Source organism: Coregonus clupeaformis, unplaced genomic scaffold (genome assembly GCF_020615455.1).
Source record: "Coregonus clupeaformis isolate EN_2021a unplaced genomic scaffold, ASM2061545v1 scaf0007, whole genome shotgun sequence".
In the NCBI taxonomy this organism is placed as follows: Eukaryota; Metazoa; Chordata; class Actinopteri; order Salmoniformes; family Salmonidae; genus Coregonus; species Coregonus clupeaformis.
This window is the reverse complement of record NW_025533462.1, coordinates 1,860,732-2,004,910: the sequence shown is the minus strand read 5'-3', so window position 1 is coordinate 2,004,910 and position 144,179 is coordinate 1,860,732. Positions and strand designations below refer to the sequence as shown.

Sequence of the window (144,179 nt, the reverse complement as noted above, 5' to 3'; positions counted from 1 at the left end):
TCAGCACAATAACTGTTCATCGGGCACTTCATGAAATGGGTTTCCATGGCCAGCAGCCTTTGCACACAAGGCTAAGATCACCATGCACAATGCCAAGCATTGGCTGGAGTGGTGTAAAGCTCACGCCATTGGACTCTGGATCAGTGGAAACGCGTTCTCTGGAGTGATCCACAAACAACAATAAGAAAAAATGTTGTCCTTGATGTTATCCTGAGCTTTCCTATATCTCTCAGATACATTTCAGACACTTCAAAACAAACTTCATTTTTATTTATTTTGCCATGTATTTTTGTGTAATACAATGCGCTTCTATGGGCTAATAGAAGTAAGGGCAAATGTAATTCTTCATCAAATAATTTGTAAATGTTTTTAATATACCTACAGGTATCCTAAAATACAAATTAAAATAGCTAATGGTCCATATTATTACTATCATAAAACAACTCCATATGTTAGCTTAGTAGATATAGCCCTAAATGTGCCACTTGTAAGCTAGCTGAACAAGTTGGAATCAATATGTCAGTGTGGTGTATTCTGCTGAAAACATACACTGAGTGTACAAAATATTAAGAACACCTGCTCTTTCCATGACATACAGTACATGGCTTAATCTGTAATTGACTAATTAAAATGAAATTAAAATGAAGATCAGACTTTGGATAGATGGAAAAAGGTTTTAAGATTACTCCTCATGATTAAACCACTAAGTAACATCCTGCTTGTAAGGTTTGTGTGTTGTGGTCAATGTAAGATGTACTATCAATAGGTCGTAGGTGGGGTTTGTACAGGGGGCTGTAGATAGAGGGCCTCTATGTATAAAAGGGGCTTGTCTGATTCATAAGTCTCTTTACCAAACCCCCAACACGACTTTACTCTTCACATCTCTACCACCGCAAATCAAGAAGACATCTCTGGTCCTCCTTGCCCTCTGTCTGCTGGCTTGTTCAGGTGAGATTTCATTTGTTAACTCAAGTAGTAACTACTGTATATGCAGCACATACATTGGGTCAGGGTGCAAGGAACTGTGGGTAGGGGGGCCTAAATCAACTCCAAGTTCACCTTTGGTTTCAGTACAATACAAGTAAAGGACCCATCATGGGAGTGACTGTTGTATAATTTTTTCTTCACAGTTTGGGAGATCCATGGGCAACGCCAAGAGGTTGACCCTGATGACGAAGTAGTGGAAGCACAGCCGGAAAAGCACATGGTAATAGTATGCTATGGTCAAAATGTTATGAACTAAGAGAAAGTGTAGACATTTCTGCAACTTCCCTATTGGAATACTCAACCTCCTACTGTCTAACAGAACTTAACCATAGCCGTAAATATAACTAAAGACATACATTGACTGAAGAAACTACTGTCCAACCTGACAATACATATTCAAATGTACTTCAACCATAACACTGAATACATCACACCATAATTTAAGTAATAATAATAATTTGGGGGGGTTACTTATATTTGTCTTGTTAAATAAATTATGTAATGGAAATGTATTTTTTTGCATATCCCAATACCCCGAGACACCCACAGGGAGTGGGGTCACGGCCAGGATCACCATTGTACAGAGTCCCTGAAGCAATTAGGGTTAAGTGCCTAGCTCAAGGGCACAGCGACAGATTATTATAATTTTTCTAACATGTCCTTTCTTGTCTGTTTGTGCTTTCCAAAGGAGCAACAGCTAAAGGGAACCTGCTGGGTGTGTAAGTGGGCACTGAACAAAGTGAAGAAATCCATCCCCACTTCCTCTAGCCCGGTAGCTACCATAGCATTACAATCCATAAGAGTGTCTCTTCATGAAATTGCCCTATTTACTATTTACTGTGATATTTCTCTGAAAATGTCAGACTGATGTTGATGATGATTTCTCGTCAATAGGAGGAGCTAAAGCGGACACTATTGTCCGTTTGCGATAATGTTGGCTTCCTAAAATCTTTGTGTAAAGTCCTGGTGAAAAAACACTTGTGGGTGCTGATTGAGGAGCTTAGCACAAGCGATGACGTGAGGACCATCTGCGTTAACATTAAGGCCTGCAAGTGAGTACAAGAAACCGTTCGACATACCCTTTAGTCACTGTTCAGACAACTAAAGAGTATAGCGATGATCACTTGTGCTTGTTACTTGAAACACTATTGAGTAGAATGTATTAATTAATATGAAAATATGGGGTTATGTCTTCCGATCTTCCACTCATGTGGTCTTTTTGTGCATCTTTAGACCAAAGGAAGTTTTGGACCTGACTACTGACCAAGCAGCCAGTATCCAGATTCCAAAGTGAGAAGATGGATGTTCTGTTGTCAAGACAATGCTATGCTGCCAGCCTCTTGCTCTTTCTTTTTCAAACTAGTCACAACACAAGCATATACATGGATGATCAAGTTGTTGGAATGATTATGTTCTGAAATAATGTTTATTATAATTAAGCAATAAGGCCAGAGAGTGTGGTATATGGCCAATTTACCATGGCTAAGGACTGTTCTTATTCACCACACAACGTTGAGTGCCTGGATACAGCCCTTAGCTGTGGTATAATTGCCCTTTACCACAAACCCCCAAGGTGGCTTGTTAATATTATAAACAGGTTACCAATGTAATTAGAACAGTAAGTAAGTCGTTTTGCATCATACCCGTGGTATATTGTCTCATATACCACGGCTTTCAGCCAATCAGCATCCAGGGCTCGTATGATTCGGTTTATAATAGTGTATGTGTCATTCTTAAATTGCAGTACATTTTCTATCACGTACAAATGTAAACCTTTTTGCTATTTTATTCCAAAATGTTGAGAATGTTGAATGTTTGTTTTTGTAAACTTTTTGGCCAGCAAAAAATCAACCTCAATTTATAGAGATTACAACTCCAACCCTTCTTTGACACCTCTAACATAACTCTATAAATATATCAAATTAAATGTTTTACTGATTAACATATAGTAGTATATATTTTTGAAATTATAAAGCATTTAATTACAATGTCTAGGAACTCATGTTGGCATTTTAGCTACCTTTTTATTTAGAATCTCAGTTTTCTGTAAAGAATCTTGATTGTTTGGTAGGTGGCTTAAAGTAACTGTCCAGTGTTTCCAGATTTCTATGAAATATGACTTATAATTAATTAAAATATTAGTTAAATAGTTTTCCTTCCAAAATGTTTTAATTAAGTATGTTAAAAAGCAGCTTCTCTGTGAATGGTGTGGGCGTACCCCAACAACAGAATGGTGTGGGCGTTACCGGTCATTACAAATATTAATGCGAGTACAACACTGATTGGCCAGCATCCTCATCAATATTTTTAAACTGTCTGTTTGCGATACAAGTTTGAAATGGGGTTTTGAAGTGTTTTTTCTCCAAATTTATGGATGAGTCAACAACATTATTTGGGTATGAGTTAATAGAATAGGAACTTTTAAAGTGAGATTTTCACTGTACTGTTACTTTAAATGACATCCAGCAAGGGCTTTCGTCTGAAAAATTTATAGAAACATGAATTATAGAGATACTCCATGCAATCAATCAAATGCCTCTCTGATGAAAAGCTATTTCCACACCTTTCACAAATTACGTTGAACAATAATGCATTTTTACAGTACTCACTTGCAGAGCTTAAAGTTGAAAAGTTCTTCAGTCAGCAGCATCACACTTATGCACAATCTTTTTGCACAAATATTTGAGGAAGCCAATTGTAAACCTTAAGGCATTATGAAGGCTCACACATTCTTATAACAAGTGTTAAACCTGCAGGCCTATTTATCACACATTTCAACAGCCTTGAGGGCTAACACAGATTGGTTACAAGCCCTGCATCACGGAAGAGCCATGTAAAGCAGAGTCATATCAGATGTCATGCTGTTTGTCGCCTTAATTGTTCTCTATGTTTAGGCATCATGTTCTTAACCTTCCTCAGGACCCACTTACATGCCCAGCAGACTCCAGGAAGCTTTGCTTCAACTTGGCTCTCAACCTGTAGCGTTTTAAGCCAGCTGATTATATATTTTCTTTTTTATTTTTCTATCAGAAAAAGATTCATATTGGTCAAGCTCAGGCACGTAAATTTTTTTGGGTGCATTTTTCCAACCTGTTAGGTGCATACTCCATACAGGGTGGAACCTAACAGAGTGGAAATTTGGAGCCTAAATTTGGCTGAGCTAACATAATGGTGAACACTGATATTTTGTTAATTTTCTCTATAATTTAGCCTAACAGGGTTGAAATGTATGAGTGGGACACACGGCCGGCTCATTAGGCAGGATTAAGCCGCAGCCTATGGGCAGATTGACGAAGCGGCATTTTCTGAACTAAACTGACCAAGACGCACCTCCAACAACAACACATAAAACCGCACATAATTCTGCCCCAAAACAATGACAATTTCTCTCAACCAGTGGCCTATGGGCTTTTTTAGGTGAACGCTGATGCCGCCCTTTGATAAGCAGTGCCCACTTTGTCAAAGGCAGGGGCGCAAAAATAGTTTGCTTGTCCATTCCCAGCGCGCCTCTCCAGTGTGCTGTTGGGTGACGCATCTCTGCAGCGCTCAAACAACATTCCGTCAAAAAACGTATCTAACATAAATCATGCAGCAGATTTAGGATGTGGTAGAAAGAGTATGTGACCTTTTCTGTAGACTACAGGTTGGAGATAAAATGTATGACAATGGAATGATTATGCAGGTTTTACCGATCAAATAGCCTAACTCAAATAGCCTAACCTACAGTGGCTTGCAAGTATTCACCCCCCTTGGCATTTGTCCTATTTTGTTGCTTTACAACCTGTAATTAAAATTGACTTTTTGGGGGGTTTGTATCATTTGATTTACACAACATGCCTACCACTTTGAAGATACAAAATATGTTTTATTGTGGAACAAACAAGAAATAAGACAAAAAAAACGAAAACTTGAGCGTGCATTACTATTTACCCCTCCAAAGTCAATAATTTGTAGAACCACCTTTTGCATAAATTACAGCTGCAAGTCACTTGGGGTATGTCTCTATAAAGCTTGGCACATTTAGCCACTCTGATTTTTGCATATTCATCAGGGCAAAACTGCTCCAGCTCCTTCAAGTTGTATGGGTTCCGCTGGTGTACAGCAATCTTTAAGTCATACCATAGATTCTCAATTGGATTGAGGTCTGAGCTTTGACTAGGCCATTCCAAGACATTTAAATGTTTCCCCTTAAACCACTTGAGCGTTGCTTTAGCAGTATGCTTAGGGTCATTGTCCTGCTGGAAGGTGAACCTCCGTCCCAGTCTCAAATCTCTCGAAGACAAACAGGTTTCCCTCAAGAATGTCCTTGTATTTAGCCATCCATCAATTCTGACAAGTTTCCCAGTCCCTGCTGATGAAAAACATCCCCACAGCATGATGCTGCCACCACCATGCTACACTGTGGTGATGGTGTTCTCGGGGTGATGAGAGGTGTTAATGGGTTTCGCCCAGACATAGCGTTTTCCTTGATGGCCAAAAGCTTAATTTTCCATATGTTTGGGGAGTCTCCCACATGCCTTTTGGTGAACACCAAACGTGTTTGCTTATTTTTGTCTTTAAGCGATGACTTTTTTCTGGCTACTCTTCCGTATAGCCAAGCTCTGTGGAGTGTACGGCTTAAAGTGGTCCTATGGACAGATACTCCAATCTCCGCTGTGGAGCTTTGCAGCTCCTTCGGGGTTATCTTTGGTCTCTTTGTTGCCTCTGATTAATGCCCTCCTTGCCTGGTCCGTGAGTTTTGGTGGGCGGCCCTCTCTTAGCAGGTTTGTTGTGGTGCCATATTCTTTCAATGTTTTAATAATGGATGTAATGGTGCTCCGAGGGATGTTCAAAGTTTCTGATATTTTTATATAACCCAACCCTGATCTGTACTTCTCCACAACTTTATCCCTGACCTGTTTGGAGAGCTCCTTGGTCTTCATGGTGCCACTTGCTTGGTGGAGTCCTTTGCTTAGTGTTGTTGCAGACTCTGGGGCATTTCAGAACAGGTGTATACAGTGAGGGAAAAAAGTATTTGATCCCCTGCTGATTTTGTACGTTTGCCCACTGACAAAGAAATGATCGGTCTATAATTTTAATGGTAGGTTTATTTGAACAGTGAGAGACAGACTAACAACAAAAAAATCCAGAAAAACGCATGTCAAAAATGTTATAAATTGACTTGCATTTTAATGAGGAAAATAAGTATTCATTTACAACTGCGACCTGGCCAAGATAAAGCAAAGCAGTGCGATAAAAACAACAACACAGAGTTACATATGGGGTAAAACAAAACATAAAGTCAAAATACAACAGAAAATATATATATACAGTGTGTGCAAATGTAGCAAGTTATGGAGGTAAGGCAATAAATAGGCTATAGTGCAAAATAATTACAATTAGTATTAACACTGGAATGATAGATGTGCAAGAGAGGATGTGCAAATAGAGATACTGGGGTGCAAATGAGCAAAATGAATAACAATATGGGGATGAGGTAGTTGGGTGGGCTAATTTCCAGATGGGCTGTGTACAGGTGCAGTGATCGGTAAGGTGCTCTGACAACTGATGCTTAAAGTTAGTGAGGGAGATAAGAGTCTCCAGCTTCAGAGATTTTTGCAATTCGTTCCAGTCATTGGCAGCAGAGAACTGGAAGGAATGGCTGCCAAAGGAGGTGTTGGCTTTGGGGATGACCAGTGAGATATACCTGCTGGAGCGCATACTACGGGTGGGTGTTGCTATGGTGACCAATGAGCTAAGATAAGGCGGGGATTTGCCTAGCAGTGATTTATAGATGGCCTGGAGCCAGTGGGTTTGACGACGAACATGTAGTGAGGACCAGCCAACAAGAGCGTACAGGTCATAGTGGTGGGTAGTATATGGGGCTTTGGTGACAAAACGGATGGCAATGTGATAGACTACATCCAATTTGCTGAGTAGAGTGTTGGAGGCTATTTTGTAAATGACATCGCCGAAGTCAAGGATCGGTAGAATAGTCAGTTTTACGAGGGCATGTTTGGCAGCATGAGTGAAGGAGGCTTTGTTGCGAAATAGGAAGCTGATTCTAGATGTAACTTTGGATTGGAGATTCTTAATGTGAGTCTGGAAGGAGAGTTTACAGTCTAACCAGACACCTAGGTATTGGTAGTTGTCAAAATACTCTAGGTCAGACCCGTCAGAGTAGTGATTCTAGTCGGGTGGGCGGGTGCCAGCAGCGTTCGATTGAAGAGCATGCATTTAGTTTTACTAGTGTTTAAGAGCAGTTGGAGGCTACTGAAGGAGTGTTGTATGGCATTGAAGCTCGTTTGGAGGTTTGTCAACACAGTGTCCAATGAAGGGCCAGATGTATACAAAATGGTGTCGTCTGCGTAGAGGTGGATCTGAGAGTCACCAGCAGCAAGAGCGACATCATTGATATACACGGAGAAAAGAGTCGGCCCAAGAATTGAACCCTGTGGCACCCCCATAGAGACTGCCATAGATCCAGACAACAGGCCCTCCGATTTGACACATTGAACTCTATCTGAGAAGTAGTTGGTGAACCAGGCGAGGCAGTCATTTCAGAAACCAAAGCTATTTAGTCTGCCAATAAGAATGTGGTGGTTGACAGAGTCGAAAGCCTTGGCCAGGTCGATGAAGACGGCTGCACAGTACTGTCTATTATCGATCGCGGTTATAATACTCGTTTAGGACCTTGAGCGTGGCTGAGGTGCACCCATGACCAGCTCGAAACCGGATTGCATTGCGGAGAAGGTACGGTGGGATTCGAAATGGTCGGTGATCTGTTTGTTAACTTGGCTTTCAAAAACTTTCGAAGGGCAGGATGGATATAGGTCTGTAACAGTTTGGATCTAGAGTGTCACCCCCTTTGAAGAGGGGATGACCGCGGCAGCTTTCAATCTCTGAGGATCTCAGACGTTACGAAAGAGAGGTTGAACAGGCTAGTAATAGGGGTTGTGACAATTTCAGCGGCTAGTTTTAGAAAGAAGGGGTCCAGATTGTCTAGCCCAGATGATTTGTAGGGGGTCCAGATTTTGCAGCTCTTTCAGAACATCAGCTGTCTGAATTTGTGTGAAGGAGAAGCGGGGGGGCATGGGCAAGTTGCAGCGGAGGGTGCAGAGCTGGTGGCCGGGTAGTGGTATCCAGTTGGAAAGCATGGCCAGCCGTAGCAAAATGCTTGTTGAAATTCTCGATTATTGTAGATTTATCGGTGGTGATAGTGTTTCCTAGCCTCAGTGCAGTGGGCAGATAGGAGGAGGTGCTCTTATTCTCCATGGACTTTACAGTGTCCCAAAACTTTTTGGAGTTAGTGCTACAGGATGCACATTTCTGTTTGAAAAAGTTAGCCTTTGCTTACCTAACTGCTTGTGTATATTGGTTCCTGGCTTCCCTGAAAAGTTGCATATCGAGGGGGCTATTTGATGCTAATGCAGTACGCCACAGGATGTTTTTGTGCTGGTCAAGGGCAATCAAGTCTGAGGAGAACCAGAGCTATATCTGTTCTTAGTTCTGTATTTTTTGAATGGGGCATGTTTATTTAAGATTGATTACTTTTAAAGAACAACCAGGCATCCTCTACTGACGGAATGAGATCTACAGTGGGGGAAAAAAGTATTTAGTCAGCCACCAATTGTGCAAGTTCTCCCACTTAAAAAGATGAGAGAGGCCTGTAATTTTCATCCTAAGAAAAGAAAAAAATCCAGAAAATCACATTGTAGGATTTTTTATGAATTTATTTGCAAATTATGGTGGAAAATAAGTATTTGGTCACCTACAAACAAGCAAGATTTCTGGCTCTCACAGACCTGTAACTTCTTCTTTAAGAGGCTCCTCTGTCCTCCACTCGTTACCTGTATTAATGGCACCTGTTTGAACTTGTTATCAGTATAAAATACACCTGTCCACAACCTCAAACAGTCACACTCCAAACTCCACTATGGCCAAGACCAAAGAGCTGTCAAAGGACACCAAAAACAAAATTGTAGACCTGCACCAGGCTGGGAAGACTGAATCTGCAATAGGTAAGCAGCTTGGTTTGAAGAAATCAACTGTGGGAGCAATTATTAGGAAATGGAAGACATACAAGACCACTGATAATCTCCCTCGATCTGGGGCTCCACGCAAGATCTCACCACGAGGGGTCAAAATGATCACAAGAACGGTGAGCAAAAATCCCAGAACCACATGGGGGGACCTAGTGAATGACCTGCAGAGAGCTGGGACCAAAGTAACAAAGCCTACCATCAGTAACACACTACGCCGCCAGGGACTCAAATCCTGCAGTGCCAGACGTGTCCCCCTGCTTAAGCCAGTACATGTCCAGGCCCGTCTGAAGTTTGCTAGAGTGCATTTGGATGATCCAGAAGAGGATTGGGAGAATGTCATATGGTCAGATGAAACCAAAATATATAACTTTTTGGTAAAAACTCAACTCGCCGTGTTTGGAGGACAAAGAATGCAGAGTTGCATCCAAAGAACACCATACCTACTGTGAAGCATGGGGGTGGAAACATCATGCTTTGGGGCTGTTTTTCTGCAAAGGGACCAGGACGACTGATCCGTGTAAAGGAAAGAATTAATGGGGCCATGTATCGTGAGATTTTGAGTGAAAACCTCCTTCCATCAGCAAGGGCATTGAAGATGAAACGTGGCTGGGTCTTTCAGCATGACAATGATCCCAAACACACCGCCCGGGCAACGAAGGAGTGGCTTCGTAAGAAGCATTTCAAGGTCCTGGAGTGGCCTAGCCAGTCTCGAGATCTCAACCCCATAGAATATCTTTGGAGGGAGTTGAAAGTCCGTGTTGCCCAGCGACAGCCCCAAAACATCACTGCTCTAGAGGAGATCTGCATGGAGGAATGGGCCAAAATACCAGCAACATTGTGTGAAAACCTTGTGAAGACTTACAGAAAACGTTTGACCTGTGTCATTGCCAACAAAGCGTATATGACAAAGTATTGAAAAACTTTTGTTATTGACCAAATACTTATTTTCCACCATAATTTGCAAATAAATTCATAAAAAATCCTACAATGTGATTTTCTGGAGAAAAAAAATCTAATTTTGTCTGTCATAGTTGACGTGTACCTATGATGAAAATTACAGGCCTCTCTCATCTTTTTAAGTTGGAGAACTTGCACAATTGGTGGCTGACTAAATACTTTTTTCCCCACTGTATATCCATCCAGGATACCTGGGCCAGGTCAATTAGGAAGGCCTGCTCGCTAAAGTGTTTTAGGGAGTGTTTGACAGTGATGAGGGGTGGTCGTTTGACCGCGGACCCGTTACGGATGCAGGCAATAAGGCAGTGATCGCTGAGATCCTGGTTGAAGACAGCGGAGGTGTATTTAGAGGGTAAGTTAGTCAGGATGATATCTATGAGGGTACCAATGTTTACGGATTTAGGGTTGTACCTGGTAGGTTCGTTGATAATTTCTGTGATATTGAGGGCATCTAGTTTGGATTGTAAGATGGCTGGGGTGTTAAGCATATCCCAATTTAGGTCACCAAGCAGTACGAACTCTGAGGATAAATGGGGGGCAATCAATTCACATATGGTATCCAGGGCACAGCTGGGGGCTGAGGGGGGGCTGTAGCAAGCGGCAACAGTGAGAGACATTTCTGGAAAGGTGGATTTTTAGAAGTAGAAGCTCAAACTGTTTGGCCACAGACCTGGATAGTATGATAGAGCTCTGCAGGCTCTCTCTACAGTAGATTGCAACTCCACCCCTTTTGGCAGTTCTATCTAGACGGAAAATGTTGTAGTTGGGGATGGACATTTCAGAATTTTTGGTGGCCTTCCTAAGCCAGGATTCAGACACTGCTAGAACATCAGGGTTGGCGGAGTGTGCTAACACAGTGAATAACTCAAACTTAGGAAGTAGACTTCTGATGTTAACGTGCAGAAAACCAAGGCTTTTACGGTTACAGAAGTCAACCAATGATAGCTCCTGGGGAGTAGGAGTGATACTGGGGGCTGCAGGGCCTGGGTTAGCCTCTACATCACCAGAGGAACAGAGGAGCACTAGAATAAGGATACGGCTAAAGGCTTTAAGAACTGGTCTTCTAGTGCGTTGGGTACAGAGAATAAAGGGGGCAGATTTCCGGGCGTTTTAGAAAAGATTCAGGCATTATGTACAGACAAGGATATGGAAGGATATGAGTACAGTGGAGGTAAACCTAAGCGTTGGGTAACAATGAAAGAGATAGCATCACTGGAGGCACCGATTGAGCCGGTCTCGGCGTGTATGGGGGGTGGAACAAAGGAACTATTTGAGGCAGTTTGAGAGGGACTTGGGGTTCTACAGTGAAATTGTATAATAAGAACTAACTGGAACAGCAATAGGCAAGGCATATTGACATGGGAGAGAGGCATAAAGAAATCACAGGTGTTATTAGAGAGAGCTAAGACAACAACTTGTAATGGCGATAAAGTTTGGCCTGAGGCTAAACAGAATAAACAGGACAGGGTACCGTGTAAAGGAACAGTCCAGCAGGCATCAGCTGTGCAGCTGAGTGATCATAAGGTCCAGTGAACAGCAATATGTGAGTCTGAGAGCAGTTCAAATTGGTGCTTCAGCACAGCGAGCAGGAAGCACGGTTGTAGTTTGCGTGTGCTAGTGGGCCGGGGCTAGCAGATGGATCTTTGTGGTCGTCGCAACGGGAAGCCTGTTGAAACTGTCGTGTATGGAAGATTATGACTTTCTATAGGAACAAAGAGTGGATGTTTATCTTAGTTCAAAAGCCGCCAGTTGTAGGGTGACGCCTTAGGGGAGACAGGTGATTGGACAGCAGAGGAGCAACCCATATTTTTACATTGTTTATAAGTATATGCTGGAGGAGGGGGTGTTAGAAGCATTCAGATTATTTTGGGACACTGCTTCTCCAGACACTGCGGGTCTGTAAACTTATGCTGTAAACTTGTGATATGAATAAAACTTCTAATCAAAGTGCAGCCTAAGCGGACTCTTTGTTTGACAGCAATAACCACCAGCAGCCGGCGCGACACGACAAAACCACAGATGATTACGTCGGCAGACCAGTCGTGATGGATCGGCAGGGGCTCCGTGTCGACTCTAGGAGGTCCCTTCCCGGTTGACAGAGAGGTAGATAGCCGGGAGATGTGCTTGACTCAAGGCTAGCTCAAGGCTGATTAGCCAACAACAACGTTCATATGGTTGCAGCTAGCTAGTTGCGATTATCCAGTGCTAAAGGTCCAGTGATTCAGTGATTCCGGCAGAAAATCTGATAGGTTCTGGGTCGATAACTCGCTCTGTGCAGACAGTGCAGACTGGCCGATAATAGTCTAGACTAGAGCTGGCTGGTAGGTAGTGCAGGCCACGGACAGTGGAGAAAAAGCAGCTAACGGTGGCTAATAGCAAGTAGCTAGTTAGCTGGTTAGCTGGCTACTCCTGTCCAGTAGACAGAGAGGTAGATAGCCGGGGCTAGCTGAAGGCTCAAGGCTAACTGGTGCTACGGGGGCAGTGGTGATTAGCCTACAGCGACATCCATTCGGTTGCGGCAAGCTAGATCCGGTGTTAAAGGTCCAGTGATTCAGTTATTCTGGCAGAAAATCCGATGTTCTGGGTGAAAACCGCTGATGGTGGCTAATAGCAAGTAGCTAGTTAGCTAGTTAGCTGGCTGGCTAGTTTCAATTGGAGATTTTAGATAAAGGTGAGTAAATAATAGAATCCGTTCCACATTGAGTGAGGCGGGTGGCAGGAAAGTATATTTAGTAGAAGGATGAAAAGTGTGATAGGGAAATATATACGTGAAATACAATAAAAATTATACAAAAAGCAGGCTATTTACATGGACACACAAGAGAACACGACCGCACTGCTACGCTATCTTGGAACTTAGTAGCTGAGATTAGGAGCACACTCTTAAAGGGAGTGCTCCTAATCTCAGCTTGTTACCTGTATAAAAGACACCTGTCCACAGAAGCAATCAATCAATCAGATTCCAAACTCTCCACCATGGCCAAGACCAAAGAGCTCTCCAAGGAAGTCAGGGACGAGATTGTAGACCTACACAAGGCTGGAATGGGCTACAAGACCATCGCCAAGCAGCATGGTGAGAAAGTGACAACAGTTGGTGCGATTATTCGCAATGGAAGAAACACAAAATAACTGTCAATCTCACTCAGCCTGGGGCTCCATGCAAGATCTCACCTCGTGGAGTTGTAATGATCATGAGAACGGTGAGGAATCAGCACAGAACTACACGGGAGGATCTTGTCTATGATCTCAAGGCAGCTGGGACCATAGTCACCAAGAAAACAATTGGTAACACACTACGAAGGACTGAAATACTGCAGCGCCCGCAAGGTCCCCTTGCTCAAGAAAGCACATATACATGCCTGTCTAATTTTGCCAATGAACATCTTAATGATTCAGAGGAGAACTGAGTGAACTGAGCTCATTGGCATCAACTCAACTCGCCGTGTTTGGAGGAGGAGGAATGCTGCCTATGACCCCAAGAACACCATCCCCATCGTGAAACATGGAGGTGGAAACATTATGCTTTGGGGGTGTTTTTCTGCTAAGGGGACAGGACAACTTCACCGCATCAAAGGGACGATGGACGGGGCCATGTACCGTCAAATCTTGGGTGAGAACCTCCTTTCCTCAGCCAGGGCATTGAAAATGAGTCATGGATGGGTATTCCAGCATGACAATGATCCAAAACACACGGCCAAGGCAACAAAGGAGTGGCTCAAGAAGAAGTACATTAAGGTCCTGGAGTGGCCTAGCCAGTCTACAGACCTTACTCCCATAGAATATCTGTGGAGGGAGCTGAAGTTTCGAGTTGCCAAACGTCAGTCTCGAAACCTTAATGACTTGGAGAAGATCTGTAAAGAGGAGTGGGATAAAATCCTTCATGAGATGTGTGCAAACCTGGTGGCCAACTACAAGAAACGTCTGACCTCTGTGATTCCCAACAAAGGTTTTGCCACCAAGTACTAAGTCATGTTTTGCAGAGGGGTCAAATACTTATTTCCCTCAATAAAATGCAAATCAATTTATAACATTTTTGACATGCGATTTTCTGGATTTTTTTGGTTGTTATTCTGTCTCTCACTGTTCAAATAAACCTACCATAAAAATTATAGACTGATCATTTCTTTGTCAGTGGGCAAACGTACAAAATCAGCAGGGGATCAAAGACTTTTTTCCCCTCACTGTAAATATATTTTCTGTATTTCACCCCCTTTTTCTACCCAATTTCAATCTTATCTCATCGCTGCAACTCCCCAACGGGCTCGGGAGGCAAAGGTCAAGTCATGCATCCTCCAAAACATGACCCGCGATACCGCGCTTCTTAACACCCGCCCACCAGCCACACCAATGTGTCGGAGGAAACACTGTTCACCTGACGACTGTGGTCAGCCTGCAGGCACCTGGCCTGCCACAAGGAGTCGCTAGAGTGCAATGAGCCAAGTAAAGCACCCCCGGCCAAACCCTCACGAAGCTGGACCAATTATGCGCTGCCCTATGGGACTCCCAATCACGGCCGGTTGTGATACAGCCCAGGATCAAACCAGGGTCTGTAATGACGCCTCTAGCACTGCCTTAGACCGCTGTGCCAATCGGGAGACCCTAATAAATAAATGAAATTACGTCAGGAAAAGATGCCTTATCACCGTTCTGGAAAATATGTATTTTAAACATATGGAAAATAGCTTTTCACCTTTCATTCAGAACCTAAATGGAACCTAACTTCAACATCTGGAAAATATGTATTTTAGACTGGGACTATTCTAGTTTAGCTGGGGGCACCATTTTCTGGTCTCGCATATGGCGGCAGAAAGGCAAGGACAGGCCATGGTGGGACATACAGACTAACAACATGAAACATGGAAAAGTAGATACAACTGAGTGATTATATTTATTAAGCTTTGAACCATTGTTTTCACACCAAAGAAATTATGACACTTCCTGAATGTGGTGTCCTTGTAGAAAGGGGTTGTTTTATTTAACGGAGAATTACAACAAACTAACAGGGTGACGTTTATTTGTTTTAAAGGGACCGCAAACTAAGAAAGACCCGGCAGCTTCTGGTTGGTTGAAGAGGAAGGGAGCGAGCGAGAGTTGCCTGCCTGCCATGAGTTGAACCCCATCTGACGCAGACGTTCCAACTTAGGTGAGATTTACTAAAAAAGGCTACAAAACAAGACACAGATAAGGCATGTGATAATTACCTTGTTTGTGTGGGAGGTCGTCTGCTGGGTTAATTCCATTATCTGTCTGATAATTATGTGCACTTCGCGAACGATTCGTTATTTTTGAACGACGCTTTTTAGTGACTCGACAGTCATGATTCGTTTTTCTGAGTGACTCGTTCATTTTAATCGTTCGTTTGTCCTGCTAGGGCTTAATGCACGCTCTTCCGACTCAGCGGCTCCAGAGACGTGGTCCGACAACCAACTGTCTATCATATGCGCGCAGGAAAATAGATAATGAGCATAGAGAAGAAAAAAACATGTTTAGAACTGACAATTGATCGCATGGGGCAAGAATGACTGCAATTAATTGAGTGTTTAACGTTATGATGGACACAACAGCTTTGTAGAACCAAAACAAACACTGCCTCTGCCATAGATGCAGCATGTAGGGGTGCTTCAGCTACCAGAAAAATCTGAAAAAATAATAATATACCGAACCAAAATATAAACGCAACAATTAAAAAAGTTTTACTGAGTTAGTTCATAGCAGGAAATCAGTCAATTGAAAAATAATTTAGGCCCTAATCAATGGATTTCAGATGACTGGGCAGGGGTGCAGCCATGGGTGGGCCTAAGAGGGCATAGGCACAGCCACTGAGGAGCCAGGCCCAGCCAATCAGAATACGTTTTTCCCCACAAATAGGCTTTATTACAAAAATAAATACTCATCAGTTTCATCAGCTGTCCGGGTGGCTGGTCTCAGACGATCCCGCAGGTGAAGAAGCTGGATGTGGAGGTCCTGGGCTGGCATGGATACACATGGTTTGTGGTTGTGAGGCCGGTTGGACGCACTGCTAAATTCTCTAAAACAATGTTAGAGGAGGCTTATCGTAGGGAAAGGAACATTACATTCGCTGGCAACAGCTCTGGTGGATGTTCCTGCAGTCAGCACATTTTATAGTAGCTGTTTGCCCCCCAGCACGAGGTGCACCTGTATAATGATCATGCTTTTTAATCAGCTTTATGATATGCCACAACTGTTAGAAGGATGGATTATATTGGCAAAGGAGAAATGCTCTCTAACAGGGATGTGAACAAATTTGTACAAAACATTTTAGAGAAATAAGCTTTTTGTGCGAATGGAAAATGTCTGGGATCTTTTATTTCAGCTCATGAAACATGTGACAAACACTTTAAAGTTTACATGTTGCATTTATATTTTTGTTCAGTATAGATTTAAATGTTTTCACAATAGTAGTTGGGCGGCAGATAGCCTAGCGGTTAAGAGCATTGGGTTGGTAACCGAAAGGTCGCTGGTTCGAATTCCCAAGCTGACTAGGTGAAAAATCTGTTAATGTGCCTTTGAGCAAGGTACTTAACCATAATTGCGCTTGTAAGTTGCTTTGGGTAAGATATGACTCAAAGGTAGTGTACTGGACCTTTACTAGACCTGTATTAGCGGACTGATGTAGCGTGGGCAATCAGCATTGTGTGTGTTCCTCCTGTGTGCTCTGGGCATTGCTGACTCAAATGAACGAAATGGGTTGAAAGATTCGTTCTCTTGACTGAACAAGTCGAAAAGATCAGAGTTGGTAAACAGAGCCAAACTTCCCATCACTAGTAACCAAACTGAAAGCCACGCCGCCGTTTGTTTACAGCGGGTCCAGTCTGAGCCAATTCACAGAAGTCGGGGGGGGAGTGTGGTTCACATCGACAGATTTTTCACTTTGCTGGCTGGGGTATTCGAACCAGTGACCTTTCGGTTACTGGTTAAACGCGCTAACCGCTAGGCTATCTGCCGCACTACATATACTACCAGTCAAAAGTTAGGACATTCAAGGATTTCTTTATTTTTACTATTTTCTACATTGTAGAATAAAAGTGAAGACCTCAAAACTATGAAATTACACATGGAATCATGTAACAAAAAAAGTGTTAAACAAATCAAAATATATTTGAGATTCTTCAAAGTAGCCACCCTTTGCCTTGCTGACAGCTTTGCACGCTCTTAGCATTCTCTCAACCAGCTTCCTGAGGTAGTCACCTGAGGAAACACTGTTCACCTGACGACTGAGGTCAGCCTGCAGGCACCTGGCCTGCCACCTGGTTACCCCCTTCTGATAACCAGGTGGCGAATCGCATCTCTGCATGTCTGGCAGACATATCAGTATGGATGACGGATCACCACCTCAAGCTGAACCTCGGCAAGACGGAGCTGCTCTTCCTCCCGGGGAAGGACTGCCCGTTCCATGATCTCGCCATCACGGTTGACAACTCCGTTGTGTCCTCCTCCCAGAGTGCGAAGAGCCTTGGCGTGACCCTGGACAACACCCTGTCGTTCTCCGCTAACATCAAGGCGGTGACCCGATCCTGTAGGTTCATGCTCTACAACATTCGGAGAGTACGACCCTGCCTTACACAGGAAGCGGCACAGGTCCTAATCCAGGCACTTGTCATCTCCCGTCTGGATTACTGCAACTCGCTGTTGGCTGGGCTCCCTGCCTGTGCCATTAAACCCCTACAACTCATCCAGAATGCCGCAGCCCGTCTGGTGTTCAACCTTCCCAAGTTCTCTCACATCACCCCCTCCTCCGCACACTCCACTGGCTTCCAGTTGAAGCTCGCATCTGCTACAAGACCATGGTGCTTGCCTACGGAGCTGTGAGGGGAACGGCACCTCCGTACCTTCAGGCTCTGATCAGTCCCTACACCCAAACGAGGGCACTGCGCTCATCCACCTCTGGCCTGCTGGCTCCCCTACCTCTGCGGAAGCATAGTTCCCACTCAGCCCAGTCAAAACTGTTCGCTGCTCTGGCACCCCAATGGTGGAACAAGCTCCCTCACGACGCCAGGACAGCGGAGTCACTCACCACCTTCCGGAGACATTTGAAACCCCACCTCTTTAAGGAATACCTGGGATAGGATAAAGTAATCCCCCCCCTTTACAAAAAAAAATTGTAAAGTGGTTATCCCACTGGCTATTTTTTATTTTTATTTTATTTCACCTTTATTTAACCAGGTAAACCAGTTGAGAACAAGTTCTCATTTACAACTGCGACCTGGCCAAGATAAAGCAAAGCAGTGCGATAAAAACAACAACACAGAGTTACATATGGGGTAAAACAAAACAAAATCAAAAATACAACAGAAATACAATTAATATACAGTGTGCAAATTTAGCAAGTTATGGAGGTAAGGCAATAAAATAGGCTATAGTGCAAAATAATTACAATTTAGTATTAACACTGGAATGATGTGCAAGAGATGATGTGCAAATAGAGATACTGGGGTACAAATGAGCAAAATAAATAACAATATAGGGATGAGGTAGTTGGGCGGGCTAATTTCAGATGGGCTGTGTACAGGTGCAGTGATCGGTAAGGTGCTCTGACAACTGATGCTTAAAGTTAGTGAGGGAGATAAGTGTCTCCAGCTTCAGAGATTTTTGCAATTTAAGGTGAATGCACCTATTTGTAAGTCGCTCTGGATAATAGCGTCTGCTAAATGACGTAAATGTAAATGTCTAGCAAAATGTATAGCGCATAGAATTAAAAAGGTATTGTCGGACATTATTCATTCTAATCAGACAGGTTTTTTTACATGAAAGATACATTGGAGATAATATAAGGCAAGTACTGGAAAAAATAGAACACTGTGAAAAATCTGGGAAACCAGGCCTGCTATTCATAGCAGACTTCGAAAAGGCATTTGATAAAGTACGACTGGGTTTATATATACAGTGGGGGAAAAAAGTATTTAGTCAGCCACCAATTGTGCAAGTTCTCCCACTTAAAAAGATGAGAGAGGCCTGTAATTTTCATCATAGGTACACATCAACTATGACAGACAAAATGAGAGAGGAAAAATTCCAGAAAATCACATTGTAGGATTTTTATGATTTTATTTGCAAATTATGGTGGAAAATAAGTATTTGGTCAATAACAAAAGTTTCTCAATACTTTGTTATATACCCTTTGTTGGCAATGACACAGGTCAAACGTTTTCTGTAAGTCTTCACAAGGTTTTCACACACTGTTGCTGGTATTTTGGCCCATTCCTCCATGCAGATCTCCTCTAGAGCAGTGATGTTTTGGGGCTGTCGCTGGGCAACACAGACTTTCAACTCCCCTCCAAAGATTTTCTATGGGGTTGAGATCTGGAGACTGGCTAGGCCACTCCAGGACCTTGAAATGCTTCTTACGAAGCCACTCCTTCGTTGCCCGGCGGTGTGTTTGGGATCATTGTCATGCTGAAAGACCCAGCCACGTTTCATCTTCAATGCCCTTGCTGATGGAAGGAGGTTTTCACTCAAAATCTCACGATACATGGCCCCATTCATTCTTTCCTTTACACGGATCAGTCGTCCTGGTCCCTTTGCAGAAAAACAGCCCCAAAGCATGATGTTTCCACCCCCATGCTTCACAGTAGGTATGGTGTTCTTTGGATGCAACTCAGCATTCTTTGTCCTCCAAACACGACGAGTTGAGTTTTTACCAAAAAGTTCTATTTTGGTTTCATCTGACCATATGACATTCTCCCAATCCTCTTCTGGATCATCCAAATGCACTCTAGCAAACTTCAGACGGGCCTGGACATGTACTGGCTTAAGCAGGGGGACACGTCTGGCACTGCAGGATTTGAGTCCCTGGTGGCGTAGTGTGTTACTGATGGTAGGCTTTGTTACTTTGGTCCCAGCTCTCTGCAGGTCATTCACTAGGTCCCCCCATGTGGTTCTGGGATTTTTGCTCACCGTTCTTGTGATCATTTTGACCCCTCGTGGTGAGATCTTGCGTGGAGCCCCAGATCGAGGGAGATTATCAGTGGTCTTGTATGTCTTCCATTTCCTAATAATTGCTCCCACAGTTGATTTCTTCAAACCAAGCTGCTTACCTATTGCAGATTCAGTCTTTCCTGCCTGGTGCAGGTCTACAATTTTGTTTCTGGTGTCCTTTGACAGCTCTTTGGTCTTGGCCATAGTGGAGTTTGGAGTGTGACTGTTTGAGGTTTTGGACAGGTGTCTTTTATACTGATAACAAGTTCAAACAGGTGACATTAATACAGGTAACGAGTGGAGGACAGAGGAGTCTCTTAAAGAAGAAGTTACAGGTCTGTGAGAGCCAGAAATCTTGCTTGTTTGTAGGTGACTAAATACTTATTTTCCACCATAATTTACAAATAAATTCATTAAAAATCCTACAATGTGAATTTCTGGAAAAAAAATGCTCAATTTGTCTGTCATAGTTGACGTGTACCTATGATGAAAATTACAGGCCTCTCATCTTTTTAAGTGGGAGAACTTGCACAATTGGTGGCTGACTAAATACTATTTTTCCCCACTGTAGATTGCAAAATAGTTGGGAAGAGATTTTTGACGTACCAATTCCATGGCATAGTGTTTATGAACTGATAACGACGCCGGATTCAAAACTTATAATTTTTCAATGTAAATTATTATATATAATTCTTGCTACCAATAGAATGTTATTTAAATGGGGGATACATTCTTCCCAGCTCTGCAGATTTTGCCTGCGAAAAGACAGAATCATTAGATCATTTGTTTTGGTACTGTCCATACAGTGGGGAAAAAAAGTATTTGGTCAGCCACCAATTGTGCAAGTTCTCCCACTTAAAAAGATGAGAGAGGCCTGTAATTTTCATCATAGGTACACGTCAACTATGACAGACAAAATGAGAAAAAATTATCCAGAAAATCACATTGTAGGATTTTTAATGAATTTATTGGCAAATGATGGTGGAAAATAAGTATTTGGTCAATAACAAAAGTTTCTCAATACTTTGTTATATACACTTTGTTGGCAATGACACAGGTCAAACGTTTTCTGTAAGTCTTCACAAGGTTTTCACACACTGTTTCTGGTATTTTGGCCCATTCCTCCATGCAGATCTCCTCTAGAGCGGTGATGTTTTGAGGCTGTCGCTGGGCAACACAGACTTTCAACTCCCTCCAAAGATTTTCTATGGGGTTGAGATCTGGAGACTGGCTAGGCCACTCCAGGACCTTGAAATGCTTCTTACGAAGCCACTCCTTCGTTGCCCGGGCGGTGTGTTTGGGATCATTGTCATGCTGAAAGACCCAGCCACGTTTCATCTTCAATGCCCTTGCTGATGGAAGGAGGGTTTCACTCAAAATCTCACGATACATGGCCCCATTCATTCTTTCCTTTACACGGATCAGTCGTCCTGGTCCCTTTGCAGAAAAAACAGCCCCAAAGCATGATGTTTCCAACCCCATGCTTCACAGTAGGTATGGTGTTCTTTGGATGCAACTCAGCATTCTTTGTCCTCCAAACATGACGAGTTGAGTTTTTACCAAAAAGTTATATTTTGGTTTCATCTGACCATATGACATTCTCCCAATCCTCTTCTGGATCATCCAAATGCACTTCAGACGGGCCTGGACATGTACTGGCTTAAGCAGGGGGACACGTCTCGCACTGCAGGATTTGAGTCCCTGGCGGCGTAGTGTGTTACTGATGGTTGGCTTTGTTACTTTGGTCCCAGCTCTCTGCAGGTCATTCACTAGGTCCCCCCGTGTGGTTCTGGGATTTTTGCTCACCGTTCTTGTGATCATTTTGACCCCACGGGGTGAGATCTTGCGTGGAGCCCCAGATCGAGGGAGATTATCAGTGGTCTTGTATGTCTTCCATTTCCTAATAATTGCTCCCACAGTTGATTTCTTCAAACCAAGCTGCTTACCTATTGCAGATTCAGTCTTCCCAGCCTGGTGCAGGTCTACAATTTTGTTTTTGGTGTCCTTTGACATCTCTTTGGTCTTGGCCATTGTGAAGTTTGGAGTGTGACTGTTTGAGGTTGTGGACAGGTGTATTTTATACTGATAACAAGTTCAAACAGGTGCCATTAATACAGGTAACGAGTGGAGGACAGAGGAGCCTCTGAAAGAAGAAGTTACAGGTCTGTGAGAGCCAGAAATCTTGCTTGTTTGTAGGTGACCAAATACTTATTTTCCACCATAATTTGCAAATAAATTCATTAAAAATCCTACAATGGGATTTTCTGGATTTTTTTTCCTCAATTTGTCTGTCATAGTTGACGTGTACCTATGATGAAAATTACAGGCCTCTCTCATCTTTTTAAGTGGGAGAACTTGCACAATTGGTGGCTGACTAAATACTTTTTTTCCCCACTGTATGTAGCTTGTTTTTGGACACAGGTCCAGGAATGGCTAAAGGATTGCAATATTTACCTGGAGCTAACCCTGCAAATAGCACTACTGGGTGATCTGAAAAGTCATAGTCAATTGATCAATAATATAATAATACTTTTAGCAAAAATGTTTATTTTCAATTTACAATCTGTAGAAACAATGAGAATAGACAGGTTCAGAACTTTTGTAAAACATCACAGTACAGTTGAAAAATATATGACAAATAGAAATCCAATATGGATGATGTTAAGAGATAGATGGGATATGTTGAATGGAGCTGAAGGATGGGACTAATAACAACAACTAATAACAACAAGAACTAATGTAAAGCATACTGTGTCCATAATAAGTATATAGGTTAAAGGTCGAGAGCTTTTGTGAAAGAGCAGTTAGAAAAATATGGCATATTGAAGCAAACCAGATGGACATCATGAAAATGATCGGAGGAAGTTCAGTAGTAAAAACCAACAAAATATAATTGTTGTAAAATTTGACTGTGTCCATAAAATGTATATAGTATGTGTAAGCTGGAAGTAGAGGCCTAAGCATTGCTGTTCACTAGTTTACTCCAATTAGGGAAGGGGTGGTGGGGTTGGAAAGTAATAAAGGGAAATATATTTTTAAAAAGGATATGTATATGTACAGTGGGGAGAACAAGAATTTGATACACTGCCGATTTTGCAGGTTTTCCTACTTACAAAGCATGTAGAGGTCTGTAATTTTTATCATAGGTACACCTAAACTGTGAGAGACGGAATCTAAAACCAGAATCCAGAAAATCACATTGTATGATTTTTAAGTAATTAATTTGCATTTTATTGCATGACATAAGTATTTGATCACCTACCAACCAGTAAGAATTCCGGCTCTCACAGACCTGTTAGTTTTTCTTTAAGAAGCCCTCCTGTTCTCCACTCATTACCTGTATTAACTGCACCTGTTTGAACTCGTTACCTGTATAAAAGACACCTGTCCACACACTCAATCAAACAGACTCCAACCTCTCCACAATGGCCAAGACCAGAGAGCTGTGTAAGGACATCAGGGATAAAATTGTAGACCTGCACAAGGCTGGGATGGGCTACAGGACAATAGGCAAGCAGCATGGTGAGAAGGCAACAACTGTTGGCGCAATTATTAGAAAATGGAAGAAGTTCAAGATGACGGTCAATCACCCTCTGTCTGGGGGCTCCATGCAAGATCTCACCTCGTGGGGCATCAATGATCATGAGGAAGGTGAGGGATCAGCCCAGAACTACACGGCAGGACCTGGTCAATGACCTGAAGAGAGCTGGGACCACAGTCTCAAAGATAACCATTAGTAACACACTACGCCGACCTGAACCCAATAGAAAATCTTTGGAGGGAGCTGAAAGTCCGTATTGCCCAGTGACAGCCCCGAAACCTGAAGGATCTGGAGAAGGTCTGTATGGAGGAGTGGGCCAAAATCCCTGCTGCAGTGTGTGCAAACCTGGTCAAGACCTACAGGAAACGTATGATCTCTGTAATTGCAAACAAAGGTTTCTGTACCAAATATTAAGTTCTGCTTTTCTGATGTATCAAATACTTATGTCATGCAATAAAATGCAAATTAATTACTTAAAAATCATACAATGTGATTTTCAGGATTTTGTTTTAGATTCCGTCTCTCACAGTTGAAATGTACCTATGATAAAAAATTACAGACCTCTACATGCTTTGTAAGTAGGAAAACCTGCAAAATCGGCAGTGTATCAAATACTTTTTCTCCCCACTGTGTGTGTGTGTGTGTATATATATATATATATATGAGGGAAAAAAGTATTTGATCCCCTGCAGATTTTGTACGTTTGCCCACTGACAAAGAAATGATCAGTCTATCATTTTAATGATAGGTTTATTTGAACAGTGAGAGACAGAATAACAACCAAAAAATCCAGAAAATCGCATGTCAAAAATTTTATAAATTGATTTGCATTTTAATGAGGGAAATAAGTATTTGACCCCTCTGCAAAACATGGCTTAGTACTTGGTGGCAAAACCCTTGTTGGCAATCACAGAGGTCAGACATTTCTTGTAGTTGGCCACCAGGTTTGCACACATCTCAGGAGGGATTTTGTCCCACTCCTCTTTGCAGATCTTCTCCAAGTCATTAAGGTTTCGAGGCTGACGTTTGGCAACTCAAACCTTCAGCTCCTTCCACAGATTTTCTATGGGATTAAGGTCTGGAGACTGGCTAGGCCACTCCAGGACCTTAATGTGCTTCTTCTTGAGCCACTCCTTTGTTGCCTTGGCCGTGTGTTTTGGGTCATTGTCATGCTGGAATACCCATCCACGACCCATTTTCAATGCCCTGGCTGAGGGAAGAAGGTTCTCACCCAAGATTTGACGGTACATGGCGCCGTCCATCGTCCCGTTGATGCAGTGAAGTTGTCCTGTCCCCTTAGCAGAAAAACACCCCCAAAGCATAATGTTTCCACCTCCATGTTTGATGATGGGGATGGTGTTCTTGGGGGTCATAGGCAGCATTCCTCCTCCTCCAAACACGGCGAGTTGAGTTGATGCCAAAGAGCTTGATTTTGGTCTCATCTGACCACAACACTTTCACCCAGTTCTCCTCTGAATCATTCAGATGTTCATTGGCAAACTTCAGACGGGCCTGTATATGTGCTTTCTTGAGCAGGGGGAACTTGCGGGCGCTGCAGGATTTCAGTCCTTCATGGCATAGTGTGTTACCAATTGTTTTCTTGGTGACTATGGTCCCAGCTGCCTTGAGATCATTGACAAAATCCTCCAGTGTAGTTCTGGGCTGATTCCTCACTGTTCTCATGATTATTGCAACTCCACGAGGTGAGATCTTTCATGGGCAATTGGAAGTGACGCAGACAATTACATTGATGGAAGTTACAATCTATCTGCAATATTTAAAAAACACACTGACACACCCCGTTACTGTAGAAGCCAGGGTTGAATATCAAGCAAGGCCAGAAGGGCTCCCAAGTGGCTGACATCAAATCAAATGTTATTGGCCACATGCGCCGAATACAACAGGTGTAGACATTACAGTGAAATGCTTACTTACAGCCCTTAACCAACAATGCATTTAATTTTTTTTATAAAAAAGTAAAATAAAACAACAAAAAAGTGTTGAGCACAAGTAAAATAACAGTAGGGAGGCTATATATACAGGGGGGTACCGGTGCGGAGTCAATGTGCGGGGGCACCGGCTAGTTGAGGTAATATGTACATGTGGGTAGAGTTAAAGTGACTATGCATAAATAATTAACAGAGTAGCAGCAGCGTAAAAGATGGGGTGGGGGGGACAGTGCAAATAGTCTGGGTAGCCATGATTAGCTGTTCAGGAGTCTTATGGCTTGGGGGTAGAAGCTGTTGAGAAGTATTTTGGACCTAGACTTGGCACCCCGGTACCGCTTGCTGTGCGGTAGCAGAGAGAACAGTCTATGACTAGGGTGGCTGGAGTCTTTGACAATTTTGAGGGCCTTCCTCTGACACCGCCTTGTATAGAGGTCCTGGATGGCAGGAAGCTTGGCCCCAGTGATGTACTGGGCCGTACGCACTACCCTCTGTAGTAACTTGCAGTCAGAGGCCGAGCAGTTGCCATACCAGGCGGTGATGCAACCAGTCAGGATGCTCTCGATGGTGCAGCTGTAGAATGTGGCCTTTGTGAATGTTGACCTGCTTAAAAGTCTTACTCACATTGGCTACGGAGAGCGTAATCACATAGTCATCCGGAACAGCTGGTGCTCTCATGCATGCTTCAGTGTTGCTTGCCTCGAAGCAAGTATAGAAGTGGTTTAGCTCGTCTGGAAGGCTTGTGTCACTGGGCAGCTCGCGGCTGTGCTTCCCTTTGTAGTCTGTAATAGTTTTCAAGCCTTGCCACATCCGACGAGCATCAGAGCCGGTGTAGTACGATTCAGTCTTAGTCCTGTATTGACTCTTTGTCTGTTTGATGGTTCGTCGGAGGGCATAGCGGGATTTCTTATAAGCGTCTGGGTTAGAGTCCCGCTCCTTGAAAGCGGCAGCTCTACCCTTTAGCTCAGTGCGGATGTTGCCTGTAATCCATGGCTTCTGGTTGGGGTATGTACGTACGGTCACTGTGGGGACGACGTCATCGATGCACATATTGATGAAGCCAGTGACTGATGTGGTGTACTCCTCAATGCTATCTGAAGAAAAACCACTTTAAACATTCACTCTCTTTCACACATGCATGCAGGAAGACACAAATACACTAACCTATGTGGTACTGGGATAAAAAACACGTTATCTTGAACCCTGACCCGCATTCTGATTGCAGGCATTGACAAAGGCATTGGCACAGCCACTATCTGGTGTGGGAACTCAGGTTGAAGAAGGTAAATGTTCCTGAGTTACAGTTTTGACATAAATATTTGCCCATTATTATTTTCAACAATTTTCAAGCTCTGTCAAATTGGTTGTTGATCATTGCTAGACAACCATTTTCAAATCTTGCCATAGATTTTCAAGCAGATTTAAGTCAAAACTGTAACTCAGCCACTCAGGAACATGCACTTGTCTTCTTGTTAAGCAACTCCAGTGTAGATTTGGCATTGTGTATTAGGATATTGTCCTGCTGAAAGGTGAATTCATCTCCCAGTGTCTGGTGTAAAGCAGACTGAACCAGGTTTTCCTCTAGGATTTTGCCTGTGCTTAACTCCATTACGTTTCTTTTTTATCCTGAAAACGATTACAAGCATACCCATAACATGATGCAGTCAACAATATGCACGAAAATATGGAGAGTGGTACTAAGTAATTGTTATATTTTGTTTGCCCCATAAAACCCACTTTGTATTCAGGACAAAAAGTGAATTGCTTTGTTGATGTTTTCTCCTATCACAGCAATTAAACTCTGCAACTGTTTTAAGGTCACCATTGGGCTCATGGTGAAATCCCTGAGCGGTTTCCTTCCTCTCTGGGAACTGAGATAGGAAGGACGCCTGTATCTTTGTAGTGACTGGTTGTATTGATACACCATCCAAAGTGTAATTAATAACTTCACCATGCTCAAAGGGATATTCAATGTTATTTTTACCCATCTACCAATAGGTGCCCTTCTTTGCATTGGAAAACCTCCCTGGTCTTTGTGGTTGAATCTGTGTTTGAAATTCACTGCTCGACTGAGGGACATTACAAATAATTGTATGTGTGGGATACAGAGATGAGGTAGTCATTCAAAAATCATGTAAAACACTGTTATTGCACACAGAGTTAGTCCATGCAACTTTATTATGTGACTTGTTAAGCACATTTTTAAGCCTCAACTTATTTAGGATTGCCATAACAAAGGGGTTGAATACTTATTGACTCAAGACATTTCAGATTTTCATTATGGGGTATTTTGTGTAGGCCAGTGACAAAAAAGTCTCAATTTAATACATTTTCAATTCAGGCTGTAACACAACAGAATGTGGAAAAAGTCAAGGGGTGTGAATACTTTCTGAAGGCACTGTATGATACTGACCTGTAAGTCTGTGGCTGTGCTGTGTCCCTATATGGCCTTGTAGGGGCCCATGATTCAGTGCGCTTTGTTCAGTGATGGTCACAGCACCACCCCCTCTTTCTGCAGTAGCCTGACAGGTAGCAGTGGGTGTGCAGGACAGGCCAGGCTAGGTGTTTGTGGTTGGAAAATGGTCTGACTCTGATGTATGAGGCTGTCTTGTCTCTCCAGCCTAACAACCCGCTGCCTGTAGCAACACCACCTCCTACTGGCCAGCACCTTGGCAGGTAAACAGCAACACCACCTCCTACTGGCCAGCACCTTGGCAGGTAAACAGCAACACCACCTCCTACTGGCCAGCTCCTTGGCAGGTAAACAGCAGCACCACTTCCTACTGGACAGCACCTTGGCAGGTAAACAGCAGCACTGCTTCCTACTGGCCAGCACCCTGGCAGGTAAACAGGCTCATTAATACCCTTTTTACACTGATATTACAAATATTATTAGCATTAGATTATTTATATAAATGGTGAAAAGCACAGGAGCCAGAATGGAACATTGGGGGACACCAATTTTCAACTCTACATGGATACATTGCTATCTGTTTGTGAGGTGGTTCTTGAAATGTGACCTAAGAATCAGAATCCTCTCATGGTCCTACAGGCACAGGGCACCTGAAGGCAGTGAATCTGTCCCATAATGCCCTGGGCTCTATGGGCTTTGAGTTGGTCCTGAAGACTCTGCCTCTCCACTGTCTCACACACCTCGATCTGGCTGCCATCCGCTGTGAACACGCTGACCACCCTGCTTTAGAACATCTGAGGTCAGTCCTCCTGTCCCAGGTAAACACACACACACACATACACATGCACACACACAAATGCACACACATACACAAACATTCAAATAAAGTTATTTTATAGAGTACTTTGACATTAATTTAGCATTGTTTGTCTAAAGAACTGCACAAACTAATCACAGTATCTACAGTAAGTAGATACTTAGTAGAGGAAAATTGTCCAGGAAGGTACACGATAAAGACTGCAAATACAATAAAAACGCTTTTAACAGAATTTGTTGAAACAATTGGTTGGGTTTCTGTTAATAAAACTCTTGTTTCTCTGTAAATCGCTTATTTGTGGTCTGTTAACCAGTAAACCTAAACCACAGGTTTGAGGCAGGTGCTTTGCAAGCTGTGAAAACATTTCACAGGTTGAAAAGGAATCCACTTACATTTACATTTTACATTTTAGTCATTTAGCAGACGCTCTTATCCAGAGCGACTTACATGAGCAATTAGGGTTAAGTGCCTTGCTCAAGGGCACATCGACAGATTTTTCACCTAGTCGGCTCGGGGATTAGAACCAGAGACCTTTCGGTTACTGGCACAACGCTCTTAACCACTAAGCTACCTGCCGCCCCCACTTATCTGCTCCACAACTTTGCCTCTGGTATTCAAGCTAAGAAGCATGTGCTGATATGGTAGTTAGGATACAATGGTAGTATCTTAATTGTATCTTAAAGTGTATACACCATTTGACTTAATTGGGAGCTATGGCAAGATGGTCTTCAATAGAGGAACAAATGTAGTGATGTAAGTAGGATTCATGTTGATTAGTAATGTTTAAGCTGGAGGCCAAGCTGAGAACTCAGCACTGACATTGGGTGATAGACATAGGATAAGATCCTGAGGCCCTGACATAGGATAAGATCCTGAGGCCCATTGTCGTGCCATTCATCTGCCGCCATCACATTTTACATGACAATTACATTTACATTTTAGTCATTTAGCAGACGCTCTTATCCAGAGCGACTTACAGTTAGTGAGTGCATCCATTTTTTTTATTTGTATATATTTTTTTCCATACTAACCGCAATAATATTTAATTGAATCCTCACATCCTCCCTTCTTCTCAAAGCACACTGGAGTAGATCTTAGGTTCCTCTCCTCTGATCTTCTCCTCCAATGCATTTTGAGAAGGAGGCAAGTAGAGGATGCAAGGAATCAAGGAAATACAATTGACATACACACCAGGAATTGGATTACTGTGAGGTCATCCTAGAGTTCATATTTCAATCACCCACGTGGGTATACAGTATGCTGCATGCTGCTAAAAAACAATGAAGAGATGGGAGAGGTGGGACTTGCAGCGCGCCAAGCGTCACAAATAGAACCAAGTTCTATTTTAGCGCCTGGCTATGCAGATGCTCGTTGACGTGCGCGAGCAGTGTGGGTACAATGATTGAATAACATGTATTTGTACATTTTATTTTGCAACGCTCGCGCATGCGACGCGGGTGGTGTGGTCAGCATGTAAGTATTGGTGTCCATTAGTTTACTCCAATTAGGAGAGGGGTCGTAGGGTTAGGGAAAAATTATAAAGAAAGAAAATATTTAAAATAATATATATATATATTTACACAATAATATATATGGGGGATTGGAAATGATGCAGAAAAGTACATTGATAGAAGCCACAATCTATCAACAAAACAAAATCTAATATGATCCCACTATGGAGAGGGGAGACTATCACCAACACGATGGTGTTCTCTGTTTTGCTCTTCAACCCACACAGGTGTCACAGGACTCATCTGAAGGTAATCTGATACCAGTTGAAAAAATGTATGGAATTATTGAAGTAGTTTTGTGCAAACAAAAAAAAGGGGGTTAAATATGTGTTCACAAAATATATATATATATATATATATATATCCTGAGATTTCTTATATCTCCTAAAAACAGACACTTCAAATCCTAATTCCTTATGATGTATTTTTTGGAGGTCTATTTTGCCATTATGAATGTGTTATTATATGTGTTTCTATGGGCTACATTATTTTTTAGTACCTACAGGGGTCTTAAAATTCAAAATCAAATAGCTAAATGATCCATGGGATGACCATCTTAAAACAATGCCATATGTTAGCTTAGACTTTTAGGGGTTCTAAGTTTCTGTTTTGCTTGCCATGTAATGTCTCTGTGTCTTGAATGGCACTTGAAAATGAGTCACTATTGTTAAATGTTACTATAAAATACAAGGCAACAGTAAACCTATCGTCCACGAAGAATGATGTAGCACCACCCCCTTGGGCCAATTGAGATATTGCGTGTGACTAACACATTTCAGTTAATTACTATAGGTCCCTCCTTGGGCCAATCAGTGTAATGATGTTAATGCCGGATCTCTATGGCAAGACGAGTTTTGTCAAAATCGGGCCAGTGCTGTCTGAGATATCGCGTGTGACTAACGTACTAACGGACGGAGACCGATCAATACAACGTTTTGTCCTCTTATTATTTTTGGTTGAAGTTTGGTATAAATCAACCAGAATGGAGAAAGCCCATTAAAACCACTTAGAATTAATAAGTTGTCATTCACTACCCATAATGTATATTTAGAACTTTCATTATTCAGAAACATCAAATACCATCAAAATGGAATAAAATACCGGTATATGATATATTGTCCATATTACCCAGCTTTACCGCGATGGCAGCAGGACATAGAGCCCCACAGTAACCGACGACGATGACCCCCGACCTTCCACGCCACCCCCAGACCCACCACAGCACTCAGCAGGTTAGAGAGATTGACTATGAGCCGACCTGGGTTCAAATAATATTTCAAATCTTTCAAATACCTTGAGAATTTGCTTTAGTCTACCTGGAGTTCCAGGTGGGTGGGGTTTGCACTTTTGGACCCTTTCTATTCGTTCCACGTGCTCTCTTGTATTTGCATCATTGGATGAGGCAGTGTATGTTAAGGACTGGGTAGTTAATGGTTTCTAATATAGAAATAGAATTACTAGACTGGTTCACCCATCTCAGATCATTGACTTGAATGGGGATTTCTGTTCTAGTAGTTCTGTTTCTATGGTTTCTAAAATACATTCCTCTGCCTCAAGGGGTATGAATACTTTCTGAAGGCACTATATGTCTGTGTTTCCCATAGAGTTTGTCTTGGTGGGGTGCAGATGCTTCTGAAACAACATTCAGGGATGCAAAAACACAAAGGCCTGACGTTCATAGCTTCACTTGCTTTCCAGCTGAGAGTATTTCACCAGCAAAATAATATCAACTACTCGAAAAATGACACTAAGTTTACACAAACTAACTAAGTAAATAGAAATGACCTATATTAAGTAACTGGGAAAGCAGTCTTGGGATGCCCTTCCAAGTCGTTCGCTGCCTTCTTATGCCCCTCCCACGTGATGTGATTTGAGGACACTTACAGGTGGCGGCTACTGTAGCGGCGGCGACCAGCTCTGGGAAGAGGTCGTCGTGGAAATGGTTGCCAGACAGCTGGGTGAGTCTGACCTGCAGTTTGAGGGCGTGGAGGAGAGGGGAGAGGGGAGAGGGAGGAGGGGGTCAGGCTGAGGTCACACACTGACACAGAGGGACTGCCGTCCTGCACCTCACACAGACGAACCACATGCTTGTTCTCCTCTGGACACACATCACATCACATAAACGCAGACACACACATACACGGCATGGATTAACAATGCACTTCAGGTGTTCACATCTCAGAAATAATTCCTAAAAGTAATTTAGGGACTCTTGGATCAAGGTGTTATTTAGACATCTCTGTGGCAGGAAATATAACAGGCCGGTAGAGGCTGTGGTCGTTAGGTATGTGTGTGTTCACATGCTCACCCACTGTCATGCTGTGACAGGCCTTCTTGTATTGATCAGGAAGAGGGAGGAGGTCCCACGAACACACCTCAGCCAAGACCTGCAGTGGACATCATCACCACCGTCATAATTACCATCACCAGTTTCGCTTAAGGTAGAAGTTGACCCTACCCACAGATCTAGGATCAGATGACCCTATCCTCACTCTTAACATTAACCATTAGAAGGATGGAAAAATATCTGATCCTGTGTCAGTGGTTAGTGGTTTGGCCTCACCTCATCATTGGTGTGGAGAACAGCCAGAAGCAGGTCCTGGGGGGAGAGCAGATTGCCCTCTTTCTGCAGTGAGAGGCGTGGCAGGAGGCCACAGGCCTGGTAGTAACACTGGACCGGCTGCTCACACACACACACACGAGCAGACACACAAACACACACTGACACACCCCCTTACTATAGAAGCCAGAGTTGAATCTCAAGCAAGGCCAAAAGTGGCTGACATACCACTTTAAACATTCACTCTATTTCACACATGCATGCAGGAAGACACAAATACACTAACCTATGTTCAGTGATGGTCACAGCACCACCCCCTCTTTCTGCAGTAGCCTGACAGGCAGCAGTGGGTGTGCAGGACAGAACAGGCTAGGTGTTTGTGGTTGGAAAATGGTCTGACTCTGATGTATGAGGCTGTCTTGTCTCTCCAGCCTAACAACCCGCTGCCTGTAGCAACACCACCTCCTACTGGCCAGCACCTTGGCAGGTAAACAGCAGCACCACTTCCTACTGGCCAGCACCTTGGCAGGTAAACAGCAGCACTGCTTCCTACTGGCCAGCACCCTGGCAGGTAAACAGGCTCATTAATACCCTTTTTACACTGATATTACAAATATTATTAGCATTAGATTATTTATATAAATGGTGAAAAGCACAGGAGCCGCAATGGAACATTGGGGGACACCAATTTTCAACTCCACATGGATACATTGCTATCTGTTTGTGAGGTGGTTCTTGAAATGTGACCTAAGAATCAGAATCCTATCATGGTCCTACAGGCACAGGGCACCTGAAGGCAGTGAATCTGTCCCATAATGCCCTGGGCTCTATGGGCTTTGAGTTGGTCCTGAAGACTCTGCCTCTCCACTGTCTCACACACCTCGATCTGGCTGCCATCCGCTGTGGACCCGCTGACCACCCTGCTTTAGAACATCTGAGGTCAGTCCTCCTGTCCCAGGTAAACACACACACACACATGCACACACACAAATGCACACACATACAAATTCAAATAAAGTTATTTTATAGAGTATTTAATTAAGCATTGTTTGTCTAAAGAACTGCACAAACTATCACAGTATCTACAGTAAGTAGATACTTAGTAGAGTAAATTTGTCCAGGAAGGTACACGATAAAGACTGCAAATACAATAAATAAATCACTAAAATGATGAGAAGCTTTTAACAGAATTTGTTGAAACAATTGGTTGGGTTTCTGTTAATGAAACTCTTCTTTCTCTGTAAAGCGCTTATCAGTGGTCTGTTAACCAGTAAACATAAACCACAGGTTTAAGGCAGGCGCCTTGCAAGCTGTGAAAACATTTCACAGGTTGAAAAGGAAGTATGTCATCCACTTATCTGCTCCACAACTTTGCCTCTGGTATTCAAGCTAAGAAACATGTGCTGATATGGTAGTTAGGATACAATGGTAGTATCTTCATTGTATCTTAAAGTGTGTACACCATTTGACTTAATGGGGCACTATGGAAAGATGGTCTTCAATAGAGGAACGAATGTAGTGATGGTCCCCCTGTAAGTAGGATTCATGTTGATTAGTCATGTTTAAACTGGAGGCCAAGCTGAGAACTCAACACTGACATATTGGGTGATAGACATAGTACTAACTTCCTGGTTAAGGGCATAGCATGAGATCTTGGTCTTGATTGGTCCCTTGCTGAAATGGAGGAGGAGGCACAGAAAACATGGTTCTGATTGGTCCTTTGTGTGTTCCACAGGATGACTGCTCCCTAACCCAACTGAGTCTGGCAGGAAATGGACGGCAGCGTAGCCACCCTCGCCAGGGGTGTGTTTGTGGTTTCTCTCAATGTATATCACCCTTGTCCTTCTGTATTTAGCTAGTTGAGCTTCCTAGGTCTTTTCCAAGTATCTGCCCTGTACACTACCTCTGGTTCATGTGACCTGACTGTCCAGTACTGACATCTGTATGTTCTGTGTGTCCTGCTGTCCAGGTGTCTGCCTGTCTGTCCCTCCGTGGTGTCTGTGGACCTGTCAGAGAACCCAGCAGTGACCTCAGTGGGACTCCACAGCCTCCTCTCCACCCAGCGACCTTTGACCTATTTCAACCTTCAAGTTACAGTAGGCCTATAGTAGTCTATTGGTTCTCAGTCTGACTCTCAGGCTCTCTCTTAGTCCCTCTAATTTGTTCCCTCTCTCTCTTTCTTCAGGTTGTCAGGCAGCCGGACCCTGGGACAACTCTAGTTTGGACGGCCTGTCAGAACAGGTCCAGGACCTGTGGCTGTGGCTGTGCTCACAGAAGCTCAACAAACTGGACCGTGAGGCGCTGCAGCAGACATGGGGCCAGAGGAGGTTAACTCCCAAGTGGCGCAGTGGTCTAAGGCACTGCATCGCAGTACTAGCTGTGCCACTAGAGATCCTAGTTCAAATCCAGGCTCTGTCGTAGCCGGCCGCGACCGGGAGACCCATGGGGCGGCGCACAATTGGGTAGGGGAGGGACTGGCTGGCAGGGATGTAGTTCAGTTGGTAGAGCATGCCGTTTCCAACGCCAGGGTTGTGGGTTCGATTCCCACGGGGGGTATGAAAAAATATATATAATAATAATGTAACTGTAAGTCGCTCTGAATAAGAGCGTCTGCCGTCTGCTAAATGACTTAAATCTAACTAATGCCCCCTCACTGTAAGGAGGACTTGAGTTCTGACACCCTTAAAGATTGGTGTTGCTTTGATTCCATTGAGATTACACCCCTTGGTCCTCTATTTGCTGCTGGATAGGGATCTTGGCACCAATATTTTGAATGCATTATGTAGATATAATGATTACAGGGTGTGTGCCTTTAAACATGAATTGTGTCTGTATTTGTATTGTGTCTATATGTTTTGTAAGTATTCAATGGAAACACAAATATTAACGACTCAACTCTGGGGGGTGGAGCATCATGAGTGAAACAATGTTCCCCCCCAATTTGGTGTGAGTTTCTAAAGACACACAGCTTTACACTGTGGTTTCCTTTCTTGTTAGTTAAACCACTGACTTGTCATCTTCTCACTGTTGAACATTTCCACAAAGGAGGGTGTTGGGTGGGCTTCAAGATACTTTGGGAACGTGCCTAGTCACACATCAGTGTTATCACCTCAGTGTATCACTCAGAGATTGGGCCAAGGCGATTTTGGTTAGGATAACTAATTTCATCACCTGTTATTGTAATTTCCAATTTATAAAAAGCAATTACTGAACGGTTTCAGTTAGGGTTAGGGTTGTGGATGGTGCTACTGCCACCTTGTTAAGTATTTAAGCATACCCATTTGTGTGAAGTGTTGCTAACCACACTATTATGGTTGGGGATAATTTTTTTAACGTGCACAACTCTTTTCACAGTTTGAAAGATGTAGTATGCATGCATACTGAAATACTTTATAGAGAGTGCAGCAAGTCGCTTTCCACAGCTATTAACATATCAGTTTGAGGCCAGCCAGACTAAGTCATGAATGTGGTTATGCTCTAGTCTAGCTAGAATCCTCTCAGAAGCAGATATATAAACATTACACTACATAAACCTAAGTAGTTCTTATTTGAGTCTCCCCCAGACAGCAACCCTTCCCAGTTGGCGTTTAGTTTTTCACCAGTAGACCTGTTTATTTTTTTAGGAACTCAGTCGGGGTCTTACTGTTGAGAGTTAGAAAAGTAGAATACACAAGGTGTATCTTTTGGTGACACAGGCTGCATGGGGTCTCTACATTCATTATACAGTGCATTGGGAAAGTATTCAGACCCATTGTCTTTTTCCCTCATCAATCTACATACACACAATACCCCATAATGACAAATCAAAAACAGTTCTTTTTTTTTGCAAAAGTATTACAAATAAAAAACTGAAATATCATAAGTATTCAGACCCTTTACTTTGTTGAAGCACCTTTGGCAGCCATTACAGCCTCAAGTCTTCTTGGGTATGACGCTACAAGCTTGGCACACCTGTATTTGGGGAGTTTCTCCCATTATTCTCTGCAGATCCTCACAAGCTCTGTCAGGTTGTATGGGGAGCATCGCAGCACAGCTATTTTCAGGTCTCTCCGGAGATCTCTCTGTACTTTACTCCGTTGATCTTTCCCTCAAACCTGATTAGTCTCTCAGTCCCTGCCTCTGAAAAACATCCCCAGAGCATGATGCTGCCACCACCATACTTCACCGTAGGGATGGTATTATCCAGATGATGAGCGGTGCCAGGTTTCCTCCAGAAATGACGCTTGGCATTCAGGCCAAAGAGTTCAATCTTGGTTTCAACAGACCAGAGAATCTTGTTTGTCATGGTCTGAAAGTCATTTAGGTCCCTTTTGGCAAACTCCAAGCGGGCTGTCATGTGCCTTTTACTGAGGAGTGGCTTCCATCTGGCCACTCTAACATTAAGGCCTGATTGGTGGAGTGCTGCAGAAATGGTTGTCCTTCTGGAAGGTTCTCCCTTCTCCACAGAGGAACTCTGGAGCTCTGTCAGCGTGACCATCGTGTTCTTGGTCACCTCCCTGACCAAGGCCCTTCTCCCTCGATTGCCAGCTCTAAGAAGAATCTTAGTGGTTACAAACTTCTTCCATTGAAGAGTGATGGAGGCCACTCTATTCTTGGGGAACTTCAATGCTGCAGAAATGTTTTGGTACCCTTCCCAAGATCTGTTCCTCGACACAATCCTGTCTCGGAGTCTTCGGACAATTCCTTCGACCTCATGGCTTAGTTTATGCTCTGATATGCACTGTCAACTGTAGGACCTTAAATAGACAGCTGTGTTCCTTTCCAAATCATGTCCAATCAATGTAATTTACAAGAGATGGACTCCAATCAAGTTGTAGAATCATCTCAAGGATGATTAATGGAAACAGGATGCGCCTGAGCTCAATTTCGAGTCTCATGGCAAAGGGTCTGAATACTTATGTAAATAAGGTATTTCTGTATTGTATTTTTAATACATTTACAAAACATTCTAAAATCCTGTTTTCGATTTGTCATTATGTGGTATTGTGTGTAGATTGATGAGTGGAAAAAATAATTTAATCCAATTTAGAGTAAGACTAATGTAACAAAATGTGGAAAATGTGAAGGGGTCTGAATACTTCCCAAATGCACTGTATATTGTGTATGCATTATGGAGATATACACTATATATACAAAAGTATGTGGACACCCCTTCAAATTAGTGGAGTCGGCTAGTTTAGCCACACTCTTGCTGACAGATGTATAAAATCGAGCACACAGCCATGGAATCTCCATAGACAAAAAATTGGCAGTAGAATGGCCTTACTGAAGAGCTCAGTGACTTTCAACTTGGCACTGTCATAAGATGCCACCTTCCCAACAAGTCAGTTTGTCAAATCTATGCCCTGCTAGAGCTGCCCCGGTCAACTGTAAGTGCTGTTATTGTGAAGTGGAAACATCTAGGAGCAACAACGGCTCAGCCGAGAAGTGGTAGGCCACACAAGCTCACAGAACAGGACTGCCAAGTACTGAAGCGCGTAGCGTGTAAAAAATCTTCTGTCCTCGGTTGCAACACTCACTACTGAGTTCCAAACTGCCTCTGGAAGCAATGTCAGCACAATAACTGTTCATCGGGCACTTCATGAAATGGGTTTCCATGGCCAGCAGCCGCACACAAGGCTAAGATCACCATGCACAATGCCAAGCATTGGCTGGAGTGGTGTAAAGCTCGCCGCCATTGGACTCTGGATCAGTGGAAACGCGTTCTCTGGAGTGATCCACAAACAACAATAAGAAAAAAATGTTGTCCTTGATGTTATCCTGAGCTTTCCTATATCTCTCAGAGACATTTCAGACACTTCAAAACAAACTTCATTTTTATTTATTTTGCCATGTATTTTTGTGTAATACAATGCGTTTCTATGGGCTAATAGAAGTAAGGGCAAATGTAATTCTTCATCAAATAATTTGTAAATCTTTTTAATATACCTACAGGTATCCTAAAATACAAATTAAAATAGCTAATGGTCCATATTATTACTATCATAAAACAACTCCATATGTTAGCTTAGTAGATATAGCCCTAAATGTACCACTTGTAAGCTAGCTGAACAAGTTGGAATCAATATGTCAGTGTGGTGTATTCTGCTGGAAACATACACTGAGTGTACAAAATATGAAGAACACCTGCTCTTTCCATGACATACAGTACATGGCTTAATCTGTAATTGACTAATTAAAATGAAATTAAAATGAAGATCAGACTGTGGAGAGATGGAAAAAGGTGATTATGAAAACCACAAGTAACATCCTGTTGACTTGTAAGGTTTGTGTTTTGTGGTCAATGTGAGATGTACTATCAATAGGTCGTAGGTGGGGTTTGTACAGGGGGCTGTAGATAGAGGGGCCTCTATATATAAAGGGGCTTGTCTGATTCATAAGTCACTTTACCAAACCCCAACACGACTTTACTCTTCACATCTCTACCACCGCAAATCATGAAGACATCTCTGTTCCTCCTTGCCCTCTGTCTGCTGGCTTGTTCAGGTAAGATTTCATTTGTTAACTCAAGTAGTAACTACTGTATATGCAGCACATACATTGGGTCAGGGTGCAAGGGGAACTGTGGGTAGGGGGGCCTAAATCAACTCCAAGTTCACCTTTGGTTTCAGTACAATACAAGTAAAGGACCCATCATGGGAGTGACTGTTGTATCATTATTTCTTCACAGTTTGGGAGATCCATGGGCAACGCCAAGAGGTTGACCCTGATGACCAGGAAGTAGTGGAAGCACAGCCGGAAAAGCACATGGTAATAGTATGCTATGGTCAAAATGTTATGAACTAAGAGAAAGTGTAGACATTTCTACAACTTCCTATTGGAATACTCAACCTCCTACTGTTTAACAGAACTTAACCATAGCCGTAAATATAACTAAAGACATACATTGACTGAAGAAACTACTGTCCAACCTGACAATACATATTCAAATGTACTTCAACCATAACACTGAATACATCACACCATAATTTAAGTAATAATAATAATTTGGGGGGGGGTTTATTTGTCTTGTTAAACAAATTATGTAATGGAAATGTGTTTTTTTGCATATCCCAAGTACCCCCGAGACACCCACAGGGAGTGGGGTCACGGCCAGGATCACCATTGTACAGAGTCCCTGAAGCAATTAGGGTTAAGTGCCTAGCTCAAGGGCACAGCGACAGATTATTAAATTTTTCTAACATGTCCTTTCTTGTCTGTTTGTGCTTTCCAAAGGAGCAACAGCTAAAGGGAACCTGCTGGGTGTGTAAGTGGGCACTGAACAAAGTGAAGAAATCCATCTCCACTTCCTCTAGCCCGGTAGCTACCATAGCATTACAATTCATAAGAGTGTCTCTTCATGAAATTGCACTATTTACTATTTACTGTGATATTTCTCTGAAAATGTCAACTGATGTGGATGATGATTTCTCGTCAATAGGAGGAGATAAAGCAGACACTATTGTCCGTTTGCGATAATGTTGGCTTCCTAAAATCTATGTGTAAAGGCCTGGTGAAAAAACACTTGTGGGTGCTGATTGAGGAGCTTAGCACAGGCGATGACGTGAGGACCATCTGCGTTAACATTAAGGCCTGCAAGTGAGTACAAGAAACCGTTCGACATACCCTTAAGTCACTGTTCAGACAACTAAAGAGTATAGCGATGATAATTGTGCTTGTTAATTGAAACACTATTGAGTAGAATGTATTAATTAATATGAAAATATGGGGTTATGTCTTCCGATCTTCCACTCATGTGGTCTTTTTGTGAATCTTTAGACCAAATGAAGTTTTGGACCTGAGCTACTGACCAAGCAGCCAGTATCCAGATTCCAAAGTGAGAAGATGGATGTTCTGTTGTCAAGACAATGCTATGCTGCCAGCCTCTTGCTCTTTCTTTTTCAAACTAGTCACAACACAAGCATATACATGGATGATCAAGTTGATGGAATGATTATGTTCTGAAATAATGTATTATAATTAAGCAATAAGGCCAGAGGGAGTGTGGTATATGGCCAATTTACCATGGCTAATGACTGTTCTTATGCACCATGCAACGTGGAGTGCCTGGATACAACCCTTAGCTGTGGTATAATGGCCCTTTACCACAAACCCCAGAGGTGCCTTGTTGCTATTATAAACAGGTTACCAATGTAATTAGAACAGTAAGTAAGTCATTTTGTGTCATACCTGTGGTATATTGTCTCTTATACCATGGCTTTCAGCCAATCAGCATCCAGGGCTCGAACTATCTGGTTCATAATAGTGTATGTGTCATTCTTAAATTGCAGTACATTTTGTATAATGTACAAATGTTAACCTTTTGCTATTTTAGTCCCAAATGTTGAACATTTTTTATGTTTGTTTGTGTGAAATTTTTGGCCAGGCAAAAAATTAACCTCAATTGATAGAGATTACAACTCCAACCCTTCTTTGACACCTCTAACATAACTCTATAAATATATCCAATTAGAATTTCTACTGATTAACATATAGTATTTTTTTTTTTTACGATAAAGCGTTTAATTACAATGTTTAGGAACTCATGTGGGCATTTTGGCAACCTTTTTTATTTAGAATCTCAGTTATCTGTAAAGAATCTTGATTGCTTGGTTAGTAGCTTAAAGTAACTGCCAAGTGTTTCCAGATTTCTATGAAATATGACTTGTAATTATTTACAATATAAGTTAAATAGTTTTCCTTCCAAAAAATTGTAATTAAGTATGTGAAAAAGCAGCTTTTCTGTGAATGGTGTCAACGTACCCCAACAACAGAATGGTGTGGGCGTATGTCGGTCATTACAAATATTAACGTGAGTAGACAGCTGATTGTCCAGCTCATCCTCTTCAGGGAGATGACATCATGTTCTATGAGGAAATATAAATAATTTTTGAAAAGGTCTGTTTAAGATATGAGTTTGAGATGCGGTTTTTAAGTGTTTTTTTTCTCACTCGTTTGCTTTTGCTACAAATACGAGTATAGGATGAGTCAACAACATTATTTGGGTATGAGTTAATATAATATGAACTTTAAAAGTGAGATTTCCACTGTACAGTTACTTTAAATGACATCCAGCAATGTCTTTCGTCTGAAACATGTTTGTAGAAATATGAATTATAGAGATACACCACGCAATCAATCAAATCAAACATGACATTTCTACTACAGTACCGTGCCTCTCTGATGAAAAGCTATTTCCACACCTTTCACAAATTATGTTGAACAATAATGTATTTTTACAGTACTCACTTGCAGAGCTTAATTTTTGCAAAAATCAATCCGTAGTTGAAAAGTTCTTCAGTCAGCAGCCTCAAACTGATAAACGTATGCTCAAACTTTTTGCACAAAGATTGGAGGAAGCCAATTTGATCACAAATGGCCTCCAGCTGTTGTTTAATATTTCCCTGTAGAGAAGAAACATATGAAATATTGTAAACCTTAAGGCATTATGAAAGCTCGCACATTGTTATAACAAGTGTTAAACCTGCAGGCCTATTTATCACACATTTCAACAGCCTTGAGGGCTAACACAGATTGGTTACAAGCCCTGCATCATGTAGGATCCATGTAAAGCAGAGTGATATCAGATGTCATGCTGTTTGCCACCTTAATAGTCCTCTGTGTTTAGTCATCATGTACTTCATCTTCCTCAGGACCAGTGGCAATCAGTAAGCCAAACATGGTCTCTGTTTTGCTTATTGAGCAAGGCAGCTCCAAAATGCAGGTGTTTCAGCCTAGCTCAGTGCTTTCTGTGGTGGTGGGGCAGCCAGCAGAAAATACGGAGCGTAGGTGTTGGTAATGTTCTCTAGTTGCACCGTGATTGGCTCAGTGTTCTGTCACTCATGGTGACACTACGTCGCTGCCACGTCTAAGGGTAGAGCTTGAAAATTCAAGCCCCTTGGGTGCTGCCATAGAGTTATATTTGAAGATCCCATCCAAGAAGGCTCAAGGTCATTGGCCACAGATAAAATTATGTCAAATCACATTATATCTACAGTAGCTTTGATTGGACTGATCATGTCAACATCATACTTTCAAAATCTTAGCTAGCAGTCATCATCATGAATCAAGTCGTCAATTTACTGTCAAATCCTCTTTAATCCTTGTCATATGAAGATCAATAATGTAGAGAAATTATTTTAAAAACGTATCGGTGCTCATGGGCCATTGGACATAAACATTACACAACAAGTAGGAAATCACAAATTCAACAATGAGTTGTTGCAAACCAATCACTAGCCTGCTATTCAGTGGAGTGGCTGTGTGGTCCCAAGTCTGGGATTAAGGTTCTCTTTTCCAAGTTTAAAATGATAAACATTCAACATTGGCCATGCTGTCAATAAAGCATGATTTGTACCGCGCTCAAAACAACAGTTAACTCGGAACTGCGACATCTGACTTCAGTGAGTTCTAGACAACTGGGAACTCGGCAAAAACGATCTCCGACTGGGAAAATAAGTTTTGAACAGTCATCCAACTCGGAGTTGTAAATCCGGAACTCTGGCCTCTTTCTAGAGCTACGACCTGAAAATCACTGACATCATCATGATTTTTGAGTTCCCAGTTATGTTGAAAGCACCATCAATCCAGAGAATGGCAGACTTTGATGACAAAGTTTGATGACAAAATTTGCCCACGAAGGACCCCCGCGCCACCTTGTCCAAAAATGTCTTGCATGCTGCTGTATAAATGATGTAATATGCCAGGGAGATATGTATACTGTAGTTAAGAAAGTAATACTAAGTGTATGATTTGTAGTAAGCTGTTAGTTGCCCATGTGCCTCACCCTAATAATTTGGTTTATTTTCCCCTCTTAATTTCGCCTACTGTTCTGACTTGGTTGTACACGTTGCCTATAACCTGTTTTAGAGAAATGTAATAATTGACTATTGTAATAGCTTTCATTATCTGCTTATATGCCCCCTTTATTTATTCTACAGTTCTGACTTGGTGTACAGGGAGAACACTGTAAGAACGGCCCATGTTCTGAATTCTGTCGCTGTACATTTCAAAAGTGCTGAACAAATAGTTGTATTGACTACGTCCGTCCTAGCTCGCTCATTAATGTCTTAATCTAAATTACGGATTGCCTCTTATCCGCTTGTCATCCCCTTATGCCATAGTTTGTACATCTCAATTGTCAGTAGAAACCACATTTGATTAAGCAAGTCAGCCACATCAGTTATGTTTTTTTTAAAGGCAGTAAATGAGGCTGAATTAAGTTTTTCCCTGCCAGACAAGGCTCCGCTGATAGCCAGGTGTAGCGTTGGTAAGGTATTGGGACTGCTGTTGGGACTCTGCTATTGGGACAGCTTTATGTAGGCCCTAACAGTTTGTGGGCACCGTTTGTCACCGTAATAGTGCGATTAATGCATTGTTTAGTGTTGTGTTGTGTAGTGGCTTTGCTGGCATGCATCCCACATTTTAGTTTTTTTGCCCCACCAAGATTTACATGCTAAAATCGTCACTGCTCAGGACCCACTTACATGCCCAGCAGACTCAAGGAAGCTTTTCTTCAAACTGGCTCTCAATATGTAGCGTTTTAAGACAGCTGATTGTCAGTTGGTTCATTCCTACATTTATTTATTATTTTTTATTTGTTATTATTCTGTCAGAAAAGGAACATATTGGTCAAGCATTTTCCAACCTGTTAGGTGCATACTCCTAACAGGGTGGAACCTAAAAGAGTGGAAATGTGGAGCCTAAATTAGCTATAGCTCTGCGAGTGAGCAAGACTAAGCTAAAATAACGGTGAACACTGAGATTTTGTCAATTTTCTCTATAATTTAGCCTAACAGGGTGGCAATGTATGAGTGGGACATTCAGACTAACAACATGAAACATGGGGCAATATATACAACTGAGTGTTTATATTTATTTAGCTTTGCACCATTGTTTTCACAGCAAAGAAATTATGACACTTCCTGAATGGGGTGTCCTTGTAGGAAGGGGTTGTTTTCTTAAATGGAGAATTACAATTTACATTTTTTACATTTACAGTCATTTAGCAGACGCTCTTATCCAGAGCGACTTACAGGAGCAATTAGGGTTAAGTGCCTTGCTCAAGGGCACATCGACAGATTTTTCACCTAGTCGGCTCGGGGATTAGAACCAGCGACCTTTCGGTTACTGGCACAACGCTCTTAACCACTAAGCTACCTGCCGCCCCCATAACAAATTAACAGGGTGGAAAGTGATTTATAAAACATAAAAAACATTTAAAATCAAATCAAATCCAATCAAATTGTATTTGCCACATGCGCCGAATACAACAGGTGTAGACATTACAGTGAAATGCTTACTTACAAGCCCTTAACCAACAATGCAGTTTTTTAAAGTAAAAAGTAAAAAATGTTTAAGCAAATAACTAAAGAGCAGCAGTAAAATAAAATAACAGTAGGGAGGCTATATATACAGGGGGGTACCGGTGCAGAGTCAATGTGCGGGGGCACCGGCTAGTTGAGGTAGTTGAAGTAATATGTACATGTGGGTAGAGTTAAAGTGACTGTGCATAAATAATTAACAGAGTAGCAACGGCGTAAAAAGATGGGGTGGGTGGGCAGTGCAAATAGTCCGGGTAGCCATGATTAACTGTTCAGGAGTCTTATGGCTTGGGGGTAGAAGCTGTTGAGAAGTCTTTTGGACCTAGACTTGGCGCTCCGGTACCCCTTGCCGTGCGGTAGCAGAGAGAACAGTCTATGACTAGGGTGGCTGGAGTCTTTGACAATTTTAGGGCCTTCCTCTGACACCGCCTGGTATAGAGGTCCTGGATGGCAGGAAGCATCTTCTACAGCGTATCGCTAAACTTTCAACCTTACAACCTGTCAAACTGATGTCATTTGGATATTTTCACAGAAAATCTTTCCCATTTTTTTGTTGTTGCTTTATTGTATTTTCTCCCCAGTCCCTAAATTTCTTTGTTCCATGAAAAATGACAGAGAAAATGTTACTAATGTCAACTAGATTGAAGCATTCTATCGATCTATGACATTATTCTGTTGAGCAAGGGTTTATTTAGTCTTCTAGGGCAACATAATGACAGAAGAGAAGCTGCATGTATCTAATTATAGACAAGTTGACTAACAAATAGTCTACCAAAATGTCGGAAATTATAAGCAGAAACATATCTAAATCAGGCAAAAAAAATCATTCTGCAGTCTTTGACTGTAGCCTATAGCGCATTTTCTACATTTGCGGGTTAGGCTTGGGTGCAGGCCTCAGATATTCACTTTAACTTTATGACATATAGTCGGGCGGTTGCGGATGGGTTATTAGCAATTGCAGGTAGTCCGGGTGGCTCGTGTCAGACGATCCCACAGGTGAAGAAGCCGGATGTGGAGGTCCTGGGCTGGGGTGGTTACACGTGGTCTGTGGTTGTGAGGCCGGTTGGACGCACTGCTAAATTCTCTAAAACGATGTTGGAGGCGGCTTATGGTAGAGAAATGAACATTCAATATTCTGGCAACAGCTCTGGTGGACTTTCCTGCAGTCAGCATGCCAATTGCACACTCAAATTTTAGAGTGGCCTTTTATTGTACCATTCAAAAGGTGCACCTGTGTAATGACCATGCTGTTTAATCAGATTATTGTTATGCCACACCTGTTAGGTGGATGGATTGTCTTGGCAAAGGATAAATGCTCACTAACAGGGATGTAAACAGATTTGTGCCCAAAATTTGAGAGAAAAAAGCTTTTTGTGCGAATGGAAAATTTCTGGGATCTTTTCTTTCAGCTCATGAGACATGTGACCAACACTTTACATGTTGCGTTTATATTTTTGTTCAGTATATATTGAAAACAATTCACAAAAGTAGTGCACTGGGTCTTTACTAGTCCTGTATTAGCGGACTGATATAGCTGTCTAGCGCGGGCAATCAGCATTGTGTGTGCTCCTCCTGTGTGCTCTAGGCATTGCTGACTCAAATGAACGAAATGAGTTGAAAGATTTGTTCTCTTGACTGAAAAAGTCGAAAAGATCAGCGTCGGTAAAAAGAGCCAAACTTCCCATCACTAATGACCACACTGAAAGCAAAGTTGGTTTCCGCTGTTTGTTTACAGAGCGGAGGTGGGGCTGGACGAGACCGGGCGCAGAGGAGCAAGTCTGAGCCAATTCACACAAGTCGGCGGGGCGATGGCCAGAAGGAGCTCAAGATTTCCCTCTATTCTCTATCTATTTTTGTTTGAGGGATATGGTTCTCTTACACGAGCACGGCCGGTTGAACAGGAGGGAAGAAAACGTAGGGTTAAGTGCCTTGCTCATGGGCACAGATTTTTCACTTTGTCGGCTCGGGTATTCAAACCAGTGACCTTTCAGTTACTGGTCAAACGCTCTAACAGCTAGGCTACCTGCCACCCTACATACAGTGGGGAAAAAAAGTATTTAGTCAGCCACCAATTGTGCAAGTTCTCCCACTTAAAAAGATGAGAGAGGCCTGTAATTTTCATCATAGGTACACGTCAACTATGACAGACAAAATAAGAAAAAAAATCATGAAAATCACATTGTAGGATTTTTAATGAATTTATTTGCAAATTATGGTGGAAAATAAGTATTTGGTCAATAACAAAAGTTTCTCAATACTTTGTTATATACCCTTTGTTGGCAATGACACAGGTCAAACATTTTCTGTAAGTCTTCACAAGGTTTTCACACACTGTTGCAGGTATTTTGGCCTATTCCTCCATGCAGATCTCCTCTAGAGCAGTGATGTTTTGGGGCTGTCGCTGGGCAACACAGACTTTCAACTCCCTCCAAAGATTTTCTATGGGGTTGAGATCTGGAGACTGGCTAGGCCACTCCAGGACCCTGAAATGCTTCTTACGAAGCCACTCCTTCGTTGCCCGGGAGGTGTGTTTGGGATCGTTGTCATGCTGAAAGACCCAGCCACGTTTCATCTTCAATGCCCTTGCTGATGGAAGGAGGTTTTCACTCAAAATCTCACGATACATGGCCCCATTCATTCTTTCCTTTACACGGATCAGTTGTCCTGGTCCCTTTGCAGAAAAACACCTCCAAAGCATGTTGTTTCCACCCCCATGCTTCACAGTAGGTATGGTGTTCTTTGGATGCAACGCAGCATTCTTTGTCCTCCAAACACGACGAGTTGAGTTTTTACCAAAAAGTTATATTTTGGTTTCATCTGACCATATGACATTCTCCCAATCCTCTTCTAGATCATCCAAATGCACTCTAGCAAACTTCAGACGGGCCTGGACATGTACTGGCTTAAGCAGGGGGACACATCTGGCAATGCAGGATTTGAGTCCCTGGCGGCGTAGTGTGTTACTGATGGTAGGCTTTGTTACTTTGGTCCCAGCTCTCTGCAGGTCATTCACTAGGTCCCCCCGTGTGGTTCTGGGATTTTTGCTCACCGTTCTTGTGATCATTTTGACCCCACGGGGTGAGAGCTTGCGTGGAGCCCCAGATCGAGGGAGATTATCAGTGGTCTTGTATGTCTTCCATTTCCTAATAATTGCTCCCACAGTTGATTTCGTCAAACCAAGCTGCTTACCTATTGCAGATTCAGTCTTCCCAGCCTGGTGCAGGTCTACAATTTTGTTTCTGGTGTCCTTTGACAGCTCTTTGGTCTTGGCCATAGTGGAGTTTGGAGTTTGACTGTTTGAGGTTGTGGACAGGTGTCTTTTATACTGATAACAAGTTCAAACAGGTGCCATTAATACAGGTAATGAGTGGAGGACAGAGGAGCCTCTTAAAGAATAAGTTACAGGTCTGTGAGAGCCAGAAATCTTGCTTGTTTGTAGGTGACCAAATACTTATTTTCCACCATAATTTGCAAATAAATTCATTAAAAATCCTACAATGTGATTTTCTGGATTTTTTTTTCTCAATTTGTCTGTCATAGTTGACATGTACCTATGATGAAAATTACAGGCCTCTCTCATCTTTTTAAGTGGGAGAACTTGCACAATTGGTGGCTGACTAAATACTTTTTTTCCCCACTGTACAGTGAGCTCCATAATTCATTGGATAGTGACATTTTTTTTTGTTATTTTGGTTCTGTACTCTAGCACTTTGAGTTTGAAAGGATACAATGACAATGAGGGTGAAGTGCAGACTGTCAGCTTTAATTTGAGGGTATATTCATACATATCGTATGAACCGTTTAGAAATGACAGCACCTTTTGTACATGGTCCCCCCATTTTAAGGTACTACAAGTATTTGTTAAATTGGCTTCACAGATGTGTGTCGTTAGGCAGGTGTATTAATTTGTGTCGTTAGTGAATGCAGGAGAGCTGTTGATGAATAGTATTGATTCTAGACTTTGCTATTGCCTTTGGAGGTTGTTGTTGGGGTGTGACAACATGAGGAAGACAGCAGTGTTGATGTAAATGAAGCTGGCCGTCATAAGGCCCAGAAATTAAAATCAATCAATCAGGAACATTGCAAAAAACCTGCCCATGCCCAAGTCAACAGTTTGGTTCATCATTAACAAGAAAAAAACAACCAGTGAACTCAATTATGTCAAAAGACCCGGTAGACCGAGGAAGACCACTGTAGTGGATGACCGGAGAATACTCTCTATGGTGAAGAAAACCCCCCTGACAACAGCCCAACAGATCAAAAACACTCTCCTGGATGCAGGTGTAGATGTGTCAAAGTCTACCATACGTAGAAGACTACACCAGCAGGACTACAGAGGGTACACTACAAGATGCAAACCACTGATAAGCCTGAAGAACAGAAAGGCGAGATTACAGTTTGCTAAAAATCACCTAAAAGAGCCCCAAGAGTTCTGGAAAAAAAGTATTGTGGACAGATGAGACAAAGATTAACATGTACCAGAGTGATGGAAAGAGGAAAGTGTGGAGAGAAAAAAAGAAATGCCCATGATCCAAAGCATAACACCTCATCCGTGAAACATGGTGGAGGGGGTGTAATGGCTTGGGCCTGTATGGCTGCCAGTGGAACAGGCTCACTTGTCTTCATCGATGATGTGACTGCAGACAGAATTAGAACAATGAATTCGGAAGTATACAGAAATATTTTATCTGCTCAGATAAAACCAAATGCCTCCAAACTCATTGGACAGCACTTCATCATGCAACAAGACAATGACCCTAAACATACTGCTAGAGCAACAAAGGGGTTTTTGATGGCCAAAAAGTGTAAAATCCTTGACTGGCCAAGTCAATCACCGGATCTGAATCCAATTGAACATGCATTTTACATGCTGAAGAGGAGACTGAAGGCAATAAGTCCCTGAAACAAGCAGGAACTGAAGATGGCTGCAGTACAGGCCTGGCAGAGCATCACCAGGGAAGATACCCAGTGTCTGGTGATGTCGATGCATCGCAGACTTCAAGCAGTCATTGCATGCAAAGGATATGCGACCAAATATTAACAATGATTACTTTATTCTACATTATGTTAAACTGTCCAATGTTTTTTGATGCCCGAAAATGGGGGGGACCATGTACAAAAGCTTCTATAATTTCTAAACGGTTCATACGATATGTATGAAAATACCCTCAAATTAAAGCTGACAGTCTGCACTTCACCCTCATTGTCATTGTATCCTTTCAAACTCAAAGTGCTAGAGTAGAGAACCAAAATAACAAAACAATGGTCACTGTCCAATGAATTATGGAGCTCACTATTTACAGTTGAAGTCAGAAGTTTACATACTCTTAGGTTGGAGTCATTAAAACTTGTTTTTCAACCACTCCACAAATTTATTGTTAACAAACTATAGTTTTTGCAAGTCGGTTAGGACATCTACTTTGTGCACGACACAAGTAATTTTTCCAACAATTGTTTACACTTATAATTCACTGTATCACAATTCCAGTGGGTCAGAAGTTTACATACACTAAGTTGACTGTGCCTTTAAACATCTTGGAAAATTCCAGAAAATGATGTCATGGCTTTAGAAGCTTCTGATAGGCTAATTGACTTAATTTGAGTTAATTGGAGGTGTACCTGTGGATGTATTTCAAGGCCTACCTTCAAACTCAGTGCCTCTTTGTTTGACATCATGGGAAAATCAAAAGAAATGTGGACCTCCACAAGTCTGGTTCATCCTTGGGAGCAATTTCCAAACGCCTGAAGGTACCACGTTCATCTGTTCAAGTATAAACACCATGGGACCACACAGCCGTCATACCGCTCAGGAAGGAGACGCGTTCTGTCTCCTAGAGATGAAAGTACTTTGGAGTGAAAAGTGCAAATCAATCCCAGAACAACAGCAAAGGACCTTGTGAAGATGCTGGAGGAAACAGGTACAAAAGTATCTATATCCACAGTAAAATGAGTCCTATATCTACATAACCTGAAAGGCCACTCAGCAAGGAAGAAGCCAAAGCTCCAAAACCACCATAAAAAAGCCAGACTACGTTTGCAACTGCACATGGAGACAAAGATCGTACATTTTGGAGAAATGTCCTCTGGTCTGATGAAACAAAAATATAACTGTTTGGCCATAATGACCATCGTTATGTTTGGAGGAAAAGGGGGGTGACTTGCAAGCCGAAGAACACCATCCCAACCCTGAAGCACGGGGGTGGTAGCATCATGCTGTGGGGGTGCTTTGCTGCAGGAGGGACTGGTTCGCTTCACAAAATAGATGGCATCATGAGGAAGGAAAATTATGTGGATATATTGAAGCAACATCTCAAGACATCCGTCAGGAAGTTAAAGCTTGGTCGCAAATGGGTCTTCCAAATGGACAATGACCCCAAGCATACTTCCAAAGTTGTGGCAAAATGGCTTAAGGACAACAAAGTCAAGGTATTGGAGTGGCCATCACAAAGCCCTGACCTCAATCCTATAGAACATTTGTGGGCAGAACTGAAAAAGCGTGTGCGAGCAAGGAGGCCTACAAACCTGACTCAGTTACACCAGCTCTGTCAGGAGGAATGGGCCAAAATTCACCCAACTTATTGTGGGAAGCTTGTGGAAAGCTACCCGAAATGTTTGACCAAAGTTAAACAATTTAAAGGCAATGCTACCAAATACTAATTGAGTGTATGTAAACTTCTGACCCACTGGGAATGTGATGAAAGAAATAAAAGCTGAAATAAATCATTGTCTCTGCTATTATTCTGACATTTCACATTCTTAAAACAGGTGGTGATCCTAACTGACCTAAGACAGGGAATTTTTACTAGGATTAAATATCAGGAATTGTGAAAAACTGAGTTTAAATGTATTTGGCTAAGGTGTATGTATGTAAACTTCCGACTTCAACTGTAAGCACTAAAGTCAAGGTCGGTTTTCTAATACTAGTTGTTCCTGCCAACCCCCAGCACCTGGATCTAGATGCTGTGCACAGGGTTTCTCTTTCTTTTTTTGTGTCCAACTCAACCTTGGTATGGTTGTCATCTGTCTATTACGTAGTCCCCCCACATGTCCTCCTACTCTTTCACATACCCCCGACCTTGCAGCTTAAAGGACTGAGCAAAGGCTGGCCAAAAAACTAACGATTCCATTAGTATTTGATATTTTTTCACATACAGTGAATGTTTATCAGCTAATTCCATAGTCCTATTTAGTTACTAACTGTATGCCTTACATTTTACCTCACAAAAGTATGTCCACATACTTACCAGCAGAAGACCAATACTGATGACAGGAGAGATGGCCATCATGTTCTCCTCAGTCACAAGATACTGAATGTTTTGGGCCAGTGTTGTCGCAAAATACATTTTATACACTGCTCAAAAAAATTAAGGGAACACTAAAATAACACATCCTAGATCTGAATGAATGAAATAATCTTGTTAAATACTTTTTTCTTTACATAGTTGAATGCGCTGACAACAAAATCACACAAAAATTATCAATGGAAATCAAATTTATCAACCCATGGAGGTCTGGATTTGGAGTCACCCTCAAAATTATAGTGGAAAACCACACTACAGGCTGATCCAACTTTGATGTGATGTCCTTAAAACAAGTCAAAATGAGGCTCAGTAGTGTGTGTGGCCTCCACGTGCCTGTATGACCTCCCTACAACCCCTGGGCATGCTCCTGATGAGGTGGCGGATGGTCTCCTCAGGGATCTCCTCCCAGACCTGGACTAAAGCATCCGCCAACTCCTGGACAGTCTGTGGTGCAACGTGGCGTTGGTGGATGGAGCGAGACACGATGTCCCAGATGTGCTCAATTGGATTCAAGTCTGGGGAACGGGCGGTCCATAGCATCAATGCCTTCCTCTTGCAGGAACTGCTGACACACTCCAGCCACATGAGGTCTAGCATTGTCTTGCATTAGGAGGAACCCAGGGCCAACCGCACCAGCATATGGTCTCACAAGGGGTCTGAGGATCTCATCTCGGTACCTAATGGCAGTCAGGCTACCTCTGGCGAGCACATGGAGGGCTGTGCGGCCCCCCAAAGAAGTGCCACCCCACATCATGACTGACCCACCGCCAAGCCGATCATGCTGGAGGATGTTGCAGGCAGCAGAACGTTCTCCATGGCGTCTCCAGACTCTGTCACGTCTGTCACATGTGCTCAGTGTGAACCTGCTTTCATCTGTAAAGAGCACAGGGCGCCAGTGGCGAATTTGCCAATCTTGGTGTTCTCTGGCAAATGCCAAACGTCCTGCACGGTGTTGGGCTGTAAGCACAACCCCCACCTGTGGACGTCGGGCCCTCATACCACCCTCATGGAGTCTGTTTCTGACCGTTTGAGCAGACACATGCACATTTGTGGCCTGCTGGAGGTCATTTTGCAGGGCTCTGGCAGTGCTCCTCCTGCTCCTCCTTGCACAAAGGCGGAGATAGCAGTCCTGCTGCTGGGTTGTTGCCCTCCTACGGCCTCCTCCAAATCTCCTGATGTACTGGCCTGTCTCCTGGTAGCGCCTCCATGCTCTGGACACTACGCTGACAGACACAGCAAACCTTCTTGCCACAGCTCGCATTGATGTGCCATCCTGGATGAGCTACACTACCTGAGCCACTTGTGTGGGTTGTAGACTCTGTCTCATGCTACCACTAGAGTGAAAGCACCGCCAGCATTCAAAGGTGACCAAAACATCAGCCAGGAAGCATAGGAACTGAGAAGTGGTCTGTGGTCACCACCTGCAAAACCAGTCCTTTATTGGGGGGTGTCTTGCTAATTGCCTATAATTTCCACCTGTTGTCTATTCCATTTGCACAACAGCATGTGCAATTTATTGTCAATCAGTGTTGCTTCCTAAGTGGACAGTTTGATTTCACAGAAGTGTGATTGACTTGGAGTTACATTGTGTTGTTTAAGTGTTCCCTTAATTTTTTTTTAGCAGTGTACATGGACCACTAACACCCTTCAAATCATTAGTAGTTACTACAACCCTTTCTCGTTAGCAGTTACCATGACTAACGTTATGTACTACAGCGTGACTTGTGGTTACATTTATAGTGGTACTCTGAAAGCACTGAATATACCATTTGTCAGTTGAGGGCTGGATTCAATCCGTATCACGGAAGTATCACGGAAGATCCATTTTAAAATGTGAAGGTAATTTCCGATTGAGCCGACATATGCATAGTTTACTGTGAACGTAGTCTCCGTGGACGCAGGAACCTTACCTTTAAATTTCAATCGAGCTATAACTTAGATATTCCACGAATTGAGCCCTAATTCAACGGTTGATTTTTCCAATGTAAAGTATCCAAAAGGGGAAACACCAAGCCCCTCTTTCTAGAATGCATTCCAGGGAGATGGTATACATTAATAGCAAGGGTTTTATTGTGAAATGAAGGAGACCGTTTTGAATGTTTCAGTATTTAATTCAATGAAAATTGCAGTAGCAATACAAGTGACTTTAAAGACTGCCATTCCATCTTGACAGTTGTTTATGAAAATAATGTAAAGCTAAGCTATGACAGCGTGTTCATCTGAAAGAAACGGACAGAACATGTAAGCTCAGACCTGTGCCCAGGGCAATCATGGGTAAATGGTATCTCATTTGCACAGCTTCAATGTCTTACAGGCATCCCTTGCATCCACATCACCGACAAGTGCATCAATCAGTTTAACTTTGTATTTGTTGACCAGTTTCTTGCAGATGCCTTTGAGCATTCTCAAGCTGCCACAAATAGAGTCCAGCGCAGCAGCTGTGTCATCCTGCAAGTAAAATATAGAGAGATATATCACTTACAGAATATGTGTTGTTTTGTGTCATTGGTGACACAAATTCAGTTACTTACATAACATTGTGAGAATTGCAGAGATATAGCAGTATAAAGTGGTTTCTCAATAATGTCAATATGACCCGGACTAGGCTTTATTATGGCTATAATATACTGTACATTGATGAGATTGGTGTGTTTACACTATAAAGTTAATATTTGCATTATATTTATTTAAGAGTGTAAAACCTAACATACTGTGGGGAAAAAAAGTATTTAGTCAGCCACCAATTGTGCAAGTTCTCCCACTTAAAAAGATGAGAGAGGCCTGTAATTTTCATCATAGGTACACGTCAACTATGACAGACAAATTGAGAATTTTTTTTCCAGAAAATCACATTGTAGGATTTTTAATGAATTTATTTGCAAATTATGGTGGAAAATAAGTATTTGGTCACCTACAAACAAGCAAGATTTCTGGCTCTCACAGACCTGTAACTTCTTCTTTAAGAGGCTCCTCTGTCCTCCACTCGTTACCTGTATTAATGGCACCTGTTTGAACTTGTTATCAGTATAAAAGACACCTGTCCACAACCTCAAACAGTCACACTCCAAACTCCACTATGGCCAAGACCAAAGAGCTGTCAAAGGACACCAGAAACAAAATTGTAGACCTGCACCAGGCTGGGAAGACTGAATCTGCAATAGGTAAGCAGCTTGGTTTGAAGAAATCAACTGTGGGAGCAATTATTAGGAAATGGAAGACATACAAGACCACTGATAATCTCCCTCGATCTGGGGCTCCACGCAAGATCTCACCCTGTGGGGTCAAAATGATCACAAGAACGGTGAGCAAAAATCCCAGAACCACACGGGGGGACCTAGTGAATGACCTGCAGAGAGCTGGGACCAAAGTAACAAAGCCTACCATCAGTAACACACTACGCCGCCAGGGACTCAAATCCTGCAGTGCTAGACGTGTCCCCCTGCTTAAGCCAGTACATGTCCAGGCCCGTCTGAAGTTTGCTAGAGTGCATTTGGATGATCCAGAAGAGGATTGGGAGAATGTCATATGGTCAGATGAAACCAACATAGAACTTTTTGGTAAAAACTCAACTCGTCGTGTTTGGAGGACAAAGAATGCTGAGTTGCATCCAAAGAACACCATACCTACTGTGAAGCATGGGGGTGGAAACATCATGCTTTGGGGCTGTTTTTCTGCAAAGGGACCAGGACGACTGATCCGTGTAAAGGAAAGAATGAATGGGGCCATGTATCGTGAGATTTAGAGTGAAACCTCCTTCCATCAGCAAGGACATTGAAGATGAAACGTGGCTGGGTCTTTCAGCATGACAATGATCCCAAACACACCGCCCGGGCAACGAAGGAGTGGCTTCGTAAGAAGCATTTCAAGGTCCTGGAGTGGCCTAGCCAGTCTCCAATTCTCAACCCCATAGAAAATCTTTGGAGGGAATTGAAAGTCTGTGTTGCCCAGCGACAGCCCCAAAACATCACTGCTCTAGAGGAGATCTGCATGGAGGAATGGGCCAAAATACCAGCAACAGTGTGTGAAAACCTTGTTAAGACTTACAGAAAACGTTTGACCTGTGTCATTGCCAACAAAGGGTGTATAACAAAGTATTGAGAAACTCTTGTTATTGACCAAATACTTATTTTCCACCATAATTTGCAAATAAATTCATAAAAAATCCTACAATGTGATTTTCTGGATTTTTTTTCTCATTTTGTCTGTCATAGTTGACGTGTACCTATGATGAAAATTACAGGCCTCTCTCATCTTTTTAAGTGGGAGAACTTGCACAATTGGTGGCTGACTAAATACTTTTTTTCCCCACTGTAAGATTATTATGTGACTGTAAAAGGGAAGGTGAGCAATCTGTTATCATTACCTTGTTATTATCACCATTCAGCTTGGCCTTGACCTTCTTGATGATGAGCTTACACACATAGCAGGTACCTGGAAGGTCAGCTTTGATCTGAGGGAGAGGGAGACATTTTAGGCTACAAAAATGACCAGGTATATACTTAAATATTACATGGCAAAGTGGTATTACCAAATAATAACATTAACCTAGATGCACATTTCTTTCTTTCTTTGGGATTCATTAAAACAAGCACCACTAGGCTTAGTCTGTTTCTGCTCTCTTGACAATGGGTGACAAGGAGTTGGGATGGTAGCACAAACAGACTGGCACTGATGCTACCGTTTCTCATGCTACCACATGCAAACCCCAATTTCTTTAGGCTACCCAGCTAGCATATAATGTTCTGAGAACCAAATGTTTCTTAGAGCTTGGTGAGAGAGTTGTTGGTCTATGGTTATTTTGCAAACAACCTTCCCACAACTTTCTGGAAAGGTGCAGGATAGTTGTCACGCCCTGGCTCTGGGGACTATGTTATGTTGAGCCAGGGTGTGTAAGTCTATGTTTTGTATATCTATGTTGGCCTGAGTGACTCCCAATCAGAGGCAACGAGTGTCAGCTGGTTGTCTCTGATTGGGAGCCATATTTAACTATCGGTCTTTTCACTTTGTGTTGTGGTTTCTTGTTCTCATTTTGGTTTGTGTATGTACCAGAGACATCACGTTTTCGTCAGTTATTTTGATCGTGTGATCAGTTTAATAAATACCATGTTCACTTTCAACGCTGCGCCTTGGTCCTCCTCATTAGACGATCGTGACAGAAGAAACCACCTCAACTGGACCAAGCAGCGAGTCGAGGAGCCATCGCCAGGGAAAGCGCTGGCAGATCTCCGTGGCAGCTTCGACTGGGTCAAGCCCATTGAGGAGCTGAGTGACGAGGGTTGGAGACAGAGGAGCGAGAGGTGGGCGAGAATGATGGAGGCCTGGCCCACGGGGAGGAGAGAACCCCAGAAAATTTTTAGGGGGGGGCTCACGACGTCGGACCAGCAGGAGGCCGCGATAGAGCGGCCCAGTGGGTTGCCGGAGGAGGCCGCCGGGTTACGGGGGCCACTGGTCGAAGAGGGGATGGAGGAAGTAGAGGCACGGCGAGAGGTACTGGCGTGTGTTGCCAGTCCGGTCCGGCCCGTTCCAGATCCCGGTGTAGGGCCAGTGGTGTGTGTCCCCAGTACAGTCCGGCCCATCCAAGCTCCCCGCACCAAGCCAGTGGTGTGCGTCGTCAGTCCGGCACGGCCCGTGCCTGCTCTCCGCACCAAGTCTATGGTGCGTTTCGTCAGCCCTGTCCGGCCCGTTCCTGCTCTCCGCACCAAGTCTGTGGTGCGCGTCGCCAGCCCTGTCAGGCCCGTGCCTGCTCTCCGCACCAAGTCTATGGTGCGTTTCGTCAGCCCTGTCCGGCCCGTTCCTGCTCTCCGCACCAAGTCTGTGGTGCGCGTCGCCAGCCCAGTCCGGCCCATCCAAGCTCCCCGCACCAGGTCAGTGGTGCGCGTCGCCAGCCCTGTGCGGCCCGTGCCTGCTCTCCGCACCAAGTCTATGGTGCGTTTCGTCAGCCCTGTCCGGCCCGTTCCTGCTCTCCGCACCAAGTCTGTGGTGCGCGTCGCCAGCCCAGTCCGGCCCATCCAAGCTCCCGCACCAGGTCAGTGGTGCGCGTCGTCAGCCCGGTCCGGCTCATTCCTGCTCCCCGCACCAAGTCAGGGGTGCGCCCGTCAGCCCGGTCCGGCCCGTTCCTCCTCCACGCATCGAGCCACGGGTGTGCGTCGTCAGTCCAGCACAACCCGTGCCTGGGTCATGTCCGGAGCCGGATCCGCCGCCGAGGCGGAGTGCCCACCCGGTCCCTCCCCTGTTGTGGTTGTTTGGCGCGGCCGGAGTCCGCGCCTTTGGGGGGGGGTACTGTCACGCCCTGGCTCTGGGGACTATGTTATGTTGAGCCAGGGTGTGTAAGTCTATGTTTTGTATATCTATGTTGGCCTGAGTGACTCCCAATCAGAGGCAACGAGTGTCAGCTGGTTGTCTCTGATTGGGAGCCATATTTAACTATCGGTCTTTTCACTTTGTGTTGTGGTTTCTTGTTCTCATTTTGGTTTGTGTATGTACCAGAGACATCACGTTTTCGTCAGTTATTTTGATCGTGTGATCAGTTTAATAAATACCATGTTCACTTTCAACGCTGCGCCTTGGTCCTCCTCATTAGACGATCGTGACAATAGTTGCTTCCCACAGACGTCAAATCAATGTCTATTCCATGTTGGTTCAACGTAATTTCATTGAAATGAAATGGATACAACATGGATTCAACCTGTGTGTGCCCAGTGGGTTGGCTTTGGAACATTCTCAGCATATTTATGGGCCTTCACAAAACAAAAACATTATTTTCTTGTTATTTCATTATTTGACATAAGGTTTCCTAAAAGTTCAAACATGGTTACATTTACATTTTGGTAATGTTCTAGGAATGTTCTCCAACTGGTTTGACATCAGGAATGTTCAGAGAGTGTTAAGAAACACTGTTCTTCTGTGGGAATTTCATTTCCAACAGGTTTCCTCATGGTTCTATTTAAAGTAATGTTCTCAAATTGTTCAAATAAAATAAAATGTTATTTGTCATATACACGTGTTTAGCAGATGTTATTGCAGGTATAGCGAAATGCTTGTGCTTTTAGCTCCGACAGTGCAGTAATATCTCTCAATTTCACAACACATACCCAATACACACAAATCTAAGTAAAGAATGGAATGAAGAATATATACATATATGGACGAGCAATGACAGAGCGGCATGGACTAAGATACAGTAGAATATTATAGAATACAGTATATACTTATGAGATGAGCAATGCAAGATATGTAAACATTATTAAAGTGACTAGTGTTCCATTTCTTAAAGTGGCCAGTGATTTCTAGACTATGTCCACAGGCAGCAGCCTCTAATGTGCTAGTGATGGCTATTTAACAGTCTGATGGCCTTGAGATATAAGCTGTTTTTTGGTCCCAGCTTTGATCCACCTTTACTGACCTCGCCTTCTGGATGATAGCGGAGTGAACAGGCAGTGGCTCGGGTGGTTGATGTCCTTGATGATATTTTTGGCCTTCCTGTGACATTGGGTGCTGTAGGTGTCCTGGAAGGTGGGTAGTTTGCCCCCGGTAATGCATTGGGCAGACCGCACCACCCTCTGGAGAGCCCTGCAGTTGCGGGCGGTGCAGTTGCCGTACCAGGCGGTGATACAGCCCGACAGGATGCTCTCAATTGTGCATCTGTAAAAGTTTGTGAGGGTTTTAGATGCCAAGCCAAATTTCTTCAGCCTCCTGAGGTTGAAGAGCCTCTGTTGTGCCTTCTTCACCACACTGTCTGTGTGGGTGGACCATTTCAGTTTGTCAGTGATGTGTACGCCAAGGAACTTGTAGCTTTCCACCTTCTCCACTGCGGTCCCGTCGATATGGATAGGGGGGTGTACCCTCTGCTGTATCCTGAAGTTCACAATCATCTCCTTTGTTTTGTTGACGTTGAGTGTGAGGTTATTTTCCTGGCACCACACTCACAGAGCCCTCACCTCCTCCCTGTAGGCGATCTCGTCATTGTTGGTAATCAAGCCTACTACTGTTGTGTCGTCTGCAAACTTGATGATTGAGTTGGAGGCGTGCTTGGCCACACAGTCATGGGTGAACAGGGAGTACAGGAGTGGGCTGAGCACGCATCCTTGTGGGGCCCCAGTGTTGAGGATCAGCGAAGTGGAGGTATTGTTTCCCCCCTTCACCACCTGGGGGTGGCCCATCAGGAAGTCCAGGACCTAGTTGCACAGGGCAGGGTTCAGATCCAGAGCCTCGAGCTTAATGATGAGCTTGGAGGGTACTATGGTGTTGAATGCTGAGCTATAGTCAATGAACAGCATTCTTACATAGGTATTACTCTTGTCCAGATGGGGTAGGGCAGTGTGATGGCGATTGCATCGTCTGTGGATCTATTGGGGTGGTAAGCAAATTGAAGTGGGTCTAGGGTGACAGGTAAGGTAGAGGTGATATGATCCTTGACAAGTCTCTCAAAGCACTTCATGATGACAAAGGTGAGTGCTACGGGGCGATAGTCATTTAGTTCAGTTACCTTTTACTTTCTTGGGTACAGGAACAATGGTGGCCATCTTGAATCATGTGGGGACAGCAGACTGGGATAGGGAGAGATTGAATATGTCCGTAAACACACCAGCCAGCTTGTCTGCGCATGCTCCGAGGACGCGGCTAGGGATGCTGTCTGGGCCGGCAGCCTTGCGAGGGTTAACACGCTTAAAAGTCTTACTCACATCGGCCACAAAGAAGGAGAGCCCACAGTCCTTGGTAGTGGGCCGCGTCGGTGGCACTGTGTTATCCTCAAAGCGGGCGAAGAGGGTGTTTAGTTTGTCTGGAAGCGAGACGTCGGTGTCGGCGACGTGGCTGGTTTTCCTTTTGTAGACCGTGATTGTCTGTAGATCCTGCCACATATTTCTCGTGTCTGAGCCGTTGAATTGCGACTCCACTTTGTCTCTATACTGACGTTTTGCCTGTTTAATCGTTAAGAAGCAACGTTCTTCTGTGGGAATTTCAGTACTTCAGCATAACATTTCCTAAAGTTGTTTTCATGGTTCTATTTAGTCATGTTCTCAAATCTTTCCGAGAATGTTAAGAAAACCATAAAAACCACAACAAAACTTTAGTAACGTTCAGAGAACGTTCTAAGAATGTTATTTAAAAACATATACATTCCGTTCTCAGCATGAACAAAACTCTCTCTGTCCTCTATCTTGTTAAGTATGTTCACTGGGGCCAAACTCCCTGCCATCAAGGACCTCTATACCAGGCGGTGTCAGAGGAAGGCCCTAAAAATTGTCATAAACTGCAGCCACCCAAGTCATAAACTATTCTCTCTGCTACCCCACGGCAAGCAGTACCGGAGTGTGACCAAAAGGCACCTGAACAGCTTCTACCCTCAAGCCATAAAACTGCTGAACAGTTAATCTCATGGCTACCCGGACTATTTACATTGACCCCCTTTATTATTATTTTTTATATATATTTATCTAAATTGACTCCCTTGCGCTGGCTCTATGCACACTCACTAGACTCTATCTACACACTCACACATACTACACTGACACTCCAACACACACACACACACACACACACGTTCACACACACGCATGTTCACACACACACACACACACGCATATTGACGGCACACACACTCACGCATAGACACACTCCCACATACGCTGCTGCTACTCTGTTTATTATATATGCTGATTGCCTAGTCACCTTTACCCCTACCCACACGTACATACTATATTACCTCATTTACCTCAACTACATCGTACCCCTGCCCGTTGACTTGGTACTGGTACTCCTTGTATATAGCCTCGTTTATTGTTTTTATTGAGTTACAAGTTCCCTTTTTTATTTAGCAAAATGTGTGTTACTTTTTAACTCTGCACTGCTGGGAATGGGCTTGTACAGTGAGGGAAAAAAGTATTTGATCCCTGCTGATTTTGTAAGTTTGCCTACTGACAAAGAAATGATCAGTCTATAATTTAAATGGTAGGTTTATTTGAACAGTGAGAGACAGAATAACAACAACAAAAATCCAGAAAAAACGCATGTCATAAATGTTATAAATTGATTTGCATTTTAATGAGGGAAATAAGTATTTGACCCCCTCTCAATCAGAAAGATTTCTGGCTCCCAGGTGTCTTTTATACGGGTAACGAGCTGAGATTAGGAGCACACTCTTAAAGGGAGTGCTCCTAATCTCAGTTTGTTACCTGTATAAAAGACACCTGTCCACAGAAGCAATCAATCAATCAGATTCCAAACTCTCCACGGGAGGATCTTGTCAATGATCTCAAGGCAGCTGGGACCATAGTCACCAAGAAAACAATTCGTAACACACTACGCCGTGAAGGACTGAAATCCTGCAGCGCCCGCAAGGTCCCCCTGCTCAAGAAAGCACATATACAGGCCAGTCTGAAGTTTGCCAATGAAAATGACTAAATTCCTCCTGAGATGTGTGCAAACCTGGTGGCCAACTACAAGAAACGTCTGACCTCTGTGATTGCCAACAAGGGTTTTGCCACCAAGTACTAAGTCATGTTTTGCAGAGGGGTCAAATACTTATTTCCCTCATTAAAATGCAAATCAATTTATAACATTTTTGACATGCGTTTTTCTGGATTTTTTTGTTGTTATTCTGTCTCTCACTGTTCAAATAAACCTACCATTAAAATTATAGACTGATCATTTCTTTTTTTTTCTTTTTTTTCTTCTTTTTTTTTTTTTTTTTTTGGGGGGGATGGATCAGCTTAATATTGCAGATAGATTGTATCTTCTATCAATGTAATTGTCTGCATCACTTCCAATCCCCCATGTTTTATTTTTATTTTTTATATATATATTCCCCTTTATTACTTTTCAACCCCACCATCCTTTCCCTACTTGGAGTAAATTAGTGAACAACAACGCCCAGGCCTCTACTTCCGGTCTATACTTACTATCTACACCTTATGGACAGAGTTAATTTTACAATAATTCTCTATATATATATATATATATTTATTTTTTTGCTCCTGAACTTCTTCTACTCTCAACCTCTCCGATCATTTTCATGATGTCCATCCGGTTTGCTTCTAAATGCCATATCTTTCTAACTGTGCTCTTTTCCAAAAGCTCCCAACATACAACCTATATACTTATTATGGACACAGTGTGCTTACATTATTAGCTATCTTTGTTATTATTTGTTGTTATTTGTTATTAGTCCCATCCTTCAACTCTATTCAATACCTCCCATCTATCTCTTAACACCATCCATATAGGATTTCTATTTGCCATATATATTTCAACTGTACTGTGATGTTTTACAAAAGTTCTGAACCTTTCTATTCTCATTGCTTCTACAGATTGTGAATTAAAAATAAACATTTTTGCTAAAAGTATTATTATATTATTGATTGATTGACTATGACTTTTCAGATCACCCAGTAATGCTATCTGCAAGGTTAGTTCCAGGTAAATATTGCAATCCTTTAGCCATTCCTGGACCTGTGTCCAAAAACAAGATACAAATGGACAGAACCAAAACAAATGATCTAATGATTCTATCTCTTCACAGCAAAATCTGCAGAGCTGGGAAGATTGTATCCCCCATATAAATAACATTCTATTGGTAGCAAGAATTTTATATAATAATTTAAATTGAAAGATTCTAATTTTTGAATCCGGTGTCGTTTTGCGTGTCAGTTCATAAACACTATGCCATGGGATCGGTACATCAAAGATCTCTTCCCAACTATTTTGCAATCTATATGGGACGGCTGTCAATCCTTTGGTCCTTAAGTGAAACTGATATACTTTTTTATTTATCACAGTTTTCCTTAACCAATTATGTTCTTTAATGCAAGGCCGACAGACAAGTTCCTTACTTTCTCCCCCTTCAACTTTCCTCTTCCACTTTTGCGGTAAGGCTGCAATTATTTGGTTGTAATTTTGGGTAGAGCAGACATTTCCATATGTTTTTGTTAGCTGCATGTGCGACATAACTCCACCAGTCCTACCGATGATATCATTTACGAAGATTATACCTTTTTTAAACATTCTGTAAAAAAATTAAGGTTTTTTGTCAATTAGTATATTTGAATTTAACCACAATATAGACTGATCATTTCTTTGTCAGTGGGCAAACGTACAAAATCAGCAGGGGATCAAATACTTTTTTCCCTCACTGTAAGTAAGCATTTCACTGTAAAGTCTACACCTGTTGTATTCGGCGCATGTGACGAACAGGATTTGATTTGTTCAGGTGTGTTGGCTGTGCCCACTAATTGGCCACACCTGATCTTAATGAGTGCTTGTTTCCTTTGAAATTGGGTCTATTTTAATAGATTAAAATGTACAGCTTTGTATGCGTAAAAAAAACATGGCATGCAGCTCCATCCTGGTGGTGCAGTGGACTAATTCCATGGAAAAAGATGTCTTGTTACAATAAAAAATAAATGTGTTTGCATGATTAATGCCTAAGGAATTTCTGTGTGTCCTATCTGTGCTTGGAGTTCAAATAAATAAGCTAGCAGTGTTATTAAAAGTCTTATTGAAAGCATTCATATAACCTCCCAGAAAAACATTATTAAGGAACCAGAATTTCTCAGAATCTCCCTGCAACCTAAAAATAAATGTTCCCAGAACAGACAAAATGTTCTCAGAATGTAAAACAAAAGTTATTGTTTACTGGTAAGGAAACCTATGGCTTCGTTCCCACAACCAATGTTAAACCAAAAACATACGTACCCACACCTTCCAAGGAACCAAATGTGCTAGCTGGGTATGGTGTAGGGCAGTGTTCCTCAACTAAAGTCCTTGAGTATCCCCAATAGTGCACATTATTTTGTAGTCCCGGACATGCATACCTGATTCAACTTATTAACTAGTCATCAAGCCCTCAATGACTTGAATCAGGTGTTTTTGTCCGGGGCTACAACAAAATGTTTTGCTGTTGGGGGTACTCACTAATACAATACAATGAAATGTCTCCAACTCTACCTCGGCATGGTTGTCCTCTCTGTCCATTAGGTAGTCCCCCCACATGTCCTCCTCCTCCTCTCTCAGATTCCCCCCACCTTGAGAGTTGAAGGACAGAGCAAAGGCTACCCACACCCCCCCCACAAAAAAAAATGATTATATTAGCGTTGTCATTTTATGATATTTGTTAAAAACAGTTGTCACGCCCTGGCTCTGGGGACTCTAGTATGTTGAGCCAGGGTGTGAGTTTTCATTTGTTTATGTTCTAGTTGTTGTATATCTATGTTGGCCAGGGTGGCTCCCAATCAGAGACGGCTGCAGCTCGTTGTCTCTGATTGGGAGTCATACTTAGGTAGCCATTAGGCATTCATTATTTGTGGTTTCTTGTTCGTATTTGGTTTGTGTATTACCATTGACTGTCACGTCATCGTTTTGTTGTTTTGATCGTGTGATCATTAATTTAATAAATATGTTCGCCTTCAACGCTGCGCCTTGGTCCTCCTCTATGTATGACGATCGTGACAACAGTGAATTCTTTACAATAGCTAAATGGTCAATCCATTTGGATTCAATGACTTTTTGACAGCACCCCTTTTGATTTTAAGGATTCCTTCCATATTTGCTCAGAAAGTGACTTTTTAGACCTGAATGCCAAACATTAAAGCGATAAAGGTGCTCAAAATACTCCCATTTTGCATACCCCACCATACCATGAAACATCCATGTCTTCATCACTGGGAAATATTGAACGGTTGAGATTAATATAATTGAAAAGCTTACAAACAGGGTTGTCAAATATTTTATAATTTCTGGGGGGAAAAAGTTTTAAAATAAAAATGAAATATTTTTTTCCTTTTAATATCGATGATTTTTTCATGTTCACAGATGTTGTAGTTTAGACCCTATTTTACATCATCTAAGGTATTTGTGTTGTGCCCGCCATCGGTTGAGACACATCATGCTCTTGAAGACAGGGTGGATGTCATGTTTTGGCTGATAAATGCACTAAAATGTGAATCTAATTTAAATGTAAATATTCTAATGGTACCACAAAGATGGTTGGAGGTCCACACATCAGAGAATGTTGACTTGAATGGGAATATCTGTTGTATTAAATTATACTGTCAATCCTCCATAGGAAACCTATTGAAATCATAGAAGATACCATAATAGACATGACCATTTAAGTTGACATTTGGCGGCGGGTGGACCGGCGGTCATCTTTGTGGTAGTAATTAGAAGTTACAATTTCAATTAAATGAAAATGTCAATGGTTTACCATTTACATTGCAGTGGTCTGAAGAGATAGGTCCATTCTATGAATTATATTTCTATGATTTAAATAACACCCATACTGTATTCAAGAGCATGTTGTCTCTCAACCGATGGCGGGCACAACACAAAAAGCTCAGATGATTTGAAATAGGGTCTAAGCTACAACAAATGCGAATATGAAAGCATTTTTAGATAATTGATAGATAATTGACGTTAACGGTTTTCAAAATGACAATTCTTTATAAAAAAAAAGAATTCAAGACATAATAAAATACTTTAGTTTGACAACACTTTGTAAGCTTTTAAATTATATCAAACTCAACCGTTTATCTTTTCCAGTGATGAAGACATGGATGTCTCATGATATGGTGGGGTATGCAAAATAGGTTAACTTTGAGCACCTTTGCCTCCTGAATGTTTTGGCACTCAGGTCCAAAATGTTACTTTCTGACTACTCCTTCCATGGGCAAACATGTATAGAATTAAAATGGACTTACCCTAAAGCTAGATTTCATTAGTTCATATTCCTGACATTTCACCCATATTTCACCAAAGAAGATCCACATATTTACCTGCACAGACCAGCAGAAGACCCATATTGATGACAGGAGAGACAGCCCTCATCTCCTCAGTCAATAGATAGAATGGATAATAAAGCAGCTGTTGTAAGCCAGTGTAGTTAACTTGGTCCCAGTTCAATAGCACACAGCGTCTGCTCTTTTCTACCCATTGCCTCTGGCTTGATTGGTTGCCGTTGCAGAGGGGAAGGGGCGTGGTTGGCATGGCATTTGGTTGATATCCTGAATCAGGCTAGTTACAACTGGGGTTGGAGCGAAAACCTACAGGAAGGTAGCTCTCCAAGAGCAGGGTTGGAGAGCCCTTTCCTAGGCAATAGATCTCAAAGCAGGGCATCCCCACTAAACTTTTTGGAAATGGCAAGTTCACTTTATCATCCATAAATGCATCTCATAGAGTACCATAGTATGAGTTATAATACCCATTAAACCTAGCGGACAAACAGGGAAATGGTTCCAATCGTTTTTCCACCATTCATTTTTCCCATAGGGGATTTTAGAAACACTTAAAATAAGGGCTGTGTTTCGTGTAGGCTTACCCTGGCGTGATGTTTTGTTTACCTTGTAAATCTCTCTAGGACAAGGTGACTTTTATCAACATTACTACAAGACAAAACAGCTCAATCAATCAAGCCTGATGGTCTTGTAAGCAAAGCTTGCTTTCATATAATAAAAAAAAGCTTGAAAAGGTAGTGGAATGGGATAATGTCTTAGTGTGGTGTGTGAAGAATCCAATACTTTATCTTGTATCCAGTACAAATTAAATTACTGTGGGAGCACCTCCTCTAAGATTATGAATTAAGCTGTTTGAGAAGGTTTTAATCATAAGCAACCTGCCTACACATTGTTTGAAGTACAATAGACCAACATAGCTACTGTAGTAGGTCAAAGCTGTGTGCTGGAAAACCTTGGTAGAGCTTGGGTGAAGTAGGCATTGTGGTGCTCGTGTGAATTTCCTTTCTTTTTTTGCTTCAGACCAATGCCTACTTCTCACTTAAAACAGAGGTTTTTAAATTGTCTTAGCGATAACAGCTACAACCCATGTGACAGACGTACCCAGACACCCCTGGGTGTCATCCATCTATCTGCTTCTACAGAACATCGCGTGCCCTGCCTCTTGTTGATCGTCGGATTGAGGCAACGACATACAACGTCGAGCACCTTTGCTCTTCCCAAGCACTTTACAGACCTTTCCCTTCCACCGCTCTGAGATCCGAAGCTTGTTAATGTCTATCAAGGTTACAGGTGGCGGCTTACCCGACCTGCGGCCTAAAAATACTTTTGCAGGTGGGTAGTGAAGATGGTGAGGTTTGGGAGAATAATTGGCTGGGAGCAGACAAACCTTGTCCTGGCCTGGGACTGGGACATGACTAACATGTGTCTACACTGGGTTGACAAGAACTGAGTAGTCTCGGCTAATAGTGTGACTTCCTCAAATGTGCCCAGCTGTTGAATGTACCAGCCAGGAGGTCAATGCCAGTCGTCACAACTGGCACTGTCACACAGCTCATTGCCATGACAACTGGGAGGGGAGTGAGTCATTAACATCAGCCTCCAATGTTATTTCAACCACTTAAACAGCTCTCTGGGGAACATCAATTAGGCTACAACCTCTTAAATTTCCAATGCAGCCATTTTTATCTCAATATCAAATCATTTCAGGGAGAGAGATGGCCTCAGGATGACTGGGAGGGCATATTACGCACATCTGAAGGCTGAGATTCAGTCCCGCTATCAGCTGAACCCCAGAGACCGGGCCCAAAGGTTTCATGACTGGAAGTAACGCCGAAGAGGAGTCACCGAGGGGCCAGCTCTACCAACATATCCGAATGGTAAGGGGGTGGCTATGCCCCACAAAAACCACGGCCGAAGTGTTAGAAACCCTGGTCATAGACAAGTGTTTGAGGGAATTAACTGTCACCATGCAGAGGATTGTCGGTCACTAGTCGGTCATTACTTTAAGACATGAAGGTCAGTCAATTCGGAAAATTTCAAGAACTTTGAAAGTTTCTTCAAGTACAGTCGCAAAAACCTTCAAGACCTATGATGGAACTGGCTCTCATGAGGACCGCCACAGGAATGGAAGACCCAGAGTTACCTCTGCTGCAGAGGATAAGTTCAAGTTCAGAGTTACCAGCCTCAGAAATTGCAGCCCAAATAAATGCTTCACAGAGTTCAAGTCACAGATACATCTCAACATCAACTGTTCAGAGGGGACTGTGTGAATAAGGCCTTCATGGCCGAATTGCTGCAAAGTAACCACTACTAAAGGACACCAATAAGAAGAAAATACCTGCTTGGGTCAAGAAACACGAGCAATGGACATTAGACCGGTGGAAATGTGTCCTTTGGTCTGGAGTCCAAATTTGAGATTTTTGGTTCCAACCGCTGTGTCTTTGTGAGACGCGGTCTGGGTGAACGGATGATTTCCGTATGTGTAGTTCCCACCGTAAAGCATGGAGGAGGAGGTGTTATGGTGTGGGGGTGCTTTGCTGGTGACACTGTCTGTGATTTATCTCAAATTCAAGGGACACTTAACCAGCATGGCTACCACAGCATTCTGCAGCGATATACGCCATCCTATCTGGTTTGGGCTTAGTGGGACTATCATTTGTTTTTGAACAGGACAATGACCCAACATACCTCCAGGCTGTGTACGGGCTATTTTATGAAGAAGGAGAGTGATGGAGTGCTGCATCAGATGACCTGGCCTCCACAATCCCCCGACCTCAACCCAATTGAGATAGTTTGGGATGAGTCGGACGGCAGAGTGAAGGAAAAGCAGCCAACAAGTGCTCAGCATATGTGGGAACTGATTCAAGACTGTTGGAAAAGCATTCCAGGTGAAGCTGGTTGAGAGAATGCCAAGAGTGTGCAAAGCTGTCATCAAGGCAAAGGGTGGCTATTTGAAGAATCTCAAATATAAAATATATTTTGATTTTTTGGTTACTACATGATTCCATATGTGTTATTTCATAGTTTTGATGTCTCCGCTATTATTCTACAATGTGGAAAATAGTAAAAATAAAGAAAAACCTTGAATGAGTAGGTGTGTCCAAACTTTTGACTGGTACTGTACTTGTCTACTAAAAGCCTTGCTGCAGTTAGCAGGGGCAAGAAGACCTAGCCCCATAGTCAAGACTTTTAGTAAGGCCACGCCTCAGGTCCCTATACAGTGTTTCAAGTGCAACACACATCGTCATATGGCTAGACACTGCCCCAGCGTAGACGTCCCTATGCCCACTGAATCTGTAGCCACCCCCCGTGTCCAGGGGGAATGTCCCGTGCCACAGGTATGTTGGCATGTGGAGCAGGCCCCGCCTCGAAGTGTGCCGGTGCGCTTAAGAGGAACGGACAGGAGGCCTTCCTAGACTCGGGAAGCATGGTGTCTCTGGTACAGGAGGAGGTCCTGGCCAACGCGCCCCATCTCGAGGCAGAAACCGCTGTAGCCTGCATCCACGGGGACACCAAACGTTACCCCACAGCCCGAGTCAGCGTCCATACCTCTGCCGGGAAGACCACCCTGATCATCGGGGTTGTTCACCCTGTCGGATGAGATAATGGGCCACTTCGGAACCGCCCTACACCGGGACCCCGACCTTCGCCAGGTGATGTGGAAGATGAAGAGGATAGATGGGATTGGTATCGGCTCGGAAGGTGAGTTAACCACTCCTTATTAAGCCATCAAGCGGGGTGTCTTGTACTGGGTGGCCAAACGTGGAGGGGTAGAACAGGAACTGCTAATCGTGCCCCGTTCATACAGAGATGTGGTATTACACATGGCCCATACACATGTACTAAGCGGCCACCTCGCCAGGGAGAAGACCACCGAACGGTTGCTGGGGCGTTTCTATTGGCCGAGGATTACCCAAGATGTCGCTAAGTATTGCAAGTATTGTGACACCTGCCAACGCACTGCTCTCAAGCGAACATACCGTAACCCTATTATCCCTCTCCCAAATATAGAGACCCCGTTTGAGCGCATAGCCACGGACCTGGTGGGACCCCTGTCGCGTTTGGCGGACATGAATACATCTTGGTGGTGGTGGACTATGCAATGAACTTCCCAGAGGCTATTCCCCTGAGGTCAATAGCAACGAAAGCCATAGCCAAAGAACTGTATCTCATGTTCTTCTGAGTGGGCCTCCTGGCCACCATCCTGACCGATCAGGGCACGCCGTTCATGTCCAGACTAATGAAGGACCTGTGTCAGTTATACCGGGTCAAACAAATAAGGACTAGTGTGTGCCATCCCCAGACGGATGGGCTGTGTGAACGGCTGAATAAAACCATCAAAAGCATGCTACGCCGGGTGGTGGACCGGGAGGGAAAGAATTGGGATATGTTGTTGCCCCACCTCATGTTCGCACACCGGGAGGTCCCCCAGGTGTCCATTGGCTACTCGCAATTTGACTTGGCCAAGGAGGTCTGGGAGAACCAACCCTGCCTGTACCGTTCCCTCATTAAACATGGCACATTCATGAAGGACCCTATGGCAGCGATACACATGGCCAAAGCGCAGGAAACCCAAGCCCGGCGTACAATAGAACGGCCTAGCCGTGACAGTTCCGCCTAGGAGATAAGGTACACGTCCGCCAGAAAATGTGCTTTTTGGCACCACTCTCACGGCTCAGCAGACGCGAGACCTTGAAAAGGTTGTCCACCAGAACCAACAGGTCTTTTCACCCCTTCCAGGGCAGACCTCATTGCTCTGCCATCGCATAGCCACTGATCCAGGGAAGAAGGTCCATCTCCGGCCCTACAGGGTACCAGAGGCACACTGGGAGATGGTACGGAAAGAGGGGAGGGAGATGTTGAAGATGGGGGTCATTTAGCCGTCCACCAGCAAATGGTCCAGCCCTATCATGCTGGTGCCAAAACCCGATGGGTCTATAAGCTTCTGCAACGATTTCAGAACCCTCAACGCCATCTCCAGGTTCGACGCCTACCTCGACCTCACAAAGGGGTACTGGCAGGTACCTCTGGCCCCCCTAGACCACCACAAAACCGCCTTTGCCACCCTGGATGAGGTATTTCAGTACGTTCGCCTCGCCTTCGGCTTGCACGGAGCGGCCACCAACTTCCAGAGGCTTATGGACACACCAGGCCTTCGCCGCTGCCTATATTGATGACGTGGTAATACAAAGTGAGGACTGGGAGGACCACCTCCGCCAGATGTGCTCCGTGCTGGCCAGCCTTGAGCCGGCCGGCCTGACAGCCAACCCAAAGAAGTGCCACCTGGGACTGAACGAGGCCGAATACCTCGGCTACACCATCGGCAGCGGTCTGATCAAACCCCAGGTGTAGAAGACCAAGGCCATCCAGGAGTGGCCGCGTCCCAGGGACAAGAATGGGGTCCGCTCGTTCTTGGGCCTAACGGGTTACAACAGGCGGTTCATCCCAAGCTACTCCACCATCGCCACCCCACTGACAAACATGACAAAGAAGAGGAACCCGGTGACGGTGGTATGGACATCTGAAGCCGAGGGGGCGTTCCTCCATCTCAAAGACACGCTGTGCTCGGAGCCGGTGTTGAGAGCCCCAGATTTCCAGCAGCCCTTCACAGTCCACACCAAAGCCTCCAGCACCGGCTTGGGGGCTGTTCTGTCCCAAGGGGACGGGGTGGAGGAACGTCCCGTCCTATACATAAGCCGCAAGCTGTCCGACAGGGAGAGGAAGTACGTGACGATAGAGAGGGAGGCACTGGCAATTAAGTGGGCCCTGAAATACCTGAGGTACTATCTCCTGGGGAGGCGATTCCGGCTGGTCACGGATCATGCGCCTCTCCAGTGGATTGCGGGTTAGTGAGACACGAACAGCCGAATAACAAGATGGTTCCTGTCGCTCCAACCCTTTGATTTCCAGGTGGTTCACCGATTGGGGAGGGCACGCGGCAATGCAGACGCGCTATCCTGTCGTGAACCGGAGGTCTCGTCTGGCGCAGGCCCCTCTGGGTCGCTCTTGGGAGGGAAGGTATGTGAGAGTTCAATGACCAGCCGGAGGAAGACGACACGACAGCACCCTCCTCAGGGGATAGCACACAGCTGGGCCCACTAATTGCTTGGCGTCTTCCTCCATATAGGTGTGCCAGGAGAGGAGCTGAGGGAGGATTGGGAGTAGAGACGGGGACCTGGGAGGACGTCGTATTGTCCTACCTCAGAGAGAGCTTCTTCGTCTGGGGCACCTTGTCTCTTTGTTAACCAAGGCAGACTATAGATATAAGCGTTCCTCCTGTAACTATTATATGTAGATGATAGTCTAAAGACAGGAGTATAATGTGTAGATGATAGTCTAAAGACAGGACTATTATGTGTAGACGATAGTCTAAAGACAGGACTATTATGTGTAGACGATAGTCTAAAGACAGGACTATAATGTGTAGATGATAGTCTAAAGACAGGACTATTATGTGTAGATGATAGTCTAAAGACAGGACTATAATGTGTAGATGATAGTCTAAAGACAGGACTATTATGTGTAGATGATAGTCTAAAGATAGGACTATAATGTGTAGATGATAGTCTAAAGACAGGACTATTATGTGTAGATGATAGTCTAAAGACAGGACTATAATGTGTAGATGATAGTCTAAAGACAGGACTATAATGTGTAGATGATAGTCTAAAGACAGGACTATAATGTGTAGATGAGAGTCTAAAGAGGAGAAGCCATTAGTTTTTTTGCTTCCCTTTTTAGGCCTCGGCCTTATGGTCAACAGCTTAGTTTATGTTCATTTTTTTGTTACGCTGTTGTTTCAGCGTTGGACGTTACCCTGTGTTGGAATTGTTTTGTCGGGCGAAAGAAAGAAAACCTGTTCAGTAACAATACAAAAGAAAAGGAACCACAACCACTGTCTCTGGTCTGTTCATGTCATGCCTCCCCTTGGGTTAGGGTGCTCCGGACAAGCTGATCCGTTCACACTTGCTGTGATTGTTCTCAATTAAAATGGTAAAAAAAGAAACAGAAATAGCTTCTTAGCAAGGAGCAATTACTCAAGCAAGAATTATGTTAAGACTGTCTGGGAATGGTCTGAGTGGGGAGGGGAAAACTGAAAACTAGCTGTTATTCGCAGAGAGGTTTGGAACTCTCTTTTCTTTGGTCTATTAACTAATTTACTGCCTGGTGATGTCACCAGGCAGGCCAAAACAGGCAGGAAATTCAGGTGATCTTTTCAAACAGCTCTTACATGAAATGGGCATTATCATAATTTTCACAATTTCACAGTATCATTCCAACCTCATAGTTTGGAAATATATATAAAAACACAGGAAAATCATGTTTTTGTTTGCACTGGTCCTTTAATATAATCCTCAACACACTTTTGAGAAGACCTTGTCTACCCATTACATACGTCCGTGATGTATTCACAGTTGTGTATAAATCCTGGGAAAAATGAATACAATTATTGTTTTGACAAATTGTGGTACATGGCTATAAGCCTGCTAGGATTCTTTAGTTTATAAAGTCATTGAGAGAGTTTTGCTGTAATATCGATAGAAAAGCTCTGTTGAAGCAGCATACAATGTTGGGGTTATAGTACTGACAAAACAAACAGAATGGATCCTATACTCTATGGCACTGAAGCAGCCTCTTTTCTTGTTACTTTCTCAGGCAATCTAACTGACCATCTGGATATAGTCCAGGCTTTCCTTGCCGAGGCGAAGCAATGAAGCGGCCGAGCTGCAGTTTCTCTTTTGTTATTCTGTCAATGGCTTCCTTTATTATTTTCACTGTGACTCCAAAAAGTGACAAACTGCCACTATAACCCATTTATTATGGCTTAGAGCTAGACTATTTTGTTTGGCAACTCTTTCTTTCCCACCCAACACACACACACGCACGCACACACACCCACTCACACCATTGCACCACAAAGGGTGTATCTTGTGAGATGTGTGATATATGTCAAACGAACACCAGACCAAATGCATGCAGTGTGAAATGACAGAAGCTTACTCATCTAGCTAAAACTGTTATACAGCTATTTATATTACTGATATCAACCTGTTGCAATACACCAAGCTGGGTAGCACTTTTGTTCATCCTGCAACAATCTAAATGCTAAATGTGCCAATGCAATTAAGGCTAATGTCAGGCCAATACCAACGGAGGGTGCTAGTCTGGTGTTTGTGGCCTGTGTCAGCCCTGTAGCGGTGCACTGGCCTGTGTTATGACAAAGACAGAGAACAAGGGTACGTCTTTAGAACTGTCTCTGATCGCTGCCAGGAAAATCGTCCAGCAGCCACTACACTTCTGAACAGCTGCCAAATGGAGCTACTGGACATAGGAGCTGCAGTGAAACCATCTCCTAATAATGGACCTCAGGGTTTATCCTCTGCTGCAGTCAACATCAAGGGTACTGGACATGAACAGACGTGGTTCCTAAAATGCACCGGACAGGAAAGTGTATGGAACACAACATACTGTAATAAGGTTCAGCCAGAAAATAGTTAATACTGCTTCATCCTGAAGTGACATGCTTCAGATTACTGTCAGAGTCCTTGGAATGCTGTGACAGACATTCTGTTGAAAAGCATATTGAAAATACTTTGCCCTACTACATTGAAGCATACTGACTGATGTAGTATTTACAGCCACATCCATACATTAATTGTTTTACCTTCCAACCTAAGTTGATGTCAATTGATACATTTATTATGTATAAATATAGAATTTTACAGTGTTCAGCAGTTCTCAAACTGTTCTCAAACTGTATACAGTGTTCGTAAACTAGGCACTATACCATTTTGGTTTAGTATTTACGCGTTTTGAGCAGTTTGATTAAGTGATAGAAAAATGTACATTATTGTTAACAAATGTCAAGAAAATGTGTTGTGACATGAGCCACTTTGACGATCTGCTTAGATTTTTGTGCTTAGAGTTGTGAAAAAACACATACAGTTATAGAAAGTCTACACTCCTTTGGATTTCTTCATATTTTACTGTGTTACAAGGTGGGATTAAAATGGATTGAATTGTCATTTTTTGTCAACAATCTACACAAAATACTCTGTAATGTCAAAGTGAAAGAAAAATAATATATATTTTTTAAAGATTATTGAAATATAAAACACTAATATACCTTGAGTAGATAAGTATTCAACCCCCTAGAGACAATACATGTTTGAAACAATTTTGGCAGTGATTACAGCTGTGAGTTTTCTTGGGTAAGTCTCATAAGAGCTTTGCACACCTGTATTGTGCAATATTTGCCCATTCTAATTTTCAAAATTCTTCAAGCTCCGTCAAGGTGTTGGGGATCATGGCTAGACAGCAATTATCAAGTCTTGCTATAGATTTTCAAGCATATTTAAGCCAAAACTGTCACTAGGCCACTCAGGAACATTAACAGTCTTCTTGGTAAGCAACTCCAGAGTAGATTTGGCCTTGTGTTGTAGGTTTGAAAATCAGTACTTGACTGAGGGACCTTACAGATGTTTTATGTATGGGGAACAGAGGAAGGGGTGGTCATTAAAAAATCATGTCAACCTCTATTATTTCACACAGAGTGAGTCCATATAACTTATTATGTTATTTGTTAAGCCACGTTTTACTTCTGAACTAATTAAGGCTTGCCTAAACAAAGGGGGTGAATACTTGTGCAACGACTATATTTTAGTTATTTAATTTTGTTTTTACTTTGACATTATGGAGTATTTTGTGTAGATCAATGATTTAAATTTTTTAAATAATTACATCTATTTCAATTCCACTTTGTAACGCAACACAATGTGAAAAAGGGGGTGTAGACTTTCTATAGACACTGTACTTTTCACCAAAGTGATTAAAAAAACGGTAACGTTGTCAACGCAATACAGGCTAATACCAACGGAGGGTGCTAGAGTCTGGTGGTTGAGGCCTGTATCAGCCCTGGTGGACTGGCCTGTGTCTTGACAAAGACAGAAAACAGGGGAACAAGACAAGGACGCATCTTTAGAACTGTCTCTGCCCCCTGCCAGGAGAATCGTCCAGCATTCACAGCCACTACACTTCTGAACAGCTGCCTGTCTAATGGGGCTACTGAACTTGCACTTGTCTTTTCCTACTAGTGATGCTGATAACTGGGTCGTTTCACAAAATGAGGGACTTTTGCTTCCCTTTGATATTTTAAGTAGAAATTGTGCACCAATATTGAATTTTAATATTACATTACAGTAAATGAAGTGTGCTTTAATATAAACCACACAGAGAATTCAAATCCATCATATTCTCAATATTAATAAAGACTTGCTAAAGTGCCAAAATCCAGCATTTTGACATGTCCCTCTGTGCACCCTCTGTAACTTCTAGGAAGATTTTAACCCACTTAAGCCTTAAAAGTTTATTAACGCACCCGTGCGCTGTCTGTCAGACCCGAACCGTTTGGGCTAAAAACCTCAAGGTTTATCCTCTTCTGCAGTCAGCGACAAGGGGACTGGTAATGAACAGAGGGGCTTCCAGAAATATGCACCGGTTTGGAAAAAGGACTGATCACAATAAGGATTAGTCAAGAAAGAGTTAACACCGCTTCACCCAGATGTAACTTTATTCAGATGAACTGCCACAATCCTTGCTATGCTGTAAAAGGCATTCTATTGCCAAACACAATGAAAATACTTTATTGACTCCTGCTGCATTATTCGTGCGTGAGAGTCACAATCCAGCTGTTTTCATAAGAATATAAATCATAATAACAGCTTGAAAATAATTAAAGTGGTACAGTTGAGCAAATGATGAGCCATTTAGCAACAGCTAATTAAGTAGTAGGCAGGAGAATCAGAGGCACGGCTGTCTGTGTCTGGCTTTATGAATCGTTTGTGACAGATGTGTAAAAAGACATGGAGAAACTGTATGACTCAGTGCCTTGGTGACTATATGGCTTATTGATGCTACAGTATGTTGCAGTATATTCATGAGAACACAATGCACTATGCTGTCAGTAGAGGATGTTCTTCTTCTGCATAAAATATGTGATCAGTCTAGATGGCCACATGGCATGTAGTTCTTAACAGTTCTACCGTGTGAGATAATCAACATTTAATTACCAGAGATTTCAAAAGGGATTTGAAAGGGAAATATATTTCAAAGTTTTTTTTGTGAAGGTAGAGCATCAGTATTTCCAGAAAATATCAACGTGATTCCCATATTCTTTCTATTTCTTATGAGGGAATGTGCATCCCTTTCTTATTTCTCATGTGGGAAATGTGCATGGAGCTGGAGAAGGTGAAGGAGGTGAGGATGAGGGAGGAAGCAGCCTCTTCATCATGGTGGATGGCAGCAGGCCCCAGGTTAACCAAGGCTTGTTTGAGCTAGTAGTATATTGGAGGTCATGCTGGTGGAATATAAGAGTCATACCGCTGAGTTATCATCTTCCCAAATGAGAGGAAAAGTCCAAGCTTATGTTATGGCCTCCCTTTAGAGACATTGTTGGGTTATATTGCGTCATAGCAGTTCTTAAAGGGATACTTCGGGATTTTGGCAATGAGGCCATTTATCTACTTCCCCGGAGTCAGATGAACTTGTGGATACCATTTTTATATCGCTATGTCCAGTATGAAGGAAGTTAGAGGTAGTTTCGCGAGCAAATGATAACTAGCATTAGCGCAATGACTGGAAGTCTATGGGTATCTGCTAGCATGACAGTAGATACCCTTAGACTTCCAGTCATTGCACTAACGCTAGTTAGCATAGGCTCACAAAACTACCTCTAACTTCCTTCATACTTCAATGTATAGTCAGCACAGGCATACATGACCGTGATGTTTTCTGTGTTCCGAGTATGAAGACAAAGCTATCTAGCTCGAGTTAAGGTCAGTGCTTTATATATTCTGTAAATAGTTTCACAAAACGTTGATAATACATTTATAAAATGTATTAAAAAATTGTAATAAATTGATTTTTAATTCTGTGCAAACAATCTATACAATACAGTGGTCTTTGACTAGGGTTGCAAAATTCCAGGAACTTTCCAATATATTTCCTGGTTTCCCAGAAGTCCTGTTTGGAAGATTCAGGATTTCCTCCTTATTGTCTTGTTATTCCTGAAATCCTCCAACTGGGATTTCGGGAAAACCAGGGAATTTATTGAAAGTTCACAGAATTTTTCAACCCTTTCTTTGACATCCAATACAGCCAAGTTTCAGTGCAGCTTAGATGAGCTTAGAGAGAGACACATTTACTACCATACCTTTTCTTTAACAGTTCATTTGTTATAACAATATTTTATAAGAAAACAAATATACATGAGGATGAACAAGAAATCCTCAAAGAATATTGCTATTCCACCAAAAGAAAGGAATAGTACAGGAGTGTGACATAAGATTGACATTAAAGGGATAGATAGAGTTACGTTACATCTCAACAAGCATGACTTGATCTGAAGTAAAATGAGTTTACATTGGAATAAGTGAATAGCCATATCTGAGTTACCATTTAGTGCAATTGGAGCAAGCATAAATGAATGTAAATCAAAGCTGAATTTCATGTAGCTCATGCATTGAAGCTTCTCTGATCAAATACCTTGACAATAACAGGTGTAAAAGCCATTTGTATAGGAAACAAATGTATGAGTGTGGGAAGTGAGGGAAAAAAGTATTTGATCCCCTGCTGATTTTGTACGTTTGCCCACTGACAAAGACATGATCAGTCTATAATTTTAATGGTAGGTTTATTTGAACAGTGAGAGACAAAATAAAAAATAAAAAATACAGAAAAACGCATGTAAAAAATAAATAAATTGATTTGCATTTTAATGAGGGAAATAAGTATTTGACCCCTCTGCAAAACATGACTTAGTACTTGGTGGCAAAACCCTTGTTGGCAATCACAGAGGTCAGACGTTTCTTGTAGTTGGCCACCAGCTTTGCACACATCTCAGGAGGGATTTTGTCCCACTCCTCTTTGCAGATCTTCTCCAAGTCATTAAGGTTTAGAGGCTGACGTTTGGCAACTCGAACCTTCAGCTCCCTCCACAGATATTCTATGGGATTAAGGTCTGGAGACTGGATAGGCCACTCCAGGACCTTAATGTGCTTCTTCTTGAGCCACTCCTTTGTTGCCTTGACCGTGTGTTTTGGGTCATTGTCATGCTGGAATACCCATCCACGACTCATTTTCAATGCCCTGGCTGAGGGAAGGAGGTTCTCACCCAAGATTTGACGGTACATGGCCCCGTCCATCGTCCCTTTGATGCGGTGAAGTTGTCCTGTCCCCTTAGCAGAAAAACACCCCCAAAGCATAATGTTTCCACCTCCATGTTTGACGGTGGGGATGGGGTTCTTGGGGTCATAGGCAGCATTCCTCCTCCTCCAAACACGGCGAGTTGAGTTGATGCCAAAGAGCTCCATTTTGGTCTCATCTGACCACAACACTTTCACCCAGTTCTCCTCTGAATCATTCAGATGTTCATTGGCAAACTTCAGACAGGCCTGTATATGTGCTTTCCTGAGCAGGGGGACCTTGCGGGCGCTGCAGGATTTCAGTCCTTCACGGCGTAGTGTGTTACCAATTGTTTTCTTGGTGACTATGATCCCAGCTGCCTTGAGATCATTGACAAGATCCTCCCGTGTAGTTCTGGGCTGATTCCTCACCGTTCTCATGATCATTGCAACTCCACGAGGTGAGATCTTGCGTGGAGCCCCAGGCCGAGGGAGATTGACAGTTATTTTGTGTTTCTTTCATTTGCGAATAATCGCACCAACTGTTGTCACCTTCTCACCAAGCTGCTTGGCGATGGTCTTGTAGCCCATTCCAGCCTTGTGTAGGTCTACAATCTTGTCCCTGACATCCTTGGAGAGCTCTTTGGTCTTGGCCATGGTGGAGAGTTTGGAATCTGATTGATTGATTGCTTCTGTGGACAGGTGTCTTTTATACAGGTAACAAGCTGAGATTAGGAGCACTCCCTTTAAGAGTGTGCTCTTAATCTCAGCTCGTTACCTGTATAAAAGACACCTGGGAGCCAGAAATCTTTCTGATTGAGAGGGGGTCAAATACTTATTTCCCTCATTAAAATGCAAATCAATTTATAAAAAAATGTACATGCATTTTTCTGGATTTTGTTGTTGTTATTCTGTCTCTCACTGTTCAAATAAACCTAACATTAAAATTATAGACTGATCATTTCTTTGTCAGTGGGCAAACGTACAAAATCAGCAGGGGATCAAATACTTTTTTCCCTCACTGTAACTTGTTTTTGTTTATTTGTTATTGTGTATAGAATCTATTGTAATTGTGTCGAAATGTATTTTAGAAACCACAGCTAGCCAATACAACAGCTATGCAGATATTATTACATACATTCAAAAACAATTGATCTAACCACTTATTAGAGGTTGCCCACTTCCTAAATTCACATAATGACTTATCAAATCCATTATCCTTTATAAAACACAACGATGTCATGATGAGTTACAGTGGGGAAAAAAAGTATTTAGTCAGCCACCAATTGTGCAAGTTCTCCCACTTAAAAAGATGAGAGATGCCTGTAATTTTCATCATAGGTACACGTCAACTATGACAGCCAAATTGAGAAAAAAAAATCCAGAAAATCACATTGTAGGATTATTTATGAATTTATTTGCAAATTATGGTGGAAAATAAGTATTTGGTCACCTACAAACAAGCAAGATTTCTGGCTCTCACAGACCTGTAACTTCTTCTTTAAGAGGCTCCTCTGTCCTCCACTCGTTACCTGTATTAATGGCACCTGTTTGAACTTGTTATCAGTATAAAAGACACCTGTCCACAACCTCAAACAGTCACACTCCAAACTCCACTATGGCCAAGACCAAAGAGCTGTCAAAGGACACCAGAAACAAAATTGTAGACCTGCACCAGGTTGGGAAGACTGAATCTGCAATAGGTAAGCAGCTTGGTTTGAAGAAATCAACTATGGGAGCAATTATTAGGAAATGGAAGACATACAAGACCACTGATAATCTCCCTCGATCTGGGGCTCCACGCAAGATCTCACCCCGTGGGGTCAAAATGATCACAAGAACGGTGAGCAAAAATCCCAGAACCACACGGGGGGTACCTAGTGAATGACCTGCAGAGAGCTGGGACCAAAGTAACAAAGCCTACCATCAGTAACACACTACGCCGCCAGGGACTCAAATCCTGCAGTGCCAGACGTGTCCCCCTGCTTAAGCCAGTACTTGTCCAGGCCCATCTGAAGTTTGCTAGAGTGCATTTGGATGATCCAGAAGAGGATTGGGAGAATGTCATATGGTCAGATGAAACCAAAATAGAACTTTTTGGTAAAAACTCAACTCGTCGTGTTTGGAGGACAAAGAATGCTGAGTTGCATCCAAAGAACACCATACCTACTGTGAAGCATGGGGGTGGAAACATCATGCTTTGGGGCTGTTTTTCTGCAAAGGGACCAGGACGACTGATCCGTGTAAAGGAAAGAATGAATGGGGCCATGTATCGTGAGATTTTGAGTGGAAACCTCCTTCCATCAGCAAGGGCATTGAAGATGAAACGTGGCTGGGTCTTTCAGCATGACAATGATCCCAAACACACCGCCCGGGCAACGAAGGAGTGGCTTCGTAAGAAGCATTTCAAGGTCCTGGAGTGGCCTAGCCAGTCTCCAGATCTCAACCCCATAGAAAATCTTTGGAGGGAGTTGAAAGTCTGTGTTGCCCAGCGACAGCCCCAAAACATCACTGCTCTAGAGGAGATCTGCGTGGAGGAATGGGCCAAAATACCAGCAACAGTGTGTGAAAACCTTGTGAAGACTTACAGAAAACGTTTGACCTGTGTCATTGCCAACAAAGGGTATATAACAAAGTATTGAGAAACTCTTGTTATTGACCAAATACTTATTTTCCACCATAATTTGCAAATAAATTCATTAAAAATCCTACAATGTGATTTTCTGGATTTTGTTTTCTCATTTTGTCTGTCATAGTTGACGTGTACCTATGATGAAAATTACAGGCCTCTCTCATCTTTTTAAGTGGGAGAACTTGCACAATTGGTGGCTGACTAAATACTTTTTTTCCCCACTGTACCTGAAGAGAACATTATCACCAGACTTTAAGTTGCAAATAAGGTATTCATTGTTTTGGAATATTCACCAAATCTATTTGACAGGTTTTTGTAAAAATCTTAATTGTAGTCCTTTTGTAGTGTCAGATTTTTTAAAAATGCAAATGTGGATGGGTAAGCAGCTAGACTAGGAACATCACTAGCTAGATTTGTGCAAAATATTTATTTGAAAGAAAGAAAAAAAAACTCCTCATCTTTGATTGCGTCTGACTCCTTTGAACAATACTCCCTCAGAAATCTTGATACATTTCTGCTTCGTCTAATTATTTTTGTTGTTCCTCTCCAGTGACAAAACCAACGCGTGGAATTTGTTGTATCACAGAGGGACGGATAAAAAGACTCTGTCTTGGGAGAATGGGTCTGTAATTGTCAGCTAGAGGCTATCAAGACTCAGTAGAACCATTATACGAGCATAGAAGAAAAGGGACTTATCTTCTATGCTTTTGATAAATATGCTGTTTGTAACCTCAACTGCTTGCATCAAAGTTAGCGTAAGTGAATAAAATATAATTTTATTATTTCAGAACAGAATCTAGGCCTATAGGCAGCTATTTGACATAGAGAACAAGTGCTTGATCATTTGGGCTTTAGGCTAAACAGGCGGTTCAAACATACTGCAGCTGATGCTAAATAAGCAAGAATGTATGCATAAAGAAAGTTGCCGAAAGTTGCTTTCCTTGCTCTCTCTGTCTCAGCAGTAGACACAGGAGTACATTCAGTATATTCATGCATGATGCGTCACCTGTATTCTCCACTGGGAAATCCCACAAAGAACAAACAATGCACAAGTTGTATTTGAAATCAAACAAAATCGGAATAAAAATCAAACCAAATCCAGAGATACAATCACCCCACTCTCCCTCCCTGTGAGCACAAAGTCAGGTTATCTGATCCGTCGCAACATTTTCCCCTTCAGGCTAAAAGGGAATGAGGAAGCTTGGCTCTGACTCTGACAAAGCCATTCCCTTAATGGCAACAGCAATATTTCGGAGTTTGGATCCACAGCTAAACAGAGCATTTCCTCCATGGTCTCAGGCGGCCATTTCGTGGGAACAATCGTCCTCCCCCTCGCGCCTGAGGTTGGCATCTGATCAGAGCTACTGTCAGAGCCATCCCTGTGCATCATGGGAGTGTGACACTGTGCCTCTCCTTCCCTCCTTCCCTCCCTCTCGTTATCTCTCTCCAGCGCTCTCTATTTCTCTCTCTCTCTCTCAGATGTTCTCCAGGACATCGCAGGGCACGTAGCCTCTCTTCTTTCCACTGGCCACTCGGATGAAGCCACTGTGTTCATCCTCACCGCTTACACAAATCTGATGAAACAGTGAAGAATGCTCTCGTGATTTGGTTGCTTGTTGTACAAACAAAACACATTTTAACACATTAAATTAACAATGCACGGTGGCCCTAAGGGGCTGTAAGAAATATATAATTATCCCACCAAACAACAATGACACCTGTCTGTATTGGCCTGATAGTCTTTGATACAGCTACAGAGGGGTAGTTTGAATAGTCTTTGATACAGCTGCTGAGGGGTAGTTTGAATAGTCTTTGATACAGCTGCATAGGGGTAGTTTGAATAGTCTTTGATACAGCTGCATAGGGGTAGTTTGAATAATCTTTGATAGAGCTGCAGAGGGGTAGTTTGAATAGTCTTTGATACAGCTGCTGAGGGGTAGTTTGAATAGTCTTTGATACAGCTGCATAGGGGTAGTTTGAATAGTCTTTGATACAGCTGCATAGGGGTAGTTTGAATAGTCTTTGATACAGCTGCATAGGGGTAGTTTGAATAATCTTTGATAGAGCTGCAGAGGGGTAGTTTGAATAGTCTTTGATACAGCTGCAGAGGGGTAGTTTGAATAGTCTTTGATACAGCTGCAGAGGGGTAGTTTGAATAGTCTTTGATACAGCTGCTGAGGGGTAGTGTGAATAGTCTTTGATACAGCTGCAGAGGGGTAGTTTGAATAGTCTTTGATACAGCTGCTGAGGGGTAGTGTGAATGGCTGTGTGACTGGAAACAGCGGATGTTGCTACTCATTGGGGATGGAGGCAGAGCTATGAGGTCACTGACTCATCTTCAAAGTGTTAGGAATGGATGCATCTCCATTGGGGGTTACTAGCATGAACTCTCCTCTGAATCCTAAAATGCCCATGCAAAGCATTGTGGGAAAAGGATTTGAGGCGGCAAAGCCATTTGCCATGCCAAAATGGTAATGCCATGGAAACTGCTGAGAGCGGGGGACTACCAATTGGCCAGCTCAGGTCCATCCTTTGAAGTGAATGTTCCGGGAGAGAGTCTTTGGACTGAGTGCCCAGGACTCCCATTGCCTATGGGAATTGGTGAGAGGATGAACTGTGTCTGATGTCCACTTGTATCTGGGGCTTAAACATGAACTGCAGCAAGTAAAGTAATACATGGAAACATTTAAGGGACTAACTATACAATTCTTTAACAATAGATAACAATCATGTTTGCTTGTATATTAGTTCAATTGGGGATAATTGGGTACTTTTTAGTCACAAATAGTTTGACATAATTATCGTATGGTTTAAAAAGCTTTTAAGGTATTTTCTGATTTTATTGGAGAGATACAGATAGAGGATGACAGGAAAGATAGAGAGATAGAGAGGGAAAATAGAGATAGAAAGATAGAGATAGCAAGATAGAGAGATAGAAAGATAGAGATAGCAAGATAGAGAGATATAGAGATAGCAAGATAGAGATAGCAAGATAGAGAGATAGGAAGATAGAGATAGCAAGATAGAGAGATAGGAAGATAGACATAGCAAGATAGAAAGATAGCAAGATAGAGAGAGGTTGTCTCAAAGGGCAGAAGGCCAGATTCAAACCTATGCCGACACTGTAAACATGCGTGCCGGATGCCTCGGCATTACCACTCAACCAGCCAGGCCACAATAATCATGTATTGTGCGTAACAGTGAGATCACATACCTGACCCTCCTTCAGAGTGATCTGGCCTTGCCCCTTACAGCCGATGAACGTCCGGTGACACCTGAACACTCTGTCCCCGGTCTTCACCTGGTGAGCAAAGGCTGCTGGGAAGAAACCGATCCTGTCCTCGATCATGCCCTAGATCCATCATCCAGAGGAAACATTATACACTATCACATCTACAGGTCACACTAACATGGCAGCAGACAGGTGCAGACCCGGCGCCAGAACGAATCAGTTGGAGAGGCATTTGATTTCCATAGGTGGGCACATTTTTCCACGGGACCTCCTATGTGTGCACCCGCTTGAGCGTTCACAAATGTTTTAATGGGTGGAATAGTAAAGACCATAGGCAGCTCGTGAGTTTCAAGTTTGGGGAAGCTGACAATTTATCCTACCATTTCTACCGATCTGCGTGCCAGTTATGATTATTTTTTGTGGAACAGTTTCATTTCAATAATAAAGTTTTTGTTTTTCAAAATCATTGTCATGTGGTTAATCATAAAGATCTGAAGTAAAATTAAACTATGGCGAGAGCACAAGCCTCTGCCATATGGACACACTGATCCACTGGCGGCTAAGAAATGACAGCATAGAGATAGAGTAGTAGGCCTATAACTTCCATCGTCAACTAAATAAAATACATACAGTGAGGGAAAAAAGTATTTGATCCCCTGCTGATTTTGTATGTTTGCCCACTGACAAAGAAATGATCAGTCTATAATTTTAATGGAAGGTTTATTTGAACAGTGAGAGACAGAATAACAACAACAAAATCAAGAAAAACGCATGTCAAAAATGTTATAAATTGATTAGCATTTTAATGAGGGAAATAAGTATTTGACCCCCTCTCAATCAGAAAGATTTCTGGCTCCCAGGTGTCTTTTATACAGGTAACGAGCTGAGATTAGGAGCACACTCTTAAAGGGAGTGCTCCTAATCTCAGTTTGTTACCTGTATAAAAGACACCTGTCCACAGAAGCAATCAATCAATCAGATTCCAAACTCTCCACTATGGCCAAGACCAAAGAGCTCTCCAAGGATGTCAGGGACAAGATTGTAGACCTACACAAGGCTGGAATGGGCTACAAGACCATCGCCAAGCAGCTTGGTGAGAAGGTTACAACAGTTGGTGCGATTATTCGCAAATGGAAGAAACACAAAATAACTGTCAATCTCCCTCGGCCTGGGGCTCCATGCAAGATCTCACCTCGTGGAGTTGCAATTATCATGAGAACGGTGAGGAATCAGCCCAGAACTACACGGGAGGATCTTGTCAATGATCTCAAGGCAGCTGGGACCATAGTCACAAAGAAAACAATTGGTAACACACTACGCCGTGAAGGACTGAAATCCTGCAGCGCCCGCAAGGTCCCCCTGCTCAAGAACGCACATATACATGTCCGTCTGAAGTTTGCCAATGAACATCTGAATGATTCAGAGGAGAACTGGGTGAAAGTGTTGTGGTCAGATGAGACCAAAATGGAGTTCTTTGGCATCAACTCAACTCGCCGTGTTTGGAGGAGGAGGAATGCTGCCTATGACCCCAAGAACACCATCCCCACCGTCAAACATGGAGGTGGAAACATTATGCTTTGGGGGTGTTTTTCTGCTAAGGGGACAGGACAACTTCACTGCATCAAAGGAACGATGGACGGGGCCATATACCGTCAAATATTGGGTGAGAACCTCCTTCCCTCAGCCAGGGCATTGAAAATGGGTCGTGGATGGGTATTCCAGCATGACAATGACCCAAAACACACGGCCAAGGCAACAAAGGAGTGCCTCAAGAAGAAGCACATTAAGGTCCTGGAGTGGCCTAGCCAGTCTCCAGACCTTAATCCCATAGAAAATCTGTGGAGGGAGCTGAAGGTTCGAGTTGCCAAACGTCAGCCTCGAAAAACGTCAGCCTCGAAACCTTAATGACTTGGAGAAGATCTGCAAAGAGGAGTGGGACAAAATCCCTCCTGAGATGTGTGCAAACCTGGTGGCCAACTACAAGAAACGTCTGACCTCTGTGATTGCCAACAAGGGTTTTGCCACCAAGTACTAAGTCATGTTTTGCAGAGGGGTCAAATACTTATTTCCCTCATTAAAATGCAAATCAATTTATAACATTTTTGACATACGTTTTTCTGGATTTTTTTGTTGTTATTCTGTCTCTCACTGTTCAAATAAACCTACCATTAAAATTATAGACTGATAATTTCTTTGTCAGTGGGCAAACGTACAAAATCAGCAGGGGATCAAATACTTTTTTCCCTCACTGTAGGCCTAAAGCAAACAAATACAAACAGTAGAAAATATCCTGATGAAAATTCTGGTTCTTTCAATCTCTCTATTCCGCATGTCTGCCTCCCTTTCTATCTGTCTTGACTTGAGCTATTACTAGTGAAGTGCAACATTATATAAAATTATCACTTGGTCTGGCTTGAAGCTGTAGCTAGCGAACTTGCAACATTGTATCAACTATCCCATTCTGGGCCCTCAGAGTTTCCTGCGCCAGTGAGCTCAGGACAGAAATATGTTTTTTTTTTAATGACGTTTCCACTGGATATATGGAATCATCAGATCATGATATTTTGCTCTTTCACACCGAGGCTTGGTGATTATCGAGGCAGGGAGTGTTGGAAAGATTTTTCAAATACTGAGGAACTATTATTCGCAATGGATGTTAAAAAAAACAGACTTTGTTGACTTGTGTGAGGCGAAGAAAAGTGGTGTACATAGTGAATTATGACAATCAGACAAATCAGTCATTGCCAAATGGGCCCTTTCCTAATAATAATAATAATATGCCATTTAGCAGACGCTTTTATCCAAAGTGACTTACAGTCATGCGTGCATACATTTTTGTGTATGGGTGGTCCCAGGGATCGAACCCACTACCTTGGCGTTACAAGCGCCGTGCTCTACCAGCTGAGCTGGTCCTACATACTGTATGCATGTATTCCGGAGAGAGACGCACCATAACATGGTCTACACATGGTCTACACATACTGAGACAGAGGGGTGCTGTTTCGCTCGCTCTGATGTTTTAAATGAGATTGATGAGTCTGTCTGTTGGCGCGCATCTCGGTCAAATAACTGATCAATATTTCAACATTTTATTTGGATGGGTAAGGATGTACGGTAGGCCGGGCCCCCAAAGGCCCGCCCATAACGCCGGCCCTGGACTGGTGTAGTGTAGTGGTTTAAATGTCAGTACTAGCTGTCTTCCACTTAAATACATACCTTCCACCAGTCATCATTGGAGTCGTCCGCCAGTACGATTCTGTCTCCGGGTCTAAATTAGAAATAAATTGCATATTAAAAATCAATGTCTCTGGTGCTGTAAATTAGATTTAATCTGATAATAAGAAAGACAAACCTGAAATAATGTTGTTTCAATTATGACTCGCCTCCTACAGTCATAATGCCTCTTTAAAATATCCTGTCTATTGAATCAGGTCTGTGAGAGGAAAAGCGCTGTCCTTTTAGTTTGAACATGTTAAAAATTGTTGTCTATTGAGATCTTTCTATTATAAAAAAATATGGAAAATGTTGGTTTATTAAATATATTGCCAATCGAAATATGTTTGGAATCGTGCTTTTATAGTATCATCACCATCATCGTCATGTAGCAGTAGACTAATAACAAATTACGCAGAAGAAAGTTATCACAAGCCAGGTGTCACAACATGTAATGTAAAAAGAGATTGACATTTCCCCGCCTTTTGATGAGGGTGCCTTTAAAGTCTACAGTACAATGTGATTTGGTGTGTCTGTCTGAAGTGTTGATTATGGTCTGTAATGGGATCCTGAGACCTTGAGCCCGTCTAGCTTGGCTTTCATAGGAGATGATTTAAAACAACACTTGCAGCATCACCCAACTGCACAGCAGCTATTTGTGGGCTGGGAGTCATGCTGTGATGTGGGTGTGAATGAATTTCAAATTAAGTGTGGGATGATTGAAGTCTTTCTGGGGAGCAAGGAGGAGGATCTCAGGCGATTGGAGCGTCTGAGAGACTGGATTACTAAGGGAACGATGGAGTAAAATGGATACTTAGGGCCAAGGGCTGTTGAGAGAGAAACTCTTATTTCTTAAGGGCCAATTGCAAAGTGACAATAAAAAAAAGGGTGCCCTATATGTTAACATTTACGTAGTCCAGACGATTCCCACACGGACGTCAATTAAACGTCTATTCCACGTTGGTTCAACGTAATTTAATTGAAATGACATGGAAACAACATTGATTCAACGTGCCCAGTGGGTTGGCAGCTTTCCACAGGTTCCAGAAAATATCACAGAGACATTGATATTTGTCTCATTAAGCAATAAGGCCCGAGTGGGTGTGGAATATGGCCATTATACCACGGCTAAGGGCTGGTCTTACGCACGACGCAACGCTGAGTGCCTGGATATAGCCCTTAGCCGTGGTACAGTATATTGACGATATACCACAAACCCCCGAGGTGCCTTATTGTATTATAAACTGGTTACCAACGTAATTAGAGCAGTAAAAATACTTTTTTTGTCATACCCGTCGTATATGGTCTGATATACCACGGCTGTCAACCCAAATCAGCATTCAGGGCTCGAACCACAGTTTATAATAAGCAATAAACCATCAGGTATTGTCTTTTTATCACATCATATTGTAATTCGGTGAAATCATAACCATATTTTTGTAACAATATCTTTATAATCTAATGAATCGGGTCAAATCGCAGGTCAAATCGCAACCATATTTATGTAACAATATCTTTAGAATCCAATGAATTGGGTCAAATCGCAACCATATTTATGTAACAATATCTTTAGAATCCAATGAATTGGGTCAAATCGCAACCATATTTATGTAACAATATCTTAATAATCTAATGAATCGGGTCAAATCATAACCATATTTATGTAACGATATCTTTATAATCTAATGAATCGGGTCCAATCATAACCATATTCATGTACCGATAATCTAATGAATTCATGTGGGTTTATGCCTGGTTTATGATTAAGAGATAGTCTTATAAATAAATTGGTAATTTAGCAGACGCTCTTATCCAGAGCGACTTACAGGAGCAGTTAGGGTTAAGTGCCTTGCTCAAGGGCACATCGACAGATTTTTCACCTAGTTGGCTCGGGGATTAGAACCAGCAACCTTTCGGTTACTGGCACAACGCTCTTAACCACTAAGCTACCTGCCTTATGGTCGTTAAACTGAGCAAAGTACAAGCAGGAGACCACACACAAAACACAGACAATTTAATTGTCATGCATAACAAAACAGACAATGTTTGTTCATGTTGTATTAGAGAATAACACTGGCAAAGACCTGATATCTATTGAGCAGTGATTACAGCGTGCATTCAGTGATGTCTGCCTGCTTATCGGGGTAAACACAGCGTGTGTGTTCTATATTCAAGAGAAGGTCATTGTTAACGCCATGGTTTTATAAAGAAAATGCAGGAAACGTCCAGGCAAGGCCAAGGCCCTTCAGAAACCAATCAAACAACCCATTCTGACAGTGAGCTAGTAGGAGCTTTTGGCCCTTGCAGATAAGAGAGTTTAAACTAAGCAGTCCCATGAATCAGTCAGACTATTTATGACACTGTTTTTGCAAGTATTACAAAAGCGAGACAGCGGCAATGTGTGACTGACTGGCCATTGATGCCTGCTACCAGGTTAACGGACAGCTTAAGTGTGTGTAGATGTGTGGGTCTACTGAAGCTTATGTCCATCACAATTTGCCACCAAAATTGGGGGCCAGTCACAAAAATAATATCACCTTGGCGAGAGAAAGAGGGAGTGAGTGTGTTTGTGTCTGTGTGTGTGTGTGTGTGTGTTTGTCTGTGTGTATATACCACTGACCTCATCTCCAGGTCTTCACTCTCCTGGGGAGTGAATGTAAACAAAGCAACGTAGGTGTTGAGCTGCAGTGTGTCCTTCTGCAGCCATCTCCTCTCCTGCAAGGCAACACACACACACACACACACACACACACACACACACACACACACACACACACACACACACACAGCTGCTGTCAGCTGATCCAACAAACAGTGTAGACTACAGCTTTTTGTTATTCCCTAATCAAATCAAAGAGGAAATTCTTTACTTCTTTAATTCCTTTTGATTATTCTTAGATTAGAATGAGCTCTTGTTCTGATAGAAAGAGGGAGAATTGCTCAAGTCGTTCTGCCACCTGCTACTGTAAAGTTTACACAACATTATATATATGAGTGGGAGGAAGCATCCTCTTGTTTAGTTGATCTGTTTTCATACGCTCCCAGGAAATTAAAAGACAATAAAAGCGGGGGCGGAGAGGATGTTGTTAGAGAAGTGCTAACACAATTATCGCAGGCACATTCAGTAACCGTATTTGCACACACTCACACCTTAAGGCACTTTCTACTTTTGTCACAAATAGTCGCACTCTAGCAATAATATGCCATTTAGCAGACGCTTTTATCCAAAGCAACTTACAGTCATGCGTGCATACATTTTTGTGTATGGGTGGTCCCGGGGATCGAACCCACTACCCTGGCGTTACAAGCGCCGTGCTCTACCAGCTGAGCTACAGAGGACCACAATGACCTAGAATGACCTAGAATGCCAGTGTCTGAGAAAGGCCCATAAAATTGCCAAAGACTCCAGCCACCTGAGACATGGACTGTTCTCCAGGCTCAGACCAAGACTACTAAACAGCTTCTATCCCCTGACCATAAGACTGTTAAATGGCTAATAATGCTCCCCCTCACACCTAAGCTGCTGCTAAAATGATTATTGATTCGATGTATTACTACCACAACGCTGCTGTTCATTGATTATTGATTGCCATTACCATTAGTACCTATCTATTTTATCCTGCTACTTGTCACTGTTACTCTTGTGTACATGTACACTGAGTTTACAAAACATTAGGAACACCTGCTCTTTCCATGACATAGACTGACCAGGTGAACCCAGGTGAAAGCTATGATCCTTTATTGATGTCACCGTAAATCCACTTCAGTCAGTGTAGATGAAGGGGAGGAGACGGGTTAAATAGGTTTTTAAGCATTGAGACAATTGAGACATGGATTGTGTTTGTGTGCCATTCAGAGGGTGAATGGGCAAGACAGAATATTTAACTAACTTTGAACGGGGTATGGCAGTAAGTGCCAGGCAAACCGGTTTGAGTGTATCAAGAACTGCAACGCTGCTGGGTTTTTCCACGCTTAACAGTGTCCTGTGTGTATCAAGAATGGCCCACCACCCAAAGGACATCCAGCCAACTTGACACAACTGTGGGAAGCATTGGAGTCAAGCATTGGCCAGCAACCCCGTGGAACGCTTTCGACACCATTTAGAGTCCATGACCTGATGAATTGAGGCTGTTTTGATGGCAAAAGGGGGTGCAACTGAATATTAGGAAGGTGATCTTAATGTTTTGTACACAGTGTATATATTACCACTAGTATATTACCATCAGTATTTATATATTCCAGCTACCAGTCACTTGTCAGCCCTGTTTACATGTATATTGTTGTAGAAAATTGTCCTGATCCTCAGTAAAACACAAAGTACTTCCAGAGTTTTTGTAGAATTAAGATAGACTTTATTTCACAAGCAATAGAGCCGAGATGGTCTGCAGAGCAACTAACGCTCCACCTCTAAGCGCTCAGTTTATAATTTATACAGTTTCATCCTCGCTCATATTACACACCTTTTTACCTTAATCCCTCCCTGTTTAGATCCTCCACCATTGTTTCCAAGTTTTCACATCTTGACCGCTCCGCCGACTTCCTTATTTTATAATAGTGGCGCAATCTGACTTATTTTCCTTCTATTCAACCTGTTTTATGAAACAATGGGGGCGGGACCAAGCCCTGTTATGTGAAAAATAACAGAGCCATTTCCTGTCTCTGTTCTAACCCTTGAATTGATTCTTAAACATAGCAGGTCCATTTTCTGAGCCTCAATTAATCCTAAAAAATTGTAGGTCCATTTCCTGAGCCATTTCCTGGCTCTGTTTCAGACCTCTATCTTTTGCACCGTGCTTAGCTATGTCATGTTGTGATTAACTATGCATTGTTAGCTTGTCATGTTGTGAATAACTGTGCTTAACTGAAAAATCTCCAACACACACACACACACACACACACACCACTTATGCTCCTGCCATACTGTTTACTATTATTAATTTTATTATTATTATTATTATTTATCCTGCTACCAGTCACTTTATCCTAATTCCTGCCTAAATGTACATATATACCTCAATACTCCAGTATCACTTCACATTGTACATTTGGTACTGGCACTGACCCTGTATGTAGCTTCCTCTCTTATTTCTTATTTATCGTGTTTTCTTTATAATATACAGTGAGGGAAAAAAGTATTTGATCCCCTGCTGATTTTGTACGTTTGCCCACTGACAAAGACATGATCAGTCTATAATTTTAATGGTAGGTTTATTTGAACAGTGAGAGACAGAATAACAACAAAAACATCCAGAAAACGCATGTCAAAAATGTAATAAATTGATTTGCATTTTAATTAGGGAAATAAGTATTTGACCCCCTCTCAATCAGAAAGATTTCTGGCTCCCAGGTGTCTTTTATACGGGTAACGAGCTGAGATTAGGAGCACACTCTTAAAGTGCTCCTAATCTCAGCTTGTTACCTGTATAAAAGACACCTGTCCACAGAAGCAATCAATCAATCAGATTCCAAACTCTCCACCATGGCCAAGACCAAAGAGCTCTCCAAGGATGTCTGGGACAAGATTGTAGACCTACACAAGGCTGGAATGGGCTACAAGACCATCGCCAAGCAGCTTGGTGAGAAGGTGACAACAGTTGGTGTGATTCTTCGCAAATGGAAGAAACACAAAAGAACTGTCAATCTCCCTCGGCCTGGGGCTCCATGCAAGATCTCACCTCATGGAGTTGCAATGATCATGAGAACGGTGAGGAATCAGCCCAGAACTACACGGGAGGATCTTGTCAATGATCTCAAGGCAGCTGGGACCATAGTCACCAAGAAAACAATTGGTAACACAATACGTCGTGAAGGACTGAAATCCTGCAGCGCCCGCAAGCTCAAGAAAGCACATATACAGGGCCGTCTGAACTTTGCCAATGAACATCTGAATTATTCAGAGGAGAACTGGGTGAAAGTGTTGTGGTCAGATGAGACCAAAATGGAGCTCTTTGGCATCAACTCAACTCGCCGTGTTTGGAGGAGGAGGAATGCTGCCTATGACCCCAAGAACACCATCCCCACCGTCAAACATGGAGGTGGAAAGATTATGCTTTGGGGGTGTTTTTCTGCTAAGGGGACAGGACAACTTCACCGCATCAAAGGGACGATGGACGGGGCCCGAAATGGGGAACAGGTGTTGTTGGTTCAAGACATGGGGACATAAGATGTCCAAGGAACAGGTGTTGGTTCAAGACATGGGGACATAAGATGTCCAAGGAACAGGTGTTGGTTCAAGACATGGGGACATAAGATGTCCAGGGAACAGGTATTGGTTCAAGACATGGGGACATAAGATGTCCAGGGAACAGGTGTTGGTTCAAGACATGGGGACATAAGATGTCCAGGGAACAGGTATTGGTTCAAGACATGGGGACATAAGATGTCCAGGGAACAGGTGTTGGTTGGTTTGGAATATGGGATAAGAAATGGGCTGTACATTTGAATAGACCAATCAGTAATTAGTGTCTCTCATTTCAGATAGGACAAGAAGCAACATGGGACAATCTGCTCCTGCAGCGTGTGGTCCATGCCTCTGCTCATTCCCCTGTAGAGCCTGTGTCTGTGTGTCATTCTGTTTGGGTGCCAGGCTGCGTTTATAGACCTGCCTTCAGATGAACAAACGGCATCCTCCCAGCTGTGCTAAGCTCAGCCAGATAAGAGTGGAAAATACCACTTTACATGTTTCAGCGAGCTGGCCAGGGGAGATTGCATAGTGTGTGTGTGTGTGCACGTGTGTGCATGTGTATGTATGTGTGTTTGCACATTCACATGCATGTTTGCTTGTATTTCTCTGTACTTTGTGTGTTTTTGGTCATTTCCAAAGTTGACATTAAGGATAAACATGTAAAATAAATGATAAATAGAGGCTGGCTTGAAATATTACAAATATTAAACATGTTCTGGGAACCTGAACACTGCAGTTCTTTTTTTTTCATTCTACCACCGTAGAAGCCAGAGAGAGGGCAAAATAAATCTGGCTGAGATTTGCTCATCAATATTACACTACAGGGAACAGTATGGAGTTTGCACTAGTTTTGTAATGTGTCAGGCTGCACGCAGAAAATGAATATTGCACAGACCAGAGCTGGAGATATAAACATTAGGGTCAGAGCCTATATATATCTGTGTGTGCCAGTGGCCGAGGCAAGGGTATCATTTGTCTGTAAAGGAGATACATTCTTTCTCCTAACTCCTGGGAAAGTCAGTAGTGATGGGAGTCTGGCCAATAGTAAGTAGCCTGCTAATGGACACGCACACAGCAAGAACTGGCTCATGATCAGGTCTCAGGCTAAAGGCACAGAGTAGAGTACAGCCCAACAGCAAGAACTGGCTCAGGATCAGGTCTCAGGCTAAAGGCACAGAGTAGAGTACAGCCCAACAGCAAGCACAGCACAGACACAGTTCTCAGAGGCTTTCAATAGAATAGTGTACAGTCTCTCAAGATATTCTTAGTCCAGAGCTATGATTTGCTCAGGGCCAACAGACAACAAAAGTTAATGCATCATGTCAATTATTTATTATTTGTGACACTTATTGCCATGCTAATTGCATAAAACAACAGTGAATGGGGTTGTCCATGCAGGTCTTGTTGCTTTGAAGATTTCTAGCAAATGCCCAACCTTTTTTATTTGCCCCATGTTCCACACTAGCTCTTCCTCGCCATAGACTAATTGTGACATGATGAAATCTAAGTTTAGAAAGTAGTTATTGATAGCTCCGCATCTAGGGTTTTCACACTGCACCTATTTTGGGTAGGTCTAAGCCCTGGGCTACATTATAGACAATGCATGTTTCAAATTGGGTTGACACCAACCTTACTAAGCCCAGGAATCATTTGGCTCCAGAGCAGTTTGTGCTATCCTTTATGTCAATGTGTTAGTCCGTAGGACAAATGGGCAATGGACTAAGGATAGCCGTGGGCTAAGATACATTCTAGAGGGAAAGTCCTGCAGCACACACAAACATTAAGGACTGAGAAAATAATCAGTCACTGGGCTCCACTGAAGAACATTAACTTTGCATTTTCCATTTCCAGATCAGAGGTTATTATGATTTGTCATGAGCAGCTCTTGCAGTGTTTACTTCTACCTGCGTTCTATGTGCCAGCAGTCTTTCTCAATGTATTTGTGCTTGGTCATAAAAGAGCGCAGCACCCAAGACAAAGGGACTGTAGATGAGGCAGGCTCCTCGCAAGAGACATTATTTGTGACCTCATAAAACAGTATTAAAATTATGTTTGTGTGTTCTACTCTGTTCCACTGGTGTAAGACAAGACAGACACACCTTCAGGTGCTATACTGTGCCATTTTCTCTCTCTAGTGTCAAATCAATGTTTTATCTCTACTAACCATGTGTCTCAAAGCATCTGGGTGTTCAGGGGCCTCCTGGATGACTTCAACACAAAATCAAACAATTTCTAATTGAAAAAAGATCTGTAACTCTCTTAGCATTCCACTGATATGCTTGGGCGGGAATTAAATGAGTAACACTAATGTAATTTACAGTAGGAAAAAGTCTGTGTGGAAGTTGAACTTTTCTCACTGCTGCCCCCTGGTTACTATACTTCTGCCCTCCTCAGAGTTACAGGGAGTCTGGTTACTATACTGCTGCCCTCCTCAGAGTTACAGGGAGTCTGGTTACTATACTGCTGCCCTCCTCAGAGTTACAGGGAGTCTGGTTACTATACTGCTGCCCTCCTCAGAGTTACAGGGAGTCTGGTTACTATACTGCTGCCCTCCTCAGAGTTACAGGGAGTCTGGTTACTATACTGCTGCCCTCCTCAGAGTTACAGGGAGTCTGGTTACTATACTGCTGCCCTCCTCAGAGTTACAGGGAGTCTGGTTACTATACTGCTGCCCTCCTCAGAGTTACAGGGAGTCTGGTTACTATACTGCTGCCCTCCTCAGAGTTACAGGGAGTCTGGTTACTATACTGCTGCCCTCCTCAGAGTTACAGGGAGTCTGGTTACTATACTGCTGCCCTCCTCAGAGTTACAGGGAGTCTGGTTACTATACTGCTGCCCTCCTCAGAGTTACAGGGGGTCTGGTTACTATACTGCTGCCCTCCTCAGAGTTATAGGGAGTCTGGTTACTATACTGCTGCCCTCCTCAGAGTTACAGGGAGTCTGGTTACTATACTGCTGCCCTCCTCAGAGTTACAGGGAGTCTGGTTACTATACTGCTGCCCTCCTCAGAGTTACAGGGAGTCTGGTTACTATACTGCTGCCCTCCTCAGAGTTACAGGGAGTCTGGTTACTATACTGCTGCCCTCCTCAGAGTTACAGGGAGTCTGGTTACTATACTGCTGCCCTCCTCAGAGTTACAGGGAGTCTGGTTACTATACTGCTGCCCTCCTCAGAGTTACAGGGAGTCTGGTTACTATACTGCTGCCCTCCTCAGAGTTACAGGGAGTCTGGTTACTATACTGCTGCCCTCCTCAGAGTTACAGGGAGTCTGGTTACTATACTGCTGCCCTCCTCAGAGTTACAGGGAGTCTGGTTACTATACTGCTGCCCTCCTCTGAGTTACAGGGAGTCTGGTTACTATACTGCTGCCCTCCTCTGAGTTACAGGGATGTCACGACTTCCGTCGAGGCTGCCCCCCCTCCTGGTTCAGGCAGGCTTCGGCGTTCGTCGTCACCAGAGTACTAGCTACTGCCGATCCCATTCTCATCACTCCACTTGTCATGTCTTGTCAATCACACACACCTGGTGCTCATTCCCCTAATTAGTATGTGTATAAATGTTCCCTCTGTTCCCCTTGTCTTTGTGAGTGATTGTTTTGTTGTGAGAGCGTGTAGCTCGGTTGAGCTACATTTCACTGTGTTATTTGCCAAGGTGGATGTTTTCCCTTGTACAGTTTCGTTTGACGCTTGGGGTGTTTGATTTATGCAAACGTATTAAACTCTGGACTTCAATATTTTACCTCCTGTGCCTGACTCCTTCTTTCACACCTCGTCACAAGCGAGTGTTGTTACTATACTGCTGCCCTCCTCAGAGTTACAGGGGGTCTGGTTACTATACTGTAAGTGTTTGGGTTCCTTACCAGTGAATCATCAGGTTTCCTCTCAGCCACGTGGCAATAGGGAATGGGCTCCGTCCCATTCTCAAGTGATGTGAACACTGGAAAATGTCAAAACATTCAGTAAATCACCCCCAAATCAATGACAAATACTTCAATTATCAAAGACAACATTAAAGCTATCAACACTCTGACAATCAAAAAAAGACAGTGAAGCTTGGATGAACCTCGACAGCAGTGGGATTTAATCCACTGAATGTCCTGGAATAAACCTAAGTATTCATTTTACAAGCTGTGATAGAAAAGCTATTTCATAAATAAATACATATTTCAGAAAGCAACAGAGTATTCGGATGGCATTACTAATGGGACAGATTGTCATACTGTAAGTATGGATCTTTTTATTTTCTTACGGAGACCTGTCCAGATATTCAAGTACGGTTGAGGAGAAATTCCAGTCTCTACACGTGGCAAGCAGAGAGGAACACAGAATAAGGTTTCTCTTCCTCTCTCCTTAGGGGTCAGATGATATTCTTTGTGTGGAGCTTCTAACGGCATTTTGAATAATGTGAGGTCTACTCCAACCAGTGTGCTTTCTACAACTTCATTGTTCTGGGTGAATGCTACTGCATGCAAAAGGTCAGGCCAATAGCCTTATTACCCTTCTTCTTTGAGATCTTACACTGGGTACTGTAAATACAACTGAGAATCCAATACATTCAGTGAGCATCCATTACATTCAGTCGGCATCCATTACATTCAGTGAGCATCCATTACATTCAGTCGGCATCCATTACATTCAGTGAGCATCCATTACATTCAGTCGGCATCCATTACATTCAGTGAGCATCCGTTACATTCAGTGAGCATCCATTACATTCAGTCGGCATCCATTACATTCAGTGAGCATCCATTACATTCAGTCGGCATCCATTACATTCAGTGAGCATCCATTACATTCAGTCGGCATCCATTACATTCAGTGAGCATCCATTACATTCAGTGAGCATCCATTACATTCAGTCGGTATCCATTACATTCAGTGAGCATCCATTACATTCAGTCGGTATCCATTACATTCAGTGAGCATCCATTACATTCAGTCGGCATCCATTACATTCAGTGAGCATCCATTACATTCAGTCGGCATCCATTACATTCAGTGAGCATCCATTACATTCAGTCGGCATCCATTACATTCAGTGAGCATCCATTACATTCAGTGAGCATCCATTACATTCAGTCGGCATCCATTACATTCAGTGAGCATCCGTTACATTCAGTGAGCATCCATTACATTCAGTCGGCATCCATTACATTCAGTGAGCATCCATTACATTCAGTCGGCATCCATTACATTCAGTGAGCATCCATTACATTCCGTCGGCATCCATTACATTCAGTGAGCATCCATTACATTCAGTGAGGATCCATTACATTCAGTCGGCATCCATTACATTCAGTGAGCATCCATTACATTCAGTCGGCATCCATTACATTCAGTGAGAATCCATTACATTCAGTGAGCATCCATTACATTCAGTGAATCAACTGAAATTTAGTTCAGTTCAAGGCTGGATCAAGGATCTGGCATATAAGGTTATAGACATACCATTAAGCAGTCAGTAAAGTTTCATTCATAAAGTCTATGCATAACAGAAGTGCATTTCCCAGTGTCACTAATGGCTGCCTCTTAGTCACTAATGGCTGCATCTTAGTCACTAATGGCTGCCTCTTGGTACACCGTGTACAGTACTCACCATTATCACTGTGCTTCCTGGTGAGTTCATGTCGACTGCTGTGAGCGACGGCCTCTTCTGGAACCTGGGGTAAGTCACTAGTCTGTGGGAGCAGATAGAGGTCATTACATCTAACTGACAGATTGTAGCCAGTCATTCAGATCCTACAGTAGCTAGGTACCTAGACCACACACTAATTTCTGATCTTAAAGTGATGCAGCAGAGTTTTTTGTTGTAGCTAGTAGTTTTGAAGTAGCGCTCACGAGTCAAAACGGGTCCCCGAAAATTGTGCACAACGTCATCCATATCGTATGATATGTTACGTTCTTTTTTAATTTTATTTTCTTCCTGTTATTCGTACGATATGTTACATTTTAAGCAGACGCTCTTATCCAGAGCGACTTACAGTTAGTGAATACATATTTATTTATTTTTTTATACTGGCCCCCCGTGGGAATCGAACCCACAACCCTGGCATTGCATCCCACAGCTCTATCAACTGAGCTACATCCCTGCCGGCCATTCCCTCCCCTACCCTGGACCAATTGTGCGCCGCCCATGAGTCTCCCGGTCGCGGCCGGCTGCGACAGAGCCTGGATTCGAACCAGGATCTCTAGTGGCACAGTTAGCACTGCGATGCAGTGCCTTAGACCACTGCGCCACTCAGGAGTGTTACGAATTTGTAAGTGCTTAAGATCCCGTTAAATCTCTTTAATGTTTTTGACACTTTTCCTAGAATTGGAGAGGGTGGTCTAGATTTAGGACCACCAAAAAAGCTTTGATGTTATCTTGAATTTACAAACACTGCTCAACGGAGCTCGAAAACATAGACTAATATTATGACAGGGCAACAGTTGAAGGAATCATAACAACACATGTTCCCACCAAAGCAGTACTGTATAGGATCTAAATATGTAGTTGCCAATTATCATCGTAACCTATGTGAAAGTGTACAATGTGTATGACAGGGGTAACGTGCAATGTATGTATTATGTTGAGTGTGTAATGTGCAGTGTCTATTTTGTATGCAGCAGTACTGTGTGTCTAAGACTATTTTCCCCTCGGGGACATTAACGTTAATCCTATCCTAACCAGGGATGTACTGGTAAACAAATTAGGTGGGTGAACTGAGTTTACCCTCTGCTATCACTGATGCTAATCATTGTCCTAGTTTTTAAGCCCCAGGTACTTCACCTTATAAATAGCAGCTGCAGTTGACAGGACTTCCCTGGTGGCTTTAAGACATCATTTCCAGAACTGATTCAAGCCGCAGATACAGTTTAAGTGAGATGTACACAGAGAAGCTGCAGAGTTGAGAAAAGAGGAGAGGTCCTCCCCTTTTATTTTGCAATTCATGTTTACACTTTGAGTCTTCGAGTCCTCCTCTCTGTCTTAATCTGAGCATTTTCATCAGCAGATATCTCTCCTGGAATAACTATTCCAATCCCCTCATCATCATCTATTCCTGGAGTAGATTTCCTTTATTGGTCAAATTTCCTCAGCAGTAGCTGTATCCGAGTACACCTTTATTGGTAATATTTACTCCACAATGGCTGTATCAGAGTACACCTTTATTGGTTCTATTTACTCCACAATGGCTGTATCTGAGTACACATTTATTGGTCATATTTACTCCACAGTGGCTGTATCAGAGTACACCTTTATTGGTTCTATTTACTCCACATTGGCTGTATCTTAGTACACTGTTATTGGTTCTATTTACTCCACAGTGGCTGTGTCTCAGTACACCTTTATTGGTCATATTTAGTCCACAGTGGCTGTCTCTCAGTACATCTTTATTGGTCATATTTACTCCACAGTGGCTGTATCTGAGTACACCTTTATTTGTCATATTTACTCCACAGTGGCTGTCTCTCAGTACACCTTTGTTGGTCATATTTACTCCACAGTGGCTGTATCTGAGTCCACCGTTATTGGTCATATTTACTCCACAGTGGCTGTATCTCAGTACACTATCATCACTCAAGGCAGAGCTGGAGTGTGCATTCAACAACAACACCTGTACTGTATCTTTTCAATCTATACTTTGCCTCTATGTACGTTCATTGCTATAAGTGAGTTTTGGCCCGCACTTTGACGTGTGTCCATTTGTCCAGCTGAATATGACATAATGTATAAAGTACATAATGTATTCACTTGACCTGTCAACCATGCTCCCAGGCCCCAGGTTAAAATGAGTGATCGAACTCTAATCAATTAAGCTGGGATAACAGCAGCCAAGCAACTGCGCCGGAGCAGAGATACACCACCATGTTTCCTGGGTGCCAGTGTCTCTCCTTATCTACTGCACCCCTACACTCCGACACTCATTCACTCACAGATGAAAGAGATGCAGCACCAAAACACAGAACAACATGATATAAACATTTTGAAATCACCTGCTTAATGACCGTTATGTTAGTAGGCTAACCTCTGGCCTGACATCTCTATACGTTGCTGATGGGGTAGTTTCTTAAATGACAGTCAGGTGGTGAATTGCTGATGAGGTCATTTCATTACAGTTTTTCTCAATCACGTACAAGTAATTTTTGGATCTGTGTTGAAATGTATCTATAGTATAAGAGCAATGATCAAATACTCAAATACATTTACTGACTTGCATATTTTAGACCACCTTTTGCAAAACATTTAATACAAATGTCATCAGTGAATACAACTGTTTTGTTCACAGAATATTAACACACTGTTTTCATCAGAAGATAAATGTGTGTTCACTGTTTCAGGTAATCATCAAATACTACTGCACAAAATTCTAAATCACCTCATCAATGACATACCATGCACAATACATGGAAAGATCTAGGCAATGGGGGACTGTCTAATTGTTATGCTTTTTTACAATATTGCTGACATGCGAGATGCAGAGAATGAAGTTGGGTTACTCCCAAGTCATCATCTCCAACACTGTGACCTTCTATTACAGAGCTTTGTTTTGGTGTGGATTGAGATCTATACATTAATATCAGTTGGGTTCCTCTATTGTACTGTCATGCCCTGACCTTTAATGCCTGTTGTTTCTTGTTGGTTTGGTCAGGGTGTGAATTTCTATGTGTATGATCTAGATATTGTAGATCTATGTTGGCAGGGTGTGGTTCCCAATCAGAGGCAGCTGTCGATCGTTGTCTCTGATTGGGGATCATACTTAGGCAGCCATGTTGCCTACCTATGTTGTGGGATCTTGTTTCTGTGTGTTAGGCTTGTTTGAGGTTAGCCTGTAGAATGTCATGTCACGTTGCTTTTGTTGTTTTGTTCAGTGTTTATTTAATAAATGAACATGTACGCATACCACGCTGCACCTTGGTCCAATCCTGTACTCAACCAACGTGACATGTACTCACCTTTCCTTATTTCTATTGTGGATTGTGTTTCTGTGCACCAATGGAAAGTCTACAAAACTATGAGCAAACCAGCCTTTTTATTGAATACATGGAATTGGATTGTGATGATACCGATTAATGAATCCTGCACACTATGTGCTTATTTTTTTATTGAATTCTTTATCAGGAAGAATATTTGATTTGATGTGTATGAAATGTTTTGGTGAAATATGCATAAAACAAAGGAGATTAATTACCCATAATTCTGCACCTTTGGATAGTTGTATGTCCAATTTTGATCTACATGATTTAGTGACTGCAAAGAAAATGTATTGATCTACTGGGAGTTTTAAAAGACAGACTAACTTTCTGTTCTGTCTGCTTGGACTCAAGAGATAAGTATGGTTGCGGTAATCTTTTTTCAGGCAGTCGTGTTCTTTTGATGAATGTATTTGAAATTTTGACAGTATAATCTAGTTTTGATGAATGTATTTATGTTTCGAGAAGACACATTTACAGAGCTCTGTGTCTTGTGGAAGTTATTTTGAAATGTAGTTTCCTAATGTTCTATCAGGAAGGCTGGTCTGAATGCTCGTCACTTTTTATTTATCTATACTGAACAAATATATAAACGCAACATGCAACAATTTCAACATTTCTACTGAGTTACAGTTCATATAAGGAAATAAGTCCATTGAAATAAATAAATTAGGCCCTTATCTATGGATTTCACATGACTGGGCAGGGGTGCAGCCATTGGTGGGCCTTGGAGGGCATAGGCCCACCCACTTGGCAGCCAGGCCCACCCACTGAGGGGCCAGGTCCAGCCAATCAGACTGATTTTTTCCCCACAAAAGGGCTTTATTACAGACAGAAATACTCCTCCCCCACGTGGTCTGCGGTTGTGAGGCCGGTTGGATGTACTGCCAAATTCTCTAAAAACTACATTGGAGGCAGCTTATGGTAGAGAAATTAACATTACATTATCTGGCGAGAGCTCTGGTGGACATTCCTGCAGTCAGCATGCCAATTGCACGCTCCCTCAAAACTTGAGACATCTGTGGCATTGTGTTGTGTGACAAAACTGCACATTTAAAGGATACTTTTATTGTCCCCAGCACAAGGTGCAACTGTGTAATGATCATGCTTTTTAATCATCTTCTTGATATGCCACACCTATCAGGTGGATGGATTATCTTGGCAAAGGAGAAATGCTCGCTAACTGGGATGTAAACAAATTTGTGCCCAAAATTTGAGAAAAATAAGCTTTTTGTGCGAATGGAAAATGTCTGGTATTTTTTTATTTCAGCTCATGAGACATGAGACCAACACTTTACATGTTGCGTTTCTATTTTTGTTCAGTGTAGATAACACGTATAATTGACATCACTTCCTATCATACTCATCAGCATAGTGTCACGCCTCTCCTCCTCCTTTAGTATTAGGAAGCATGCAGAATGTCATTCACCTAACTTCAGCCTATGAGCATAACACACTAAGGCAATTCCTCCACGCTTGCTGATTAACCTATGGGCTCACTCGTGCAATAATCACTTCCCTTTCTTTCAACCAATGGGCATAAATGGTGGAGTATTTATATGTCACCTCAAACCTTGTGTCTCCCACCTGTTGTTTTGCAGCAACAGTCTTCCAATGAACTTCCACCTCCCCATCACCACCACCAACAATACAATTCCATATTGTATTCTGTCTCTGTTGTCATTCAGTTAAGCCTGAACTGTAATATATTGTGTTGTTGTTGTTCTTACAGAGTTCCTGTGGGGGGACTCGGAGGCACTGGACCTCTTGTTCCTCTGTGCCAGAGACGTCCCGAACCGGAGAGCTTCATACACAGGGTCCACTTTACTGCCACAAGCTGGGGGGAGACAGCAGAGAAGAGAAGCTCATGTCAGTCAAAACAGCCAGACAAGGACACCTCCCTGGCAACCTAGTTGTGCATCAATTTACTGTAAGTGTATTGACATTTTGAAAGGCAGGCCTATATAAATCCCTTTAGCTTGTCTCACATTGGTTTCAACAATAAAAATATATATTTTTGAAGCAAACTTCCATTGTCTTAGAAAGAATCGCTGAGTATCTTCTCATCTTCAGTTTTCTCCACATTTCTTTATCTCTAGAGTATTGTAAGGCAAAGGGCCAGAGAGCGCGCTTACCAATGGGCATGACTTCTTTGATGCAGCCAAATTGCTCCGTTATCAGCAGTGGGGAGCTATAGTACCGTCGAAAGCCCTTCGGCTGTGGAGGGGGAAAGAGAAGGGAGGGAGGGAGGGAGGGAGGGAGGGAGGGAGGGAGGGAGGGAGGGAGGGAGGGAGGGCATGAACATCTTAGTGAGTGAGGGATCAATACATCAACAGGCAGTGCAGCACACCACTAACAAAATACATTCGAGCCACTGCATAACCTAATTTCTCTGTTAGTTTCCACATGCACTATACTGTCCTCTAGACTGGGTTTGTTTCTGTATTCAACAATACAACATCATTGTTCGGTGAGACAACAACAAGCTGGCTAAAGCAGACGAGCCATTTTAAATATATATCCCAAGCCAGAACAACTGGTTGAAAGCCATTCACCATTATAGACCTCTCTGTGATCACCGCCTGCTGATCACACTCCCTACCTCAGCCATGCTAAACAATGTTACGTAATGTGTAGGTTAAAAATAGCTTGATGAGGGTTGAGTGAAGAAGTGCATCTGGAACAACATCAGATTAGTCCAGTAGGGTAACCAGAAATTCGTTGGTGGGTGGGCCTGAGAATTTTGGGTGGAACCAAAATAATATATATGTTTTACAGCTAATTTCCTGCTATTCTACACATTTTGCCATGAGGCTGAGATAAAATGCTAACTAAAACTCAAATATAGGTGTGTTGACTGTGATAAAGGCACTGGCTCATTAGCTGCTATGTGTGCTAAATGAACAAACGAAATAGGCAGTGGCATGGTGCATATAGCCATAGAAACACAGTGACATATGCCTCAATGCAGTCATTTTGTGGCTTATTGGGGGGTGTGGCTTTCAGTTAGTTATTTTTGGCCACCCATCGCATGAAAGTGAATGTCATTCCAGTGCACTTCTTGCTATAAATTCTATCTGATGGTGTTTAGGTAAAAATACAAATAATGTCCCGTTTGGAACACTGTAGAGAGCATTAAACATTTCATTTATTTTGCTCAATCTGCCGGGCCCACCGGTCCCACCCGTACCTACGCGGCTGGATTAGTCCAGCATCAATTCTATTACTTTCACTAGTTTGTGTACAGTTAGTACAGCACAGTTGGCAGAGTGCCAGACTGCAGATTTCAGGGCCCATATTCACATAGTCTCAGAGTGCTGGTCTCGGATCTGTTTTTTGCCTTTTAGATTATAAGGAATTAGATGGGGGACCTGATCCTAGATCTACTACTCTACTCTGAGACACTTTTTGAATACAGGCCCAGAGTCATTAACAGGATGTGTACCAGTCCCTTTGCTGTTATGACCCGTCCCATTCCTCACGTACCAAGTACAAACAAGGACACTCCTCTAGATGTCTATCATCTATCTAACCATGACGTTTCCATGACGTTTCTGTGTTTACCGTCTCCCATACAATCAATATTTCCCATCAATATTTCCCATCCAGAAAAATTACAGTGGATGGCCTCCATTTTCAGAATTTCAGTTTCAATCTCGCCCAAGAAAAAGCAATAATCTTAGGCAAGGATGGTAATGTCAGTGCAATACATGACAAGACAAGTAGGTGGAATAATTAAAATACAGATGTAGGATCTTAATTTGATCACCCTGTTCCAGGAGAACTGTCCTGCAATGCAAGACATTTTTAACTTGTAGTGTATTTGAGGTTTAAAAAGGCTTCTGAAGTTTGTCATTTCCACTTTGAAATTTTAGACTACATTTTTCCTATCAAAAAATTTATAAATCCATACAAAAATGTCCATGAATTATAATCCACATTATAATTCACATGTCCTGTTGCTGCAGGATTATTTTCCTGCTGTAGCAAACTGGCTCAAATTAAGACCCTACATCTTTAGGTGTTTATCACATACTAAGCTTATCAAAACAAGGACAGATTCACCTTGGTATCATATACAGTGAAAGGTCATTTCCAAATCAGGTATTATCTGACAATGAAATCAACTTATTGTGTTTCGGTGCTTGGCAGCCACACAGACAATGCATTATTCCTGCAATAAGCACAATCACTCTGCCTCCACTGTACAAAGAAGGAGCCTTTCGGTTTGTTTACATTTTGTATAATCAACCGTGGGTTCAGGCAATCTGCATGTGTAATCTGCCTTGATTAATTCTCAATGTGCTGCGGCTGGTAATGAGAAGGTAAAAGAAGCAACTCTTGAACTTTATAAGCACCTCTCAAGTCCAGCCCAATGTCAGGCCCTGTCAGAGGCAAGCTCCTTAATGAAAAGGTTGTCTGGTTGATTCATGAGACCACTGAAACTCATCTACTGAAATAACATGGAGGTTTGAATCCAGTTTGAATGGTCCCTGGTCAAAAGCGTGGAATTATTGTTGTGATAGTCATGTTCACTATTTGGGAAATATAAAAGGATGTATGTTTTCACTGACTGTGTCATACAGTACACATATTGTTGGATAGCCTATACGAATTGGTCCGAATTGGGCTGCCTGTGTAAACGCAGCCTTAATGACTGAAATACTAAGAACGATGATTTCAGCTGTAGTATGTGAGTGGCCATTTCATATGACTATGTCAAATCTAATCTAGTCACTGTTTCACTGCTATGACATATATCATGGTGTAATATTTGGATCTTCAACTCAAACAACACATCATGGTATATATTTGGTTTCATGTACTCTCTTTTTTCTCGGACCAAATTCTCTTGCCAAGAGAAATAAGCAGGGTTGAAGAAATACAACCTGCCAAGTTTAGAGAAACCTTCATTTAGAGCCGAGCCCCACTGGGAGTATATTCTCTTTTTATGCTTGACCCCTCAACCTCATTTTCCACTCCTGAAAGCTGATCCCTATCTCCATGAGCCTCATGCTGAAGGCATTAGGCAGCTCATGGAAAAAGGAATATGGAGGGCAAAGGGAACACTTGTCTTCCTGTATCCTGTGCAGTCTCATGGTCACGGTACACAAGGTTCACTGAACCCCAACTCAAACCTGATCATCCTTGTTCAATCTCACCCATTCCTGGTCAGTTCTTTATTTCAGCTCAGTAATGTCCAGTTATTCCCAGTGATTCCCTGTCAATCCCAGTTAACTCCCTCCCATGCAGGCCAGGGACACCTGGTCTCTGGAGGAGTTAGTCACTGGAGAGCCAAGCCAATGGGAATCACACATGACAGAACCGCACACGCTATATATTTTCCACGTGGGACGTGTGATTCGATGTGAATGACTAAAAAGCCCAAGTGCAGTCGTGACTGCCAGTTCCCCAGAGTACAGTGGACAATGGCGAACTGACAGATTGGTCTTGGCATTCTCTGCAACCCCTCATTAAAATGCAAGCTCACAGACTGAGATAAATGAGGGAGAGTAATGAATCACACTGTATATAATGGAATTGCCTGATAATGGGAAGAGAGGACACAATACGGGCTAAGCAAGTGTAAGTTCGACCCAGTCAGAGATATGGATACAGTGCCTTGCAAAAGTATTCATCCCCCTTGGCGTTTTTCCTATTTTGTTGCATTACAACCTGTAATTTAAATGGATTTTTATTTGGATTTCATGTAATGGACATACACAAAATAGTCCAAATTGGTGAAGTGAAATTAAAAAAATAACTTATTTCATAAAATTATCAAATATTAATAACGGAAAAGTGGTGCGTGCATATGTATTCACCCCCTTTGCTATGAAGCCCCTAAATAAGATCTGGTGCAACCAATTACCTTCAAAAGTCACATAATTAGTTAAATAAAGTCCACCTGTGTGCAATCTAAGTGTCACATGATCTGTCACATAATCTCAGTATATAAACACCTGTTCTGAAAGGCCCCAGAGTCTGCAACACCACTAAACAAGGGGCACCACCAAGCAAGCGGCACCATGAAGACCAACGAGCTCTCCAAACAGGTCAGGGACAAAGTTGTGGAGAAGTACAGATCAGGGTTGGGTTATAAAAAAATATCAGAAACTATGAACATCCCACGGAGTACCATTAAATCCATTATTAAAAAATGGAAAGAATATGGCACCACAACAAACCTGCCAAGAGAGGGCAGCCCACCAAAACTCACGGACCAGGCAAGGAGGGCATTAATCAGAGAGGCAACAAAGAGACCAAAGACAAACCTGAAGGAGCTGCAAAGCTCCACAGAGGAGATTGGAGTATCTGTCCTTAGGACCACATTAAACCGTACACTCCACAGAGCTGGGCTTTATGGAAGAGTGGCCAGAAAAAAGCCATTGCTTAAAGAAAAAAATAATTAAACAAGTTTGGTGTTCGCCAAAAGGCATGTGGGAGACTCCCCAAACATATGGAAGAAGGTACTCTGGTCAGATGAGACAAATATTGAGCTTTTTGGCCATCAAGGAAAATGCTATGTCTGGCGCAAACCCAACACCTCGCAGCACCCCGAGAACACCATCCCCACAGTGAAGCATGGTGGTGGCAGCATCATGCTGTGGGGATGTTTTTCATCGGCAGGGACTGGGAAACTGGTCAGAATTGAAGGAATGATGGATGGTGCTAAATAAGGGAAATTCTTGAGGGAAACCTGTTTCAGTCTTCCAGAGATTTGAGACTGAGACGGAGGTTCACCTTCCAGCAGGACAATGACCCTAAGCATACTGCTAAAGCAACACTCGAGTGGTTTAAGGGGAAACATTTAAATGTCTTGGAATGGCCTAGTCAAAGCCCAGACCTCAATCCAATTGAGAATCTCTGGTATGACTTAAAGATTGCTGTACACCAGCGGAACCCATCCAACTTGAAGGAGCTGGAGCAGTTTTGCCTTGAAGAATGGGCAAGAATCCCAGTGGCTAGATGTGCCAAGCGTATAGAGACATACCCCAAGAGACTTGCAGCTGTAATTGCTGCAAAAGGTGGCTCTAAAAAGTATTGACTTTGGGGGGGGGTGAATAGTTATGCACAATCAAGTTTTCTGTTTTCTTGTTTGTTTCACAAAAAAATATATTTTGCATCTTCAAAGTGGTAGGCATGTTGTGTAAATCAAATGATACAAACGCCCAAAGAATCCATTTTAATTCCAGGTTGTAAGGCAACAAAATAGGAAAAATGCCAAGGGGGGGTGAATACTTTCGCAAGCCACTGTCAGATAATGGACAATAAAGTATTCTTATTTTTCTAGTATTATATCACAGACATATTTTTACGTCTCAGTTGGTAGATTACTTTCTCACAAACTGTATCCTTGATGATCCTGTTGCTGAATTTTTTATGAGCTGCTTATTGACTCCTATGGCATTGCAGTACCGCATTACTAATCTACCTTTCATGTCTTTGTGATGAGTACATTAACCTCTGTGGAGTCCTGCCTCGCTGCACAATATGTTCCACACCACAGCTTTAATCTGGTATGACTGTTTAAAAAAAAATCATTTTAGCAGATGCTCTTATCCAGAGCGACTTACAGTTAGTGAATGCATACATTATTTTTCATACTGGCCCCCCGTGGGAATTGAACCCACAACCCTGGCGTTGCAAACGCCATGCTCTACCAACTGAGCTACATCCCTGCCAGCCATTCCCTCCCCTACCCTGGACGACGCAGGGCCAATTATGCGCCGCCCCATGGGTCTCCCGGTCGTGGCCGGCTACAACAGAGCCTGGATTCAAACCAGGATCTCTAGTGGCACAGCTAGCACTGCGATGCAGTGCCTTAATCCACTGCGCCACTCGGGAGGCCTATATGAACATGTGAATCATACTAAGCAACAGGCTGTAATCCCCATGGTGTACTTCTAACAGAATGGCATATAGCACTTCAATATATTCCAACGTAATAAAAAGATTCCTCGAGGCCAGACCTATTGACCTTGGATTAATGCTTAATGCGAGGAGAAATACTGTAGGCACGAAGGGAGCTTGATGGCACCGACGATGTTAATACTACATTTTCAATACGTTCTCTGGTTAGCTGGGGAGAACACTGACGACACTGATGACAATGACAGTGATAGAATATAGACGTAACTCTATGGATGATGACAGTGATGATGTCATTGATGATGACATTGTTGACGGCAGTAATGATGACACTGGTGATGATGTCCATAGAGATACTGTTAGGCCTACTGCTGCTAGGTAGCTCTCTCTCTGCTCTCTCCCTCCCCTCTGTCTGTCCTTGATTGCAGGAGTGAAGTCTGGTGTGCGGGAGTCAGGGTTCCAGCTGCAGCTCATTCACCATAATCACCTCAGCCTTTAAGACCCGGTCAAACTTTCCACTCATCGTCAGATCATAGTCAAGACGACCATGTTAGTCTCGCTGCCGACTCAACCTGTTTATTTTTGCTCTTTGTGTTTTGGCCTGTTCTATTTACTTTTTCTCCTGTGCCACAGATATTTGGAACCTGACTCCTGCCTCCGCTTCACTCCTGCCACCACCATCCTGCTCTCCACTACCGGACCTCTCTTTTGGACTCACCACGGACACTAGGACATTACGGTACCACACCTGCCCTGACCTGGATCTGTTACCCTCCCTGTAACCTGGACTTGCTCTTCCCCTATTATTGGAAACCTGGACTATTGAACATTTTAAATAAACCTGTTAAACCTTCTCTGGCTTGGTGTACTTGTCTGCATTTGGGTTCTAATACTGGTAAATCATAACAGTATGATCTGACCATCATGAACCCAGCAGACAGTAGCTTGGATACCACCCCAGAGTGCACTCAAATTTGGACTGCCATAGCCAATCAGGGCATTTTACTTGGCCAACATGATACCCTGTTTAAGACGATTGCTGAGGACAGTCAGGTGCTGCTTAATCAGGTTCAATTACTCACCAATCAAGTGTCTGCCCTTACTACCCCTTCAGCCCAGATCAGAGAGCCTTTTGTTCCTGCTCCAGAGCGCTATGACGGGAACATGGGAACCTGTGGCGATTTTTTGACTCAATGCTCGTTAGTGTTTGAACAACAGCCCCTCACCTACGCCTCAGAAAGAGCCCGTATTGCCTACCTTATCAACTCTACTAGCGGTTCCGCTCTTGCCTGGGGATCCGCGGTCTGGGAGAGTCAGTCGGACATTTGCAACGCTTACGTTGCCTTCACCACTGAGATGAGGAAGGTTTTTGACCACCCCGTACGAGGCAAGGAGGCTGCGAAACGGTTGTTTTCTCTTCGGCAGGGGGCTCGCAGTGTGGCGGAGATGGCAGTGGAGTTTCGGACTTTAGCAGCAGTGAGTGGTTGGAATGACGAGGCATTACAAGGAGTGTTCATCAATGCTTTGTCTGAGACTTTAAAAGATGAATTGGTGTCATATGATGAATCGCCTACGCTGGATAATCTTATTTCACTCACCATCAGGTTGGATAATCGGATTCGGGAGCGCCGCCGGGAGAGGAGTGTTAGTTCCAAGCAACCTGTCTGTCATCAACAAACTCCTCCCCGCATCTTCCCTACGGAGAAAGCCGTGTCTTCCCGAGTCGATACGAGGAGCACTGAACCCGAAGCCATGGAGGTGGGTGGTACGGTTGTCTTCAGAGGAGCGTGCACGTCGCATTCAGGCTCGGGTCTGCCTGTATTGTGGAGAAGCTGGTCATTTCGTTCCTTCCTGCCCAGTTCGTCCGGGGAAAAGGGCCGGCTCATCATTAATGGGAGAAGTTTTGGTGAGCCGAGCAGCGGATTCTTCCTCTTCTCCCCGCATTCTGCTCCAGGCATCCCTCCAGTGGCAGTTCCAGAATCTCTCTGTTAGTGCGCTGATTGACTCTGGTGCAGACGAAAGCTTTTGGATAGAGAGTGGGCTCAACAAATGGATTTGGAGACTGTTCCTATGGACTGTCCGCTGCAGGCTAAGGGTCTGAATGGACAATTGTTGACCCATATTACCCATCAGACTGTTCCTGTTTGTCTTAGAGTGTCGGGAAATCATCAGGAGAACATTCAATTCCATATTATCGACTGCCCACAGACCCCTCTGGTCCTTGGTATCCCCCTGGCTCATAAGACACAATCCACACATTGATTGGGTGACAGGTAGAATTGTTTCATGGAGCACATTTTGTCATGTGAATTGTTTGTGTTCTGCTCTGACTCCTGCCAGTACTGTGCCTCGACCTCCACTGGAGTCCATGGATCTTTCTAATGTTCCTGACGTGTATCATGACCTGGCATCCGTTTTCTGCAAACACAGAGCTACTTCTCTTCCTCCTCACCGGCCTTACGACTGTGCCATTGACCTCCAGCCAGGAGCCCCGCTCCCCAGCAGTCGCCTGTACAATCTCTCCCGGCCGGAGACGGAGGCTATGGAGAACTACATTCGGGACTCCTTGGCGGCAGGTATTATGCGTCCTTCCTCGTCACCTGTAGGAGCGGGATTCTTTTTTGTTGCTAAGAAGGATAAGACCCTCAGACCCTGTATTGATTACCGTGGACTTAACAACATCACCATTAAGAACAAGTATTCTCTGCCTTTGATTAATTCTGCTTTTCCCCTCCTTCATGGTGCTACCATCTTTACGAAACTGGATCTACGAAATGCGTATCACCTGGTGCGCATTCGTAAAGGTGATGAATGGAAGACTGCCTTCAACACACCCTTGGGACATTTTGAGTATCTGGTTATGCCTTTTGGGTTGTCTAATGCCCCTGCTGTTTTTCAGGCACTAGTCAATGATGTCCTTCGGGACATGTTGAATCGGTTTGTTTTTGTCTATCTGGATGATATCTTGATTTTCTCAGAGTCCTCCCAGGAACATGAACTGCATGTGCGCCAGGTGTTGCAAAGGTTGTTGGAGAACAAACTGTTTGTGAAGATGGAGAAATGTGAATTTCATGTGTCTGAGACCTCTTTTTGGGTTACATCATCGCTCAGGGGGAGTTGCGGATGGACCCAGCTAAGATCTCTGCTGTCACGGACTGGCCAGCCCCCTCTACCCGCAAACAACTTCAACGATTTCTGGGGTTTGCGAACTTCTATAGGAGGTTCATCAAGGACTACAGCCGCATTGCGGCGCCACTCACCGCTCTCACCTCCATCTCACGACCGTTCGCTTGGAATGAAGGGGCCGAATCAGCGTTCGAAGAACTGAAACATCGCTTCGCCTCGGCTCCCATTCTGATGCAGCCGGACCCCGACCGCCAGTTTGTCGTGGAGGTGGATGCATCCGACACTGGGGTAGGTGCGGTGTTGTCACAGCGTTCTCCTGAAGATAACAAACTGCATCCCTGTGCTTTTCTCTCAAGGAAACTTTCTCAGGCAGAGAGGAATTATGATGTTGGCAATCGTGAACTGCTTGCCGTTAAGCTGGCTCTCGAGGAGTGGCGACATTGGTTGGAGGGGCGGAACAACCCTTCATCGTTTGGACGGATCATAAGAATCTGGCTTACCTCCAGTCAGCGAAGCAGCTCAACCCCCGTCAAGCCAGGTGGGCACTATTTTTTGGGAGATTCAATTTTTCTCTGTCTTACCGTCCTGGGTCACGCAACGTCAAGCCTGACGCCCTGTCTCGTGTTCATTCGGCTGTTGATACTGGTAGTAACCCTGAACCCATTTTGCCTCCTACCTGCAGTATTGCGGTCGTCACATGTGACATCGAGGGGATTGTTAGACAGGCTCAACATCATCAAGCTGACCCTGGGAGGGGTCCTCCTAACCGGATGTTTGTCCCTGAGTCTGCTCGCTCCCAGGTACTTCAGTGGGCTCACTCGTCTCCCCTTACCTGTCACCCTGGAGTTTCGCGGACCCTTGACTTTGTGCGACGGAAGTTCTGGTGGGCCACGATGGAGGCGGACACTCGAGCCTTCATTGCTGCTTGTGCGGTATGTGCACGAAGTAAGAACTCCACCCAGGCCAGCGCTGGTCATCTACGACCTCTACCTATACCCAGCCGGCCCTGGTCGCATATCGCTATGGATTTTGTCACTGGACTTCCCCCCTCGTCTGGAAAGACTGTAATTCTTACGGTGATTGATCGTTTTTTCTAAGTTCGCTCATTTTTTGGCCCTACCTAAACTGCCCACTGCCAGAGAGACGGCTGATATTTTGGTTGAACATGTGTTCCGCTCTCATGGTCTACCCACGGATATTGTCTCTGACAGGGGTCCCCAGTTTGTCTCCCAGGTGTGGAAAGCTTTCTGTAAAGCTTTGGGCATTACATCCAGCCTGTCCTCTGGATATCACCCCCAGACCAACGGGCAAGCCGAGAGAGCGAACCAGGAGATGGAGACCGCTCTTCGCTGTGTCACAGGGTCTAACCCTGGGTCATGGAGCTCCATGCTCCCCTGGGTGGAATATGCTCATAACACCTTGACTAACGCTTCCTCTGGTTTGTCTCCTTTTCTGTGTGCTCTGGGTTATCAACCTCCCCTGTTCCCTTCTCAAGAGAGGGAACTGGCGGTACCCTCGGTGCAGTCCCACATGCGCCGCTGCTTCCAAGGTCTGGAGGAAGGCCAGGGTAGCTCTGTCCCGAGCTTCGGGCGTACATGCAGAGGCAAGCCAACCGTCACCGGTCCCAGGCTCCCCGGTTACTCTCCTGGTCAAGAGGTATGGCTGAAGTCACGGGACCTTCCATTGAAGGTGGAGTCTAAGAAGATGGCGCCTCGTTTTATAGGACCGTTCAAGATACTGTCTATTGTTAACCCCTGCGCGGTTAAGCTACAGCTTCCTGCCTCCCTACGGGTTCATTCCACCTTTCATGTTTCCCAGATTAAGCCTGTGTCGGTTAGCCCTCTGTGCCCGCCCTCTCGTCCCCCTCCTCCGCCCAGGATCGTGGGTGGGGGTCCGGTCTACACTGTCCGGCGACTTCTGGATGTTCGCCGCCGGGGTCGTGGTTTCCAGTACCTGGTGGATTGGGAGGGTTATGGTCCTGAGGAACGTTCCTGGGTGCCCAGGAGCTTCATTGTGGATCCTGCTCTGGTCCGAGAGTTTCATAGGTTACATCCCGATAAACCCCGTCGGCCGCCAGGTGGCGTCCGTAGAGGGGGGTACTGTTAGGCCTACTGCTGCTAGGTAGCTCTCTCTCTGCTCTCTCCCTCCCCTCTGTCTGTCCTTGATTGCAGGAGTGAAGTCTGGTGTGCGGGAGTCAGGGTTCCAGCTGCAGCTCATTCACCATAATCACCTCAGCCTTTAAGACCCGGTCAAACTTTCCACTCATCGTCAGATCATAGTCAAGACGACCATGTTAGTCTCGCTGCCGACTCAACCTGTTTATTTTTGCTCTTTGTGTTTTGGCCTGTTCTATTTACTTTTTCTCCTGTGCCACAGATATTTGGAACCTGACTCCTGCCTCCGCTTCACTCCTGCCACCACCATCCTGCTCTCCACTACCGGACCTCTCTTTTGGACTCACCACGGACACTAGGACATTACGGTACCACACCTGCCCTGACCTGGATCTGTTACCCTCCCTGTAACCTGGACTTGCTCTTCCCCTATTATTGGAAACCTGGACTATTGAACATTTTAAATAAACCTGTTAAACCTTCTCTGGCTTGGTGTACTTGTCTGCATTTGGGTTCTAATACTGGTAAATCATAACAGATACAGTATATATAATAATTTTGTTCTATATTTAATTCTGTGATGATGTTGAGGTTCTTACCAGCTTGCCTTGGCAGCGTTGCGATCCCACTCCTTTCTCGCACTTGTGGTGAATGCTCATCTTGCAGGCTTTGCAGCGGAGGCCATGTTTGGCCGTGTTGCCTGCCAGCATCACCACATGCTTCGAGGTGGTGCCTGTCAAAAAAGCACAGCATGAAGTCCATTTCATCTTTTAAAGAGCCATCAAAGTTTTGTGATGTATTCATAAATCATTTGGCTGAATTGTCTACATTTTCCATGACAGAATATGATTCCAAAACACAATTAATTCCGCATTTTCCATGACAGAACCAAGGGGATACAATCACAGCTACCATGTCATGTCATAATTGCTTTTACCAGCCTACAGGTGGAGGAATAGATAGAGGACAGGTGAGTTATCTCAGTTCTGTTGTAATCACAGTCATTGCAGCTAAAAGTACTACTTAGACATTGCCCATTTGCAGTGTTGACAATCTCTGACACAGCAGTGTTCACCTTGAGAGTGCAGTGGACCATACTTTTGTCTAGACTTGACCGTCTGGCTAAGGTAATCGAATCCAGTCTTAAATTAAAAACAGAACAAATATGACCTCCCTCAACTCCAAACCATTTACCCCAAACTTCCTTTCTTAAAGTTAGATTAAATTGGACCCAATTGAATCCAATACCCTTCTCCTCAGTGTCTAGATGTGCTTCTGTTCACCTTCAATATCTTTCCCGTTTCTGGATACAAAGGAAGTTTGATGTGAAAAATCCCCATGCGGAATGTTGCCTCCTGTCTATGTGTCTACGCAGCCGCGTTTCATTGATGTAGGAGTCACAGACATTGGAATAAATTAAGATTAATTAGGATTAATTGCGTTCAGAAGTTATGAAACAGACAATGTGACTGTCTGGAAGCAAGAGAGACAGCAGTAGAGCGAGAGAGTGCAGAAGAGAGAGAGAGGAAGAGAGAGAGCAGTAGAGAGAGAGAGCAGTAGAGATAGAGAGAGAGCAGTAGAGATAGAGAGAGAGCAGTAGAGATAGAGAGAGAGCAGAAGAGAGAGAGTGGAAGAGAGAGAGCAGTAGAGAGATAGAGAGAGAGCAGTAGAGATAGAGAGAGAGCAGTAGCAAGAGAGAGGAAGAGAGAGAGCAGTAGAGATAGAGAGAGAGAGCAGTAGAGATAGAGAGAAAGAGAGGAAGAGATAGAGAGAGAGCAGAAGAGAGAGAGCAGAAGAGAGAGAGCAGTAGAGAGATAGAGAGAGAGCAGTAGCAAGAGAGAGGAAGAGAGAGAGCAGTAGAGATAGAGAGAGAGAGCAGTAGAGATAGAGAGAGAGGGCAGTAGAGATAGAGAGAGAGCAGTAGAGATAGAGAGAGAGAGCAGTAGAGATAGAGAGAGAGCAGTAGAGATAGAGAGAGCGCAGTAGAGATAGAGAGAGAGCAGTAGAGATAGAGAGAGAGCAGTAGAGATAGAGAGAGAGAGCAGTAGAGATAGAGAGAGAGAGCAGTAGAGATAGAGAGAGAGCAGAAGAGAGCAGAAGAGAGAGAGCAGTAGAGAGATAGAGAGAGAGCAGTAGCAAGAGAGAGGAAGAGAGAGAGCAGTAGAGATAGAGAGAGAGAGCAGTAGAGATAGAGAGAGAGAGCAGTAGAGATAGAGAGAGAGCAGTAGAGATAGAGAGAGAGCAGTAGAGATAGAGAGAGAGAGCAGTAGAGATAGAGAGAGAGAGCAGTAGAGATAGAGAGAGAGCAGTAGAGAGAGATAAAGGAAGACTGTTAATATTTCTTGTTTATTTCACTTTTGTTTACTATCTACTTCACTTGCTTTGGCAATGTTAACATACGTTTCCCATGCCAATAAAGCCCTTAAATTGAATTGATAAAGGAAGAGAGAAAGAGAGGAAGAGATAGAGAGAGAGCAGTAGAGATAGAGAGAGAGCAGTAGAGAGATAGAGAGAGAGCAGTAGCGAGAGAGAGGAAGAGAGAGAGCAGTAGAGATAGAGAGAGAGCAGAAGAGAGAGATAAAGGAAGAACGAGAAAGAGCAGAAGAGAGAGGGAGAGAGCAGAAGAGAGAGAGCAAAATAGAGAGATCGGGGAAGAGGGAGAGAGCAGAAGAGAAAGAGAGCAAAGTGGAGAGATGGGGGAAAAGAGAGAGAAAAACATAGAGAGAAAAAGAGAGAGAGTGTGAGCAGAGAGAGAGAGAGAGAGAGAGAGAGAGAGAGAGAGAGAGAGCAGTGGAGATGCTATAGATGGAAGGAAGGTATTGCAGAAACCTACCAGAAAACAATTAGCCAACAAATTCAAACCGTTTTAGACAACTTCCTGGACAAAACGTTTCACTGCATTAGTGAAGGTGTAAACTTGGCAGTAGAAAGCCTAAATAGTATATTTGACCTCTCAGCTTCAACCCAAAAAGGCCTGTGGTGTTGATGGTATCCTAAATGAAATTATAGAATATACAGACCACAATTTCCAATTGCGCTATACTTACACTCTTTAACATCATCCTCAGCTCTGGCATCTTCCCCAATACTGATCACCCCAATTCACAAATGTGGAGACAAATTTGACCCAAATAACTACCTTATGCAACCTTGGGAAAATCCTCTGCATTACCATTAACAGGAGACTCCTACATTTCCTCAGTAAAAATAATGTCCTGAGCAAATGTCAAATTGTCTTTTTACCAAATTACCGTACGACAGACCACGTACTCGCCCTGTACACCCTTATTGACAAAGAAACAAAACAAAAAAAAGCAAAGTCTTCTCATGCTTTGTTTATTTCAAAAAAGGTTTTGACTCAATTTGGCATGAAAGTCTGCTATATAAATTGATGGTAGGGGAAAGCGGTGTTGGGAGGAAACCATACGACATTATAAAATCCATGTCCACAAACAACAAGTGTGCGGTTAAAATGGGCAAAAAGCCCAGATTTCTTTCCTCAGGGCCGGGGGATGAGACAGGGATGCAGTTTGAGCCCCACCCTCTTCAACATATATATCAATGAATTTGTGAGGGCACTAAAACATTCTGCAGCACCCGGCCTCACCGTACTAGGCTCTGAAGTCAAATGTTTACTTTTTGCAGACGATCTGGTGCTTCTGTCCCCAACCATGGAGGGCCTACAGCAGCACCTAGATCTTCTGCACTGATTCTGTCAGAGTTGGGCCCTGGCAGTTAATCTCAGTAAGACAAAAATAATGGTGTTCCAAAAAGATCCAGTTACCAGGACCATAAATGCAAAAGCATCCTCTGTGTACAACGTAAAACACCAAATAATGCATGCAGAACAGAATTAGGACGATTCACGCAAATTACCAAAATCCAGAAAATAGCAATTAAATTCTACAACCACCTAAAAATAGGTGATTCTCAAACCTTCCATAACAAAGCCCTCACCTACAGAGAGATTAACCTGGAGAAGAGTCCCCTCTGCCAGCTGGTACGGGGACTCTGCTCACAAACACAAACAGACCCCACAGAGCCCCAGGACAGCAACACAAGGTAATTAGGTAATTACTTGACACATTGGAAAGAATCAACAAAAAAACGGAGCAAATTTATTTGGCCCTAAACTGAGAGTACACAGTAGCAGAATACCTGAGCATTGTGACAGACCCAAAATTAAGAAAAGCTTTGACTATGTACAGACTCAGTGAGCATGGCCTTGCATCAGCAGACCTGGCTCTCAAGAGAAGACAGGCTATGTGCCCACTGCCCACAAAATGAGGTGGAAACCGAGCTTCACTTCCTAACCTCCTGCCAACTGTATGACCACATCAGAGACACATATTTACCTCAGATTACACAGACCCACAAAGAATTTGAAATCCAATCTTGATAAACTACCATATCTATTAGGTGAAATACTATAGTGTGCCATCACAGCAGCAAGATTTGTGACCTGTTTGTGACCTATTTATCTGTTTATTTAATTTCATACTTCAACTATTTTCACATTGTTATGGAGAGCAGAAGGGAGAGAGAGAGCAAAAGAGAGAGATAGAGAAAGAGAGAGTGTGAGCAGAAGAGAGAGAGAGAAAGAGAGAGAGAGAGGGAGAGAGAGAGAGAGAGAGAGAGAGAGAGAGAGCATTGTTTGGGTGAAGGAGACCTGGTGATGATAGCAGATGCTCGGCACCATCTTTCTGACTGGCTGCCAAATTTTTATGAATGGTATTTTGGGGGGGGGGTCTGGGAATCAGCAGCACGCTTTGGCTGTCTGTAAATAAAGTATGTTTTTTTCTGAAGACATTTGCCATGAGGACCGTATCACTGGGCTCTCAATCTGTGACCCTTGGTTTCAGCCTCACTAAGGTCAATTAACCTTTTACTGCAGTGGGCTGAATCAGGGTCACACAGAGTGTTCCTTGGTAGTCTTAAACAAATCTACTATGAAACAAAAGTATACACCTCACACACATGGTTATGGGCTTCTGTACCATGTCAGATATAGAGTTGAAATGTATTCAATGTTGAGTTTGTATCCCAATATTACACTTCATATATCACAGAAGACTGAAATATAACAAAACCGTTAGACATAGAAACACCAGATTTTCGGCATTAAAAAACAAAAATAAATCTATTAATTATGAAATTATAAGAAAAATATGAATAACATTCCACCCATGAGGTCGCTAGAGGGCGATTTGGTCATTTGACTGCAGGAAAGGGGTACACATACACACTTTATCTTCAGATTTAATATAAAAGCTTAGTACCTTTTTCATCATAAATAGATTAAATCCTGGCCACATATACCGTGCTAATGGCATGTAGAGTGTGGCTGGCCTAAAAAACTGTAGTAAACTAAATGTCCCTAATACTTGATTTTAATATTTACATTTTAGTCATTTTGCAGACACTCTTATCCAGAGCATACATTATTTAATTTTTTCATACCCCCTGTGGGAATCAAACCCACAACTCTGGCGTTGCAAACACCATGCTCTATCAACTGAGCTACATCCCTGCCGGCCATTCCCTCCCCTACCCTGGACCAATTGCACGCCGCCCCATGGGTCTCCCGGTCGCGGCCGGCTACGACAGAGCCTGGATTCAAACCAGGATCTCTAGTGGCACAGCTAGCACTGTGATGCAGTGCCTTAGACCACTGCACCACTCGGGAGTCAATATCACACGTACATCTGTGTCTAGTCCATTTCTGTCTCAACCCCTTTCCCTCTTTTCTGCCCATGTTATTGATTGGCTTTGTACAGTAGACTTTACAGTAGCATGTTCCTATGAAACCTCACTGATATTTCATTTCATAGACAATGGTGCTTACATTATAATGTTAAAATGAAACATATGAGTGCCTATTCGACTGTAAGCAATATGCCATGGTGAAGTCACACTGCCATTTGTCATTCGTCTAGCAAAACAATTTGCTTCCAGCACTTAATTGATTAATCAATGAGCACGTGCCCATGCAGCCTACGCGTGCGGATATGTGAAAACACAATCGATCGATTCCTTCACATCGCACAGAGGCAGAGTAAGGCCTGTTTTGTTTGACTTCTATCAGTAACTATGTTGACTTACTGCACAGCCATCATTCATAATTAACAGTGGAATCTGGATTAGCAGTGAGATGTGATACAGGCCCAAATTACAGCAGTAAAACCTGATCCATAGGATGAGAGCTGAGATATACAAACCTTGTTTGGAGAGACACAGACACTGTCTGTGTCTCTGCCCCCCGTCAAACTGAAACTGATCCTTAGTTAAAGACTTGTTGTCATGTGACACTCAACGCATCAGTGCTTGCATTGGGCCGGTGCACACCAGTATGGACTAACTCGGAGTACCAGCACCTCAAATGTAGCAGACTGAACACACTGAGCACACTGAACACACTGAGCACACTGAACACACTGAGCACACTGAGCACACTGAACACACTGAACACACCATTCTTCCCCTCATCCCCACATAAAGAATACTACAGTTGTCTATAGAATACTACAGTACTTACTATAGAAGTATGTAGTAAACTGTAGTATACTGTAGAATACTATACTACACACTGTAGTATCCTTCGATCATGTGTGGAACTTGGTATATAATTTTGTAATATACTGTAGAATACTATAGTAAATACTACAGTATTATCCACACAAAAAACACTGTTGTAAATAGTACAGAAATGTCTGCAAACACTACAGTCTGCAAAAACACTACATATTTCAACTATAGTAAATACTACAGTATTTAATTTGCATATACCCTGCCCATTCCGCTCCCCCATATCACAATTTGTGCCACCCGTAAGTGGGAAACCTACATGCCAAGTATAGACCATATATTGTGTTCCCTATGGTTATAGAAAAGAGCAGAAGCTCTGATCCCTCCGTTCAGAACCTAGTCCTACCTACCTACCTACCTACCTACCTACCTACAGTACCTACCTATACAGGTTATGGAAAATGAGCTCCTTTACTATTTCTCCAGTAGGCTTCCTCAAGGAAAAAGCACCTCACTTCTATGTCAAAGATAATAAAACAAAAACACTTTAGTAAATACTATAGTAATGTCCCCAAAAACACTACAGTAAATACTACAGTATACTACAGTCCGCAAAAACACTGCTGTAATTACTATAGTATATACTACCATTTTATACTATAGTAAACTGTAAATACTACAGTACACTACCGTAAATACTACAGTGAATACTACAGTAAAGTCTGCAAAAACACTATTCATATGGGATCCCTCCAAAGAAACTTAAACCAGAGGGAAAAGCTAGGTCCTTCAGTCTGCTCCTGTGTTGCTTGACTAAGCCTCATTAATACTCAACAACAGCAGTCATTAGTGATACTGATCTGTTTTTGCTCTCTTGCCAACTCCTTATGGCTTGACAATGACACTGGAGCAGGCAAAATCACAAACAGATCTGGGCCCAGGCTACAGACAGATCTGGGACCAGGCTACAGACAGATCTGGGCCCAGGCTACAGACAGATCTGGGACCAGGCTACAGACAGATCTGGGCCCAGGCTACAGACAGATCTGGGCCCAGGCTACAGACAGATCTGGGACCAGGCTACAGACAGATCTGGGCCCAGGCTACAGACAGATCTGGGACCAGGCTACAGACAGAGCTGGGCCCAGGCTACAGACAGATCTGGGACCAGGCTACAGACAGATCTGGGCCCAGGCTACAGACAGATCTGGGACCAGGCTAATACTGAGATGGAAACCAGAGGAATAGGATCCTTGTCTGGGACAGAGAGGGACGGAGATGTCAATAACAGAGCACAACAACAACAAGGCCACAAACAAGCCAACAGCAACCATAAACCAGAGAGGAGCCCGAGCCCTGCATCGCTAAACCTACGCCTGCAGAGATTTGGGCCAGGTTACTGCTAGTCTCGTGCACCACACTTCACATGCATGGGGACGAGATTAGATTACTGCTAATGTCAAAATATGCCAAGGTTACAAAACAAATGATCTCATACTAGTATGGTTTGGAAGGCATTGATTATTGATTTTACTGCGCTTACTGTGTAGCCTACAGTATATGACCGTTTTTAATGGGAACTATGGTTGGCCTTGATCACAATATACTGTGATCACTGCAATGTCTAACCGGATAGGCTAGGGTACCTGACAGTGACCGCATAGCAAAGGCCAAATTAAACCCTTGTCACACAGTTGTTAAATGGGGTGTTTTCACTGACTCATTGTAATAACATGGAGGTATGTAGCTCTGTAAGAGGCATGTGGTCCTCTGTAGCTCAGCTGGTAGAGCATGGCGCTTATAACGCCAGGGTAGTGGGTTCCATCCCCAGGACCACCCATACCTTAAAAAAAAATAATGTATGCACATCGCTTTGGATAAAAGCGTCTGCTAAATGGCATATTATATTATATATGATGAGAACCCCTCACGCTGAATGAGATGAGTGCAGCTATAGGATGAGCCATGGTGCCCAAGTGCCTAGACACTTCCATTTGACAAAAGCCCTTTCAGCTGGCACTATATGTGGTGGTGAATGGTGTCTGGTGGGGTGAGCTGGCCAAACGGATTATAACAGGAGAAGTGATGGCACCCTGGCATCCATTCACTCTGTGGTGGCATGTGCTCTCATGGCTGAGGTTACTTTAACAGACACCGCAGTAATAGTTTGGACAACTGCCAGACCTGAACCTCCTCTTCCTTCTCCCTCACTCTCTCTCTCTCCCCACTCTTTATAACTCTTTATATCCCTCTCTCCACACACACACACACACACACACACACACACACACACACACACACACACATACATGCCCAAACTCTGATACAGTGAGTCGGCACATTGATCCGTTAAGCCCTCTTTCCTGTCTGGATCCTCTCATTCCCTGTGTAAATGACCTTCACCGTGCCTGAGACTTGCCTGCCACCCTCCGCCTCTCTCTTCCGTTCCCTTACTCCACTTCAAATGAGGACCTGTACAACTAATTTAGATTTATTTAGAAACTTGAATTAGTTTTTGTAAACTGGATTTCGGCGTATGACTTATTCAGCGGTACTGAAATGATCACACATTTCCCTTGACCCCTTCATTAAATGAAACACTGCAGTAAATAGATTAAGGATGATAAAGCTGGATATTGTTGTTTGAATTGGAAGGAAGGTGATAGATTGATCATTCTTTCGTGAAGGAGCTTACTCATTCCTGATCATCCCTGATATTGTCTGCTGTAACAATAACAGAGTAGAGGCTTGGCTGTGCAGGCCTATGTTGCACATTTCTATGTAGGCCTACAGTTGTACATTTTTCTAAGTGCCATACTCATTACTCATAATATATACTGTTCATAGATTAAAGCAGATGCTATTCTTTGAGCTCTTGGCTTAGAATGGTTGTGTATTTCCCTATTGCTTTCCTGGAGCAATATGGCCTCATAGGCTTTATAAAGCAATGTTTGTTTGTTCAATACTCATACACACACTCATACAAAATAACGGCTAGAATATTACTCATATCGAGGTAAAACCTGGACGAGGATTTATAACCTCTGTCACCCCACCGATAGATCTCCTATTCACTCCCCAGTAACAAAATAGTGTATTTAATAAGTAATTTGCAGCAAGGCCCTGTAATCAATAATCGGCTCAATCAGAGGCATTTTTATGTACTTCAACTAATCTGCTGTGGAGTTCATAGCGCTTTCAATAAGAGAGACTTTCGCTTTTATGGCCAAGGCTTACATCCATGGAACGCAAGGAGCCTTCTAGTCAATTAAATTCATTTTTGGAAAAGCCTTCGTTGCAGGAAGCTTATAACCATCACAATATGCAGGTGTAACGTGCATGACATCTTTCAAGTGCATGGGGCCAGTTACAAAAATAATATCACCTTGGAGAGAGAGAGAGAGAGCGAGAGAGAGAGAGAGAGAGAGAGAGAGAGAGAGAGAGAGAGAGAGAGAGAGAGAGAGAGAGAGAGAGAGAGAGAGAGAGAGAGAGAGAGAGAGAGAGAAAGACAAAGAGAGAGAGAGAGAGAGAGAGAGAGAGAGAGAGAGAGAGAGAGAGAGAGAGAGAGAGAGAGAGAGAGAAAGACAAAGAGAGAGAGAGAGAGAGAGAGAGAGAGAGAGAGAGAGAGAGAGAGAGAGAGAGAGAGAGAGAGAGAGAGAGAGAGAGAGAGAGAGAGAGAGAGAGAGAGAGAGAGAGAGAGAGAGAGAGAGAGAGAGAGAGAAAGAGAGAGAGAGAGAGAGAGAGAGAGAGAGAGAGAGAGAGAGAGAGAGAGAGAGAGAGAGAGAGAGAGAGAGAGAGAGAGAGAGAGAGAGAGAGAGAGAGAGAGAGAAGTTTTAAAATAAAGTAGAGAATTTAAATGTGTAGATAGGAGTTAGGCCAGGAAATCCAGACGGAGATGGATAACAAATACCTCATCATAATATTCCCCTAAGTTCAGTGATTAGTATTTCACCTGTTCAACTTTTAAGCTAATGAACTTTGACCCCTATTTTGGGATGTTTCCTTCTGTTTACATGTGTATCTTAGGGATTGAATTTGCACAAATGCATCAACGCGAATAGATTACTTTCTCATGTCTTACGACAATTATGTGGTTTCAATTTGCAAAATCAAATGATATACAATAGAAGAACCCATTTCATACATCTAGCAGCACAATTACATTTTCACATAGGAGCACGCGCAAGAAGGGGAACATGCTCGGGGGCTCAATTGATTTCTAACAAATGATGTGTTAGCATTCCATAATATACCCCATCAATCAAATGAGCCAAAGAACAAGGTAATAAAATCAGCTTTTTCATTATGGATTATATTAATTCTGCATGGACTTTTATTAAATAAAAGCACCCTATGTGCAAACAGGGTGATGTTGACTACTTGCAGAGGATTCTCAACAGGTCTTCTAATGTGGCTTCCTTTCCAGTTCTCTAGAGTCTAGACAGGCATGAGAGATTCATTGATTGCTGAGGAAAGTTCATCAGTCCCCTTAATTGATGCATAGCGCCGACAGTGGTACAACTTCCAAGACAAAATCTTATATCGGAGAGCAGCATTGAAATTCATATAATCTGTCTGTGCAGATATTTAGGATATTTCTGCATATGTTCAAAAGCTTTCCTGAATAAAAAGGTATGGGCCTCCTGAGTGGCGCAGCGGTCTAAGGCACTGCATCGCCGTGCTAGAGGTGTCACTACAGACCCGGGTTCGATCCCAGGCTGTGTTGCAGCTCTGTGATTCAGTATGCTGACAGCCTGGCATCTACTCTACAGTAAGCCTCTAGTTCTATGTGATGGATCTTTCTGCCCTTCTCTAACTCTCTCCCTCTCTGTGACCATCACATATGCTCTCATTAGATCTGCTAAGCTAGACAAATGGAGAGCAGTTCACCTACAACTGTGAGGCCACACACGACTACAACAAGTTTGCTGACGGTCTGATCACTGATGGCGATGAGACAGCCTATAGCAGGCATTGCCCCCAAAACCTTTTTTTTGTTAAAAAATACAATAAAAATACCAAACTTTTAGGATTTTTGAATTCAGCTAAAAATGTGTTTAATTTAGGAAATCTGTTCCCAAGTATTGGCACAAATTTGTCAAATGCGCCGAATACAACAGGTGTAGATCTTACAGTGAAATGCTTACTTACAAGACCTTAACCAACAATGCAGTTTTAAGAAAAATAAGTGCAAAGTAAAAAAATTGATAAGTAAAAATTATTAAAGAGCAGCAGTAAAATAACAGTAGCGAGGTTATATAGAGGGGGTACCGGTACAGAGTCAATGTGCGGGGGCACAGGTTAGTCAAGGTAATTGAGGTAATATGTACATGTAGTTAGAGTTAAAGTGACTATGCATAGATAATAAACAGAGAGTAGCAGCAGCGTAAAAGAGGGGGTGGGGGGGGGAACAATACAAATAGTCCGGGTAGCCATTTGATTAGCTGTTCAGGAGTCTTATGGCTTGGGGGTAGAAGCTGTTAAGAAGCCTTTTGGATCTAGACTTGGTGCTCAGGTACCACTTGCTGTGCGGTAGCAGAGAGAACAGTCTATGACTAGGGTGGCTGGAGTCTTTGACAATTTGTAGGGCCTTCCTCTGACACCGCCTGGTGTAGAGGTCCTGGATGGCAGGAAGCTTGGCCCCAGTGATGTACTGGGCCGTACGCACTACCCTCTGTAGTGCCTTGCGGTTGGAGGCCGAGCAGTTGCCATACCAGGCAGTGATGCAACCAGTCAGGATGCTCTCGATGATGCAGCTGTAGAACTTTTTGAGGATCTGAGGACTCATGGCAAATCCTGAGGGGGAATAGGCTTTGTCGTGCCCTCTTCACGACTGTCTTGGTGTGTTTGGACCATGATAGTTTGTTGGTGATGTGGACACCAAGGAACTTGAAGCTCTCAACCTGCTCCACTACAGCCCCGTCGATGAGAATGGGGGCGTGCTCGGTCCTCTTATTTTTCCTGTAGTCCACAATCATCTCCTTTGTCTTGATCACGTTGAGGGAGAGGTTGTTATCCTGGCACCACAGTTTACAGGTCTCTGACCTCCTCCCTATAGGATGACTCATCGTTGTCGTGATCAGGCCTACCACTGTTGTGTCGTTGGCAAACTTAATGATGGTGTTGGAGTCGTGCCTGGCCATGCAGTCATGGGTGAACAGGGAGTACAGGAGGGGACTGATCACGCACCCCTGAGGGGCCCCCGTGTTGAGGATCAGCGTGGCAGATGTGTTGTTACCTACCCTTACTACCTGGGGGCGGCCTGTCAGGAAGTCCATTATCCAGTTGCATAGGGAGGTGTTTAGTCCCATAAGACTGCTAAATAGTTAATTAAATGATTACCCAGACTATCTGCATTGACCCTATCTTGCACTGACTCTATGCACACTCACAAGACTATATATACTGTACACTATTTACATACACTACACTGACACCCACACACATTCACATACACTACATACACACACACACACACAACACACACACACAACACACACACGCATACCGACACAATACACATTCACACGAACCCACACTTTCACACTCATCATAAGCTGCTGCTACTCTGTTTTTATTCTTACTCTTATTATTATCTATCCTAATGCCTAGTCACTTTACCCTGCCTTTATGTACATATCTACCTCAAATAACTTATACCCCTGGTACTGATACTCCCAATATATAGCTTCATTCTTGTGTATTTTATTCCTCTTGTGTTACTTTTTTAAATTACATTTTTAACTCTGCATTGTTGGGAAGGGCTCGTAAGCAAGCATTTCACAGTAAAGTCTACACCCGTTGTATTCAGCGCATGTGACAAATAACATTTGATTTGGATTTGTTTCGCTGCTGTGTGACTGGCTAGGGGCACTTCAGCCATGAAAGGTCAGAGAGCTCAACGTGCTCAGAGTAGGCGTGCTGATTTAGGATCAGTTTTGCCTTCTATATCAGAATGAATGAGGTTATATGGACAGGGGGGGGGGGGCCTGATTATAGGTCAACAATGCTACAGATGTAGGATCTTAATTTGAGCCTGTTTGCTACAGCAGGAAAATAATCATTCAGCAACAGAAATTGTTAATTATTATGTGGTTAAAATCAATGGGGAAGCCAAGACATGAAAAAAAGCCATATTACAATCAATGTGTTATGGTAATTGCGTTGTTTGCTGCTCTATAACCCGTTAGTTCATACACAACCATGATAAGGCTGAGACAACAAGAAGACAACAGTCACAGTGGGCAGAATAAATTCAACCACACGTTTGTTTCATCACAAAATCAGAGGGCAACATCCGTCTGGTGAAATCCACAAAGCATATTGCATGTAACAAACATGACCTACAGCATGGTCAAGCAAGTGAATGTTTCTGACATTTTCGGGGTACTAACCTACTTTTGATTTAGAAACAGGAGATGCCTCCGCTAACGTCATTCAAGCACCATTTCAACTTCAACATTTCATCATCATCAAATCACTTAAGCTTAGTCTAATACAGGGACAACTTAAAGATTCCCAAAACTATTTAGTCCAATCAACATACGCCACTGTATGTATCATGTGGCTGTCCGTGGTACTGATTTATGTGTGTGTGTGTGTGTGCGCACGCAAGTAGAAAAAACATGTTGACCCACCCTACTTGTAGAGGAACGCTAATACCATCCTCCTGTCTTTCATGTCGCCAAAACGGTGTTAGTAGCCTACATGCTTTTAGTTTATTTTGTCCTAGACTAGGCTACCTGACTGAAAGGCTTGTGATGAGCCAGCTAGCTAGTTAACGTTAGCCTACTACATCTAGCTCCATATTGAACTTCCATCCTCTCATGCCAGGGGCACAATGTAAGATTTTATGGTTGGATTAGAATTTCCCTTATAATCATTGGCAGGGATACCAAGTCCAAATCCCCATCTTTATCCATGGCTTATTTAGGATGTGGATTATAATTAATGGACATGTTTTGTAGGGGTTGATAAATTTTTCGTTAGGGCAAATCAAGTCTGATATTTTAAAGTGGAAATTACAAACTTTAGAAGCCTTTTTTAACTTTGAATACACTACAAGTTTGCATTTCCTGCTATGCAGGAAGATTTACAGCAACAAAAGAGTGATCAAATTAAGATCCTACATCTGTACTCTGAGATGCTTGACACATACAGCTCCAGAACTCCTATGGGTGTTGAAAGAAAAAATATTGACTTCAGTTCTACTCAATCTATGTACAGACAGATTTTATGCAATAACAAAGCACTTTTTACATAACAACAAAGCATTATTGTTTTCTAAAACGCAAACATACTATCCATTCCCCTGGTACTCCCATCTTCCAGACACGTCAGACGACACCAAAAGAACGTGGTCCCTACCTACCGTCTGTTTTGTTTTATTGGCTGGCAGAGGGGCTGTCAAACGCTGGCTGAGCAGATGGTCTGAAGCGACCCTGGTTACTACCTTGTTACATATCGTCCCTGCCTGCATGGTGCCTAACAAGGGGGCAGGGAAAGCGAAGCATCTGTTTGGGGACCGCCAATGGGATCCATGCTGCCTGACAGACACCGAAAGAGACCGACTAACCTCTTTCACTGAGGACCCTGTTCATACTGCAGCTCCTGGACAGCTCGGACACATGTTTGCTGTTGGACTGTCCCTATGGGGATGAAGCTAGTGGATACATTATGACTGTATGACACATTTTGATGGCTAGACGTCCAGCCGGCTGTGAAGGGGTGCTTTCATAACAATGCTTTATCTGAATCATTGGAATATCATATGCAGTAATTATTTAGATAAAGCTTGGAACAGAAGAAAAAGGGCTACCTATAATAAAATTGTACAAATATCTAGCTTCTGTGTGGTAAATGTGGCGGCAGGTAGCTTAGTGGTTAAGAGCGTTGTGCCAGAAACCGAAAGGTCGCTGGTTCTAATCCCCGAGCCGACTAGGTGAATAATCTGTCGGTGGGCCCTTGAGCAAGCCACTTAACCCTAATTGCTCTGGATAAGAGCGTCTACTAAAATGTAAATGGCACGTGTCTATATACATTGTGTATAGGCTTGTCTCCCACATGAATCTTCTCTTTGTACCAGACAGGGTTCAAATGCCTTCTGTTTCTTTTGTTTTCTGTATTTATTCATCTGTATACGTTATGTATGTATGTGTATATATACAGTGTGTATGTATGTATATTCTTTTACGGCTCCAGGGATATAATTATTGTTTGGATAACCTTATGTACTATTATGTATAGATTTTTACCTTACATTTTTTCACTCGTTATGCGATGCACAATGCAGAGAACACCGGAAGAAGAATTATCATTGAATTACCACAGTGAATTATTGTAATGTTTGTTTATGTGTCAATTAATCCCATAAGGGATGGGTTGCCAATTGGCGATTTGACACAAAAAAAACGTCATTCATTCATTTCATTCATACAGAGGAGAATTTAAAAACATCAATGAGAGTCACTGGATAAGTGGCACCTTCCAGAGCATCTACATTGAGGTTTCCCTGCAATACAATACAGTCTGAATGTTTGTTTGAGTTTGGAGGGTGGCTATTACCTACGATCATGTGGTTGCAGACGTCGCAGAAGGTGGGCTTCTTGAAGATGTGCTCCATGAAGCCGTGTCCAGTGGGGTCGATGGCAAGGGGGTGGCGTCCCGGGGAGTAGACCAAAGAAGGGGGGGCGCACGGGATGGCCGGGGGCGCATTAGAGATCACCAGGTTGGAGGTTGAGAGAGGGGGGGCATGGTGGATGGGGTGGACTGGGTGGACGGGGTGGACGGGGTGGACGGGGTGGACGGGGTGGACTGGGTGGACGGGGTGGACGGGATGGGCCACCGCCACCCCGATTACGCTCAGTTGGCACGTGCTGCTGCTGTTGTCAGAGAGCAGCTCCGTCGACAGCTTGGCGTCATTGTTGTTGCGCTGGAAGAAGTTATCAGCGCTCTTGCTGCGTATGCTCTTGGTCTTGAAGGAGAGGGAGCGCTTCAGCTTCTGCATCTGCAGAGCGAGAGAGAAAGGGAGAGAGAGCGATCAAGAAATTGATTGAGAAGAAATTGACTTTAAAACTTGTTTATTATCGTATAATATTGTACAGTATGTATCAAATTCATTCAAATTGGCTTCATTACTGTAGCATGGGTATCTTTGCTCCATAAAGGTGCCATAAAATAATTACTCCTTATGACTTCTCATTGGGCTGTTCCAAGATAACTCACATTGAGTCTTGCCTCAACTGAAAGAGAAAACCATTCATGAATTTTCACTCATATAAGTCACTCGTATATTTCTGATGTTCATAAGTGGCCACTGAAATTGCAAAGGCAACCTGCATTTCTTTTGAGAAAAACGCTGTATAGGTTCGGTCCCCAACCGGGTTATGCTTTGCATCATGGAGGAATCATTTCTACCATGCTGGGCCATAACCTGAATCAATTTCCTTACGGCTTCTCTTTTTTTGTTGGTATAATTTATAGAGCAACCCGGGAGACAGGAAATGGCTCCTCTACCACCTCTACAAATGTATTTCCTCATCTTGAAGGACTTATCGTTTACCACTTGGGTCGTGACAAACTCTCAACAAAACGACTCTCCACCAAACTATAATTTCATTGCCTCCGTATATCTGCCCAGTCAGTGCCTGCAGCATCACATTAAAGAGCACTTCTTTATAAATGATGGTGAATGGTGGTCAGAGAATGGACTCATTAAAACCATTATGTTCAGGGCTGGGTCTGTAATGGGACCCAACACCATGGTGGACTGAGTGCCTATTTTCATCTTGTCATTTAGGTGCATTTTGTCCCTGCTGTTGATCTGGTTTCATTACATTGGCCTCAATGATTTCCAGGTTCCATGACTGGAAAGTGTTGAGGATAATAAAATGTTTTGTTGGATGAACAAATCTCCTGTGGTGACCAATGATTGCATTTTTTCTAATGCAATTTGCAACGTGTTCCCCTGTTGTATTTTCCATTCAAATGAATCCAGCAGTGAAACTGAGTGGAGTTTTGGCAGCATGTGTGTATGTGATCATGACATGTTGATCAATCTGGTCAATCTGGAAACAATTAATTCAGCCCCCTACTAACCCCCTACCACCCACACACCATGGTACTCTGGGAGTTCAGTAAAGCTGTCTTTTCACAATTAAGCTTTGATGTAGTCTAGCCTTGACTCTAGGAGATGGTGATTGGAAAATAAAATACCTATCGATCATGTCTAGATCCAGCCTACTTCCTCATTGAGAAAGGCTGCCTTTTTTGTCTGCTTACCTTCTCAGTAATGAGATTGAAATAAAAAATTAATCCTAAATTGTGGCATCTTGAAAGTCAAATTGCAATGTTATAATTGAATTAAACAGATAAGATGGGGTAAGACATGAGCTGATAACGTATCTAAGGAATACCTGTTCTCCATTTCAACATGACCTGGCTGAGAAGTATAATTATTTAAAAAAAAAAAGTTCTAGCTTGGGGATGGACAAAATACAGATGTGTTATCATTGCATTTTGCACTTTTTTCTCTACTAAGACCAGAGAGAGAGACATAATACACCAGAAGTCAGTATTTTATGAGCATCTGTGTTACCCACTCTATCATGAGCTTAGTGGCTGGAATCCTTAAAGGCCCTACTTGTGCGCATTAAAGCAGTCGGAGAATTGGAGAGGTGGGATCTATCAAAAATATATTGTGCTCTCTCCCTCTCTCAATAAGGGCATGATGTGTCTGCGCTGTGATTTAATGGAAGGAAACAGAAAACATACTGTACCTCAATGCCCATCTAAAATTATCTGCCATGTTTTCTATTCTATAGAAAATATGTTTACTGGTATGTTGCTCCCCTTCCATGAATAATAAAACAAACTATGAAGAACTTTCAGCTATATTTCTATAAAGGCAGCTGCCACTCAATGCGCTTCGTCATAAACAGTAAAGGCTCAAGGCTGCAGTGTTCTCTTTCTCAAGACTAGAACTCTACATTAAGGTCTTCCTCAGCATAATAAGACAATAAATGAATCAACAGACCAGACTGTGGGGATCCCATTAGGAAATGTCCTGGCTGTTGATACAGGATCCATCACAAGAGCAATAGCCACATGAACAAGATTAAAAAGAGCCACTCTATCATACTTCACAGGGGGCTAATGAGAACGGGGGATTTCAATCTAAAAGCTAATTTACCAAACACACCTCAGGGAATATCATGAATTATGAATTTCCCTAGGCAGCTTAAATAGTGTTTCTCATCGAGAGTATATAAAATGGAGGTTTTAGCAAAGAGGCTGATTAACGTTTTGATAGGGCACTTCACTTTTCTTACTTTATGAACCCCAACTTTCCCTTAAAAGGAAAAACAATGAAAGTCACATTGAAACAAATGAAAGAGTCCCTATATGGTGTCTTTAAAGAAGAAGCCTTGTTTATTTCTCTGCAACTTGTATTACAAATGGTTTACTATGCATTCCGAGTTAAATCAACAGTCTGTGCCATGTGCATTGAATCACACATGTGAGGTTTGGTTTCATGCAGTATTCTAACATTCTAGAATGACCTAGTATAAGTGGCATTCTGGGAACAGGTATAATTTCTCATTAATAAAAAAGTATCATGACACCTGACTAAATAACTAATTATCCATTCAGAAAGCAATCAGCATACTTACAGTCACACACCTCTCTCAAAGGAACTCAACCATAACATCCCAACTGAGACACCTGGAAGAAATTAGTACAGTTGCTTGCCCACAGCTGCTAACTACGCCAGGATACCTGCTACAAATCCCTTCAAATAGCAGTCTAGCGACCACATTTACTGATGTGTAGAGATGGGGAGTGCTACAAACTAATGTAATAATGAAAGGGAAAAATGTTTCATTTTGCCATCGCTGGAGCAACTGGCTGCCAAGGAAAGAGAATGGAAAAACTGAAATGGTTTCTCTCAACTTGAGATTGTCATTTACGAGAACTGAGAAGCATGTCTAAAGTGTCCCACATAAGCCAGAGAGCTTTGGGACAGGAAGGGAGTGTAACTGGCTAAAAATCTACAACCATAGTGATAGTGACTGGTCCAGTATTTTAGAGCTAATTATAGCTAGGACTTACTCAGGGCTATGGGTAACCCAGATAAATAGGTGTGGACCACAAAATTAGACAAAATGCCAATGGCAGAGCTGGAACCTTCCTATAGTTCCCACGTGCAGCAACCCCCACCAACTTTTAGGGTCCGTCTGTCTGTCCTATTCATAAATATTCAGCTGTTTATGATACTGTACTTTCATTGGCAAGCTTGGATATGATACTGTACTTTCATTGGCAAGGTTGATATATTATTATTGGCTGAAAACAAGCAGTGGAAACACTTCACTGGAATCAGTGGGAAAACTCAATTCAGACTAAATCGAACTCAGGAACAATTAATGTTGTTATTATAGGATTTTGAGCTATAGTACAACATAGTAGCCTAGAATAGTATTTCAGAGTATATATAGGTTAAATGTGTCAATCATATAAGTTTACTTGAAGAATTCCTATTGTGGGACAGATACTTAGATACATAATTGAATACATGAAACATGTATGAATGGGTGGAATATACAGTATGAAATTATTTTTGTTTACAACATGATGCACAAGTATGACCATGTGCAATATATGAGCCATTTAAAATATATACAAAATATAATTAATTGACCATTTGGCTAAATGATTGAAAGTTGAATGTCTAAGCTTTGGCTGTTCCAGACAGATTGAGAGCCAGTCATGCAGGTTCTTTATCTATTTTAAACCATTACACGATCTATTGATTCATGGAATGGGCGCATCACCTAAAAACCGACCTTCTTGGGTACCACTACCTTTGTCTCCTGTTGACTCGCGCTGGGCGCTGGTGACTGAGGGGTCTCGTGCTGCTCGCGCTCGTTCTCCTTGCCCAAACTCTCGTCTTGCATGATGTTAGCTGGTGGAATCATTTTCTCTCCTCTTGGACCAAAAAAACTTAAAGAGCGGCTTCGGTTTGCGCTGAGGACTTTGTACACTCATGTGCAGCTTTGAATATCTCAGTTGGCTACATTTTTCAGTGTTTCTTCATTCTTCGTCGTGACTTCGTTTTCAACTGTCCTGAGATGAGAAGACGTCTGACGGCGGTTCTGCAAGATAGGCTACAGAATCGACTGCGGGGAAAATAAAACAATTTGGTGCGTAGAATACATACTTGCAAGCCAATTTACTTATAATTTCACCCACTATCGACTTTGTTCGGTACTTTTCCTCACTCTCCTGCTGCGTAATGTTGCCAACAACCCATCCGTGTCCATGCGCGCGCTGCGTGCGTCTGGTCTTCAGCTGTTCGCGCCCTTGCTGTCAGTGATCAGCCGGATTCTGCTGTCAGCTTGTTTATGGGCGGATAGCTGAGCGCTTGCCTCATTGCTGTAAAGGGAGGGGTCTTTCTTGTCAACGTAGTTTGGTAAGGCAGGTCCAGACAGCCTTCCATTTCTGTCATCATACATTTCAGAAAGAATACTACATATATTTTGTTATTCTGGTTCAGATTGAAGCAGGCAGCTGGCAGGCTATTATATTTACATAGGCTACATAATATACATGTTAATACATGTTATAAAAAGCAATTTCTGAAGTACTGTATGTTATACAATAATGATAAACTTTTTACTATCTACTACTTTACATTTTTGTCCAATTCATATTCTGGCAATACTTTTACCCAGAGGTGTCATGCCCATAGGGGGCACAAGGACACGTGCCCCCTCCGAATTGTCCTGTTTTTACATTTTTCATTATTAAACTTATTTGTTAAATGCACATTTTATCATAATTATTTATAAAAAGATCTGTCAACTGTATTTTGCGGAGGGGGCAAACTGACTGGACCAGGCAAAGAGGAATACTCAAATTGCTTTAATTCTTGGGTTATGACTGACAATTAGCACTTACAGTGCCTCCAGAAAGTATTCACATTCCTTTACCTTTTCCACATTTTGTTGTTGTTGCAGCTTGGATTTAAAATGGATTACTTTGAGATGTTATGTCACACAATACCCCATAATGTCAAAGTGGAATTATGTTTTTCGACATTTTTACAAATTAATAAAACAATTCAAAGCTGAAATATCTTGAGTCAATAAGTATTCAACCCCTTTGTTATGGCAAACCTAAATAAGTTCAGGAGTAAAAATGTGCTTAACAAGTCACATAATAAGTTGCATGGACTCACTAATAATAGTGTTTAACATGATTTTTGAATGACTACCTCATCTCTGTACCCCACACATTCAATTGGTTGAATCTGTGTTTGAAATGTACTGTTCGACTCAGTCGAACAGTACATTTCAAACACAGATTCAACCACAAAGACCAGGGAGGTTTTACAATACCTCGCAAAGAAGGACACCTATTGGTAGATGGGTAAAATTAAAATTAAAACAGACATTGAATATCCCTTTGAGCATGGTGAAGTTATTAATTACACTTTGGATGGTGTATCAACACACCCAGTCACTACAAAGATACAGGTGTCCTTCCTAACTCAGTTACATGAGAGGAAGGAAACCGCTCAGGGATTTCACTATGAGGCCAATGGTGACTTTAAAACAGTTACAGAGTTTAATGGCTGTGATAGGAGAAAACTGCAGATGGATCAACAACATTGTAGTTACTCCACAATACTAACCTAATTGACAGAGTGAAAAGAAGGAAGCCTGTGCAGAATAAAAATATTCCAAAATATGCATCCTGTTTGCAACAAGGCACTAAATTAATACTTCAAAACATGTGGCAAAGCAATTAACTTTTTGTCCTGAATACAAAGTGTTATGTGTGGGGCAAATCCAATACAACACCATACTGAGTACCACTCTCCATATTTGCAAGTATAGTGGTGGCTATATCATGTTATGGGTATGCTTTTAATCGTTAAGTATTGGGGGAGTTTTTCAGGAACAAATAATCAGAATGGAGCTAAGCACAGGCAAAATCCTAGAGTAAAACCTGGTTCGGTCTGCTTTCCACCAGACACTAGGAGATTAATTAACCTTTCAGCAGGATAATAACCTAAAACACAAGGCCAAATCTACACTGGAGTTGCTTACCAAGAAGACAGTGAATGTTCCTTGGTGGCAGAGTTACAGTTTTGACTTAAATCTACTTGAGTATCTATGGCAAGACCTGAAAATGGTTGTCTAGCAATGATCAACAAACAATTTGACAGAGCTTGAATAATTTTGAAAAGAATAATGGGCAAATGTTGCACAATCCAGGTGTGGAAAGCTCTTAGAGACTTACCCAGAAAGACTCATAACTGTAATCGCTGCCAACGGTGCTTCTACAAAGTATTGACTCAGGTGTGTGAATACTTATGTAAATTAGATATTTCTGTATATAATTTTAAATAACTTTGCTACAATTTCTTAAAACATGTTTTCACTTTGTCATTATGGGGTATTGTGTGTAGAGGGTGAGAAATTTTGAATTCAAGCTGTAACACAACAAAATGTGGAATAAGTCGAGGGGTATGAATAGTTTCTGAAAACACTGCATATACCAGTTGTACTTTTTATTTAACTTGGCAAGTCAGTTAAGAACAAATTCTTATTTACAATGACGGCCTACCCCGGCCAAACCCGGACGACACTGGGCCAATTGTGCGCCACCCTATGGGTCTCCCAATCACATCTGGATTGTAATACAGCCTGGAATTGAACCTGGGTCTGTAGTGACGCCTCTAGCACTGAGATGCAGTGCCTTAGACCACTGCGCCACTTAACTCCTAAGGTATAAAAGTTCTTAAAGAATCAATGTGCATCATTTATTAAAATGACAATTGAACAGGTAAAGAGGTATGCTTAGATAACCTATGCAGAAAAATATACGTATTCTTGACATAAAATTAGGCAGAATGATTATATCTCTAAATTGCAGGAAAAAGCTGTTTCCTGCAATTCTCTCCCCCACACTCCATCCTCACGTACATCGTGCCTCCTCTAAAATAATAGGTGCATGACGCCCCTGCTTTCACCTTGAAGTTCCATAATTACCCTGTCACTCTCCAGATCAAGCATATCTTGTTTAAATTAGAAGACTTGATGAAAATCCTTCAAGCAATTGGAACAAAACCCCATGACATTAGGTATAATTAATATTTGTTCTATTTCTGCATACCTTCTAAATTACTTTTGCTGGAGAGCAGAGACAGAATTCTGCTAGAGACAGTCAATAAAATACAATTGCCGTCTTTATTGCCAATCAATTTGGTATAATTCCCCAATATGTTGAAGCCACAAACAAAACATCATGCATATGTTTTCTTTTTTCTTATGTGTTTTCATTGTTTTAGATTAATTTGTTTGTAGTGCAGGACTATAATGACTTGCAATAGGCATTTCTACAAGCAAATGGACTCCCGTAATGCTCCTCTGCGAGGTTGTGTCCGTGAAATTATAGCAGAGAGAGCTAGACTGCAGCCTCACTGTGACTCGAATGCAAACCACAACAGAGCAGTGTATGAAATACAGATATTATGATACAGATCTTATATCAGGATACATTCATCCCAAATTATAATCTTAACATTATAACCTGGCCTATATGTCTACAATCAATACTGATATTTAGCCTACTCTACGGTGAAGGTTTTTTGTATTATCTCCTGTAGCTGGATAGTGCTGCTTGAAATGAATGAAGACAGCAAGCCCTTATTAACATGGTCATTTATTTTGTTGTAATCCATAACAGCAGTCAGAAGGACACATTGTGTCCACAAAGCCTTTCATCAGCATAAAGACTCAACAGAGACGGATCAACATGGTTCATGACACGTCATTATGCATAATGAAATTGCTCAAACAAGTAAGTGAAAATGACTCAACCAAGATGGTGCGTATACCGAGAACCAACTCATCACCGAAGATAAAAGGAAAATGCATCACTACTTTGAGACAGGAAGTTGAAGAGTGAAGCAAGCGAAACACTATAATTTCCAGTCTCAGCTGCTGGTCATGACTGAGAGCCAAAAGGCTAGGAGAGATGGGGGGTTAATTATATCAAATGAAGGGTCTCGGCTGAGGCACTGCGATGAGAGCTGACTTCATGGCTGACCGACTGGTTAGCACAGATTTGTTCTTTTCTATCCTTTGATTCTTTCTTTCTTTCTTTTTCTTTTTTTTTTCTTTCCTTCTTTGTCACGGCTTCCGATCAGCACCAAGGCCCTGCTTAAAGAAAACAAAGGCTTTTTTTCTCAGCCATTTATCTCTCAGGAAAGATATTCTGATGTTACATTTTGAAGATTTCCAGTGTTGTTTTTCAATTAGCGTTCGGAGACAGAGGTTATTACCAGAGGGAGAGAGTGAAAAATAAAATCAGATTTATTTCCCATTATGACATATATGCAGTGGCGGTTCCCCACATTCGACGTGGTAGAATAATAAAGAGAGACCTGGCCAACTTCGTTCATTCTAACTTTGACATCTATTCATATTACTGAGAGAAGCTAATCCAGGGGGGTTGCAGTGTTTGCCAGTCTCTGGAAGAGATCCATTGAGATTGTTTGCGTGTTATGTAGCTGTACAGCAGGGATCATCAACTAGATTAAAACGTGGGATGATTTCTTCTGGAGCAGGGGGGCGGAACATAATGACAAATAAATTGTAGGCTGCAAATTGACCGCAAGAAGCCCGAACAGATATAAGGTTTGACTAAAACATAATCATTTCAAACCTTACTTACATTAGTATACAATCACTTGTATCTCTATTATGCATGGGAATACTTTGGAACAGATTTCTTAAATAAAAATCACTTGGAGATGATTTCTTGGTGTTTTTACAGTCTTTTATGTCCAACAATGAAAATTCCACCAAAAAAAAACACGGTTTTATTTATTTTTGCTCAGAAAACTTGGCGGGCCAAGTAAAACCACCCGTGGGCAGCCAGTTGGGGAACCCTGCTCTACAGTATAATGCATACTGCATCCTATCAGGAGAGGATCTACAAAGAAATTGTAATAATAATGGTAACACTTTATTTGACACATAGCGTCATAACACGTTATGACACGGTCATAACCATGTCATGATATTTCATAACAGCTGACATAACCTGTCATAACATTGTCGTAACACTCTCATGACACATATATTTAGACGTGTTGTGACATATATTGCAATATTTTATGGCTGGTTATGACACCTACATAAGAGTGTCGAAGACCACAAAACCTACCACGGTAGTTATTTTATGGCTGGTTATGACACCTACATAAGAGTGTAAAAATATATATATATATCCTACCACACAAGGCAAACCATTCCATTCTACTTGTAAATAGTATGTTATATAACATTTCCTCAAATGTATTACCATTGGAATTGCCAATGCTCTGTCGCTGATGACTGGGATGAATGTAGGAGCAAGACAAAACACCCTCTTTGGGACTTATGACTGACACATTATGCTCATGTACGTGATAGGCCTATCTGGCTTACAGTGCATTCGGAAAGTATTCAGACCACTTTCATTTTTTTCACATTTTGTTACGTTACAGCCTTATTCTAAGATGGATTTCCGTGGCAATCTACTCACCCCATAATAACATTTTTTTACATTTTACATTTTACGTCATTTAGCAGACGCTCTTATCCAGAGCGACTTACAGTTAGTGCATACATTATTCTTTTTTATTATTCTTTTTTATTTTCATTCTTTTTTATTTTCATACTGGCCCCCCGTGGGAATAACAAAGTGAAAACAGGTTTTGGGAAAATTTTGCACATTTATTAAAAACAAAAAACAGAAATACCTTATTTACATAAGCATTCAGACCCTTTACTGTGACACTCGAACTTGAGCTCAGGTACATTCTGTTTCCACTGATCATCCTTGAGATGTTTCTACAACTTGATTGGAGTCCACCTGTGGTAAATTCAATTGATTGGACATGATTTGGAAAGGCACATACCTGTCTATATATGGTCCCACAGTTGACAGTGCATGTTAGAGCAAAAACCAAGCCATGAGGTCGAAGGAATTGTCCGTAGAGCTCTGAGACAGGATTGTGTCGAGGCACAGACCTGGGGAAGGGTACCAAAACATTTCTGCAGCATTGAAGGTC

At 42.8% G+C, this 144,179-nt stretch overlaps 4 protein-coding genes across 5 annotated transcripts in view; 2 read left to right on the top strand and 2 right to left on the bottom strand.

The window, feature by feature from the left end:
* The window catches only part of LOC123483012, a 6,031-nt gene extending 3,750 nt beyond the window's left edge, over positions 1 to 2,281 (top strand). Inside the window, exons 4-8 of the mRNA XM_045212332.1 lie at positions 843 to 948; positions 1,131 to 1,207; positions 1,676 to 1,759; positions 1,882 to 2,039; positions 2,221 to 2,281. Coding sequence (XP_045068267.1) covers positions 843 to 948; positions 1,131 to 1,207; positions 1,676 to 1,759; positions 1,882 to 2,039; positions 2,221 to 2,281 — 486 coding nt within the window. The remainder of the gene's footprint in view (positions 1 to 842; positions 949 to 1,130; positions 1,208 to 1,675; positions 1,760 to 1,881; positions 2,040 to 2,220) is intronic.
* A 36,814-nt stretch (positions 2,282 to 39,095) lies between these two features.
* On the top strand, positions 39,096 to 40,599 carry LOC121565098 (antimicrobial peptide NK-lysin-like). The gene is made up of 5 exons (XM_045212338.1): positions 39,096 to 39,178; positions 39,363 to 39,442; positions 39,908 to 39,991; positions 40,113 to 40,270; positions 40,451 to 40,599. The coding sequence occupies exons 1-5, from the start codon at positions 39,130 to 39,132 to the stop codon at positions 40,479 to 40,481; spliced, it is 402 nt and encodes a 133-aa protein (XP_045068273.1). The 5' UTR covers positions 39,096 to 39,129; the 3' UTR covers positions 40,482 to 40,599.
* Positions 40,600 to 54,385: 13,786 nt separating this feature from the next.
* Positions 54,386 to 67,190, bottom strand: LOC121538724 (saposin-C). The gene is made up of 4 exons (XM_041846883.2): positions 67,064 to 67,190; positions 65,238 to 65,341; positions 56,659 to 56,745; positions 54,386 to 54,743 (listed from the first exon to the last, which is right to left on the bottom strand). The coding sequence occupies exons 1-4, from the start codon at positions 67,113 to 67,115 to the stop codon at positions 54,582 to 54,584; spliced, it is 405 nt and encodes a 134-aa protein (XP_041702817.1). The 5' UTR covers positions 67,116 to 67,190; the 3' UTR covers positions 54,386 to 54,581.
* A 15,849-nt stretch (positions 67,191 to 83,039) lies between these two features.
* On the bottom strand, positions 83,040 to 138,403 carry stac (SH3 and cysteine rich domain). 2 transcript variants are annotated; one of them, XM_041847116.2, is made up of 11 exons: positions 137,896 to 138,403; positions 133,616 to 134,057; positions 118,126 to 118,259; positions 106,550 to 106,631; positions 106,145 to 106,251; positions 101,059 to 101,140; positions 99,323 to 99,399; positions 91,900 to 91,994; positions 89,283 to 89,334; positions 86,049 to 86,186; positions 83,040 to 84,408 (listed from the first exon to the last, which is right to left on the bottom strand). In XM_041847116.2, the coding sequence occupies exons 1-11, from the start codon at positions 138,025 to 138,027 to the stop codon at positions 84,310 to 84,312; spliced, it is 1,440 nt and encodes a 479-aa protein (XP_041703050.1). In that variant the 5' UTR covers positions 138,028 to 138,403; the 3' UTR covers positions 83,040 to 84,309. The 2 variants fall into 2 exon arrangements, with proteins under 2 accessions (XP_041703050.1, XP_041703052.1); XM_041847118.2 differs by having other exon boundaries at positions 137,914 to 138,403.
* Positions 138,404 to 144,179: the final 5,776 nt, after the last annotated feature.

Bases quoted from the DNA above. Each gene is read 5' to 3' on its own strand.
- LOC121565098 (XM_045212338.1), top strand. From the start codon at position 39,130: ATGAAGACATCTCTGTTCCTCCTTGCCCTCTGTCTGCTGGCTTGTTCA. The intron at 39,992-40,112 runs GTAGCTACCATA...TCTCGTCAATAG, and splicing joins TCTCCACTTCCTCTAGCCCG to GAGGAGATAAAGCAGACACT. The intron at 40,271-40,450 runs GTGAGTACAAGA...GTGAATCTTTAG, and splicing joins GTTAACATTAAGGCCTGCAA to ACCAAATGAAGTTTTGGACC.
- LOC121538724 (XM_041846883.2), bottom strand. From the start codon at position 67,115: ATGAGGGCTGTCTCTCCTGTCATCAATATGGGTCTTCTGCTGGTCTGT. The intron at 56,746-65,237 runs GTAGAGTTGGAG...CCTCTCCCTCAG, and splicing joins GAGAGGACAACCATGCCGAG to ATCAAAGCTGACCTTCCAGG. The intron at 54,744-56,658 runs GTAATGATAACA...TTTTACTTGCAG, and splicing joins TGAATGGTGATAATAACAAG to GATGACACAGCTGCTGCGCT.
- stac (XM_041847116.2), bottom strand. From the start codon at position 138,027: ATGATTCCACCAGCTAACATCATGCAAGACGAGAGTTTGGGCAAGGAG. The intron at 106,252-106,549 runs GTAAGCGCGCTC...GTCTCCCCCCAG, and splicing joins CAAAGAAGTCATGCCCATTG to CTTGTGGCAGTAAAGTGGAC. The intron at 91,995-99,322 runs GTAAGGAACCCA...GTTGCCTTGCAG, and splicing joins GGAAACCTGATGATTCACTG to GAGAGGAGATGGCTGCAGAA.